The sequence below is a fragment of the Carassius auratus genome, chromosome 50 (genome assembly GCF_003368295.1).
Source record: "Carassius auratus strain Wakin chromosome 50, ASM336829v1, whole genome shotgun sequence".
Taxonomy (NCBI): domain Eukaryota; kingdom Metazoa; phylum Chordata; class Actinopteri; order Cypriniformes; family Cyprinidae; genus Carassius; species Carassius auratus.
This window is the reverse complement of record NC_039292.1, coordinates 8,258,102-8,402,280: the sequence shown is the minus strand read 5'-3', so window position 1 is coordinate 8,402,280 and position 144,179 is coordinate 8,258,102. Positions and strand designations below refer to the sequence as shown.

Genomic DNA, 144,179 nt, shown 5'->3' with positions numbered 1-144,179 from the left:
GGGGAGTGTGAAACTTTAATTGACTGGGATTTTAAGAGAGGTTGCAAAGGTTGGTCTATTATGTGTGCATTTTTAACAAAAATGTTGTTGCTTTAGTCTCACTTGAGAATTTTAATCCTCCCTTGAATGCAGTTAATAAGGAGTTCAAAATTAAGTTCCTAAAGCAGAATCCTTTCCAGGAACATTTTAATTACTACTCTCAAGCATAAAAGTAGCCTAGCTACATTTTTCTTTATTCACATACATAGAGACTTTTTTTCTGCAGGTTTACTCAGGTTTCTTCCAGCAAGTTTCTGGTTTCATGAAAAATTCCTTATTACACACAAAACGAAAACACAATGAAACAAATTTAACACAAAGAAAATGTAGTCTAAAGTGTTTCTTTTTTGTTTCAGTGGTTTCCAATAACAGCATACAATTTTGTTGTTAATCTGCTTCACTTGGTTTTATTTGCTTTGTTTTGCTTTTATCTAAGTTTTGTTTTCTTAATCTTTTTTGTTTCTTTTTAGAGTTTTTTGTGCATTTCTATTAAACGTTTTATATTTTATTTTAGTTTTTGCTTAGTTTTGTACATTTATTTTTTCTTTTTGGTTTCTTTTAAAAGTTTTAATTTGGGGTATTTAGTACATTTTATGTTATTTTTTTCTGCTTTGTTTTGCTTTTATTATTTTATTTAATTTTATGGAGGAAGGGCATTTAAATTATAGTATATTAAATGTACTTTATATTTTTATATCTTTTACAGTTCTTTTTTTTTATATATCATTAGTGGCCATAACAGGATTTCCTAAAAGATGTATTTCATCTGCAAACTATTCCACACAGCTCTAGAATTCATTCACACTAAGAAACAAAAAACAACAAATATATATTTATAAAAAATATATATTTATAAAGTATGTTAGGGTGCTTTGTAAGTATATATATTTTAAAACCTCTGTATTTTCAAAATATTTTGGCATTTGAATGGTTCCTCTGTTCATCAAAAGAAAAATACTACTTTGAACTTTTTTCCTTCTTTGAAGTTAACAGTGCTTCCATTGGGATATTTTTTTTCTTCTTCCCACCACAGCTTGCTATCTTCACAAACCTGGCACAGTCTGCAGGGTGGTTCTTTTCCCAATCATGTGATTATCAGACGTCCCACCTCTGAAAAGAGCCAGAGTGTGGGATGCTCTGGGAAAAACCTCTTTACCTGTATGCCATGGGTGCGTCATGCTCCGTATGAGCAGCAAAGACATGGGATCCCATGGCCAGTGTTTGATCTTCCTCTTCTGTATCTGGTTTCCGGGGGCTCCCAGGGGGAAAGATTACAGCATATCTGGCAACCCTGCCCAAAGTGGTGATGGGATACATATCTTGTAAAACAGCACACAGTTGTCTATGCGTGTAGGTTCGTGCCGGGCTGTTGGATAGGGGTGCGATAGCCCTTGTTGTGCGATGTTACGCAACAAAACTCACAGAAAGTAGGAAAGTTGATCAGGGAACAACTGATCTTATCTGAACACATTGAGATTCAGGTGACCGTGTTGGTGGCTGTGCTATAGACGTTGCATAAACAACACTGAGGAAAAATGTGATGGGATCAGATCCCAAGGGAAATACGTGCAGTACGAAATCCCATGATTAACAACACAGAGTGGCATTTATTTATTAATGACTTAGCTCCTGATTTCCCAGCATCACCCTGCTGTTTAGAAGGCTGCGTCTGCCCCAGGGGATCGGGGATAGGGAATGTTTTTAACCATGTAGAAATCTGAGTCCGTGCAAAGTTTTTAAAGTGCACGGTCACTAGGTTGTTGTGAATGTAACTTGGGCAGAGGAGAGTGAAGCTTTAGCTCTCTTCCAAATTAATTGATTTAATATGCGCTACATTTCAACAACCTGAAATGCACAGGAAATCTGACTCTTTGATTTCAATAGAGTTTGACATGGGCATAATGTTAAGATAACAACAGTACTGTAGTAAACCTAATTAGTGCACAGTTATTAACTCTTAATATGCACAGAAATACAGTACATTTCACAAACAAGTATATTGAGTGTAAACATTTTTTGGATTGAACTTTATCTAAATGTAAGATTTTTTTTATTTATACTTTTGGGATTCGGATGGATGAATTTGAATGAAATCATATATAGTTATAGTTGAAATTTCTGACTTTGTGCATTCTGGGAATCTTTTAGTTTATTCCACTTTTAGTCTTTCAGTGAAATAATTTTTCATTGTTTGAATATGTTTGCTTATCTAGGGCCCTGTGATTTCCACGATGCCATGGATTTGCAGAATCCAGTCATAAATAAACTGAATTTACTGTATAACGTGGAATGTTTTTTTTTTGGATTACAAGAAAAGTTAAATTAATATTTTTCCCTTTATTTGATTACCAGAAAAAAGTCAAATCAAACTTATTTCATAGGACCCTATTAAATAAAAATAAAAAACCAGTTAAAAGAAATCTGTTGTAATTTTCATGATTTCAAAACATGCTTTTTGATTAGTAAACTTTAATTTAACAATTAAAATGGAGTCCAGAAAAATAGAACAAATAAATATAATCCAGAAAAATTTAAATGGGAAAACTGAGTTTGGGACAAAAAAAAATGCACATATTCTAACCTGAGCCCAGGTGCAGTTGCTGGCTTTGTTTAATGCAGTTAATGGCTTCTCGGATGTACAGTACAAGGTCCACCAAAACCACAATTCCAGCCACATGAATCCTAAATGAAGCTGCTTAATTAGCTGATTACATCTAATATGTCAAGTCCAAAATCTGAGACCACTTGTGTAAAGTAGGGCTGTGTATCTGCAAGAATGTGGCGAAATCACGTTACGGGGTTGCGATACGATATATTGCGATACTGTAAGCAAGGCGATATATTGGGATATTTCTTATTTTAGGAACAGTGTTGTGGGTAACGCGTTACAAAGTAACGCGTTAGAGTACTCTAATTACTTTTTTCCTGAAATTTGTAACTTAACGCGTTAGTTCCGTGCGTAGGTAATCAGTAACTTCGTTATTTTTTAAAAAAAAGTAATCCGTTATTTTAAGGAAAGGAAAATCCCGACTGCAGCCTGCTTTTTGTCAGACAGTAGTCCTAGGTCTACTGTGCCACCTGCGGATGTACAGTACCAGCGGAGCCGAAGCTCTGTGATCGTAAAGTCAATGGCTGTGATGCGTCTGTGCCCTACGCCTGACCCTGTGTGTGTGGGGGGAATTTTTTTTTTTTTGAAATCCCGGCAAGATGGCAGAGAGGACAGCGTTTAGTTTATGGAAGTACGCACATTATTTTCAATTTGTCAACGAAAAAGAAAAGAACATAACGGTAAAATGCACACTCTGCTTTGGTGAAAAGCTTCTGTCGACCGCCAAAAATTCTACCTCAAATTTAACGCTACGTTTTAATCACTACTTTGAAGAGTAAATGTAAGAGGACTGTGTTAAAGCGAATTTAGGCCTGTGACTGTGAGTGACACTTTAATAATAATTAGTTCGGCTATTAAGCGATTTGTCATTTGCCTGTGTGGCAGTGAAGGATTTAATTCGGTTTGTTATCATTTTTGTTTGACAGGCAGCTGTTAATTTCTGTTAGATCATTGGCTGGCTGGTTGTTCATCATTTCTAAATGGATTTAAATCTGCAAGCCTGTTTAAGGTTGTGTTTACAAGTAAGCATACTTGTACTTTGATAACTGCATTATTTAAAGTTAAAGAAAAATCAGGAGTTATCTTGTGGTGCTCATAATATTCAGTAGCCTAGGCTACCCGGGCTGGGTAACGTTAGGTGCGAATTTTGATTAATAATATGTTCTGTGATAATAAATAAATAAAACGCCATGTGGAATAGCCGATTGCTGACTGTCTTTCCTGTTATTGTTATCCTGCAGTGTTAATTAAGTCGGATGACTGACGTTATTCATTGTCGGGAGTCACGACTTCTAGGTGCATTTAAAGGGGCCGGGGGCTGTGTCTGTCATGTGTGAGCCGCTGCAAACTGCTTTTTATTTTTGGTAACGCATGAGTACTCTAACGCGTTACTTTTATGAATAGGTAACGCTGTATCATAACTGATTACTTTTAATTGATGGTAACGTTGTAACCTAACTAACTACTTTCCAAAGTAACTATACCCAACACTGTTTAGGAATAGGATATATTTTTAGGAAAGCTGTCATTAAGAACACACCACCATATGCAAACCTTAGCAAAAATAAAAATACCAGAACACACTGGGATCCTGCATTTGAAATAATTGGTTCCTGTAACATTAATCATTATTGAACCACTTTTTGTTCAGTATGAGTCAAGAGGGAAAAATTAAAGTGCTTGCAGATTCTTTAGTTAAATGATTATGTATAAAATGTATTTTATAAAAAGACTATATATATAGTCCCTATAGACCCTGTTTTAAAGGTTCACAATTTAATTTTACAAAAAAAAAAAAGACATCTGCTTACGGTAATATCATTGAAAAAGTTCTAGCAGGATCCCTTAAGAAAACAAAACAATTGTAAAACGATAAAATAAACACAGATTTTAAACATTATCAGAACCTTTCAACTTGGATTTCATCATTTACTCACCTTCATGTCGTGCCAATCCTGTATGCTTTTGTTTCTTCTTTGGAACAGAAAAGAAGATATTTTGAAGATTGTCGGTAACCAAACAGCTTCTGGTCCCATTTACTTCCATAGTATTTTTGTCCCTACATTGTAAGTCAATGGGACCCATAATCATTTTGTTACCACTTACCAACATACTTCAAAATATTTTAATAATTTAACAGTAATTTAATGTCTCTTAGATCTCATTCTGTTTGTCATTCTCAAAATGACGTCGAGATCATTATTCTGGGTTGCCACGCCGGCCACAAATAGAAACAACTGGCACTTTTGATTACCGGTGCTCAGTTTCTAGGTTTCCAGCTGTCTTCCCCTGGGACTGACTGTTCTACACCTCCATTGTCCAACAGGCCGCTCTGTCTCAATGATTCACGCTGGGCCTTCTGCACCTCATAGTGCCGACAAACAGCTAAATCCAGCATGGATAAACTCTGCAGGGAAACCTGCTTAAACACAATTACTGTGGACCTCAGAGGGTGTATAGCGAGAAGCAGCTGGTCCATACCGACACACGTGCTTCATACTGCCATCATATGAAGGACTGCAGAGGTCTCAGCCTGTGGAGCTTGAGAGAGACACATTGTGATCGTGTTTTTAATCTGAAATCATGCTTAGCTTGCTGTTTTGCTACCACTGGGCTTATGTTGTGTGGACGCAGTAATGTGGAAAAGGATCAACCCTATTCATATCCCCAGCTGATGGATGGTGTGTGTTTAGGTTAGTTGATTAAAATCTGCTAATGCAAAGTAATTAAAAAACTCATTCAAAAGTGAATTTTGTAGTAAATGTCGTTTTGTAAAAAATACAAATAAGTTTGTTTTAGAGAAATTTTGTACCAGATTTTCAGAAATTCTCAAGCAGTTTAGTTAGTAATATTTTAAACATATATTTTTTAATGTTATACCAAATTAATTTTATTTTATATATATATATAATTTACTTATAACATTAAAATGTAAATAATACGAATTAATACTAAGAATATTTCAATTAATAATTGTATATTATATTGAAAAAATTTTTTTTTAATTATTTTTAAAATATTCAAATTAACATTTTATTTATTTATTTATTTTTTACATTTTTTTTGCATGATTTATGTATATTTTGTATACATGAACTAAAACAGACACACGCACAGTATGTATATAAATAATATATATTGTGTGGTCAATCATGTTCATTTTCATATTTGTTCATGTAGATTAACTTAATACATTTCAGTTCATTTAAAACGAGAACAAATCCATTCAAATATTTGATTCCATTTGATTTTTGTTGTTGAAAAGGCTTCATTTAATGGACATATTTTAAGTCAAAGAAGGTTTGTTGAACGTTATTATTTTTTGAGATTTTAAGTGCAAGAGGATGTTCTGCAAAGACCAAATGAATGGCACAGCAGGGCAAAGCGATATTTCGAGCGCTCCTGAGAGATGAGAGCGAGACAATAAAGGACAAGAGTGCTCTTGCTGCCTGAGGTGCCTTTAGCTGAGAACATCTCCTGCTTTTAGCACTCAGTTTAGTATAGCACGAGCTGCAGGGCCCTTAAGAACAGTTGCTACAGCGGGTTGTTTTTATGGCTACATCTTAATTGAGTAGTTCATGTAAGGCTACATAACACGATATGTGCATGATTGCTCTTGTTGTTTTGAATCTATACTAGATGTAATATTAGTTATGCTATTAACTAATGCATGCACGTTTGCTTTTTTTAAACATTGTTTTAAAGCCAAGCAGGTCGCAGGTTCAATTTCATAAGTGCACCAAGACCTGGGCAGAAACATATACCATTATCATTGTGATCATGGCACTGTCCCTGCAATTGTTCTGAAAATCATTTTGACGCACACCCTGAATAACTTCCCTTCTGTGTTTGTGAATGAAGGCATGTGCCGCTGAGCGAGAGAAACTTCATCCCCTGCCCAAACACAGCCAGTCAAGTGCGGGAATCACAGCTCATTTGAGCCCACGTGGGACTCGTCATGGAACAAAGTGTGCTCACTTCATAACTGCTCAATGAAGCACTGTCATCTGACAATTTAAGACTCTCTCCTCCTTCACCGTCTCTGACCACATGTTGCTGATATGCACTACCAACTTTACACAAGTCCGTGTTAATGTATGAATGAAGGATTTTCAAAATCATGTTTTTTCTGACTTCCATAATTTATGGAATGTCCATATTTTAATGTAGCTTTTATAGTTATTTAATAAAAGATTCATTCATAATAAACGTATGGCTTCTTGTCTTTTGTTTGTGAAGATCTGTCTGTCTTTCGGTCATTTGTCTCTCTCTCTCAGTCGGTTTCAAGCAAAACGTGTTTTCTGGAGATATTTGTAGTTTAATTGGGAAATTTTGGAAAACAGCTACACAAACGTCAGTTATCTCGTCACATCAAATTACAGAAACTGGAAAATAATTTATTTAAAAAATGTAAAACAATTGAGCAGTAGCTAACTTCCTTAATGCAAATTATACTATGTTAGTCACAAGTTAAGTTGTGTCTGAGTTTAACCAGATTACAATTCCGAAAATAAGAAATTCTTTATATTATCACACACGTATATATATCCCCCCAAGAGTTTAAAGCTATTGCATGGCCCTACTGTACTTCTGCTGTGTTGAGATGTTTGTTTTCATGTGTAAAATGTCTCATTAGATTTTGAGAATCTGTAAGATCCTGTCAAATCAAGGTAGTGGTGACTTTGAATAAAAAACTGACTTTATGACTAAATGAGCAATATGGATCAGTTGTTTCCCACAGGCCTCGCTGCTGTGGCTCCATGACCTTTTCCATTATGAAGTTGGAAGTAGGAGTGCAATGACAACATACAAAAACACAGACAACAAGAGTCATAAAGCGTCTGAGTGTCAAAGCCCTGTAATTATCTGAGGTGTAGGTTTCGGATGAGCAGCGCCACACACGAGCGAGTCCTGCACTGATGTCATGTAACAGTGGAGGAGCCGGTTTCTGTTTTCATTTCCATGTGTTTGCTTTTCACCTCAAAGGCCTTTTTCTGTTTGCAAGTGAGCATATAGATTCAGTCCTCAAACGGCTCCACATCCACACAATGTTTGCCATCAGTTGCAAGGAGAATTTGTAATTGTGTGCTGTTCTCAACGTTTCTGCCTGCTAAGTCAACATAAAGAACAGCGAAGGAAGGGCTCCATTCACACACTGGTCGTGTGAAAAGCTGATTGATTTCCACGAGTTAGTCTTATCATTAGTCTTGTTCGATTTATTCACACAGACCTCACACTTCACCTCGATGCTGTTTGAGGCTTGGAGACGAACCAGTAGCTCTGTCCACCCATCCAAAGCATCTTTATTGGCTCAAATTAACATTAAACTGAATATTAGTCACTGAATACTACTGTAATTAAGTGTTTTTAGTGTTGCATTTTACACATACTGTTAAGCATTAAAAAATTAGGCAGTACACTGTACAAAAAAAAAAAAAGTTCTAAATAAAAACTGGAATGTTTTAAAAGAAAATTTCAATCTTTTATGTTTAATTCAATGTTACTTTCCATTTCTTTGTAATTTAATGACTGCTAGGTGGTTGTGAGGATGTTGTGGGTGGCTGCTTGTATGATTGCTAGGGTGTAACTGCCGGACACTTTTATTTCTTTCTTTATTTTTTATAGCTGTATTGGTTTTGGAAGTATTTTTCCAATTCATTTCATCATAAAGATTTAAAAAATTCCTCAGTAAATACTTATAAGCCTTTAACTAGTTCGACCAGCTCTGGGATGAATCACAACTTTACAAACTTTGATTTGAAAAAGAAAAAATCTGGATAAAAGGCCAAAGGTCCTCTTATAGTTTATTAGGAATGAACTATAATTCCATGAATCACTGCAACTGATCAGTTATTAATGATAATCATGGTACTTTTTTTCAGGAATCTTAAGCATTTATTTAAAATACAAATATTTTGTAAGATTATAATATGTCTTTACTGCCACTTGTAATAATTTTAATGCATCTTTAACTGAATAAAAGTAATAATTAAAGAAAAAAACCTTTGAACGTGTATAAGAAGTTTGGAGCATATGAGCTCTATGGTGAAAATGAATTGAATTTTTATATTTGCACGCTGACTGTTGCACTCTCCAGTATATGTATTAGAGGAAATATGTTTTCAAGAATGTAGAACGCATTTGCTATTATAAAAAATTATTTCATGTACAGTGCATGTGTAAGAGGCCCTCTGAGTGTGTCGCAGTCCCTGTGAGATCCTGCATACCTGTGTCAACCCACTCCCACCCATCTCCACATAGTCTTTAGTGTAGTGACCTATTAAGTCGGGGAATGCTTTGAGTGGACCTCCATGACCTTGTAATGGCTGAAAGCCACTAGTTCAGGATCAAAGCTGGAAGGTTTGCTGCCCATGCACAGAGGTCAGCTTTGTTTGTATTTGAGAAACATCCCCTTCCTCCTCTCTCTAATGCGCTCGTTAATGTGACGCACCATTTATATTTCATCATAAGAAGCTCATTAAATATATTGTTTGTGATGCCAAAGCGTGGGAAAACAAAAATCTTCTTTGGTCCGAAGATCTTGCACTTTACCTTGTTTAAATTACAATTTAAAGTGACTTTAAAGGGACAGTTCACCCAAAAATAGGCAGAAAAGATATTTTGAAGAATGTTGGAAACAAAACAGTTTTAGGTCCCATTGACTTCTGTGGTATTTTTTTGTCTATACTGTGGAATTCAGTGGGACCCCAAAACCGTTCGATATGTGATACTTACCTTGAGTTTTCTCAGTTGTTTTCTCACATACTATTTGTTATCTCATTATTTTTAATTTTTTTGTCCATACTATGGAAGTCATTGGGATCCAAAACCATTTGGTTACCAACATAGTGTGGACAAAAACCAAATATTATGGAAGTGGAATTTGAAACCATTCAGTCAACAACATAGTATCTACTATGGAAGCGTTTGGTTTCCAACATTCTTCAAAATATCTTTTTCCTTTCTGTTTCATATAAGAAAGAAATTCATACAGGTTGGGAATGGTGGAATATCCCTTAATTCTGACTAAATACAATATGATCTTGTTTCCCGAGGTATCCAGGTAATTTGGTTTTTCGTCATCTTTTCACCTCAGAGAATTGGAATCAGAAGAGCTTTATTACCAAGTATGTTTACACGAACAAGGAATTTGACAACAGACATACATAGGAATAACACAGTAGGGATGTAATATAAAACTAGGGGAGTCGTGGTTATAGAGTTTGACTCCTAACCCTAAGGTTGTGGGTTCGAGTCTCGGGCCGGCAATACCATGACTGAGGTGCCCTTGAGCAAGGCATCGAACCCCCAACTGCTCCCCGGGCGCCGCAGCATAAATGACTGCTCCGGGTGTGTGTTCACAGTGTGTGTGTGTGTGTGTGTGTGTGTGTGTGTGTGTGTGTGTGTGTGTGTGTGTGTGTATTCACTGGTCTGTGTGTGTGCACTTTAGATGGGTTAAATGCAGAGCATGAATTCTGAGTATGGGTCACCATACTTGGCTGAATCTCACTTTCCCTTTTAATATAAAAAAGAAATCAAAAGATTAAATAATGTACAATATATACAGAAATGGAAGTATAGAAGTAAAAATAGAAGAATAAAAAAGATATTTGTTTAGATAAATGTACAGGTATGTAATTAGTGTGCAGGTATTTTATTTACAAAGTGTGCAGTTTAATATAAATATCTCAGATAACTAGCTGTGATGGACATTGTAAGATTAATAGTTCAGGTTGAATAAAGCCTGTGGTTTTAATAACTCTTAACAGTTTATTTTCTCCTAAATGATTGTGTGGGTTCCTGGAATAAAAGGAGGGAAAACCAGGTGCAACAAGAGACTGAAATTCTGGTCTTCTCTTTTAAAATAACCTGCACACACACTCCCGCTTCATTTCTGTTCCTCGTTTCATCAGTGCATTAACATTTTACAGGAAAAGGCGAAAAACCATCTGCTTCCTGAGATTCATATTATGGGATTTATGAGCATTAAAATGAGCATCCAGCACATTTCAACACATTAATTTTGACCCAGTCTTGCATCTTCAGCCCGAGAAAAAGAACAATTTTGTTTCTCCAGACAGATTTTATGAGTTTACTCATAATGTGACCTGACTGGATTTATCATGCTTATCTGTAATTATTTTTATTACAGGGTTTCCGTGGCTCCTTAAAAAGTATTAAATGCTACAAGAAAGTCTTAATTAGGATTTCATGATGCCTTAAGTTTGAGGACGTATAGACTAGATTTGTGATATGGCTTAATGTGATGATTAAACTTCGTAAGGCTATGATTTAATTGAATAAATGAGCGCTGCACATTTAAAGTCAGATGCTGCGCTGCTTAATTGACAGCTGTTACCGGGAAAACCTCTTTGGCAGAGAATGAATGTGCATTTTCAATCAGCCAATCTGCTGTTTTTGTACAGACCAATATAAAAAAGAAATAAACACTTTTAAATGTAAACTCGGTTAAAAATCCTGCAGAGACCCTGTCATTAGCTATATCCAAGTTCTTTCTTCATGTGATTAGAAACCCAATTAGTCGTGATGCAAGAGATCATTTGAAAGCAATAATCCCATCATCTGTCAGCATGCATTTATTTGTTTCTCTTCAGGGTCAGGTGAAGAAAGCACAAGCAATTAGCTAATTCTTCAAACCATATTTTGACATTTGACAAGAAATATAAAAAGACGAGTGTTCTTCCTCTAGTTTTTTTATTCAATTAAGAATGCTTGCATTGTGGTTGTTCACCTCCAGGTTGCATACAGGCTAAGATTAGTGACTCTGATTTGAGATTACGATCGTTGACAGGAGAAGTGGAAGCAAGTTCGTTGTTTTTTTTTTTTTGTTTTTTTTTTCAGAGCAAGTGCCCCAACTTGTTCTTCTGAAAACCTGTTCAATGCCCCTTGAGTCTTCCTCCACCCTGTGTGTTTTCAATTTGAGACTGTTACTGTAGTGCAGATGGAGCTCAGCGTCAAACACAGGCGCTCTGGGAAAACAAAGGAAGTGTGAAAGTCTTGTCACAATGTCATCCTGTCACACAGAGAGCATTGTTTGTTTTTTTCTTGTTTTTTTCTGCATTTGTATTTTACTGTTGCATTTTTTCACTGTTTTGAAAGTAGTTCAACTTGCACACACACACACACACACAAAACGTGTTTTCTCATTCCCTGCGTCTTGACTTTTTTTTTTACTAAAAAATGCTGCAACATCCAAAATAGGCTAATAACTAAGGGAGCCCTGGAATTAAATAACAATAAACTTTTTATATCACAATTTGGACTGTTTCTCTTGTTATTCTAAGAGGAAAAAAGTCTGAATCATGAGATATAAACTCAATTCTTCTCACAATTCTGAGTTTATATTTACCAATTGTCAGTTTATATCTTGCAATTCTGACTTTATTCTCAGAATTCACAGTTTACATCTTGCAAATCTGTTTTGCATCGTTTTTCTCACAGTTACTGTATCTCACAATTTTGCTTTTCTGGCAAATCTGAGTTTACATCTCACGATTCTGATGCTTAAAAAAAAATCAAAATTGTCAGATAAGACATCTGTTTTATTTTTTATTGCATGGTGGAAATGTGCTTCCGATAAGTAACACATTTTAACATAGAAACACGATTACAATGCAGTGAAGTAGAACACCATAGAAAACATGTTCTGAGGAACATTGTGTCTCAGCTAAAACTAGTTTCCTCATTGACTGGGTTTGTCTTTGGCTGTCACTGGCATCAAGGCACCAGGCCAGATGAGTTTACCTTTTGTAAATGAGTAATCCTTTTTACAAACTCACATTCCTTTACTGTAAATCACTGCGGTTAAATGTAGAGAAATAAACGCCTTATTTTGGATGTCCTCTTGATACTACAATTCTCTTCCCACATTCAATGAAAACACAGTTTATGAAAATGTTTATGCATTCTGATTCATGAGATTGCAATCAATTTATCTACCTTATTTAGTTGTTCTCATTTTTTTGTATTTCTAATATATTATTGTCTTCTAGTATAATTGTATTGTTTGCAACATTGTTCCAAGCATAATCTGAGTGGAAATGCAGTACTGATACAATGCAAAAAACAACAACAAAAACAAAAATCACATCGGAACAGGTGGAAATATTTGTTAAAATAATTTTTTCCATCTCGTCTGTGTGCATTGTGTTTTGAATTGAGCTAAACTTCACTACCGTTCAAACTTAATCTTCTCTTGAGGTATTGTCCGAGGAGACTATTATTTATAATCTTCTTTTGCAAGTCACATGAGGGTACGTATGATGTCTTTGAGAGATTTCAGTGCTCATTCTGTCTGCGTGTGCATGTGCAGATGTGTCATAGCAGAGCTTTTCACACTGTATTTTGAAACATCCATGGAGAGCCTTCCAAGTGTTCATTCTCATTATGAAATATCCTTTTTTTTCTCCCTTTTTTATATAATATAGTTGGGTGCATATGTGCTCTCTCAAACCTTTTCATATGGTACTTTTATATATTGCTTGGTGTGAATATTGCATAGCTTCTTGCCTCATTTCAAGAATATGCACTGTCAAGTTATGACACAAGTTATGATATATATATATATATATATATATATATATATATATATATATATATACACACACACACAGTAATATTCATGTATGTACACAGTATATGTATGTATGATGGACCAAATAAAGAGGAGTTTTGTTTGTAATGGTTGCTTTGGTAACCTAAAGTTCCTTAACAAGAAAAACAGAATAATCATTCCTTACAATAAAAGCTGCATAGCCTGTTTTACTTTGTTAAATGCTACATACTGCTAACAATGGCAGTTTAATTCTAGCCTGAGAGGTTCACAGCATGTGTTTGTTTTGCTGGGGTAATCTAAATCTAAGACAACAATTATTGACTTTGATGCCAAGTTCAAAACGGACACACTTTTTTGCCTTTGAGGTATTTCTTTCACGTGTCAATCATTCACGCATCACTTCCTGTAATGAATGACAGCGGTTATTGAACGTGCACCTTTGAAATGAACTTTCTTGAATTGCTGTCTCCTTGTGAGACGTAATTTTAAGTACTTAAAGGACTTTTTGAATGACATGCATTTGACAAAACTGTCCTCAGTTACGCTTGTGTAATGAGTCTGTGTTGGCTCTGCACCTATTATAATTAAACACTGGTTTATCGTCACAAAACCCCTGCGTTTATTTTATACAGATACACAGGACAATAAATAATGGCAAACATTAGATCTACATTTGTACAGTACAGCAGTTCCTGCGATTCCAAGAATAATCCTGAAGGTTTTGTTGAATGTCATTCTCAGCGTGTCGCCTGATTCAACACAGCCGCTGTTTGTCCCACATCGGCACACTGTTCATCTCTGCTCGTCCAGCTGTTCTTGAATCTCTTCCAAACCCGTCAGAGCTGTTGTTTATTTGAAATGGTTCAATTCTATCCAGATTAATGGTGCTTTATCATCTGTCCCCCTCCTCCTCCTCTTCTTTGACTTTAATCACTGAACTCACTGCTGCCAGCATGAAAACCAGACCCTTTTATATGACTTCTGATAGATTTGCCTAATTTTAAAGGGCTAATTATTAATCTGCAAATAAATGGCTCTAATTTAGAGCATAAACAGATGACTTTTATTCAGTTTTAATTTGATTGTTTTGACGATTTAAAGTTTGTAGAGATGGAACATAAAACCGGAGATGTATCTGCAGATTCGGAGGAAGCTGACATATTAGGGCTTTTCCAAATGTCATAATTCATCTCTTTAACTCAGTGTATTCGAGAATGAAGCGGGAGGGCGGTTCTTTCCCTTTTCTTCCTCTGTTTTAAAACATCACATTTAAAGCTTAACTCTTAAATCCTCTTCATACACCACAGAATCCCTGAACTCGGTGACTCTGCTGCATTGCGTTGGATGGATGCCCTGCCCAAACTTAAGAAACTCTGTTGGTTATGATGCTGAGCTCATGCTGGAGTAAAATCTACAGTTTCTGGCACATTTTAAGTGAGTATGACTTTGTTTTATAAGGTGTTTGTACTGCATCGGCAAGAAATTTTTAAGTTTGATTTTGACGTTCTAATTGATATAATGATATAATTAATAAATGACCCAACAAATTGAGATTAAATGCTGCAACAGCGTTCAAAAACATATTTGGGTGCTCCACCTGATAATTTTGCTATTAGTTGCAATGGAGAAATCTTATGTACTGAGTGAGTTTAATCAATGACAAAATGATCATTTGATCCTAAAAGGTCCCTTGTGACTAAAAAAAAAATATATGTGTGTATAAAGAAGAACAAAAAATACTTAACCAGAAACATCAACAGCAAAGTATGTTTAGAAGACTGTGCATTTAGTTTAATTGGAGCAGTCTCAGTGAAATCGCTTTAGTCTTCCTCTTTACTGTGAACAAACAGGGCATGCATCAGCTCCTCAGATAATTAACAGTCCGTTGCATGCACTTTTTGATTCCCACAACTTAAATTACTGCTCATGATATTTTCTGGTTATACAAATTGATTCCGTGAGTAAAAGCTGATAGCAAATTGTTCTGATGAAAATAGAAGTGATTAGCTCATAGTTGCTTAATGCAGATATCTGCCTAAATGTTGCACAATAAATAATTCTGTAGAGTTTTGTGGTATTTAGTCCATGCTTGTTAGCTATGAGGAATTCTGTATGCAAAACGTAAAAAAAAAAAAAAATCTGGTAAAACTCATCTTGCACAACACAGATTTTTGTCCAATCAGATGCTAAATAGAGTCAGAATGCCCCACCCCCTAAATACCACCTGCAACTGACTAGCAAATTATGGTTCAAGTTTATGATGTAACTACAGCTACACTCATTTCTTTCCTTCTCTTTACATATTTCCTGTTTATAAGAGGCATATTGAAAGCCTCATACTTTTTTATTTTTAAATAGCCAATAGATTTAAGGTACATCTCAGCCAAGAATTATAATGTTTTAACTACTTGTTTCTAGAGCTCATCTGAGTTTAGTATAGTGCAGGTTGAGTCATCAATATTTAACATTGTATATTTAACATTATATATATATATACCACAAAACTCTAATTCTATTGGTATTACATTAGTCAGCACGCAGTGGACAGTCTATGCATTGGTTAATCCGTTATAATTTGATAAACTGCACCTTAGCTATTCTCCATGTGTATGAGTGAGGCAATTAGAGAGTGAGGTGATCATAACACTAGACTGGTATAATTGACATGCGAATGAAGAGAGAACATTCGCGAAATCTTGTCTGTCACACAAGTGACTCGCAAACAGGCGCGTTATCCGAGTCCTGGCTGTGCATTGAGCTCAATCCGGTGTCCGAATCATCATCATTGATGCATGTTTTGGACAGTCCCCTCGCCTGCTCTACCCAAACATTGTCTATGGACGGCAGTTGTTCAGATTCTCCAATGTCTTTGCTGTCATCCGCCTGTTTCACGTCCAACTCGTCCAAGCTGTGAACCTTTTCGAGTAATTCCCTCAACTCCTTTTCCTTCGCGTCCAAAAGCTCCTGACTCATATCTAAGTCGCTCTTCACCGTCTCCAGATCGGTGTTCAAGCGCAGTCCGATGTATAAACTCGTATCCAGTTGTGTTTTGATCCTCTCCTCCTCTAATTGGAGTCCATTGTCTGTTAGGAGGTCCGGAACGACTGGGTCCGGCTCCTCGGGAACCGAAGTCACCTTGAAAGCCGTTTGTTCTCCAGTGCTCTCCGCGTCTTTGTTGGAAAGCTGCTCCTGTCGTCGTCTCATCCACCTGTGGTTGAGCTCTTCTTGTATTTCACCTGTAAGTATCTCCATCAGAGCCTCCCTCTCGGCTAGTTCCTCCTGAAGTTGAATGACTTGGTCGCAGCGCGCCGCGTATTCCTCAAACTGCGCAAAGGACGCGTCCGGACGCGCGCTGGAATCTGCATCCAAGCCTTGCTCGAGCAAATAAGTGTCTTGCACGTAGTTTACGCCGTGTATTTTCATTCTGTCAAAGTGAACTTTTGATTCACACCTTTCGATTTCATTATCCAGCTCTTTTATTCGCTGTATCTGCTGTCGGATTGTATGATCCTGCGAAACTATGAGATGCACGAGCGTTTCCATTTTCCCCGCCGATGATTTGTCTCTCGAAGCCTCCTCTTTCTTCCTATTCATTTTGTCCAACTTTCTAAAAGCCTTCCGCACAATCCTCCGCTGTTTTTCCTGTGAGATCTGCATGGTGGCTCTGGTAGGACAAGGGCTCTCTTTGCTGAGCACGACCCGCGCCTCGGCGCTCCTCGGCCCGCTGTTGGGCAGCGACGCGTCGCTCCTGACCAGGACGAAGCGCACGTTCTCCTGCTCGTCGCCCCAGGCGCTCCACAGCCGCAGGATTTTGGTTTTATTCGGCAGAATGCGCTCAAAACCTCTCCATTTCTCCACGATACAGTACGACTGCGGAGGACCGGTGAGCATCGCTCCTTTCTGGAAGTTCTGGTCCTCCAGCAGCACTTTCACTACGTCCGCGCAGGTGGTGCGTCTGGACAGCCCGGACACCAGTTTCTCCTCCCGGCATACCCACACCGAGATTTTGCTCTCCTCTTGTTCCATAATCATTTACATCGAAGTCCCCGGAACCAGTTTTACTTTCCACTCTGACATTCAGAAATTGTTACACGCGGTAAAACTAGAGAGACTCGCCCCGCGCGCTCTTCACCCAGTTGTGTTTGTCTCTGAACTACAGCAGCGTGGTTCTGAGCACCCAGGCACCACCCCGTCGAGTCCCAACATCACATGACGTTAAACTCCAACTTCACTCTTAACAGATAATAATGCACTCAGATGAGAATAAACACATGCTGTGAAAATAGGGGATAGTTGTCACTTTTTCATTCCATTTACACCATGAGTTTTTTAAAGCAAAAATGCATCTGAACATTTCTGACACTATTGCGCAGGGGAAAAATAAATTTCACAGAACAAACGTTGACCAGCAACGGGGCTTGTTGTCACAGGACTGAATATGGGAAAGTTGTCGATATAACGTGCTATATGCGTTTCAGCACAATGTAAACACACAAATTACAAAGTAATTTTTGAAACGAACACAAAAATAGTGAATTGGCTGAAATTCATCAACCCCTGGGCATTTCGAGTTCAAAGAGTACAAGTACAATAAAAAGTACAAATAATAATTTAAATTAAATAAAATTCAAATTAAAAATGTAAAAATAAAATATTAATTTAAAAAATAAATGAAAAATACAAAATTCTATAGCTATAAAAGTTTAAATAGTATTAGTTTACCTGCATGTAATTAATAAAATTCAGAGAACAAGTTAATAATTACATTACAAAATTTCTAATTAAAAATGAATAAATATAACCCTTGACATTTTATTAGTTTACCCACATGAATCAAGCAGCATCAGAGAATGAAAAGCTAATACTTATATCAAAATAGCAAATTAAAAGAAATGATAAGAAAACAAAATAAAAAGCTTGCAAACAGTTACATATTTTCTTAGTTTACCTGCATCTAATTAACCAACAGAGAACTGTGAACACTGAATGTGTTGTTAAATGTGTTGTGAAATATTAACTTAAAATTTCATGAGGTTTTTATTTAAGTAAATATTCAGGTCAAAAAGGTTTGGCTGACAAAAACGTTTGGGAACCTTGTAATTAGCCTGCATAAATATGTAACATTTAAAACAAATGACAGCTTGGCCCAATGAGAAAATAACATAATATAAGAAAATACCCTTGTCCTAAAAACACAGTTCAGCAAATATATATAAAACAATATAAAACCTGTTATCTTTGTTAATATTATTGGTTTTACTAGTTGTGTAAATTGCTAGCCTACATCTATTCATGACGTACGTTTGATCAAATATGATATTCACTGTAGCCCTGTATAATGTTAAGCCTGTAAAGTAGTTCACTAGAGGGAGGTTTATTATTGTAAGTCTGAAAAAGGTCAGTGACTATAACATAACCAGCTGTGCATAACTGGATGTTCAGATTTCCCATCGGTCAGTGCAGATTTAAGATGTAATATCTCCGGATGAGTGAGGGCAAAAGACAACTGTCCTGGTGAAATAAACCGTCAGGATTATATTGAGATCTATATTATGTGCTAATATAGAGCTGTCAACATATAGTACTACTGATAATAATAATACTATTATTATTATTTATATTCTTACAATCTGTGTGTGTGTGTGTGCGTGTGTGTGTATGTGTACACACGATACACGTTAATATTTAAAATCACAATAATTAAATATTACTGTTAAATTTAATCTCGAGCAAATTGAAAATGAATGAAAAAATGAAACGTGTGAATTACAGTGTGATGTCTAAATTCACTTGTAGAATTCTACGTAAATCTTTTTTTTTTTTTTTTTTACAGTTTACTTCTAATATATTATTGGCCATTTATAAGTTATCGACCAAATCATTGTCAATATTTCTGTTCTTTAGCGGGTCCAGCGCTCAATGTTCAGTGAAATATGACAGTATATAATAATAATAATAATATATATATAGTAATAATAATAATAATGTGATTATATTCATAATTCTATAATTATTTTCATCATTAAATGTATAATTATTATACATAATAATTATAACATTTTATGTAGTATAATAATATTTATTTAATATGTATTGAACTTTATTTTGTAAAAAGGAATAAAGTATTCGTGGAAAAGGTAGTACGTTGAAGAAAACGCTAGTGCAGCATGTCATTATTTACAATGTACTGCCACCTAGTGATTGTAAGATTGTAAGATTTTTTTATCCCCCAGACTCCATCAAAACAAGCCATGTCATTCATACTGGTGGTGATATATTTGTTTCTCAAAAACAACAAGCATGCTACTGATAATTTAGTGCAGGAGAGAATATAGAAACGCAAAGCAAAACAGTTTGCAGTGCAAACACTAAAAGTTTATTTTTTTCATCCCCTCAAGGAAAATATACACAACGGAAAAAACAATCATTTTGACATGAGTGCACCTATTAAACAAAAAGCTACCAGACTGAACGTTTCAGTGCTCTCCAGACAAAAGATTCTGAAAAATCAAACAAACAAACAAACAAGAACTGTATCATATACAATAGTGTTCTATTTAAATGCTCATTTTACTAACAGATTCTCTGCAAATCATGTAAAACATGGCTGACAAAAAAACAAAAACAATACAAGACTGAATTAAATAAGACTGAGATCAACAGTTTGATTCAGATTGAGGAGTCATTTTACCCAGAGTAATGACAGCTCTTTAATCACGTGAACTGTCACTCATTTGTCTGCTTGTCTTTGTAATTAAAGTCACTTCACTTGATGCCTTTAATGTACATTAAATACTTTCCGCTATATACATGACACCATAACGAACTGCTTCTTATTACAGATAAGAAATTCCTGATCTGTCATTTGATTCCTACTAAAATTTATTAATCCTTCCAACATAAAATTTTTCTATCAGATTTAGTTTTAATGTTTTTTTTTCTCCCCGCTTTTAAAATGTCAAAGGCATTATGGTGATAGAATCCAAATCTGACTCAATTTTTTCATTTATTTTTTGGTGTCCAAAACAATTCTGAGCTGGAATAACACAAAAGGCACTTTCAACACCTTTCACTTGGCATGAATAGAAGTTATAGAATGTGTTTATTTGGTGTAAGAGAGAAAGATGACACATAACTTTGCTTAGACTGGCTTGACAAAAATGTGGGACCAAATACATACTTTTAAGTGAGGTTATACAGCCTGCTTTTACTCACAGTTAGACGAAGTCTGCGATGATAAACACTAAGGCACAATATGCTTTGGTGATTTTGCTATATAAATTCCTTTTCTTGTGTAGCCTGTTCTTATATGATATGTTAATGAGAAGAAAAATGTAATTTTTGCGCCAGTAGCGCCATCTAGTGGAATTTTAAAAACAAATATTTGTTTTCAGAACAGCTTTCGGAATACGTCATTGATGGAACGGGAAACCCCGCCCCCAACTCACGCCATTGGTCGAGGCGGGTCGTTCAAAACAAATGAGGGAATTTTTTATGACGCAAATGAAAATCATTATCGTTTTCGCGAAAATTAAGCGACGAACGGCTTTACTCACAGTCTCTTTATATGGGATTTGACTTTAAACAGAAAATTACATTACATAAGCTTTAAATGCAAAGTAAATTCTGAAATAAACAACTTAAAGGTTGAATTTTGTTGTTGTTTTTAAAGTTTCTATTAAGAAAATGGTCTGTTTCTTAGTGTTTTCGTATATATAACTGTAGGTCACACTGGAACAGCCCATGTGCAGAGTAAGGCAGGTAGTTCCACATAAATAATACAGTACCTTTTTATGCTCTTTCATTACCGTCAAAAAATACCAGGGGCGAAGAAATGTAGTGAGAATAAAAGGTTGAACAACAGAAAAAAGCTTCCATGTACTATGACAATACGATTTTATATAAGCAATGTTCTCTCAAAAACACAATGTTGGTTTAAAACATCAACCAAGTTAAACAGACATCTGAACAAAGTAACAAAACCGTACCATTTCACCCATACAACAGGTTTAAGAAAAATACACAAGTGATAAACGAATTGTAATGTAATTATTCATTGCAGACCTCACCCAAAACATGACAAAAGCCTTCTGGGTGGGACTGAAAGAGGCACATCCACTTAACATGAGGTCGTGGGTCATTCAAAGGCTTTTCTTAGTCCGGTCATCAGCTGTGTAGCCTAGAAGCCTCAGTGAATTGAAAGTCTCCCCCTGTTGAGGTTTTTTCACTCTCTGTGGGCAGCGGGTCGCTGGCTGTCTGCTCTTAGTTGTGCTCGTGTGAGTCGAGGAGATTCAGTCTTTGACCAGTCTGTAGATGTGATGCTGAGCGCCGTGCTCGCTGTTGGACACCTCGAACACACAGGCTATGCACAGTAGGGTCTCTTGAGTTTCTCTGTTCGTCACCACCTGCGGGAACGGTGCAGGAATCGATGCATTTAGTAATCAGCAGCACAAGAGTGCATTTGATGCTGAAGACATTCATATTTATACATGTGCATTTCCAAATGAGATGGGAATTGTGGGACCTACCAGTAGGATGGTAAAGTTTTCTAGTACGCTGTTCATCATGTACTTCTCAGGCAGGTGCTTGAGCTTATGGATAAAGTTGATCATGTATTCACACATGGGAGACCGGTTGATCTTGTACACAAAACGTCCGTTCTCAAACCGCGCATACTCCGTCTACCGGAAGAGACAAAAAGTTAATTATTTAAATAAAAAAATTTATATTAATACTGTTAACATTTGTATAATAGCATGCATATTTTAAACTGAATACAATTACAATATATTACACAAAAATACAAATTATATATTATAATGCATGTGGACAAATATATGTGTACATATACACATTTACATTATAATAATATTAATATTGTGTGGTAAATTCAATTTTTAAAAAATATAAAATTACATATTATATTAAATAAAACATATAATGCTTAATATATTAATGTAACTTTAAAAACACATATAATTGTATATAAAAAAAATACATATTAACCATTGAAACCATGACACTATTAAAGATAAAAAGATACTAGAAAAATGAAGTTTAAAAAATTAAATATTTTAAATTATTTAAAATATTTATTTTACAAATGTTGTTTTTTGTACTGTATATATGATTGAAAATTTTACATTACAATATATTACATATAAAATTAAATAGTATATTGTATTTTAAATGTTACATTGTGATGATTTAAAATATTACTATATCATAAATAAATTATTACATGAAGTTAAGTTAATGGAAAATGAAATGTTAATAAAATTGTACAGAAATTAAACAAATTAATAGTAATATGGTATAAAATAAAATGTAGATATAGTAAATTCAACTTAATTTTGATGTCTATGAACAACTTTTATACAGAAGCTTAATTTGATCTCCTCACCTCAACTTTTTCAACCACTTGTTTCCCAAAGGAGCAGACCTTTGTTGAGCAGGTAATGGTCATGTTCTCTGAGCTCTCGTAGTGACTGGTCACGCCGTAGAATGCGCCAGAATCCTCCAAGATGTTACAGTTGAGGTCGGCCTGTGGACACATCAGATAAAAGCTCAGTGACAATCCATAAACAGATGGAGAGAAAACATTTACAAAAGAAAATGTGTTGAATTCCACAGTTGAGCAAATCTGTCAGATGTGAATAAATAAAAGGTGCTTTATGTCAACAGTAAATTCTTTGGTTACTTTAAGCTGTGAAGAGAGCCTCCTGTGATATCCATCAAGGCCACATGCAACTGGAATCACTGGGGTCGTTTTTTTTTTTTTTTTACAGCTGCATTTAATTATTACAAGTTTATTTCAAAACCGAGTGCATCATTCGATTGGCCAGCACAGACCACCATCCAAAGCTAGTATCTGATGTGAACGTGTAATAAGTGTTGACCTCCAGAGTGCGGTGTTTGAATGTGCTTTCTACGAGTCTGAACAGGATGTGGTGGTCTGGTGCGCTCATGCGCTTGCACCTGTCGCTCAGAGCGGCAGGTGTTCAAATAAAGGCTCCCTATCAAATCCAGCATCAGCAGTATTAAAGGACAGCGTGCGCTGTTTCACATTCAGACCACCCTGGATTAAATGCGCCGCTGCTGGCTTTAACACAGCTCTTTGAGCAAACAGGAACGCGTTGAACCAGTTCAGCTGCCTCAATTCAATCTGATGCAGGTGACTAGTGCTCAACAGACTTTCGGGTTTTCAACAGCTGGTGCTGAAATTTGAGCAGTGCAACCTACATAATTCAATGATGAACTACCTTTTAACTGAAAAACGAGTGTTTACTGTTGTCTTTTTGCATTATTAATTTATTATTGATTGCTGTGCAGTTGCTTTGACACAATCTGTATTGTTAAAAGCGCTATATAAATAAGGGTGACTTGACGACATAATGCTGGTATACGGCTGCTGCTTCGACGTTGGCCGCTTTTACGTGATAGAAGATTATTTTTTAAATGTATTTTATGGACAGATTTTACCCAGATCAGCCGTCATCAGTTCATTTCAAAATAAATATTTAAATAATGATAAATTCTAACAATTTGTATTGTTTGCGTGAGCACCACGGGTCAGCTATGCCATGACTCAGCCGCTCAAATGATGAAGACTAACCCAGAATTTGACCAGGAAGAAGGCGTTCTGAGGTCCTTTTCCAAACAGCTCCTTCAGCCCACCCTTCTTCTCAGGAAATTTGTCGTAGATTTGACGTATGTCCACTGACTCCAGGAGCGCATCGCTGTACGAATGATTCGTCTGGCTGATGTGCACAAACAGATGCTTGTTGTACTGCAGAAAGAGATGGAATTAGATCAAGAAAACATTAATACTGGCTATAGAAAATTAACTAACATGCTATTTTGCGAAAGAATAGCTCCTTAAGATGTTTGTTGCCCAAATGTTGTTTGTGTGAAAAATGTGTGAAGTGTTTCAGATTGCAGGTACGTTCAGAACCTCTTTCCCAAAGCTGAATGTTTGGTGTGTGTGTGCCTGGACGACTGTATTGAGAACGCAACTCGTTCTGCGTATGGCTACAAATGCAAGATTAATAGCCGCTGTCACGCCAGTCCAGAGGGACAAGCATTTCATAGAGATGCTGCCAACATGATCGATTGCACAGGTCTGCTTTAACACGGACGGCAAAGTATGGATAGTAACCTGTAGGTCACGAGAAGTTCTTCCCGGGTCTCACTTTTAATCTACACATGCTGTTTTGTCTTCATTTTCTTGTCTGTCAGATCAGTGCTTAAATAGGGCATTTAGCATCACTCTGATACACTTAAAGAGGCTGTATGTACGTTTTTGACTCTACTAAAGCATACAAATACCATATGTTTGCAGATATTTAAGAAACATGCTAAGTTAAACTACTTGTTTATCTGAAATCAAATCTAAAGTTAGTTACTCTCCTTTGAAAATGTGCGTTTCGTCCCGGAATGTCAGTGTCTGTTTTGGTTTGTGGAACCCGCCCACTGTCAGTTTACCCAAGTGTATTTCAGCACCCCCCCGGCTGCAAGTTGGCAGAAAACACAGCTTATTTAATTTCATTCATTGTCATGTGCACTCGTTCGTGTTTCTGTCGTCAATCTGGCAACCTGCATGTGCTCGAGTCTATCAAATGTTTGTATTATTTACAGTAATATTATTTATATATCAATTTAATAAATGTCATTTGTCAATCAATTTAATAAAAGAGGATTGCATTAGCAGCGCAAAAGGTCATGGGTTCAATTCCCAGGGAACACACATACTGACAAAAAAGCCTGAGTGTTTAAAATTGGATAAATGTGTATGCTAAATGCATAAATTTAAATATAAAATAGTATGTTTATTTTTATAAATATAATATTTGAAAATAAATGTTACATATTATTTTATAATGTTTATGAGGTAATCAAAATGGCAGAGCTGCTGAAATGAGCTTGTTGTGTGTAAAACATGCAGCTGTTCAGCAGTGAATCTGTGAAGCAGCTGTATTTTAGAGTAGCTGCTGAAGCAGGTCAAGGCTGCTCTTCTGTCGCTGTCTCTGCAGTGGTTCTGGGTACGTGCGCTGACTTACAGAATCTGGGTCCCGCTGATGCTCCAGGAAGGAGGAGAACTCCACCAGCCGTAGTTTAGATGTGCCGATGGAGCGCCCGTGCCACGCCGGCCCTGCGGCTGTCAGGGGTGAGGGGGACTCGTAAGCTACACACACAAACACAGCATTTCAAAACATGAGCGATGTATTCAAACAAGAAGATGAGAGCCATTAAGAGTAATTTAAACAGAATAAATATACTGTAATTTCTTATTCAGAATTGTTACACCACATAATGCACTTCTTACACTGAATGATACATGATAATATACATACATTTATTAATATGTTTAATGTTAATATAATGATAATATATTACAATACTAATAAATATAAGAGTATAACAGCATTTATTTGTACAATATATATAAAAAAAATTTCATTAATGCACGTCACACACACACACACACACACACACACATATATATATATATATATATATATATATATATATATGATAGAATTAATATCATTTTATTGATTTATATTATATTATATAAACAAAATTATGAATTAATAATATAGATATTAATTAAATATTTTTTTCCACCAAGTAATACACTTCTTTTATTATATTAATATGATAGCATAACTTTAATATTAATTGATGTATATTATAAATAATTATTTTATAAATTCTTAAAATATTAATAAACTATTGATAAATTAATAAATGCATTAATAAACAAAAAGTAGCTGTTTTGATCCAATGCAAGCAAGCCTAAGAGCCAGAATTATACTTTTAAAAATATGCCAAATCTAAGTAGGTAAATGCAAACTTGCACATGCATTAAGTTGAAAGGCATCTGTTAGACATGAATATACACACCTGCGATGGCTGTGGTCGTCTGGATGGGGTAATTCTGCTGTGCGAACAGCTTCACACTGAGGAACAACAGGTGATTATCACAAGGTGTCATTTTTAATGAAGAATTGGTTTGCACACATTTTATTATGTACAAAATCAACCATGTATATTTGAGTTAATCTAAGTTATATACACTTACTTTTGTGAGGAACCAGGCTGCCCTGTTGACACTTGCCAAATCTAGAAGAGGAGTAAAATGTATCGCAGTGTTATAGTGTAAAACAATACAAATGCATGGGTATATTCTTCTGCTTGTCCTTTAAATGGACACTGATGCTTTTAAAGTGGTCTGGGGCATCTCTTACCCCTGTCGCCCCAGGTAAGGAGGGGCGAGGGAGTCCCGCGAGCCCCAGCCGGCTGTGGATGGCCGTGGCCGAGACGATCTGCGCTGAAGACATGGCCGCCATCCTGTTGATCGCATCATTCTTCACGGTCTGGTCCTTCAACGACACACATCACACAGAAGATTTAGCCCCTGCACTCTTACTGCTATAAAACCTCATTTATTTTGTTATTTGAAATAAAATCAAACCCTGGCTCGAGGGCAAAGGTTCCCGTCATTTCTTTAAATGAATTTGTCTCCTTAAGACATGATGCCGTGAAAAATAAATAATGCCCATTTAAACTGCTCTGCCGTGCTCCACTATACAACATGAATGGGAAAATAGTTTTTTGACCTTTGAATCTGAAAATATTAAAAAAGAATTAATTAAAGAACTTCCCCTTAACATTTGCTTTCTATACAACACTTAGTTTTATGTAAGCACTGAGTACTGAATATAGCAGAGATAAACTGTACGTGATGAACTCGAAACTGTAAGATACTACGACATGTGAGTTACTTCCAGTCTACAAACCGTTTAGGCCACCAATATCCCTCAAATGTTGCCGTAACTAGAGAATGCACAGCACGGAAACCATGTGGTTAAATTAAATTATGCATTTAGCAGACGATTTTATCCAAAGCAACTTACAGTGCATTCAGGCTATCAATGTTTACCTATAATGTGTTCCCTGGGAATCGAACCCCCAACATTGCGCTTGATTGTGCAATGCTCTACCACTTGAGCTACAGGAACACTATCATGTGGTTAGATTTGATTTTATGCTCAATGCTGTTGTTTGCTTTTATCATCAGTTGAATGTTAGTTATTTGTTGTGTGGTGATTAAGATCTCATTTACTTTCATGTTTGTTGATAAACTTATGTATATAAATACGCCTTGTCTGAAGAACGTTAGCTCTGTTTTTGTAAGAAGTGCTGTATAAATGCAAGCAGTCAGCTACAGCACATGACTGTCTGATAAATGTGTTGCATTGTGGCCTAGCAGGCTGGAGCGCATATACTTAAAGAAGAGCCTTTTGTATCATCATAGAAACTGCCAAATAAAATGAGTAACCAATCATATTCCCCCTCTTTCAAAAGCACCACAGTGAAAGAAAGAAAAAGAATCAGGGGTTTTGTCAGTTCACTGTTTAACCACGAGATGCCACAGCTGCTCAAAAGCATGATCCTTTGACATCCTCAGATCAACATCAGCATCAACACATCACTTTGCATTATGTTGTATAGTACAAGGATAATTTAGAATTATATATATATATATATATATATATATATATATGATGTCAGAAAGATAAAAAAAGTAATACTTTTATTAACAAAAGCATTTTAAATAGTTTAAAAGTGACAGTAGAGACATTTAGGTTTTTATAATGTTACAAAAGCTTTGAATTTCAAATAAATGATGTTCTTTTGGACTTTCTAGAATAGAAGAATCCTAAAAAAAATTTTCATGGCTTACACAACATTGATAATACTAAGAAATATTTCATGATCACCAAATCAGGTTATCAGAATGATTTCTGAAGGATCTCATGTGACACTGAGGAGTGGAGTAAAGATGCTGAAAATTCAGCTTTGCATCACAGGAATAACATTCATTTTATAATAATATTTTACAATATAACTGTTCTACTGTATTTTTTACTGTTTTATGTACCCCCTTTGAGCATAAGTGTCTGGAAATGTTGCATCTGGATAGATGCTGTACTCACATACTGAATAATGTCTGCCTTTGACTTTCACACTGCATTTTAAGTTGTGTGACTGTTCTTCAACAACTTTACTCAAGTCAACCCGTGTATCACATTAAATATTTCCATGCCTTTCCAAAACAAACGAAACAGGAAGGAAACGGACAAACATGCTGAAGAAAAGCAGTTAGCCAGTTGCCTGCATACTAAGCAGCCACAAGTAGGAAAGCTAGGTTACAGACAACCAAACAACAGGCCCTCGTGTACACACACACACACACACACAGTTCAGTACAGATATGGCCTGAGAAACTACACACATACACCCACAGACTGTGTCAAACACAAGACTGGCATGTACCTTCAGCTTGGAGTGAAATTCTCTGGATTTCCTCCGGGCAAGAACCTGGATATGACTGGAGACCTGGTCACACACACACACACACACACACACACACAAAAGGAGCATTTTGTAACCATGGAGATGAAAGGCCCCCTGCCAATAGCCACAAAAACATGCACTTTAATTACAAACAGAACATCCAACACAGCCTTTCACTTCACTTGTTCAGGAACAAGAAAGAAAGAAAGTGATTGGCTATTTAAATAGTTAAAAATTCAGTTTTCAAGTCAAACTGACTTTACGCTAAAATTTTAGCGATTTGCACTTAATTAAGAACACAAAGCAACAGGTGTCCAGTCAGTGAAGAACGCTTTGGTAACTAAGGAAGGCAGAAATCCAGCGAGACAACGTTTGGATAGAGCCATAAACAAAGTCTGGCTCGCCACGATGTGAATTTATTGGAAATAGCCTCTATTATTTATTTCATCTTTAGAATTTGAAGCAGCTCCACTGACCTGCTTTCTCGTCCGTGTCTTTCCCGTCCTGAGTTTGATGTATCTGGCTATTAATTCATTACGACCTGTAAGAGAAAATAAAGAAATTCATTAATAACCTCTATTCAAATTTTATAACCAAATCATTTCAGTGACTTCGAACTTAAGTATTGAAGGTTACACCAATCCACCAGTAGTGACGACTATAAATATATCTTAAATACACACAAAACTTGAAGAATTAGCTGAACTAGTGTATATACTGAATTTAAGAAGAGTTGAAAGATGGAGCTATGAAAAGTATTATGTGAATATGAACTACTGAGTTTATAATGAACATTATACAGTACATTTTTTAACATCATGAAGGTAAACAGATTATTTCATTTTTGTGTGAACTAGTCCTTTAAGGACAATATCTGACCGCCAGACAACAAGCAGCATCAGGGTATTTACTCTAGCTAGCCTTTACCCAGTGTGTCTGCAGTGTAATCTCCTCCAACCCAGACCTGGGCCTCCTTATTCTTCCAAACACACACACACACACACACACACACACACGCGCGCTCTCTGCACGCTCACAATGCGGGTATTCATGCACACTCTGCTCTCAGATCAAAGACACTCCAAACGGCCAGCTGTAAGCATGCTTACTGCTGCATAATTCGTTCTTTTCAGTCACTTGAAAACATGCTCAGCTGGACTTGGCAAACCTGCAAAACAACCTCCAGAGAGAAAGGGAACTTACAGGGACAGAGAAAGAGAGAGTGAGAGAGCCTGTCGATGAGAGCTGAGTTTTGAAATTCCCCCCTGTGGAGTTTGGTAGACAAATCAAAGCAGGATCAAAGAGACTAGCTGACTCTCATCAAGAGATACCATAAACAACACTATCATCTCAGAATTACTGAATGACTCAACACTCCTTTACAAACAGTAAAACAGTACAGTGATTGTATGAATTCATAAAACACTGTCTGAAAGTATATATATATATATGAGTGTGTGTTATTTTAACAAACTATTGTTATCATGAATCATTTTATATTAACAAAAATTAAGTGTACTCTATTTGCAAGTTAATTCAAGAAGGTTCTGAGTATTGTGCACAGATCTGAATGCCAAAGATATTTTTACACATTTATGTACTTTAGGTAACATACACTGGGGAAAATGTCAGATTTAGTCATCATGTTCAGTATAAATGAACATTTTATAGTAAAAAAAAAATCATTTACTGCATCTTATGCATAATACACAACAATACACTTTTCATTTAAATATTTATATACATTTTATATAAATGTTTAATCATATATTAAATACACATTATAGTAATATTATCACAGTATTATAAAATGTATTAATAACAATATTATATTAATGTAATAATAGTAATTAATTTTTTTATTTTATTTTTAAATTATATATTACATATATTAATAATACATTAATATTACATGAATTGCATATATTTGAAATATATTTTAAATTTGGTATATTTGAAATTAAATATATATATAGGACTGCACAGTGAATTTAATTTCAAATCGTATTTACAAATGATTGTGATGTCACAATCACGTTATCGTTCAAAGGTGCAGTTACAAAAACTAAGTCCACTAACATTATTCTGCATGCTTAAGGTGTGCATGTTTTTTTTCTTTCTACGTGTTATCTTAAGGTTTTTTCCCATTGTTTTTTAATATTTATAATACCATGCATTTTAATGTTTATAATACCATGCATATTTTTACTTGTTTTGTTTTTATTATTTAAAGAAGAAACCAAACTGATGTATAGTTGACATTTGAGGCTTAATGCTACAGAAAAGCAATACAAGTTTTTCATGAAGAGTGTATTAAGCTTGTTTGTTTTTTATAATAATATAGCATGCGGTTGCCAGTCAAACAATGGTATAAACCTATTCAAAACATACTATGTATTCATATGTAAATCATAATATTATGAATTATTATGGATTATATATAATAAATAACATATTCTAATTTAAATGGTTGACAATCCACCAATTACAGGACATCTGATTCTTCTGATGACTCAGCCATGTTCTCTTGTAAAGAAATGTGTTTTTTGTTGATGACTCACTCAACGACACAGAATCCTTAAAAGTAAGTTATGACAAAAAATGATAAAAGAAAATGCAGAAGCTGAATCTCTGACAAATAACAGTACAAGATGTGGTTCAACGGATGCATTGAAATTAGCAGTAGAAAAAAAACCCTGCATTCAACTGACTGCATTCCTCTATAGTGGCATTAAAAAGGTTCGATGTTATGCTGGTGGAGGGCAGGCCACAAAAGCCACTGAGGATGCAGTGGGTTAAAGGTCATAACATTACAATATCAGCTTGATCAGCACAAAGCAATGCAGCTCTGAAGAACACCCACTGTTTGCAATTAAAAGCGAGCTGATAAATGGACCTCACACTGACGCAGGGTTAACCTCAGCGTGTCTTCAGAGGGGAAAGATGGCGCCAAAAATGGAGCTCGTCAGTCATTGTGTAATGACAGCTTTCTCTGCTGTCAGTCTCTTCCAACTAACTAAATGAAAGCATGTGATTTATGCGGTGATATCCAAAGCTGAGTGCTTTTCTCTGGATTTCTAAAGCAACTGGTACTGTCCCCGACAGGGACAATTCACCCAACAATGAGATTTCTGTCATAATTCACTCATTTTCATGTCAACAATCCTGTATGGCTTACATTTCAGTATGCTTCTTACACAATCATACGGCTTCAGGAAACTTGGAATATAGCGCATTTTTTGTTTAAGTGAGTAAAGTATTTAAACATTAACTCGAAATGTTTTTGTACTTTTTTGACACATTCAAACATTGAAGGCAGACTAAAACATTTTTCTTTTGTCCTGTAGGAAAATAAAAGTTGGTTTGGAATGACATGAGGATGAGTAAGTGATGACGAAGTTTTATTTTGGGGTGAACTGTCCCTTTAAGGTGTGATAATACAGAAAAATAACTAAAGCTGCAGCTTCATAGCTAGTATGAGCTGCTCATGGCTTTCTGGCCAACACTTCTTCGCTTTGATTTCAGATTACACTAACTCAAGTCTCCATTCTGCGTGATGAGTCTGTCTGAAGAGAGTTTAGACTGCATGGGCCATTGAAAAGTAAGGGTGACGTCAGAAGCGGAGACGCGTGGCTCACTCACTCGTGCACTCAAGTTCATCATATGGCAATCCTCCTGTCAACTAAAATACCTCTCAGAAAAGAGATGTCATTTGATAAAACTATTTGGTTCACCTCACAAATCTTAGAAAAGCTTTGACCATTTCAAATGACCCACAAGTATCGGGGTGTTGGCCTCAGGGTGTGATGGTGACGGGCAGGACAGAAACCCCAAATCTTTGGGACAATGGCTGCCTTGCCAGGCCTGATGGATGACTCTGAGCTCTCGGGCTGCTATTAGGATCACAATGGCCCAAGCTAACAATACAAAGACTTTCTGCATCAGGTCCGTGTCTAAACTCAGTGCCCAAACTGAAACTGCAATATTCATATCTGACTGATGTAATATATAATTGATAATTTATGCATTGGTTAACATAATATTTTAAGCAACAGAATACAATAATAGCAAGATATAATTGTCAATAATATCAAAAACACAATTATTATTATTCATGTCCAAGTTCTGGTGGACATTATAACAGTGAAATAACAACAGCAAAGGCAATACTAATAATACAAATTAAAACAGATGTAATTATAATACAAAATATTTAATAGTTATTTGTTAAAATATAAACCTACATTTTATTTAATAAAAATAAATTAAATTAATAATATTACCGTGTGTTTTAAAAATATAAAATGTATTATGATAACTATTTAATAGTAAATTATTATGATAAAATGTATATTTATTAAATTATAGCAGAAAACAGAAATATGTGACTGATCAATTAACAACTATTCATCATAATATTTTTCAGGTAACATAAAATGTCCCAAAAACCTCATTGCAGCCATTTCAATTCAGAGAACTTTACTCAACTGCTAAGTTTAGAAAGAGCTAAAGTTAGATGCTTTACATCCTTACATAAGTGTCCCAAAAAGACTTCACCTTTCTGAACAACTTTGATCCAAATACACAGCTACACATGCAGAAGTTTGAATATGATCACTCAAGGGATTCTGACTTTGTCCAGTCCTGCTAACTGACTTATCATCTACCTGCTCATTTATTGCACAAGCATGAACAGTGAGGAACGACAAAATGCCATATGGTTATGAGTAAAGGTCAGCCTCCAAAAGCAGATGGTGGTCTGAACCAATCCCCTCTCTGGGAGTCAGTCAGCTTAGACAGATACGATCAATGCAGGTGTTTCCCTGAGAGCAGGACCGAGGGGTGCGGCCAACTTTTCCCCTGCCAAATAAAGCCATTCACACACACACACACACACTTATGTGTACACACATGCCTGCTACCATCTGATTAGAGTTAGCCAGCTGTCCTCTGTGACGGGAACAGCCCGTAACACGATGACACCCCTCCGTCCGCAAGCCATTTTCAGAGGGAGGGTCTGAGAGGAAATTCAAGGCCAGATGGCAAAAGACCGTGACGGACAATCTTTTCTCTTCCAGTGGACACCCCCCACATCCCGCACCCCGCCAAAACCGCTACCATTATTTAGAGAAACCAATTCTGAGGGGAAAGTCATGGACATCAGATGGACCAATACTTGACAAACTTGAGGACAATCGGGAAAAATTATATATATATATATATATATATATATATATATATATATATATATATATATATATGTGTGTGTGTGTGTGTGTGTGTGTGTTTGTGTGTGTGTGTGTGTGTGTATAGTAAGCCTGGTCATCACTAGAACTTTCAAGTCAAACTTTATACTGTACATAGAGTACATTTATAAAAATAAAAAAAAACTACAGATGTTGAACCAAGCTCTGTAAAATGTAACAATGCAAGTTTAACTTTAACATTTTTACATAAAAAGAGAGGGAAAATAGACACATATAATAATAATAATAATAATAATAATAATAATAATAATAATAATTATTATTATTATTATTATTATTATTATTATTATTATTATTATTAAAATTATAAATTTTAAGTGAAAATGAAGTTAAAATATATTTGAATAATTAAATAAAAAAGATATTTTCTTATTACATGTTTCTGGTAAAAAATAAAATAAAATAAAATAAAATAAAATAAAATAAAATAAAATAAAATAAAATAAAATAAAATAAAATAAAATAAAATAAAATAAAATAAAATAAAATAAAATAAAATTAAATTAAATTAAATTAAATTAAATTAAATTAAATTAAGGACTTTCCTCTTTGGATGGCACCATCCACTCAAGTTTATACCAAAAGCGACCACAGTTTAAAAAAAAAGTCCTGCCCTAAATTTGTTGTCTTTAAATTCTTCACATTATGAATATAAAATGGGTTCAGAAAGTGTTTCACAGTCAAACAGAAGAAAGCAAGGATCTAAGGAACCACAAGCACTGCAAGTCTTGAGTCAGTAAACAACTCACTGTAGTATGCTTGATGTTAAAAGCCCTGAAAGTGTGTACACATACGAAAGTCTGCTACTGAAAGAGCTCTAGAACACTGAAAGCTTCTCTTCCTCTGATAGAAAAGTATCTGGAAACACAGAGTGAAAGGACTCAGTTTGGAGCTGTTTTCTTTAATGGGAGCAATTAAGCATGCTTCCTGTGTGTGTGCGCAAGGGAGAGTGAGTGTGTGTATGTGTGCTTGTCTGACTGTGTCCTAACATGGTGCGCTGGCTGGAAACATCACACCAGCCTGCAGGAAATCACACATGGAAAATCCAAACAACCTCAAATGACCTCTCGCTCACTGCCTCTCAAACTTGTCTTGCTTTCTCCCTCATTTAGTTTTGCTTGATAAAGTTACTGTGTGCAAACTTCATGAAAGGAGAGCTAAAAATGACATCTGTTTGTCTGGCAGGGTAAACTTGACAACCAAATGATTTTTAGATTGAAGAGAGAAACTTGTATAACAAAGGCACACTGGCTGAGCTAATGTGTGTTTAAATGTGATGATCACCCAAAATAAGATGTATGGTTTCAATTATACTATTTTTAATGAGCTTGAGCTTTTGGAGTTGAAGTCTTGTTCCCATGCAACTTTTCCCACGAACGCTGTATACAGTTGTACAGTAACTTCCACTAAAAAACCTAATAAGGAAGCATGATTAATCAAAGTAAAACTGAAATCGCGATATGGCTAAGTACGACAATATAATTAAATAAATCTCAGCGCAAACAAATGTTTCAGAGTGAAGCATAGCCCTGTGTTCATTTAGACACAACACACTCATGATAATAGTTTTCCAGTAAATCCTGCTAAAATTAAATTATTGTTATTATAAAATAAATATACAAATAGAAATATATATATATATATACTGTATATCCACCATTTCTAAAATAACTTTCCTTTTTAGATTACATCACAGAAGCTGTTCAAGTTTAAAAATAAATAAATAAATAATACACTTTTTTCTACTGCAATTTAAAATTGTAATTAGGGCTGAAACGATTATCAACAACGTCAACAATAAAGAAAGTGTTTACAAATCTTTTGCTGTCGAGTAGTCATTTGATTTCATATGGCCTAATGTAAGAACCTGCAATAATGCAGATTATGTTAAGAGAGATTATGTTATAAAATAAAAAATAAAACGTCTTGTCACTTACCTTTATTTTGTTTCCTGTCCATATGACTTACAAAAGGAGATGTTAGGCAGAATGATATATCATTCAGTTACTTTTTATTATAGCTAATTAAATAGTGATTAAGAGTTTCTCTGTCATCTTATTTTTTGTGCCAAATATATTAATATGTATAGATTAATTGTATAATTTTAATTCCATAATATGACTTTCAAAAGCAGAAGAGATTACTGTAATTTATTTTTTAGAATGTGTATAACTAAATATTTTAACTAATTGCAAAAGCTGAATAATCAATAAATGTCTACCGATTAATCAGTGAAATAATCGGTGATTAGTCGAGTAATCATTCGAATAATCGTTCGATTAATCGTTTATCAAAATAGCCATTTGTTGCAGCCGTAATCGTAATCAAAATTTGATATGCCATTAATGCATAAAATTACATAAAGTTAAGGGTTTTGAAAAGTAAGTGTGGTTACTGTCTTAACTGATAATAAATAAGTAAAAATATTTCAGAAGGCTTTAAAAATCATTCATGCTTCATGTACAGAAATCAGTAAAAAAAAAAAAAAAAAAAAAAAATCAGTGCAGAAAATAATCAAAAACACTAATGAGGAACAATTTTTTTTTTCACCCGCCACCAGACAACAATAAGATTCATTATGGAGCTCAAGGACTCTCTGTAATATGATATCAGTGTCTGTTTCAATCACTCATCCATCTCAAACAGTTAAGAGGTGTGAGGATGAAGCATGCTGTGTCCTGTCTCCTAACTGGCTCTCAGTGAGGTAACATCCAGGCCTCTCACACCTATCAAAGCCAAATGAGAACATTAATGCACTTCAGACAGGACTTATGTCCATACGGTCTTCCGGGAATCTGTACCTCCTTGCAGGAAGTCCCTTTTTCAAATTCACACGCTGTCCCTTGAGAAACATGATTAAACTCTGTACCTCTGGGGCAGAAATTGGGCAAAATGACTCCTTGGCCCCATTTTATGCAACACAAAAGAAGCAAAGTGCAGGTTTAAAGTGGGAATATACATAGTTCTTTCGTAGACCTTGAAAAGTAAAGACTTTTTTTAAAACGCCCCACATCTAGGGACCTCCTCTGGAGCAGCCGTAAACACAAAAGCAATGTCCTGTGTCATTTTGCAAACACTTCTTTCAGATAACCCCTGTTTCCCAGCAGAATCTCCCAACCTTTTCCATCAAACAACATCTCACACTGACAAGTTTCCTGTTCCTTTATCAGTAAGAAAGTCTTTCTGTGTGACTCTAAACAAACCCGTAGGTGGAGGTGTGGCGCTTTGTCATTCAGAACTGGGATTTTATAAGGGTTTAAAACATAAACAGACACTTATGCACAGTGAGTTAACATTTATGGGTGTATTACAGGTATACATTTTCTCATATATCATTTTAAAACTATTTTAACAATGATTTAACTCACTTAGGAGATAAAAATCTAATAAGACTATAACACATAGTTTGGTGACTAAAATGTACTGCTCAGTCCAAAAGAATCATATTTTTTTGATCTGGGGTGCGGATGTGGGTAACATGGGTTTGAATCTAGCTCGCAACATTTATTCTACCTCAACTTTTCTTGCTAACTTTACTGTCACCTAGGGATGTGTAAAAATACACATTTGCAAATATTTGCAGCTAGTTGGTTTATGGAAATATTTAAACCGTAATACCTAGGAAATCCTAAACAATTACCATATGTTTGTTTTTAGGAAGTTTTATTGACGTCCGTTGGACACATAATTATAAGATGTTCACATTAAATATGGTATTTGTTTCATAACTAAACAATAATCATAAAAAAAGAAGAAATAAACAGTACATTACATAAATAATTATGTGTCATTAAATTCAACAACAACAATACAATAATAAATAAATGAATACATTTTATTCTAAAACTACTGGACTTTACTAACCACAATTTATCCATAAGAATTGCTAGCTCATATAAATGAAAAGGGAGGCAAAAAGGCTAAAAATATAATCATTGCATTCAATGTACCAGATTCTTAACTGATTTAAATGAATGCTTGATTCGCTTATCTTTCATATTTGAAAATAAAATAAAATAGCTTAAGAAAAGAGCGGGGTATTGTTTTGTGATTTTGGATCACCTATCATGTACTTCTGCTGATGGCAGAGACTCAGTAGCATATTAGCCAGAACAGAACGACGATAACTCCCATAACCACTAGTTTCCCCTGCGGAACGTAATACAACCCAAACTGGCACAAGAGTCTCAGAGTGGGTCTGTTATCCTATTGTCAAAGACACAGCTTAAAATCACAGTATTTCCAATCCTCCGAGGCACACATTATGTTCACAAAGCCCATCACTGCCTGAGCACACCAGTCTATTCATTGCACTCACAATTTGCCATTATGAAATGCAGAAAAACATAGCGCTGTAATGTAAAATTAGGAACGATTCGGGCTCTTTTCGCATAAAAAGGGCTGCACACAAAATCTCCTTTAAATTAAACTAAATAAAAAAATACTCTGGACTTTAAGCAAGCCAGCAAGAACAAAGATGGCACTGAAATGCCCCTCAAAGAGTGCAGCAACTGAATAGCATTAGTTTTAGGCTTGATATTTTTTTTTACAAACATTCTACCGTATAAACATTAATTCAATATAAGCAGATTCACATATATTTCAAATTACAGAAGTTGTAAAAGCATGCTAAATCTGACAAGTAAAATACAGTCAGAATGAAAATAGGTGCACACATGCAAATCAGTGGTAACAGACAGTGTGGCAAAGTATTAAAAAAATATAAAATAAAATGAAAACTATATGACACAAAATGATCAATGACTATTGACATTAAAACCTGATATAAGACAATATTAAATTTTAATGTTTAGCGGTCACTATACTAAAATATATACAACCACAGAATGGCCAGGTCTGGTTATTTGTGCTTAAAAATGACACAATACATTTGTTAAGTGCAGGTGGATATGGATGTTGGAATATAAAACACTTAATAAAACAGTAGAAATATGAATTGGCTGAGATTAAGCTAAGTATATCCCCTCAGAAGTGAAACCACTGTGATTAGATCTTTCTTTCAAACCCAGCGGGGGACTGTCAGATCTACTTATGGCATGCTTTCTCTGCCTAAAATCAGTACTAGTGACTAGATATCAGAGTCCACACGGAGGGCACTAGTCTCACAAAGGGGGAAAAAGAGAGAAATATCATGCAAACAAATTTACATTAAAAAGACCTCTGTTAGTGTAAAGAAAAGATTTACTGTATGGGAAAAACAAGTGTTTTGTTCACCTGTGATACCACATGGCAGCTGCCACAGCTTTTTGTACCATCTATAGCAAAAACCTGAACTCTTTGACACAAGTCCAGTTTTCATGCCTCTAAAGAGCCCCCTCAGGTAGACACTGAGATGAGCTCAGCCACGACACAAGGAAAAAACAGCATATTGTTTTGAAATGAAAGGCAGTTGCTATAGGGACGGCCGCTAATTAAGACCTGGAGAGCAGCAGAACTGGGGACCAGGAGCTTGACTTGGATGGATCTGTGATGGGCACGCTAAGATAAATTCAATCTCCAACAGTTGCTATGGAAGATGAAATAATGAAGGTGACGGCAAGTGCAAGGCTAAGGAATGCTACACGTACACCAGCGTAGGAGGTGACAGGTTTGCCTCAGTGACTCAAGAAACCCCCCACGAACATCAGCCAATTTATTTAGAAGGAAATGCCTGAAGGAGAAAAACACTGTGGTCATGGGAACAAACAGGTGTCTGTTGGGAAAGAAATATCCGTCTTGCAATTCGTTTAATTTTGTGAACCTTTTTTAAATAAGGTTCAATTTGTTAACATTAGTTGAAACACTAACAGTGAGCAACTGTTTATTAATCTAGCCTAAGCTTCATGTTAATTTATATTGCGACAGGTTGAAAATGCATTAATATGTAAAAATTAACATTTACTCAGATCACCTTATTTTACAGAAATTAAGTTGCACCTGTCTATTAGGTCAACAGTTGCATTGTTGAGAGAAAAAAAACCTACAGATAAGTCGCATCACATTCTATTGTTACATTTAGAAATAATTTTAAATACCTATAAATAAAATAATGTTTACAAATATTGTAAACACTGTTTAACATCCTTTAAATTTTTATAGTATTCAGAATAGAACAGAATATAAAATATAAGATATAAAACAAACATAAATTCTAGATAAATCTTTAAGAATTCTTATAAACGCAAACCTAAACTAATTAATTAAAAGAAAAACTGAAACTACCAATGTCTGAGAACTGCACTATACAAATACACTCATGGGCTTATGAAACTCTCTCGCATTATCCAAATCAAAAATAATAAATATTTTCAATTTATAAATGCATTTTATAAGTCATAGCACATTTTAGATGATAAAGTGACTTATACACGCTTAAAAAATGGAAATAAATGCTGTTTAGATATCTACAATTTTTACTTAATGCATCAGGTGATCATGATGTTAACACATTGATCCTTATTTTAAACCTCATTATCAAATTTTACCAACATTTCTAAGGAAATATTTCAAACAGTAAAACATGGTGCTTGCAACACCAAGACCATGGGTTCGATTTTAAGGTAATGCATTAATTAAACACCTTAAAATGTTGCTTTGGATAGAAATGTGTGGCAACTGCATAAACCTATATGTTTTAAAAGGACAGGAAATTTGTAAAAGGCAAGAAAACAGCAAAAGAAACAGCAAGTTGGATTCAAACGTGTCCCCAGGTGGGCTGCAATCATGACAAAAACTTTGTAAAAAGCAGCGCTTTTATGATTTTTAAGCTTGTACACTTTTCCATCAAGCATCCGGGTTTAACAACTGTTCGGTTTTCAAGTTGTTCGTAATAAAGACAGCTGGATACATGTCCAAGCAGTGTGAGGAGGCTTCATTGTGGACAAGGCCAAGAGCATGTTCGAGAAAAGAAAAGCAGAATCCCCTCTTTCCATGACATCACCCCAGCAGGGAGTTTGATGCAGGGAGGGGGGAAGCTTTGGGGAATGAGGTTGGGGGGGTTTGGGAGCGCAGCTGGTGTCAGCCGCACGACCATCTGCTCCTAACTAATGGTTCACGCTGACTTTACATCAGAACCCAGGACAGCCAGCCTGCTCCACCGCCTGGCCCGCTGGAGTCCCGTTTTTCCAGTTTCAGAGGCCCGATGGACCTCATCATTTTACCCTGAGGACAGACAACTGAGAACTTTCTGACGAGTGTGTTTCCCACCAACTTCAACAAACAACTCACGATTACGAGCAGTCAAAACAAGCTGCAACGGCAGTCATAACGTTACACAGCTAGTCAAAATATGCAGATTGAGATAAAGGTCTGTTAGTAAAACCTCTATATTTAAAGTGAAGTTAGGTTCAACGCATACTTGAAAAGGTGGTCTAGTTCATGTGAACCCCGGATGGAAGTTCTGACCCGAGCAATCAAACCAGTTGTTGCAGGTTTTCAACTCACCATACATTTTTCCTTCATCGGACAGGATGATTTTCCGTCGTCCGCAGGGTGGGTAGATGGCCAGGGCCTCCTGGAAGCTCTGCTCGATGTCAGGGCTCCACACGCCCTCTGCATCGTTGTCCATTGGCTTATCAGCCGAGTCGCTCATCCTCTCGATATCCTCGCCGGCACTTTCACTGCCGCTCCAGCTGCTGGGATCCATAGCAACAGCTGGGATTTCGGAGCCCGAGTCTGGAAAACTCTAGGCACACTGACCTAAGAAGAGCAACCAATAAAAACAAGCAAATTAATAGTCTTGTTTAACTTGCTGCAAAGAGTTAACTTAGGTCTCTGAAAACACTTCGATTCAAGGAGGGGTGAACAAGAAGAAAATTTTAAATATAGGATTACCTTAATTTATTGTTGTGGTATTTCTAATGGTACCCCAAGATACTTTAAAAAATACCATAGTATTACCATAATGCTAAAATTATGCAATACAAAATCATACTATTTATGACAATTCAGGTTACTTTGAATAAAAGCATTTGCTAAATCTGTATAGATGTATATACAGTAATGACAATGAAGCAATATATATTGTAGCCAGGTGTTAGAGTTCACTAAAACTAAATTTTGTCAAATAAATGTAAACTGAAATAATAATAAATTCTCAAATAAAACTGATTTCAGCCATTTGCCAAGGAAACAGTTCTCAGAAATAAATGTCAAAAGTGCAACAATTTGAATTTTAAACTAAAATTAAAATGAAAACAGAAACATATAAAACCCCATTCAAAATAAAAAACTATAATAATATCTCACTGATACAAAAAAAAAAAAAAAATATATATATATATATATATATATATATATATATATATACATCCTAGGGGTGTAACGGTTCACAAAATTCACGGTTCGGTTCGATACGATACACTGATGTCACGGTTCGGTTCGGTTCGATACGTTTTAGATACAGCAAAATGTAAAAACATCTCAACTTTTCAGAATGCCGCAAGCGCACCGCGGGTCATGTGACAAGAACTAACCAATCAGCTTCATCCTTTCCCGTAACAACGTTGAGAGCTCAGCCAAGATGAAGGATCAGCTGATCATAGTTGTATATGGATTGCAATTTTGAAATAAATTTAGTAGCAGAGCTACTGCAAGCGATTTTTAGAGCTGCAAATCCATTTATCCTTCGCTGAAATTTCCGCGTCTCATGGAGAGAGCACGTCATTGTTGCTTAGCAAAGACAGACGCCTCATGAGCGCTTCTGCCCGAGCGCTTTGGAAAGGTGGATAAAAAAACAACGGTATGTCGCATCTGCAACATGACAGGGTACACCAGCGGGAATAAAAAAAAAAAAAAAAAAAAAACACCAGCGGGAAAAGACGAAAAAAAGGAGAAACATGCACGCAGCAAACTATCCCTGCAGCATTTAGAAACTATAGCTTACAGGGAATCCAACCCAAACACCAGACCTGTTGGTTATTGGAGGATCTTCTCATTTCTAGTCTGTTAAACGCATTGGCTATTTTGCAACGAGCCTTCAGCGCGTACTGAGTGAGCGAGCGCCTGCTGAGTAGCCTAACATAAACATATAAGATGGTGTTTTTTTCTTCTTCGGGAGTGTCAGGGGCGTTGCCTGTTACGTTGTTTGGGTTATTGGGCTACCTTGTTGAACGCATATCATTATATTTCTCTCTCTCTCTCTCTCTTTTTTTTTTTCAAATATAATTAATTACTCCAACGAACCGTTCGGTATACATAATGCGTACCGCGTACCGAACCGAAAGCGTCGTACCGAACGGTTCAATACGAATACGCGTATCGTTACACCCCTAATACATCCTCATTTAAAATTTAGTGCAGGAAAACAGACCATATATAATGATGAAATCCTGCCCCCTAATATCAACTTACTAGCATATCATGGCTTCCTGTTTAAAGAGGAAATAAATGGGGAAGAAAATGGGGCCTGTTAAACAATGCCATTGCATCATCCTGTTTGCATCAATGGCCTGTTTACAACTTGACACAGTGAATCTATTTGGGGTTTGGAAATGAAAAATAATAATCAACACCGAACACATTAAATACAATTAAAACATTTACACATCCCCCATGAAAAACATCAAACCAAAAGCTAACATGTGCTTGAAAACCCAGGAAGGAAATGAGAAAACACATAAGCCACGATAATTTAGGAGTGGCACTTAGGCTAAACCAAAACAGCTGCTGTCTTAGAAAGGAACACTTACAAGCTGGCAATGATGTCAGACCAGCTTTTACATTTGTGGTAGAAGATTGCTGAATGACAAATGTTGATCCTGTAGCTTAAGAGAAAGAGTGATTAACCCAAATCACAAGCAATACTCCTACGAGTCACTGTATTTAGCATTAGCACCACACAGTACGTTTCAAGTTGAAGGAAAACTGCTTGCGGCTAATCGCAATCTCATTATAACCATTGCACTACAAATCAAGAAAACACTGCAACAATCTGGCAGAAAATCACATCCAATCATAGCCAACTGCTCAAATAAACAGCCAAGAGTGGCACAACATCAAACGCATGTGGGTGTATGACTTTGGTGTAAACCGTGAAGTGTTAAAACCATGCATATCTCATCTAAATGGTCACACAGAGTGATTGCTAACTACAAAAAATTCGTTTTCAAGTCACCTTTGGCCTAGAGGCTGCACTAATTGGGGAAATACCCAGTCAAAACAGTCCTGCCTGTATTGTAGAACTACTAGCGTGGGTTTCCTGTCAAATTTGAGCCGAGTACACTACAAAATGTTAATGTGTGTCTACAGAATGCTGGTCCCTTGTGAAAAAGACATACAGTACACTTCTTTTTTGTTGTTGACATAATTAAGTAGATATTATGGGAACTTTATATGTCATTTCATAATTACTTCTATTGTCTTCTATTCACTACAGAATACACTGACAAGCATTTTTGGTAAACTAAAACTGTACATAAAATCATTTCTATTAAAACTTGCATGGCATGAGTTTAAATATATTTGTAATGATGAAGTTGCAATTTAATACATTTCAAATATATTAACTTTATAACGCACTACAGTTAAAATTACAATCAAAAAGTTTTCTATACAGCTGGACAAAAGTTTAATAAATAAGGATTTATAATGTACTTTATTATGTAGGCTAGTACAGTTTATATATATATATATATATATATATACTTTTAAAATGTGAACCACTACAGGTGCACATTTAATACATAGTGCACTTTCGTTTTATCTCCAGCTATTCTAACTGTGAAAGCTTACAATACTGTATAACCAGCTGTATATTAAGTCCCCATTTGGGCAGTTAAATGTGTGTGAAAAAGTGTGTGACAGGGTGTCTCACTAACACTTTACAGTTGTGAATGTTTCTTTTTTAGTACATGTGTGTACTAAGTGCTGATGTTGCAAAACAAATTTCACTTGTACTGCTGAGAGAGAGTGATAAAATTTGTGCATGCTGCAAACTGCTAAATGCTCGGGCTCTTAAACATCATCTTCCTGACTTGGAAATGAACTCAGCTGTAATCACTTCCAGCACAGTCATGTGTGCACCTTTGGCTTTGCCCACAATTACACTGCAATCTGTAGTTTTCCACTTCTGGCACATCATGGAAACACTTACCGAATACTGTATTTGTGCATTCAGTGCAGTATATCGGAGATTGCACTTCAGATCAGAGCGTTTATGTTGAGCTCTTAGCGTCTATCTCATGTGAAGGTTTTCTTTCATGCAAATGCTCCCTGATCTTGTGCATTACCAGCAGACCAAAACGGACTAAAAAGTGCATGCTATAATTACTTGCATGGTAATATCACGGATATCTGAGAGATTTTACATAAGCTTTGAATTAGCATCAACAAAAGCAGGCTGGTGGTTTGGACTGCGGAAGATTAAAGAGAGCCTGAGTGTGGTGGTTTCATCTGAGAGGGAAAGAGGCGGCTCTCGACACACCACACATCCTCCCTGTAATTTACAAGACTTCACACTTCAAAAAGAGAATGAAACTCAGTAAGAAAAAAACCTGTATGGAAGGCAAAAGAAAGAAACTAAAGAAAGAAATAAAATACTTGTTTATTTTGGCTGAGTACTCGATTAACTGTCTAACAACCAACTAATCGATTAGTCGAGTTGACTAGTTTCTCTTTCCTTAATTTTTAGTATTGATATTTTTAGCAGTTAAGGCCTGTTCATACAAAGGACGATAACTATAATTGCAACTATAAATAATCAAAACTGTATCTACATTTTCTAATAATCTAATTCTATGAGAACATTTAAATCCATAACAAAACTATAATGATAATGACACAGAGGCAAAAATCATTAGAATGACCTTCAGAATTTTTTTTATTTTTTATTTAAGTTGGGAATGATACAAACATTGACAGCCAATCAAAATCCATCCTGCTTTAAAGAGCTTAAGCATTTAAAGAGCCAGATGACAAAACTGCAGCAAACGTTTACAACAAGCAGAATATTATTGTCTATTACTGTGAATGCGAATCAAGTTAACGTTATAGTTAACATTTTTGGCATGAACAAGCCTTTAGGCATCGCTTTGATTAGCATAGCTATTAACTTGCTATGATTTAGCTGTAGGACGTTTGCATGGTTAAATTTTTGTTGTGCTTGTAAACTTATCCACTTTAAAGTGGTCTTACATATTCAGAAAGAAGAGAAAAACTGTTTTATGAACATCCGACAACACGTGTTGCATTTTAAAATGGCGTGTCAAGTTAAAAAAAATCTTAAAGGGACAGACAGTTCTTTTTTACCCTCACATCAATTTAAACCTGGTCAGTGAGTACCAAAACTGAAACATATTTCAAAATATATTTTGTGTTTTGTTAAAGATAGCGAGAGGGTGAGTAAATGATGACAGTAAACTATCCCTTTAAACTGAACACGTCATGCATCACAATCAAGTTTTCTCAAACCAAAGACATTTGCACAAGCCGTCAGCTGTGGACATCAGGACAAATCTCTGTGTCTCGTTATGTGTGCACATGTAAGGTCCCATAATTCCCGGCTGTGAGGCAGGCAGTGGGTTCACCCGGGCGCTTCTGCTGTTGTAGAGTGCCAGTCAAAGCCAAGATGTTGTGACTGCTCCAATATGGCAGTGCTTGATGCTGGAGAGCGCAGTGCTTGTGCCGGGGCCTCAGTGGCAGATGGAAGGCCGAGATTAGTCATGCAACAATGTACTGTGGTCACACTTACAATACACTTCACCCTCCAGGCAGCCTCAGCCAGCCAAAGGAAAGGCATGGGTGCAATCCCACACAAACTGAGCGGCACACATCCACCCCGGGCAGCTGTCTCGCTCCCTCTGGTCTACTCTCGCTGCCAACGGATGAGGGTATCTCACAGTATCCGTGTGTACGCTTGTGGCTGTCCAAGTCCATGAGCGAGAACACCACTAAAGCGCCAGCTTGTTGTAATTAAATGTAATGATATGTATATGAGTACAGACAGTGTTTGCGTGGGGTCTCATTTGTGGCATAACGCTATAGCAAACTCTCCTACATGTGTCTAAAACACAAATTCGATTCCAAACCATCACGCTGAGGTCTTTAAAGTGTTCACGGGAGCCTGACTCTCACTTCATTACCAAATGAAGCTGTAATCGAACTACTCCGCTCTTGTCTGCACATTAGCGGCTCCCTATTGATGAAGCTGGCAGCCCCTACATTTCCACTCGCCTCCACTTTGTGGCTTTGGTTAGATAATTGTATAACAGTTTACTGGAAAATATAGTCATACCTTGTGATAGAGGTTTGTAATTGCCCTGTGATTAGTTAAATGTAAGTAACAACTGGACTGCATCTGTTATTTGTTTAACTGTTTTTGATTATTTCAATGAATATTCATCTCAGGAGCTTGAAGAGACAATAGCTAAAAAAAAACAACGAAAACCAACAAATAAAACTACATAGTTGTACCACTACATGCTCCATTCAATTAGTCAAAACGAATGGTTGCATTAACCCTCGTAAGCCTATTCCACTTTCAGAAAATGAGCTACATAGGACATAACAGAGAAGGCTTATTAAATTATTAAGTGAAGACATAATGAATGAAGGGTTTTCATATATCTAGTGTCTGAAAGTGATCACAAAGAGCCTCCTCCAATGCTTTTCTAGCAGTGACATGAGATGCGCACACAATGCTATTAGTCTCTATATTACTCTGTCATCAGCCAGCAAATTCAATTAAGGATGACCTAAAAATCCATTCTTTCAGTCTTTCTCTGAGAGAGAGGCTTTTGCATTTCAATGGCATGTGTTGTATAGTGGCCAGCACATCTTGTACTGTGATTGTCAGTGTAGTATTAGCTTAGATGAAACCATGTCAGTTTATTTCTGTGGAGGAGCCATGCCAGAGAATCCTTCCTCAAAGACCCTTCCCTTAAACTGCAAAAAATAAGCATCTGAGAAGACGTCTTGAAGATGCAAGAAATGTGAAGGGGTTCTTAAAAAAAGGGCTGTGGATCCTATTCAGAAAGATAAGAAAATAAGCATCTTAAATCAGAAAAAGTTCAACCTTGTGATACATTTTCAGCGCCTTCTTCTCTTTAACCTGGCATGTGCTTCATATTAATTATTTGTCATGCTGATGACTAAAGGAGAGGTCTTACAAAACAAGTCTTTGAGAAACCATCCTTGAGGCGACATGGTACCAATCTAAAGATGTACTATCCATAGCTTCATTTAAATGAACATAAACCACACAGCTTGGCTTGCTCGCTCCCCAGGTTATGACTTTATTTAAGGCAATTTTGGAGGTCTTACAAACCCGCTAATATCCAAACGAAAATATGTCTGTGAATTGCACTGCATGGACTCAGGGATGGTGGGCTTGTGAGCACTGCTGTTATTGCTTTCCCCATGGCTATGTAATCCTCTCAACCAAGTGCTAATGACCCAAAAGTGACGGCTGGACTTCTGGAAAGTTATTGTTGAGTGGGCAGAGAAAGCTGGCTTGACAAAACAATAAGGCTAGAAAGGGTTTGCATTCACATTCATTTAAATTAACAACATGGAATCTGATGCAGTGAGTAAAGAATCAACTCTGATTTACACAAGTAAGATTTGTTGATTCTGAAACAATATTCATATCTTAATCTGCCTTTTAAAATCAATGAGTGGTTGAGAACATTGACTTGTAGGCCATATTACATTTCTAGCTGATACATAAGCGGATTATTATTTTAACTGTAAGGCCAAAATTAAAATTCTATAATATTTTTGCCAAATAAAATAAAATAAAAAAGTGAATTTAGGCATCACAAAATTAGAATGTATGTTATGAAAAATTGATAAATATTTTGAGATTTTCTAAAGATTAAATTTAACAGTAATTTAAATATTACAATTACTGAACAAAGATGGAATGAGCTTGAAAAAAAATAAATCCAATATCTACATTTTTTTAAATCCATTTTAATATCTGCCAATAACCGATAAATGGTCAATATCTAACCTATATATTATTTTGTGGAAATAAATGTCAAATAAAACACAAACATCAATCCATTTAAATGCTACAAATAAATGTATAGGCATTACAACATTATAATGTGTAAAAATTTTATTTCACAATGTTAGATTATAAAAATTCTTAGTGTTTTTAAAGAATAGCATACGAAATTAGAATACGGCAAAGGCAAAATAAAGGAAGTAAAGGAAATTATCATGCATAATAAAATATAAAATATCAATATAAAAAATGTAAATAAATCTCTAATAAAGCCCTGAAAATGTATATATAATATTTAAAATATTTAATAAAGCAAAACGATAATAAAGGGTTAGTTTATCCAAAAACGAGTCAAAAATTAAGCCGTGAAATTAAGTCATCCTAGGTGTATATGACTTTCTTCTTTCAGACAAATTCAGTTGGAGTTATTTAAAAAATTACCTTTGATCTTTGAAGCTGTATGATGTCATTCAACGGGTGTTGCACTGCATCGGTCCTTGAGAAGTTTAATAAAAAGCTCATCCATTAAAAAAAGTGTCTCGCTCGGCTCTGGGGGGTGAACAAAAGCCTCCTGTAGCGAATCGATGCGTTTTTGTAATAAAAATATCCAAAAGGTAATAATCACTTTAATCTAGCTTGCGCTCACTGTTCTAAACTAAGCAGTTCCGAGGGAATGATGTCTGAGATCAGCTTTGCGCATGCGCCGCTCATAATTGACGTACGCAGAAACACAGAGGAAAGATCAAAACAAAACAAGGTCACTAAACAGAAGTACAAAACGAGGATTTGTAAAGAAGAATGTCAGAGGATTTCGATATAAGCTAAGAGGAGACTTTTTCCTTTGCTAAAGTAAGGAAACTTTGCTTCCTTTGCTCCTGTTAACAAACGTTGGTTTTCATGAGACTCATCGGCGCATGTGCAACGCTGACCTCTGACGTCATTCCCCCGGAGCTGCTTCCAGTGAGTGCAAGCTAGATTAAGATATTATTATGGTTTGAATATGGATATTTTTCTTACGAAAATGCATTGATTCGCTTCACAGGAGGTCTTTGTTTACCCCTTCTGAAGCCGTGTAAGACACTTTTTTTTATGGATGCGCTTTTTATTAAACTTCTCATGGACTGATGCAGTGCAACACTCGCTGCACTTTTTAAGCCGATATATTGTACAATTTATTGTACATCCCTAATTAAAAATTTTTTTTTACATCGCGTAATTAACATTTCTGAGAAAGATTGCCACAGATGTGTCACCTCCACATTCCTCAAATCGAATTGGTTGCTATAGGAAAGATGATTCAAGTCCATGTGCTCCTTAAATTACCAAATTCAGTCGCTACAGTGCCAGAGGCCACGTACAAAGTCTACTTCCTTGAAGACAATCCAGGAGCAGACAGGTTTCCTCCCCGGTACTGTGGGGCAGACATGTTCTGTGATCACTCCACAGTCTCCATTCTTCTCTATTTTTCGCTGAGTCAGACCCCGCTATTATCCGATGTCTTCCTGGGGTGCCACTCTCCCCACACCAACACACAATGCCTCCTCCAAGAAATGGAAGAGAGGAAGTGTTCAAATAAGTGTGAGATCCCGAGAAGCATGGCCAGTGTTTGCTCATACCCTTTCCTGACCGTACAGCAGGGGACAAAGGGTGTCATGATCTGCACTCGCTTCCTGATTTACCACAGATACGGTTTCGTGCAGATAACACAGACGGTTCTTATAAACGCAGAAGAAAGTCTTTTCAAAACTCTCAGTACATCTGATCAAATTGTATCGAAACAGAATTGTTCGACCTTTCTTGGCATCTCCTCAAATCCATTTAGGACACAGCACTGCTTTTTTTTTATCAACTGCCCAAACAGGAAAAAGAAAGCTTTTGTGCATAGTTTTTTTGTTGATGTCTTTTTTCACTATTCTTAAAAAGGATGTATTTTATGATCAAAGAACTGACTCCCCCCTGAAATGCTTTTTAAACTGTTTCATAAACTAAATGAAATTAAGGAAAGAAAAACTGTAAGACCACCTCTGATTAATACTGTATGGGAGGTGAATAATGCTCTGTTTAACTGGAACTCTGAGGTTTGAGTTTGTGTCAGGAACTGACTCATTTAGTGACTGATTTCACTCTGACTCTCCCTAAGCTGTTGTTCTGGCATTTCCACTGAGCTCAGGGAACATTAAAGGAAAAACAGATTTTATGATAAAATAACCTGCACAAAACAAAACTCTTCTGTTCTCACCAAACCTTACAAAATCATGATCTATATACACAATAATAATCGATGTATCTTTAGCTACAATATCTATTTGTTTCTTTTGTAATTAATTCAAAATCCTTCCCTTTTTTCTCTCAAAAATGACTCCATAATTGGTGTCTTTCACTCTAGTTCACTCAAGTCTTTCTATCTGTCTTGTTTTGTTTCGGAATTCACAAGAAAACTTTTCTGTGAGCTAAATCCAGCAACATTTGCAAGCTAGCTAACAGTCTAGTGATCAGCCTGGAGCAGACGTGCTGACATCAGAGGCAGAGCCCCAGTAAGGGTCTCGTCTCTTCTCTTCTATCCTTGGTCTTGTGGAGCGGTGGGCTGTGTGGAGAGAGCGGTCCTTTTGTGACAACAGAGTTTACCTCAGGGCACGTGGGCCTTCTGCTGCCCCGGGCCACAGAGGACACCCTATTGTTCCTGTGTTCCCTGAACAAAGCCAGCCACCCGTGCCCCTGCTCCACACAGTCCCACTGAGCCATTGTTCCGCTGACAAACTCTCAACCCAAATTTCATTACATATGAATTTTCCTTTGTCACCCCTTAAGACCCCCCCTCGCGTTTTGCTCTGACAAATCTTTTCGGGTTTTGTATTCCACCCCCTCCCCAAACCAGTTTTCATACAAGACTTGTGATTTTGCATGCCAAAAGAAAAGGATGAAACTGCAGTGAACACGTGTAACTTTCAGGACCAACATAATCTCTATAGTCAAATTTAGTCCCAATCTAAACCGAAAGCTCTTTTTAACTATGTTTTAAGTCCAAATTTATCTTCGTTTGATCATCAAAACTATTAAACAGATCATAAGCACCTGTTGAATAAATACTTGGCATCTCCGCCTCACATATCGTAACTTTTTTCTTAAAAATACAACACCCAACAAAACTTGGAATTATTAAGAAATTCTAAATATCTTACGTTAATGACAAATGTCTGACAAAAAGATACGTTTTTTTTTTTTTTTAAATGAAAACCAACAAGATGAGAGGGAATATTTATCAGATGTATGGAATGTAAAGCATTTTTTTAACTTTCTTTTGTCCCAATTTGTTAGCATTTCCCACACATTATTTTCTAGGAATCCCATTCAATCAAGTTAAAACGTGCTATTTATTTCCTACTAAACCTGTATGGAAAGCAAACATACATTAATTACAAGTGCCTAACTATTGTACTTTGGCTATGTAAACAGTCTCTCCCTCCCTAAACTTACTCAATCCCCTCTTTGGATAAAAAAGACATGTAAAAGAAAGGACAAAATACTACATAATGGTGCTGATAAGCTAAATTACCAGATAACATCGAGGCACACACAAGCCATATGGTGCCTCCACCACTATCGGCTGTTGCTGGCATAACAATGGAGTTGGCTAGACGGTGAGTGGCAGCAACAGTCAAACAAATGGCCGTTCCTCTGAATTAGCTCTCGGCCAGAATGAATACACACAGTTTAGCATCTTTCAGCCTACAGGTGCGCTTAAGTGGCAAACCAGATGTCAGCATGGGAGCGGGACTGTTTGTGGAGTAATTCAGCTGCTCCACGAGCCCCTGCTTCAATAACAGCAGGAACAATGAAGGGCCCCTCCCCCCGTTTTCCCACAATCCCGTGCTCCCAGAGGAAGCCCTGTCTACTGAATCTGGCACATTTTTTTCTCTCTTCTGACAAAGTTTCAATTCTTGAAAACAGAAGTGTTAACTGTGTTAACTGGTTCTCACCCTCTGAAAGGTTATATTACAATGTAATACATAAAGTTACATTTTAAAGGCCATGATTTAGTTACAATCAGATCACATATAAGCTTAAAAATGTCACTTTCAGTTTCAAAATGGACACTTTTTAGGTCATTTGGTATTACACTTCAAGATAATTATTAGGTTTTGATTCAATTATATATATATATATATATATATATATATATATATATATATATATATATATATATAAGAAAACGGTCACAGATACTGATTTTTATTAGTGATATGTTTTGTATTGTAAGTATTGGTGTTTCAATTTTAAAAGGGTCTATCTACTCTGTTTACAGAAGTTAAATATAGACTGGCAAGTCATAACAGCAATACAATAGTGAAGGGGGTCAACCTCATCGGAGACAACAAACCACTGTCAGCAGTGGGAGATGAGGAACATCATTTACATTTATGCATTTATCAGACGCTTTTACCCAAAGTGCATTTAGGCCATACATTTCTTTAACAGTATGTGTGTTCGCTGGGAATCGAACCCACAACCTTTTGCGCTCAAAAAAAACAAACAAAATAGACATAATTCTTCTTCTACTACTATAGTGTAAGGCATGTTATTGGCTTTTAAATGCAAACTAAACTATAAGCACATACAGTGTACATGCATTCTTTAAACTTTTTGCAATGCCGAAAAAAAAAACACTAAATGAAACCCTCCAAGTCCATTCAGTTTAACATATAAAACTGTTCTCTATCTTGCTGATATCTATTACATTGTTTTTTAAATGGCAGATGCATACTTTAAAACTGAAGAAAACAAACAGACTTACTATACTGGACAATAGCAGTAAATATGGATATTTCAAGTCTCTACACTCTTTTAGTAGTTAAACATGACAAATGGCACAGAATGGATCCAGATATATGACAAATGATGCCCCAAAATGCTGTCTAGGTAGACAGCGCACTAGGTTTAAGAGGCACTAATTTTAGTCTGAGGTTAAACGTCAAGATTAATTATTAACATGGGCTGGACCATGGACTTTCTCCCTAGTCCTTTATTTATGTACACAAAACTGGCGTTTTTCAGGAAAGCGAACGGGTGTTAGCCCGACCAAACAAGCGATTAAACCTCCACAAGTCACTGAGGTCACGCTAATAAACAGAAATCACTGACACTGATTGAGTCATCCCAGAAACAAGATTCGCAACGTGAAGTTTACTATTAACGTAAAAGTAAATATGAACTTACTGTTACAACGAAACCGTGGTGAGTTAGGTGACACGGAGCGGAGGAAGAGGTGTTTTCTGAACCTCCACAAGTAATGAAAATCTCTGCGGATGTTTGCACAAGCTAAAAAAAAAGGAAACCATGAATCATTTTATTTAACTGCCTCTTTTGGCACAGTGCATTTAGGATTTTTTTTCTTTTCGCTTTTTCATCGTGAAAGCCTGTATATTTCTGTGGTGTCATTTAAAAAAAACTGAGAATAAAATTACAGCCACTATTCTCTCAACATGTATCTTTTAATCCATAATAGTTTACAGTAAACCCAAAGTGTTTGCAGAACTAGCAGTAAAAATACAACGCACAATTTGTACACTCAAAAGCAATTTTACACATAACCTAAATAGAGTTAATAACTTCGCATCGCTTCTGACAACTTAGTGGTATAAAGCGCAAACGTACCTCAGTCTTTTAAATGTGTCTGATGTTGAGCAATCGGACCGAGCACACGCTCTGATTTATTTCCAGCTGATCACTTTTTTTTCTTGTAGGAGCGCAAGAGCGCGACTATTCGGAGTATCTAACAACGATGTGAAGTATGCGCGGAATGAGGGCAAGAATGAAATGAACGCGAAGAACCGAGTTTGCATTGGGGGCGGGACCGGAGTGACGTCGCCCACAGAACTCCTCGGAGTGGGAGGGGCCGTCTCTGAGTGCTTGACTGAAGTGATGAGGATTTTTGATTCATCAGTGACTCGACTCTTTTGAATCCCTTCTCTAAAATAATTCGTTCTTTATTAGAGTACAGTGGCCTTTCTGAATTACATTGGCGACACGCCATTGAACCGTTTATTCAATCAATTGATTAAACACGAAGATAAAAGAGCATTTTTTTCATCTTAGGTTTTCCCTATACTGCTGGCATGACTGTTATCGAGTCGTTCAAAAGACAATAATACCTAATACCATAGAGTTTCGTTTTTTAATTTTAGTCAATATTATACAGTCTTTGATTTTCAAAATGTTGCTTTCAGACTTGAAACAGTAGGTTCAAACAAAGAAACACTATTTTCACAGCCCACACTCAAATGTTATTTTTTCTTAGTAGACTTTGAATGCAGTAAACACTTAAATGTATCAGTGCATGGAAATGAAGATTACTTGTTCTCTTTAAAGTTAAGTTCATGAACACTGATTATTTAACAAAACACCAGTAATGTATCTGAATTGGGGAGTTCACATAGGCTATTTATAATATCGACAATGTCAAGTGAAGAAGCAAAGCTATTTTCCCTTTTGGAAAGTTTCTCCCATTACTTAAACGCTTATGGGGAAAGATAATAAGATAATCTGAAGAAGCAGCAAGAAGACAGAAGCAAGAAGCCTGCTGCTCGCTGTAGAAGACCCCCGGCAGTGGAAGATCACCAGCAAGCCTTTCCCTGTGGCCATCCAGCGAAGAAGAGCAAATTTCTGAGCAAATGTCATGCCATGAGTGTGGCTCATGCAGGGATTTCCAGATGGGCACAGTGAGTGGGCCGCTTGTCTGGGCAGCGCCCAGAATGCTCTGATTGCGAGAGCATGAGTCCCGCCCCTCTCCTCTCGCGGATCACCTTCTTTGACAAAGGTGTTCCTCCTTGGCCTGCTGTCCTATTTCTTCCCTCCCCGGAGCCTAGGAGGAAGACACAGTTGGACAGCGGGGTTCAAACACTGGGCTCGAGTGAACTAATGCCCACACAGGTCCCCCATGCTCCACTCTCCCCACAACACCTCGACTCGCCTGTGTGCTTCACACGTGAGGATCAGTGCCCCTCGTTGGCTGTTAGTGAATCGGTTTCCTTCGTCGGGTCTAAGGAGGAAGGTCTTTCAACATGACTCCATGTTACTGACAGCTTCAGATGCAGAGGACTGGCCGTGTTCCGGCGAAGAGCCCAAAACCCCAGCTCTGATGCAGACAACATGGCGCAGTATGGACAGCGAGCAGTGCAGCTTCCTAGATGAGTGGTACCTGAAGGAACATCATCAATGATTGTAATGCCAATTTTACAAAGAGCATGGACAATCCACATTATGAATCACCTACACAATTGACTGTTCTTATCCATATCGGAACAGGAACTCATCGCTCACAGGTCACTGTAGCCCAACCACCTGGAGTGGCTTGGGCTAAATCTCAACTTAGCCAAGAGATCTTTGTCACCCTGGCTCACGCTCCGGCGCTGACCTTGCACTTGCTTATAGCATAGCACTATTGGATGCGTTCCCTATAATCGTTTAACACAATGGGAGAGACCATTCAAAAGTAAACACTCCGGTTACTAATGTAACCTCAGTTCCCTGAGATAAGGGAACGAGAGTTGCGTAAGCTGCATGCCAGTCAATGACTGTCGCATTAGTCGAAAGATTCTGACAAGTTGGTGCTCAGTGCAGACTTGTATTGTTACTCGTTTCAAATCCTTTTGGTAGGTTAAAGCGTCATTTGTTTATGCAGCTACAAGAATGTGAACAAATCAGGCCTCAGTGTTCAGAGTAAACAGGAGTTTCCTCATAAGCATTAAATGCCACACTTGTTCACTTATCTCAGAGAACCGTTAGTTAATGGACTGGAGCGTTTCTTGAAACCTTTTGTTAAAGCTAATAAATTGCTACATTACCGCCTTAAGATAAGGGCGATGACCGTTTATATTCTAACACATCTTTAGGCAATGTCCAAAAGAAAGTCATTTAGACTTCTTGTTACATTTTGGAATAGTTTCAATAATGTTTGTATTTACATTACATTAGTCTACACTAAGATAATTTAAACATTAAAGGAAAGATTCCACACAAGGGCTGTTAAGACTGATATTACTCAATCATTATATGTTCCATTGCCATCTTGTGGTAAAAACAGACTAAAGCTGTTGTCAAGGAAATGCTTTGACTCTTTCTACATAACACGGAAAACAAAAGCCCACTATGAACAGAAACACATTTAAAGTGATTAATTGAGAGAATATAACCTCTAGTTTATATCCCTTACAAAGAAAATTAACCAATCATGGTTTCACAAAAAAAAAAAAAAACATGGTTAAAAAAAAGGTAAATGTTGAAAATCCTTAAAAATGTATGTGCTTTTTTACAGAAGGAAAGAGAGCAGGAGCGAGATGAAGGGGTGTAATTAAATGGTCATATAATTGGATCTGGAGAACAAGCAATGAAACAGCTTGTTAACTTGTTACTTGTTAGCGTGCCTGAGCCTGCCATTAGCAGAATGTTGTTCTCACATTCTATAGGGACACAATCAAAAAACGGCATGAAAAGGAAACTGTGAGGAACACCTTGAGCGTTTCTCTTCCCGAGAATGATATTCACTGAGAAAGGAGCACATGTGTCAAATAGAACATTAATTTCTCTTAGTTACAATGTTCAGATTAAAATGCCTGTGTGAATCAACTCTAGTCAAAACGAGTATGAATGCTCTTTAGCAGATTGGAGGTCATGTCTTTCCTGTGAATGTTTTATAAATGGGGCCCTCAGAGGCATGTTTGATGTTCAGGATGAATGCGGTTCTATACTTTTGATGTTCAGTTGAATTTCAAGCCACCGTAACTTTGAAAATCCACACACTGATGGTCCGACCCATCAGGTGATACTGAAAAACATAGACAGGGCTCCGAAATCCAAATTCACTATACCCTTAATTTACTTTTGAGGTCTCAGTGTCTCCTCTGTCTTTCTAACATTTAAAAATAGAAGCACTCTTAAATCATGTTAACAACAGTGATCATATGTGAGAAAGTGTGAGCAAAAAAAAAACAAAACAATTTCAATCTAATGGTGGCAACACTGCAATTCTGGACATTATGCACAGGTCAGTTAATTACCCAGGCTTCCTTTCTGTAATGTCTCCTTAGATTACAGAAATCACCTGCTTTTGTGATAACAGGAAGTCAAAATATGTGAAAATTGCATAATGTGTTATATAATATGTTACGTTTGTAATGTTCTTTTTCATTATTTTAAACAGAGCTTCGCATAGTGCAACATTATTTTATGTAACAACGTTTGAATTTGCTGCATTTAACAAACAATAATGTGTTTGCTTTGAAAGCTACTGTGTGAGCAATGGTTCAAAAACATTACGCTATTGACAGTGGAAAATGGATCACATTTTGCTAATGTGACCGCAAAAGTACTTTTCCAGATATTCAGACTTACCATTTTTGACTGACTGACCTTAAAAATGGTGAAAAGACCCTATAAATTTAAAGAGGGACCAGGATATCAGACTTGGCTGGGAGCTCTTTTGATTTTGTCCACACCTCAGAACTGTTGTGGTGAGTCGTACTGGACAAGCACCACTCACATCTTCTTTTAGCAATGCAAAATCTTACCTTTATACATAAAGATCCAAAATTTTCTATAGCAAACCAGGCACAAGAATCTCAAAGTAAAGTAATGCTCTGGGAAATTCATCTATTCTGACTAGAAGAATTAAACTAGTTTTCTACAAGAGCTTTAAAAAAAAAACCTATCCAAGTTTAGAGTATTTATATTCAGTTTAAACCAACAGTGTTCATAGAGTGTCAATTTAAGATGTTCCATATCAGAATGTTTTTTGTATTTATTGGTGGTTATAAAGGACAAAACAAACTACGATGTTCAAGTACTGTAGTGTATGGAGTCTGCCAAACTGTTTAAGAGATCAAATCAGACCATCCTTTGGTTTGCTGCCTTTTTGAAAAAAATCCAATAAGAATGTTAAAGTGATTTTTCAAGCACTGGTTCCCCATGTGGATGTGGACGGGTTTGAATGGAACTAAATTACCCCCAAAAAGCCTTCCACTTAAATAAGGACAAAGAGAGCCCACATCTGCTGGTCATCCCTGCAGTTTTTTGAACGCTGTAAGCATCTGTTCCAGTGAGCGAAGTGAACCAAATCTATCAGTGACAAGACGACTTAAAGTACAGCACTCAAGAACACAGCCTTTGGCTCGGTAGAGAGGGAGGAAATGGAATGGAAAGATCCAATCTGACAATCACAATGGGCTAGATGATTCATCCATATTTAATGTAGATTTTGTAACATTTTTCAGGTGGACATAAAACATGAACACTGAATCTTACAAACGACTCTACTGTAAATGAAATCCATCAAACGAGGTATAAAAAAGTATTTTTGTGTAGTTTCCACAAACATAATAGTTGCTCCATTGCTAATTAAATCCATTTAAATACAAATTTCTACCAATAATGATTCAAGACAATAAGAAAATAAATGACTACTAACTGGGCCAAATGTGTGCAACAACAGCATGAGAGTAAAAATATTTTCGGTTGATGCAGATACACCATGCAAGTGTGGCCAGTTATAAAACATTAGCGCCAAAATCAGGAATAAGCCCTGACAAATGAAGATACGCAGTGAATTGGCAACTAAAAATTTGGTCAAAGATCCACTTGGAAATACAGCTGCCTTAAAACAAAAATCCTGCTCCTGGTGGGCGGGAGTTTGCAAAAGAGCTGATCCTGCAAAAATAATAGTGTTTTATTTGACATAATGTGTAGTGCAAGCTGGGTAATTTCTCAAATACGTCTGTTTAGGCACTTCAGTATTAATACATTTCAAAAGGATTGTACAGCTAATTGCATTTCCACAGGTAAAAGGCGAATGCTGTGAGCAAAAACATTTATATTCATAGTGTTATTTTTTTAATTGTTTTTACATCCATCTAGATGACGAGAAAAAATACTTACATCACAATTATTAGTTGTTTAAGCATAAATTACAATACTTCACAATAATTAAAAGCATGGTTTGTCTGTCAGCCTCATTAATACTCAAAACAGCGGTCCACGTAGACATATTTCAAGTTTTAGCTCAATCCTCATACCTGTGCTTGGTGAAAAGGCTGTAAAGAACTCGGAATGTCGATTTTAGGTCACAATTCACAATATCTGGAATAAAAAAAAAAAAAAAAAAAAAACTCATTTTACAATTTGAGAACAAAAGCTTTCATAGTTACAATTGTCTTGGCGTGAAGAACTCTTGAGCAGTTAAAAAACACACAGAGTGCACAGTTTCTTCAGTTCCAGTGCATGTTTGAATTGAATTTAAAAGTGTGAAGAGGATTTATGCAATGCCAAATAATGTACCCGACGCTTCAAGGACTCGACATAATTCAACATAATATAATTCGACATAATGCAAACAACACACACAAATAAAAACCTAGACACACTTTAAACATGAAAATCATTCAAATACACACAGTATAAAGAAAACTCTGAAACCCTATAAATAATAGAGCTGTGTGTGTGTAGTATTTATTCACATTTATGTATTTGACAGAGTCTTTTATCCAAAGCAACTTACGTTGCATTCAAGGTACATATTTTATCAGTTCTTGCTTTGCCTAGAAATTAAACCAATGTCCTTGGCGTTTCTAGCATCATCCCCTTCTGTTTCAGCTACAGGAAGGCTGTTTTAGTATGTGTATATTATGGATACTGTATACGGTCGGTATATAACATCTAATGTATACTGTGAACTGCTGATTTGTTAAACCAGCTCTAAAGAGAAGGTTGCTATTAATTCCATCTTACTTAGATTAATTTAAGTCAATATTATATTAATTGTAACCATAATATTAATACTTTATTATATATGATTATTAACTATTTAAATATTAATTATTCGAAATGAGGGAAAACTGCTAAATAACTATTGTTAGGTAAGGAAAATAGATTATGTATTTTTTTTATTAAAATTTATAATTTTCTTAAAAAAAAGTTTTAACTAACTATTCTCAAGGAAAGAAAAAAAACAAATGTTTTAGCTGAAGGAAAAAGTAATAATAATAATAATTAATAATAATAATACAATTATGTAAAATATGTTTTTAATATGTAACAAGCCAACCCATGAACCCATGGCCTTTTTAATTTTATTTAAAAATGTTTTCAATTATCTCTGAATCTTTTGCATGTAATGTTTAAGAAATGTACTTTTAGGTTAAAAGAGCAACACTTGTGAATTGTGAAAGTATAAGTACAGTTCTGACAAGACAAATCTTTTTAAAATGGCCTGTCAAGCACACAATTGCATTGATAGGACTTGAAGAAAAAACAAAGCCGTAATTACCCTCAGGCCTGGGTTTGGGCCTCGCTAGGTCACCGTCCTGCATCAGCTCAAAGGAGAAAGACACATTATGGACCTGCAGGTCAAAAAAAAAAGATACTGTCTTATTGTAACACCTTGAAGTCCAAAAATAGGGCATGCGTACAATAAAAAAAACCAAACTGGACTGTAGATTGACCTAAAGCAGTTATCTCTGAAGTCCACACACAGAAAGAAGCTACACATAACCCCACTCATCCGTTTCCTGTGCAGAGGCAGATTACAGATGCATCCTGCTGGGACATGCCCATTTGGCACAGGACGGGCCTGCTGGATGTGACCAAGAGGGGGACAAAGTATCCTTCCAGAAGTCCCATCAGCAAGACCAGATACACACCATCTGCAAACTACAAACACACCTCAGTCAGAACAACACGATCCTGTCATAGATGTCAAATCAAGACCACCAAATCAGCATATTAGAATGATTTCTGAAGGATCATATATGACTCAAGACTGGAGTCATGATGCTGAAATTCAGCTGGGACTCACAAGAATAAATGACATTTTAAAAAAGATTTGAAAATAATTGAAAAGAGTTATTTGAAATTGTAACAATATTTAATGAAATCACAATTAATTCTTATAGTATTTATGATCAAATACATTTTTATATTACAATTTGTATTATATATACAGTATATAGTTTATATTCACATTATAACAGAATTTTTAATTAACCGCCATTTTAATTTTGCTTCTTATTAGTTACATTTAATATATTAATAAATAAAATATATTAATATGAAATATTGGCCAATTGTAAACAGCCAACAAATAAGATGAAGAATAACATCAAAGCTATATTGGATTAAGACTATAGGGTAAAAATATAGAGCTCTACTTTAAATGATATTTTTATGGAGCTTTAGTGAACGTTTTGAAACTTGAATGCTTCAGTTCTCATTGTTATTCCTTGTTAAAGAGTGACCAGGAAAGTCAAATAGGTTTGGAAAGACATGAAAGGGAATAAATGATAAACAAATCAGAATTGTAATTAATTTATTGAACAAATGGTCTTTTATAATGTCACTGCTGCTATAATTTTATTAAATCATGGTAATACATGATTCTTTGTCCTTTAGCACTTTCTTTTACCTTAGTCACAATATATTTATTGTGCTGATCCATACGTTACCTGTGTATTCAGTTCAGCTACTTCTAAGTTCAGTTTATTCAGGTGTTTGTTGACGAAGGTGATTAGAGTCTGCAGAAAACAGATGCAAATGTGGTCAGGTTTGTCCAAGAATGTCAATTCGGCTAATATTTTGGTGCTTTCGTATGTTCTTCACCACATTCAGCTTGTCAGACGCATGATCTAACAAGATATCAAACGCATCACGCTCTGAATACAAGAATACATCCATTAATTAAAAACACTACTTTAAAGGAATAGTAAACACTGGTGTTCACAAGTCTGGGGGAGGAACGAATTATAAATGTTTTGAAACTACATTTACTTTACCAAAAACGCATACAAACAGTAATTATTTAAAATAACTTTTTTATTTTATTTTAATATAAAGTGTTATTTTGTTTTATTTTATTCGTAATTTTTTTAATTTTTTAATTTTTCGGTATCTTATGATCATTCAGAAATCATTCTAGTATGCCGATTTGTTGCACAAGAAACATTTCTTATTATTGACATAAGAAACAGTTTAATACTGGCTGCTTAAGACTTTTGTAGAAAACTTGATATGTTTTCTTTGTTAAACAGAAAGAAAGAAACAATATAAAAGTCTCCACCATCACTCTTAAACATTTTAATGCATCCTTGCTGAATACAGGTATTAATTTCTTTCATAAACTTACTAACCCCAAACTTTTGAACAGTAGTGTGTTTAACATCTAAAATGTAATGGATGGAAAACATGTCTGCAAGATAATATATATAAATAAATAATAATAATAAAAATACATATTTGACTGAAAAATTAAATCAAGCTCGTTACTAACATACACACATATAAGAATGCAGTTTGAAAATCATCACATAACATCATAACATCAATTAAAGTTATAAAAGTTGCTCAATTAAAGTTAATCTATACAAACACTAATAATTTAACATTAATAGATTAAATTTTTAGAAAATCTTGTATCCAGCATAGAATAGGAATATACTGTACATTACAATGTTGTGGTGCTTATACAGTAGCATTTAAAATTAGCGATTTTATTTGTTTAGTATTGTGTAGAATTTTAATAATCAGTCATAAAGAATTATTTTATTGCATGCAATGGAAGTTAGGCATTTCATTTATCTCCTGTACAGCATGGGAAGCAATTTATCCCTCTTTATTCCACGGTCACTGAAAGCCAAGCGGCTGCCATTTGGGTGTGTGGAAGGGTGATCAAATTGATCGGGCAAGTCTGGGACAGCTCTGGACAGGGCTTCCTCCCCATGAGGCCCCCTCCTCCTCACGCTCTAATCACTCCTGCCAGCCATCAGCCTGGGCAGCAGCAGCTACTGTGTGTGTGATAACAGAACAGCCTCAAGAAGTATTCCACAAACACACACATACAAGTGCAAAATCACACACTTATCTTCCCAGTTACCAGGTGCCTGCTGGACCGCTATACAGTCAGTGTGTGTGTGTGTGTGTGTGTGTGTGTGTGTGTGTGTCCACACAAAGGGTAACGAAACAGCACCAAAGCTAATCCAAATGCCATCTTGTAATCAACGATCTACCACATAATGATTGAAACATATGAAAGAAATCATTACGTAAGGTGCAAAGGATTATTATGAGGGTGACATCTGTAAATTAAGGTACTCTGTGTTGCCAGTGATCTTCTCCATTACCTGACGGGATTGAAGAATGCCCTCTCGTTTCTAAGGGAAAGAAAAGAATGAACAGATTAAATATGAACCGTAGCCAGAAATCTCTAGAAGACATAAACAGCTTTATCAAAATCACTTATGAGCTCCTCTAGTCAGGCACAACAGGAGAAATACAAGATGATTTTTCACATCCCTTCTCCTACATGAACTGTTAATTATAGATATATAAATGTATAAGTTTATAACTAATTAAAATGTTATACCAGTTGTTACTAAGTTTGACTATTTTTCCAGGTATGAAAATGTCCTAATATTTCCAAAGCTAGACAAGTCAGAAAAAAATAAAATAAACTAAACTAAACATCTATATGAGCAAGCTAGCATCAGTTACTGGAGCTTATTAGCTTTAGAAATTGAGGCTAACTAACTATAACTATCCATATTTGATTCAATATTGACAGAAAGCAAGGAAGTATTGAATGGAAGCAAGAAAAAAACAACAAGAAAATACAAATTAAAAATTTGACATTGAGTTAGCTTCAGTTATTGAACCTAATAATTGCTCTGGGGAAGTTGTGGCCTAATGGTTAGAGAGTTTGACTCCTAACCCTAAGGTTGTGGGTTTGAGTCTCGGGGCAAGTGGCTGCCCACTGCTACGGGTGTGTGTGTGTTCACTGCTCCGTGTGTGTGCACTTTGAATGGGTTAAATGCAGAGCACTAATTCTCAGTATGGGTCATCATACTTGGCTGAACGTCACTTCACTAATAAGCTTCAGAAATTGAGGATTGTAACCTTCCACATTAGGTTCAAAATCAAAGTAAGAATACATGAACTATTAACATATGTATAGATTCAGTACCAAAAATACTATGAAAGAAATGAAGACAAAAGGCAAAATCAGTCAGCTAGCGTCAGTTACTAAAGCTTATTAGCTTTCATCTGCATTTTCTAATCTGACTTGCTTTCCTTCCTCAAAGACATCTTGACAAAACCTAGTAATTCAAAAACAACAAATTCATCTTTTGTGTGACTTTGTGGAAAGCTACGAGACAAGTTTATCAGAGAGCATTTTAAACGCAAACATAACTGTCGCTTGATGTTATCGACTTCTAGCATCATAACGACAAAGATGTATCAGCAGTCAGAGAATGTTACAGTCTAAAACAGAGGTTACATACCTGAATCACAACCACCTGAATGGACACATGGTCAGGGAGGTGAATGGGGGCTCTGAAGTGCTCTGAGAGCTCCACCAACAGGTAAAGGATGGCCACAATGCTCTTAGCATGAACCGCTAGTCAATAGTGTAAAACAAAATTTTTTCACAATTACATTAAGGTCTTACATTCCTGCTACTGGCATGAAACCAGCTGAGACGTAGCTTCAGCTCTGCAAATTGTTACTTAAGGCCACAGGATTGAAGTTCACTTCCATTTAATACCAAAATCAATAGCGCATAAATCTCTCTGCCTCATAAAACACAATAAAACAACCTGCAATTTCTTTAGCGTCTCTTCCACATAAGTGGAGGGATTGAAATCCACTTAAAGACACTGTTACATCACTTTAAGTGTTTTCCAAGCCTTTGAAGCTCGGAGCTATGAGAAACACCCATCAATAGCGTTTTAAACAGACGTTACTTTGTTGTAAAGCCATTTTGTGCACCACAGCATGTCTAAGTGGACACTTTAAGACTCACTGCTTAATACAGGTCCAACAGCGCATAACACTTGTCTTATTAAGGAGCATTTGAATGACTCATGCTGGATCTCTAGGGACCTACAGTCAACGTTCCACTTGATGCTCCCGGTGGAGACCTTCAGAGCATCATTGATCCTCTCCAGAACCGTCTAACCAGCTTTTTGTTTCTGGGCAATCTCAGATTGGGTCACCTCTGCAACATTCAGCTTTTCACCTTTCGAGCTTTTCTATGGAATGGAAAAGCAAGGCCAAATAAGAATACAGAAGACGGAGATCTGAGAAGTTCTCTAGGAGTTCAGGTAGATCTTTCTTGGATATCTAGTCGAATATAACAAGTCCAAACTAGCCGTACTGTAAAATAGGCAGAGATTGTTTACCGAAGAGCTTCTGGAGAACCTGTCCATCATAGAGATCTTCGGCCAGGTCCTTCACGATGATCCTGTCCCCAACCAGAACATTGTTGATCCAGTCAATGAGCACCTAATTTGGGAATAATCACGGCCGTATAGGTTTGGAATGACATGAGGGTGAATATGTAATGTCAGAATTTAAATTTTTGGTTTTTAACGCAAACCTTCATGAGTTCCTGGAGTTTTGGGTCATTTTTTTAATTGGGGTCCACCATGGAGCGGACTTAATTTTCCTCTGTGAGGAAGAGAAAGAGACAGGCAGGTGGAAGGTGTAAGGGTATATTATTAACCCGAGCGAGCATCAATTGAATAATGAGGATACAGGTTTACCTACATAGCATGATGTCCTCAGGATGAAGCTCAAAAGGTGTGGGACTCAGAAGGAGATTAATGGCGTTCATCCCCTCCTCCTGCAGCTCAGATACTATAGAATACAGGACACATTGGGTGAGAGATGACAAATTATTTCTGTATTAAAAAAGAAAAGAAAAGAAAAACCAAGAAAAGCCTTCATATTATTGCTGTTATACAAGTGGTCGACAATATATTCATTTACCTTGTTAGATTATAATGAGTGCCACGGAGAAGTATCTTTTTTTACTATAGATAGCTAGGGTTTAGGATCCTTTTAACTTCCCAAATTTAAGTTAATCTGAAAAACCATTAACAAGCCAATTTACAGTACAGTATGTGACCTGACATACTTTACAGTGAATTCTTTCAATACTTTACTAGTATTACTGCTTTTATTGCATGTTTGATCAAATAAATGGTGCCTTGCTGAGAATGTCTTATTTTAAAATGTTATTATTATTATAATTTGTTTTAATCTTACTGAAACCAAACTTTTAAACAGTTATGCATAACAAAGTAGTAAAAAATATTTAAATATATTTAAAAAATTATTTAAAAATGTAAAAAACACATTAAAATATGTTAAACTTGTATTTAAAAATGTTTAATTAAACATTAAGTAATTAAATATTATTGTTTGCGCTATGAACAATATTTAGCCATCAGAGATATCAGGATGGTTTTCACTTTTTGGCTTGGCCCAGTATAAGCAAACACCACAAAAACTAAAAACAACCTTAGCAACTGCATTGCAACTCTTTCGCATCACAGTTAACATTTTCAGAATAAATTGGAAAATGCATATATTTATTAGATTTGATTAGAACTTCAGGGCATCAACGTTCTCAGCATCCTGAGAGAAACAACCCAGCATGCATCACCGTCAACAGTGCTGATTATGGGGTTATATGGATACCAGAGGTATTAATCAACACCCTCTCGACCTCACGCACAGGTGCTTTCCCGTTGCTTCCAACAGCCCGACAAAGACATCATGTATCTTGTGCTATGGTGAGCATTAAGGTTAATGTCAGAGATTGTCCAGTTAGCTAGAACTCCAACAGAAGATGCTTTTATGATACATTTTGAAGCTTTGTATATGGAAAGAGCTGCATATATATTCACAGAATAAAATAAAAAAAAAAACACATATTTGGGTATGGAATGACATGAAGGTGATGATGACTATATAATAATTTCACCAACGCTTTAAGTAGTGGTAGTCATCCTGCAGCCTTTTAATTTATGTTTCCAAATGTGGAACAAAAGCAATACAGATAAAATGCACTGCCTCATCAGTCACCCATCCAGATCACACTTCTCATCCTGTTTGTGGGTGAATAAGAGACAGAGAAATAGACAGAGTATCAGAAGGCTCAGCTGCTTTTTCCTCTAACTCGGCCTTGCTAGTGCTGATGTATGCTGTGCAATCATTGCAGAAGTGCACTCTGGGAATCATACAAACCCTGATGAGTCCAATTTTATCATAATTGCCTTGAGCTATGAAGCGCCGAATGTAAAACAATGCATACAAATAAATAAATAAATAAATAATAAAATGACTTTACCCGATTTTCATAAATGAGCTTATTAATACTGGTTAATATTTTACATCAAAAAGTTTTGAAATGCAATATTCTAATAATTTTCAAATGTTACAATTTTATATCTAAATACATAAAAACTAAGCATTTACAATAAAATTCATATGTAAATAAAAAAGAAATACAATATTCTTATTATATTTAAAAAAACAAATTTTTATAAAATATTAAAGAACTTATAACATTATTCCGAAATTATTTTCAGTCTTAGTACAAGTACATTTACAGAAATATTGAATCTTATTTTTATTTTATTTTTTTAGATATTTAGAAGAGTCGACTCATTGTTTTTACATTTATTAAATAAATTACATAAGGCAACAGACAGACAAAAATTAAAAATAAAATAAAAGCAGTTCTTGATTCTTGAAACAATTATATTTGGTTTTACTTTAGAAATCGCTGCAACTTTAGGTCACATAAGATATCCTGTTCATTGCAAGCCTAAAAGACAAACACTCAACAGACATGCTTTATCACTGCCATTAAACTTTGGCCTCTATTGGAACATCTACTAAAGAACGGAGCAAACATTTATTAAGAACATTTTAACAAAACAGGAAAATAAATCAAACAAGTCCACAAAAAATAGCTTTAACTATATAAATACCATTGAACCAGTGTGAATAACATTTGCAGTCCATCCTCTCAACTCTGTGGCTGTGCAACCCGTGTTTTGAAATCTAACATTCATCATTTTCTGTTATTAAAGAGGCACGTGTTTGGTTTATTTCTTTTCAAGAACACACCAGGCAGCATTCAGTCGGGTTTGATTAAACAAGCGTGTTACAGTTTGTTCAAGATCCAGAAGCTGATCTTCAAATAAGGGTTTCTCAGTCTAAAGTATCTCTTCTTGTAGGTCAGTCCAGCAGATCTTCATCCAGCGTGAGAAGTTCAGGTCCAGTGGAACTGATAGCCTCTGGAGAGGATCATGCTCTCCAGATCTCTGTCCTCCGCTTTCTCCTTCAGCCGCTGCTCTTCCAGCAGACTCACCAGTTTGTCTCTTTTCTCCACCACCTTCATGATCTCCACCAGCAGGCTCTGCTCCTCCGTCAGCTCACTCGCACTCTTCTCACAGTCTAGAAATGGAGGGAATACAAAGAGAGGCCTATCGTCAATAACAAGGTAAAGTATCGCCCACATAACATATTCAGCACGTCATAAAATGTAATCACTTTGAATAACATCACATATGTTGTATGATAAGTATAACACCAGAATCAAGTATTACAATGACACCTTCAGTGGCCATTCGCCGTCTAAGGTCTTGCTGTAGCCTGCTTTGAGTGTCCTCCAACTCCAGTTCTTGAGCACTAGAGACAAAAGCATGTGTAAGAAATGTATAAAAACCTTGATTAAAAAAAAAAAAAAAAACCATAGGGGCCACAGTACTTACAAGATCATGAGTTCAGACTCGTATCGCGACAGTTTGTTCTTCTCCAGGACCAGACTGAACCAGGTTTGCAGTAGCGTGGTCTCATCTGTAGAATCATCGCCTGTGAGCACAACATAAGACTAAATTCACTGAACACTGAAATCTATAACACGACTAACATGACTCAGTTTAGTTTAGTTCCTAAACTTATGACTGACCGTGTGAGATTTGAGTCCCAAGCTTCGGATTCTATGGATAGACAAACTATTAAATGACTTTTGCAGTCATTTGTGATTAATAAAAAATAAAATCTAAATTGAATACTTTAAAACAGAAGCCAAATAATATTATTTAGCTAATAGGCTCCACAGTTTTCGAGTCTCCACATTGATAGTTTCAGAGCATTGTCTCCTACATACTCCAACTCTCTATCCATTTGGAGGCAGCAAATGTCAGTTAACAAAGAACATATTCAACACAAAAAAGTGCACCCCGTAGTCCCTCATCTTAATACAATTATCCACACAAAGACACGTAAACATGCCAAACAATGGATTCTAGCAGGTCAAAGAGCACCGTCACAAAAGATTCACCCCCATGCATTTATTAAAAGCATTCTGCTGCCCTCAGTGAAGTCTGTTGATAGAAGGCAGACTGTATCCTTGCTGTCCACGTCACAAAAGGGACGTCTTCTATACCGCCTGCATCCTTATGGTATTGTGAAAGAGAGAGAGGTACTATGACGAAACAAGCCAGGAATAAGATGGCACATGACACTTAAAGCAATGCATTTCCTTGCTTTATGCATTAATATTATGGTAGCGTCCGTCTATAAATCTAGGAGCAAAGTTCCATGTCTTCATTTCCTAGTATTTCCATTTAGTTTCTTAATACATAACAATGCCTGTCTAATTCTAAGAGCTTTCAAAATGTGATTATAAACTCATTATGCAGTATGTTAAAAGGCTGCTGTGATTTGGCTTTTTTAATAAGAACGACTTGTTGCCTTTAATAATCCCCATGTAGATCAACATTCACCAAAATAATGAAACATCACATTTTCAGCTCATTTCTGAGGCACTTTTCCCTTTCTCTCTGTATTTACAGAACCCATTACCTCTGCAGTCTCTCAGCATCATTTTGACTCTAAATGACCATTTATTTTGAATGCAAATCCCTGTTATTTGAATCTCAAATTTCCCCCCTCTAAAAAGGTCTAAAAAAAAGTCAAGGCAGCAGCTTATTTGCAGGTTGTCTTTGTGTATGTGCCATATGGATTCAGGGGTTAGTCCTGATGTAGTGTTCATGTCATGAAGTGGTTCAAAATCTTTCTACGGACGATCACAATACATTGTACTGTATACAATAAAACATACAATAAATAACAAAAAATAATAAATAACTATAATAATTTTAAATAAAAAAATGAATTTACTAAAATAAATACAATACATACACAATTATTTTTATAAATATTACAATTAAAAGCACACACATAAATGTACTGTATGTGTATTTTTATATTTATTTTAATTTGTTTTTTATATTTTTTAAATTATGTAGATATCATAATACATTGACAATACATAATAAAAAAATAGCAATATTAAAATACAAAATAAAAAATACATGCTACATAAACAAATAAGACATACCAACCTAGTATTAGTAATATAAGTAATTAAATACTTAAATATTTAAAAAATAACAAAATGAAAAAAAAAACAACATTAAACATTTTTTTAATATATATTTTTTTAATTATAAATTTTTTAAGTATTAAAAGTATTAAAATATATTATTATAAGTCTTAGTTTGTCATTATCAAATAATCTGAGAAGAATAACAGGAAGTACATAGAGACACCCTAACAAGTCACTCCCTGTGACATCCTGTGTGACATGAAATAAACAGGGTAAAACAAAACCAATAATGTATATAATAATATAATTATTATTTTAAGAACAAGTAGGTGGAAATAAGGTTGCAAAATCTCGCTCCCGATGGCAAAATAATTCTCAGGTTTGCACACTTGATACGGCAACGACATTGTGCACTTCATTCATATAGTGAAAGTGAAAGTGAAGTGACATTCAGCCAAGTATGGTGACCCATACTCAGAATTTGTGCTCTGCATTTAACCCATCCGAAATGCACACACACAGAGCAGTGAACACAAACACACACACACTGTGAGCACACACCCGGAGCAGTGGGCAGCCATTTATGCTGCGGCGCCCGGGGAGCAGTTGGGGGTTCGATGCCTTGCTCAAGGGCACCTAAGTCGTGGTATTGAAGGTGTAGAGAGAACTGTACATGCACTACCCCCACCCACAATTCCGTCCGGCCCGAGACTAGAACCCACAACCCTTCGATTGGGAGTCCAACCCTCTAACCATTAGTCTTAAGTGTTTTAATACCCCTTTAAATATTTATATCAGCATCACAGAGTGAGTGGATGGGGCATGTTATGACAATGGGACTGATAATGAGGCACTTAAATAATATTTTTCAGATGTAATAACGTGTGTGAGTGTTAGAATGTACCATACCAGTTTCTCCTCTGAGCATCTTCTCCAGAGCTACACCTTTCTCCTCCAGAGCTCTCTGCTTCTCTTCAACTTCCTCCAGCTGTCTCTGGATTACCTGCCAGTCACATCAGATATACAACAGATTACAGTAACTGGAATATATATGATTCAGATGTATGTTTCTCAAACAGATCGACTTGACCGTAGTTCATAAATAAATGGTTTTTTTTCTCTGAATATGGAATATTACTCTAGCTCAATATTTATTAATTACATTTATTTAAAACCCATATCATTCTATGACTCGTGTGTGTCAGTGTGTGGCATACCTGAGCCCTGTGAAGTATTTTCAGCTGATCTCTCTTGGTTTGTTGGATGGCTCTTTTCTCTTTTTTCTTCAGTGAGATGTCACCGAAGGTCTATACAGAAAACAATTATATATAAAAAAAGCGCTGATTCAAACTGGGACTGCGTGTTTGAAATATGCTGAAGATTTCCCGCAGATTGTTGGAATAGCATTAGTAGTGTTTCTTTAAGAGAAGTAGAGGAGAATTTACCCTTTGTGAGTCTGAATTCTGTTCCTCTTCACTAGATGAGTTGGACTCTTGTTGTTGTTGCTGAGCAGAAGCTGTGGACACAAACCCACAACATTAATGTATCGTTGAAATAGCAAATTGTTTATTATTAAAGGATTTATCAGCAAATACTGAAATAAAGGCGATGGCACATTTAAAAACAAATGGGATTTAGTAAAAGTGAAGTGTGGCCAAATATGGTGGCCCATACTCGAAATTAGTGCTCTGCATTTAACCCATCCAAGTGTGCGCACACACTGTAACACTACAGTTAATAAACAAACAAACCCCATATTGCTTGAGAAAGATTTAAAAACAATTAAAATTAATTAAAATTTTAAAAATGGCCCAATTACTGATACTAAAACCAGTTAAATGTTAAAGTTCACTTTAATCTGCAATTACCTTTGCTTCTGAACCTGGAAAGAATGGTCAAGATGTCCTTCTGGTTGTCTCCTTTGGTCTGATCTGCTCCTTCGTTCCTCTTAATGCGCAGAGAGGAGAAGAAATTGAGTTTTCTGGGTGGTAGGGAGGCCATATCATCTTTTGTGCCCTTGTGGGTTTTGGAGCCGAGAGCCACCTGCTCCAGTAACGTGGTGAGCTCACTTCCTGTCTTCACTCTGGATTGACTGCCATCGGGAAACGTGTTGCTATGTTCCCCATCCTGGTTCCTCCGAATGCTGCTGCTAAACAAGCCGCTGAGGTTGAAGGACCCCTCAGACAACGGCCTGGCTTTCAAAGGTCGGTTTCCCCTGAGGACCACAGGGTTGTTCCCTTTTCTGGAGGATAAGGACTTCCGGAGACTGCTGGCCCACTGTTGGAAGCCAAAGAGTGGAGGAGTGGGTTCAGGTTGGGGACGGCTTGGTTTTGGTGGAGCTTCTGGTTCTGGTTGATCATTTGAAGGATTCGTTGAGGTTCTGTCAATTTGTTCTCCCTCAGAATTTGAGGGATTTTCCGGAGCGACCAAGTCCCAGTCGAGCAGCCTCTCCTTTTCAGATAAAGACAGCACAAGCTTCTTCTTGGGGCTGAGGGAATTCGCTTCTGAGGGAACGGCCATGACGACTGGATCTGGAGAGGAAGTGCTGGGTTTTGGGGATTCAGGAAGGAAACGTGTGCGATAAAGAGGGATTTTGGGGATCTCTTGCATGGGTGTCGACCTCTTGTCCTCCATTAGGGGGCAGTCAGACTCTGTGGTGGATGTTGCAGCCTTTGTTGAGAAGATCTGTGTGAGAAAAGACACATGCTGTGTCCCAATTTGACTGCTTATACTATGCATGTTCTCTTTTGGAGAAGAAAAAGTACACACTTTTCAGTGTGTAATAAAAGAATAGTCAAGCTTTGGGATATACTATTAACATAATACAACTGCATGTTTAACCGACTGCTCAGTTGCAGTTACACCCACCTGGCCACTGAATACTAGCCTTTCAATTATCTTGTCACAGTTAACATCTCCACATTTAGTTCATTTAACTTGCCGAGAAAAGTAGCAGCACGTTGATCTGCCGGCCGTTAGTGTTTATGCAGAGAACTCTGCTCATATTTTTGGATGATGATGCATTTAAAAGTTAATGGATGAGCAGATGTTTATAAAAGTTGGATAGTATGAACAGTGGGATGCAGAGACAATCATTAACAGCTCATGGATAAAACAAATGAAGAACTGTGAACAGACTATAAAAAATGAACTAATTATACTCTATTTTGATCATTTAGACCAAGAAATCTTCTAAGTAGCAGTTGTAGAACAGCTGGATGAAATAAATGATCATTTGGGGTTAGACAATGATGAGACAGAATAATAAACAAAAAAGTGAATGTAAGTCAGTTTACAGATTCATGGATCTCCTCAAAGTCCGAGTCTCCGTCTTCCTCTGCGAGGACTTCAGTTCTATCGTCTGGTTTTCCACGGTGAAATTTCTTCATCAGGATGAGGGGCAGAGCTGAGTGAGGAAATCATGCCACAAAGGGCTTTGATAAGTGATCACAGATCTAATGAATTAAAAAACTGTAGTCAAAACAATTCAAATTTGCTGTAAAGACAGAAATGTTTGCCTGTACTAACTGCTTTTATACGCTCTCAAACAATAGCTGTGAAACTGAATAGCAGCGCCCTCTGGTGAAGTAGGTGGAAATGACCAGCACCCAAAAAAAAAACCTAGTCACCAGTCTGCCTCCGAGTTTTAACATATATAAAGTCATATCAACCATTTCGATAGTGCAGCCTTCAGAAAAGTCGCTTTAGAGTTTTGCTTCCAGTACTAAATACCAAGAAACTGATCTCTAAAAATGAAGCACATGTGCTCCGGCGACCAAAAGCTGCATTAGCCTTTATAAATAGATCATGTATGACGCTTGATATTAATCCAGACAGGATTAACAAATGAATTTAGATTAGTTATGTGTGGCAACTGACATCACAGGCACTGCAATAAGCAAGGCTGAATCACACAGCATGTTCAGTCGAGACACGTAGAGACTCATTATTTATTTTGAGCTCTTTATCAATCTTGAGTAGAAAAAATAACTTGTGCATGAAACTCGATTTAGAATTTAAGATTTTGGCCGACAACACAAGCTTGAGGGGAAGGAAAAACACTATGGCAGTGTCTTTGAAGATTTTCATTTTGTGTTTTTTTTTTTTTTTCATGGGATACTTGAACGATACTTACTGTATCGGATTTTCTTCTTCCAGAGGTTGTTTTTGTTGGTAATCTCCCCTTTGGATGTAGAGCGTTTCACTGATGAAAATAGGAAATCAAACTGAGCACTTAAAGTGACTGATCATTTAAGAGCATTCATTTCAACACACATAATGCAAAGTTATATATTTTCACCTTAAAAAAAAAAAAAAAAAAAAAAGACCAGCTAGGCAAACAAATCCAACAGCTGCTGTCTAACAAGCTTCATGTTGTGACTGAACAAAATGTTCAGCCCGCTGAAAGACACGTCCACGGGCCAAAAATAATATACAGTCAATGTGAAAGTCTGGCTTTGAATGCCACTCCTTAACTTCATTAAAAAAAACTGACTAGAATCCAAGCTGGAGACCCAAAGATGAACATAACTTCCACATATCAGTCTGTTCAACTATTTAATAGTGAAAAAGTGTCATTTTTGGACACTTCAACCATCCTTAATGTATGAATGAAATGAACGGCACTTTTATGTGTGACTTGAAATCTTTTAGGGGTGACTGTAAGAGACAATAATAATGGATACTGTGACATAGTAAAACTGAAAAAAAGCTAAAAAGTTTCGACTGACCTTTCTGCAGTGGAGAATCGGGACACGCAGGTGCAGAATCTGCAGGATCGGGCTTTTTAGATGAATCTTTGACTTCACTACACCAAAATATGCAGATAAAAGACTTCAGATAAAAGCTTTCACATATATTATTAGTGGTTTAATAATAAGAAGAATATTTATAATAAAACGTTAATAATAAAATAAAATAATACAATTATTATTCGTTTATTAATAATGAAAAATAAATTCCCTCTAGACAACATATAATTAATGAACACAGTATCTCTCATTCTCAAAACACTTTGAGTCTAAAATGTGGACACAAGTAAGTTTCATAGTTAAGTGTATATTGTGGACAAACCTCACGTTTATGACCTCCGTGGCGTCTGAGAGGTCCTGCACCTCTGCACCCTCAGCCAGAGCGCTGGGGTTCGACAAACCCTTCAAGTCATCCTGAGTTCTGAGAACGGAGTCTGATTCGGCTCCTGCGGGGTCCACGCACACACATATGACAAACTCAATTTAGAAACCAGACCCTGCTCCCATGTTCAGAAATGGTTACATACTGTACCTTAATGTCTGTATAACCCCAGCACAACAACTACTGCTATTACTATTAATAATAAATTGTTTTGTTTATTAATTTACTTTATTAGTATTATTCCACATATCCCGAAGCGAAACTAATTAATAACTTGTAAAATGTCACAAGGCAGTCTTTAGTTCATCAGTTTAATAAAATGGTTTGTAAAAGCTGAATTCCTGTTTAAATGACAGTATAAGGTCACTGACTTTCATAAGATGATTTATCTGAACACATGGCTAAATATGAACTAATTTCTCAGCTTTTAATTCATGTTAAGCAGATATTAGAACCTTGAGACACTCCCCATATGAATGTCTGTTTTGATTCGTGCTTTTCAATAGTCTCCATCCCTCACTATTTAGCTCTTTCCCTCTAGCACACTCTATGACAGTCATTCACGTGTAAAATGAATACAGCACTCAATACTGCAATACTTTTTAGGTGTCAAATGAGGTGAAGACATAGCAAGAGATCTTCAAATGCGTTGATGAGAGCTTTTTCATTCATTTTTGACCCTGTAAATCTTGCACAAAACACAAAAAAAGTATTTGCAAAATGTTTCATCTTTATATTTAGTTTTTTCAAAATTAGCCAGTTGAATTAATTAAATTACCCATGAATATAAAAAAACTCAAATTAACCCTCGTGTTCTGTTAGTGTTGTTTAAGACCGCAAGGCCTTGATAAAGAAATATATTTAACATTGTTTACAGAAGGGCTCGCAAAATCGCTGTTAGCTTGACCGCGCTGTTGTGTCTTCCAGTCGGGCTACCGAAATGTATCAGCGCCCTGCCCGACAGTCATCTTAAATACATGGTACAAAACGTGGTGCAGGGTTTTTAATATGAATGCATCTCTGGTGGGAACAGACTGTCTTCCGAAAAGTTTTGAAGGGATTTTCCTATAATCTTACCTGTAATACCTGATAAAGTAGCACTTGCTGCTTTGTTTACAGCCGTTACTGGGGAAACCGCTGTATTTCTGCCGAAAGCGCCTCCTGCTGGCAGAGAATGAACTTGCATTCTCAATAAGCCCATCTGCTGTCTTTGTTTGGATCAATGGGAAAAGAGACTCGTATCTTTACCAAGCAAACACGCAGTTGTAAATGTAGAAGTTAATGTGTCTTCTAAAAGTCTAAACAATTTAGACAGTAAGATATATATTTATGTTTTAAATTGATATTAGAATTGACTAATATGAGTTGACTCATGTCTGTTCTTAAAAATGGTGTAAAGACTGACATGTGATGTCTATCATTTAATAAGACATCTTGTTTTGTGAAAACTTGTATCTGAACTGAAAATCATGTCATTTTATGGTTTAATGTGTTACCATAAATATTGCTTTACCCCGCTCATACACTATTTTATTTTTTCATAAACAACCTTAAATTGTTTTTAAAAAGTCTGCAGATACCCTGTGTAATTAAATTCCTTCCTTGATATTTGTGTTTTAAAAATTAAATTTGATTAACATTGTATTAAAAAAAAATTATTTTTATGTGGACTAGTTAAATTTATTTTGGTTTACCAAAATCTGAAGAGTGCCTGCCCGAAGCACTACTAGGGATTTGGAAATTTTGCGAGCCCTCTTATAGTAAGGAAAATTCTAAAATAATTTATAGATTTTTTTTATCTATATATGTAATTTTAACAGAACATGGTGGTTAAAAATTGGCACAGACTTTTTGTTTAATGATTATTCTGTATTATTTGAGTTCAAATTAGGAGGCAGTACAGTCACCTTCAAAAAAGCAGATAAAAGGACAGGATAGAAAAGACCCAAAAGAACCAAGTTCAGTCAGACTATACAAGAATTCAGACATAATTTAAAATGGGTCTGATGTATGCACTAAAAATTGTAATAAAAAAATGGTTTGTTGTAGTTCCAATGCTTTTCAAACGTGGGATGTGAAGTTAAATAGTGTGAAAAGTGAAAACACAAAAAAGGGAGAGGGTTACATTTGTATATTTTGGGTGTGATGTATTGGCACAGAATTATTTTTTTAAGCCTATAATGAAAATTGTTAGTTGTGTTGCATTTCATATTATCAGCTTGGTAGTAAACATTTGTATAGAATGTTTCATCATTGCATTGATGAATACAAATGCTTCTTTGCTGGGGGTTACACAGGAAGCTCAGTGAATCGACTGACAAAAAAAAGCAGAAACAAATTTTTAGATTTAAAAATGAATTTATTTTATGCGTACAGGCTTTAAATATAATATAATTTAAGAGAGACAGTCTTTCATTGTGAAATATACAAAGAAATATAGTAAGCGAAAAACAATCCTTTAAAAATTGGGCAAAAACTAAGTCTTCTTATTAGATGACTTCAGTTTGTTTTAGGAAAAGGAACAAGAGAGTGCTCTTACATGGGATTGGGATAGTAAAGCAGCCTCTGCAACAGAGAGGACCAACATGGAGAGAAACAAGAAGGGAGGTTACTTTACGGGACACCGTGTACTAGAAAAACGGGTGCATTCAAATAGCATGCTGTGATAGTCAAGCGTTCAAGTGCACTTCTGTTAGTGTGTTAGCTCTGGGAACAAACAAACGCAATGCTGTCTGTCGGTAAAGGACTATGATGATGTTTGTGATGTCTCATAAGAAATATTCATACATTAGACCCATGCTGCATGCATTCACAATAATGGGGTTAATATTATAGTTGAGGGATATGCAGTGCAAAGCGAAACAACCAGATCACCTGACCCATGCAGGCCAATCGAGTTCCTGCTCTCACGGTTCAGCCAATCAAGGGTTGGAGCATTGGAAACTTGAAACAGACTATGTATGAATGTAGAGAAGGATGGGAAGAATGAAAATGAAAAGAAAAAAGGAAATTGAGAGAGAAATTGCACTAAAGTCAAGGGTGGATTTTCCAGAACTATAATTATGCATGTTCAGTACACTTAAACACTGATAAAACAGTGCAAGAAAAAACCCCAAACAGACCATTTTTAAAGCTTTACACCACACATTTAGTAGAATGTTTGGACACTGACTGATTAAACAATTGGAGGTACACTATTCATGGTGATCCCAAAGGACGTTTCCATCACTTTTACATTAGAAATCAATGCAGAATATGATGCATTTCACCAATAAAGACTAATTGCATTACATAAAAAAAAACAAAAAAAAACAAAACAAAAAAAAAACACAATTTTGGTTATAAGCTACATCTAGATACCCCAAAAGGCAGTGAACTACAAAATTGCTGAACATTTCAATAATAAAAAAAGAAGCCTATCATATTTTCTAAATAAAGTTGTCAAAATGCATTTCAATAACTTTTGGCCATTCCTTAACGCTGCATTCACGCCAGCCGGCAGCTTCAGGCAGTTAGGATAAAGCAGCACAACCCTTCTCAGTAAAGTGCTCTTAGTTTATCAGCTTTGGGTCTTACATTTTCAATCAGAAGAATATTTACGAACACTGAATATTTCTTAAACCCCGAAGGGCCATAGCTGCGTCTTAAAGGGACGGTTCACCCAAAATAATGATAATTTCATCATTTACTCTCATAAACCTCTATGACTTACTTCCATCTGCAAAATATAACCGAAAAAAGTCAGTGATACAGGTTTGGAATGAAGCGAGGCTGAGTAAATGATTTGTTATTTTGGCAGAACTGTTTCTTTAAGTCGTCTAAAATTCAGCTTCTCATACAAATCACATAACACTGTTAGAAGTACCAAGAAATAACCTTTAAGCAATAAACTAAGCATTTCAGTGTAAGGGACAGAGTTTAAAAGACCCCATCCCTCGTCAATCTAGCAGTACCGAGGACCCTTTAATACAGCTGGAGCCCCCGGTACGGCTCGACTGACTCCATCATGCTCACTGGGGAGGGAGCGATGGCCTCTCGGCTCATCTGGCCCGTCATCTCATGCAGCACGTACATGAAGGGCACACCCAGACTTAGGAGCTCATAAAGGAATACATAGTCCTCCTGGCGCTCTCTGATGTGTAGTGCTACGGCCCGGGCCGCCTTATACATCCAGCATGCAAGCTGGCGGGGCGTACCGAACAGTGCGCGGCCCACGGGCAGTGGCCAGTGAAGACTTTTCCTAAATAGGGAAGTCAGGGTACCTGAGGACAGGCCGCGGAGGCCGTCTGTGGCCGTGTAATCAGAACTAGCGCTGGACGAGGGTCTGCCAACTCCATTGATCTGTGGGACATAATAATGATCACATAAAGAAAACGGACATTTACAACACACTAAAAGTTGCTTCTAATGTATATATCAAATGTGCATAGGGTATTGCAAGTAGATTGACCATACACAGATATACTGTATATATTATTGATATAATAATAATAATAAATAATTATATTACTAAAAATAATTATATATAATAATATAATAAATGACTAATAATTATTAAACGATCTAGATTATCTAAATTATTAATTAATATTAATGAATATTACTATTATTAATGTTATCACTTGTATTATTTATCTTGATTATTATTATTATGAATAATAATATAATAAAACAACATCTATAACTAATAATTGTATTACTAATAACTAATTATATACTATTATAAATCTAAAAATAGCTTTAATTAAGTTAATGATCACTATTATTAGTTATATTAATACATTCTAATATTAATACATGACTAAATAATACAATTTATTCTGAAAAGTTAAAATCTAGATTATACTGATTATTAATAACCATAATAATTAAAAACACAACAACAACACCTATAACTAATTCTTATATTACTGTTAACTAATAATTATACTATTATAAATAATAAAAAATAGCTTTTACAATGAAGATTATAATAATATTAATAATGTGCTCACATTGTCAACAGTTCTGTATGCATTGTAATTAAATTACGATTAAATTCAAAATAAATTGTGCATCAGATGTAAATGAGAATAATTTACAAATGAGATTTTATTAAATCAATTATTACTGGTCCGTTGCAGCATTCTGAAGTCAAATGTTTTTGTGTAACGAATTCTAAACTGTATAATTGTCTGGTTTATAGGTTGGTATAATAAAATGTATTACCTCTCCTCTTCGATGCCTACTGCTGATTTTGTGCTGAGAAAAGTGCAGCTTGCAGTAAAAAGCGCCTGCAAGAAAAGGATGCAAGTAAATAATTTTTTCCATTCAATACTACATACTACATTTAATGGTCTAATAAGTACATTTGGCATTCTAAACACAATGTCACTCTGGCAAACCTTGGTTGGAGTCGAAAGCATGACCACCCAGACGCAACGTGCAACCACAGATGTTACAGCGGAAACACTCTCTGTGGAAGAAGCATCCCTCCGCACTGAGCCGCTCCATGATGTACACGCGCTTCTCACAGAAGTGACAGATGTCACTGCCGCCCAGACCCTGAGGAAACTCCTTCCGCATGCTGGTCTGAAACAGAGGGAAATTAAAATTGATCAGCTGTTTAAGTAAGAAAATTAGGGCAAAACCTGCTAGGAACCACAGTAAAATATCACAAGTTTAAGTTAGCAGGTCAGTGTTACACTGTGCAATCACACAAGATGAACAGGGCACAATATTAAAGTTAAACGGTCAATAAATCAATAAACCAATGAATCAATGCTTAAGCCAAAGAAACGAGCATTGTCCTGAAAAAAAAAAGGCTAAAAGCTTGTGCTTTGATTAGCAAGATAGAAATATATCACCACCCAAGATCATAACACGGACTACATCTTTGTTGGGAAAAATGAAAAACTTCTGTAGCCTGAAGAAATAGCCATCTCTTTTAAACATCATCTTGTTCCAGGACTCAAGGTGCTTACCAGCGAGAGGGTAAAAGGGTTGTTAGGTCTGTGATCGGTCTCATATAAGAAGGCCAGTGTAGCTGCTTTAACACCAATAGCAGAGGAAACCTTTCCCACAGTTCTCTGACAATCAGCAGTAAAGAAAGGAGAATAGAAAAAAGAAGAAATGTGGAAGAGATTGAAACCATAGTGGAGAATAATAAAGATGTGAAAGAGTAAGACAGTGGACCCTTTTTAAATACATTTTTACAGGATTTATTTGTATTCTTTTTCTTTAAGGTTCTCTCACATTAAAAGTTTTTTTTCAATAAGAAACTATTTCTATAGCCCTATTTAATAGATTTCCGCTAACTACAGAATATTTACAAGGAATATAATAATCAATGTTTTTTTTTATTGTACCAAATATGAAAGAAGTCTTAACTGCTTTATGAATGGCAAAACACCCAACACAGTTTATGACATGCAAGGTTAAGGCCAGTTTATTGTTATTGCTTCATTTTTATTCAGGCAGTATATAAATGCATGGTCACAGCATACAGTAGCTGCTTGAATACCTGTCTGGAGGCGTCAAGGCACTCTACACGTCTGATTTCAGAGTGATCTGTGTGCTTAACATGGTTCAGCTGTGTTTCTGAATCTTCACTGCACTAAAACCAATGGAAAATGCCTTTCAACATTACTTACAGATTGAGACATACATTTTTTTTTAATTCTGAAATGTGACTCAAACCACAGTCTGTATTTATGTAGTCTGAAACAGTACAGCTCCTCTAATTACTATTATTAGTATAATCACAATGTTTTACCTGCTTGTACTGGACTGAAGGAATAGGAGACAGATGACAGGAGAGAGTAGAGCATTCTGGGATAGCGTGAACTGAGAAAGCTTTAGAAGAAACAGCAGAAGAGCCTTTATCTGCCTGCGTCAGGAGAGCAAAGATAATGTGGAACAAAAGAAACAAAAAAAGAAAAGAAAATCACAGTCTGAAGATTATTCAGAAACTAAACACTGTAAGATGACAGAAGGGAAGGACAGACATGAATCAGTAATAATAATAATACAATACTATTAATAATAAATAGATTATTATTATTATTATTATTATTATTATTATAGCTAATACTGAAATAGCATTATTTTAAATATTTATCGTTATAATAAATAAAATACTTCTGCTAACAATAATAAATATTAAAACAATATTAGTGTAGTTGATATTAAAATATTAATGTTTTATATTCAATAATAATGTAATTAATAAATAAAATAAGGAATATTTTATTATAAAGAAATAAAATACTACTACTACAAATATAATAGTTATTTTTGTTATTATTTGTTATTGCTATTAGTGTAGCTAATATTGAAATATTAATACAGTTTTAAATTAAATAGTGATAAATATAAATTAAATCAGTACTACGAAATATAATACAATTATAATAATATTTGTGTTTTAATAATATTTTATAATATTCTAATAGAATAATAAATTAAAAAATCAGTTATGAATAATTACAATAATCATATTGGTCAAACACCATGAGGGATCTCAGTCTCACTATAAGAGAGAATGAAAAAGAGAGAGAATGAATAACAGAAAGAGAGAACAGAGGACTACATTCAGCAAAGTGGCAAACCACAATTTGACTTATTTTATGCGTTCCTGGTTAGTTCTGCTGAAATCAACAAACAAACAAACTGTTCTGCATTTCTTCTGCCTCGGTTGATGCATTAAATTATACAAGTCAGGATGAAAAAGAAAAGGTCCCTCTGAATAAAGACAGAGGTCACCAATGTTAGCATATTTAAGTCCTTGTTCCTCTGAAGTCCTTTCAAGGGAAAATCCCCTGTGAGGTCAAGTAAGGACAAACAAACTTTGCAAAAACCGTCTAAGATAAAAAGTCATTGATATTGAGGTTATTTTCTGACCAAAAACCAAAACACACCACACAGAGCTTGTGAAAACACAGTAAACCAGCTGCTGAAGTTTTGTGAGCACACAGCAAGCAGGGCAGTACCATGATGCTCTAGTATTATGAATGCAATCCAAAAACAAGTCTTTGCTTTTCACCTGAGGATGAAGTGGTTTGCCAGTGAACAAGCAGCTCAGTTGCTGAGCTCGGTCTTTAATGCTCTTTTTGTTGAACGGTCTAGTAATTTCAGCCTGCACTTTTCTCTGCAAAGTATTCAATATTCAAAAGGCAAAAGAGACAGAAAGCATCACAAGAGCTAAAGGAAATAAAACCATGACTGTCTGTAGCAGTAAAGGCCCCAATATACTCAGAAGAAAGTTCTTTTTCATTCTTCGTTTTCGGGTAAAACGAAGTTTGAAATACGTGAGCAGTGGTATACGGTCATCAAACATCACTCTGATGAATGCAACGTTTATATGAATATGTAAAAACCAGCTGCCCGTTTTCCTCTCAGTAACAAAATACACAAAAATGTATTAAAAGCATGTGCTCACAGCAACATGGGTATGTTTGCATGAGCTCTGCAAATAAGTACTCACGTGAAGTCACCTGAAAGTAAGTGTGTGCTGAGGCTCCGCCTTCTATGATGGAGTTGTCACGGACCAATGGTAGTATAAAGGTGTTTTGCAGCCAGAGCTAATTATTTCTGGAATGTTTGCTTTGGCAAGATGTTTCGAACTTCCAAAACGAACACACACACACACAAAAACTTAGTTTTGGCAGGCTTTTGTTTGAAATGACATCCCATTAGTTCATTCTTCGATTTTGCTTTAAGAATATCGGGGCCTTTACAATAAGTTTACGGGAAGTTTACAATAATCAATGTCAAATATTCATGCTTGGCATGCATGCTCAAAAGATACAGAGTCTGTTCTGTCCAGAGTAGTTAAAAAAAAGAGAAATGACAGCATTAATATTAATATAATTTGAATTTTAACCTAAAAATTATGCAAAAAAGTAATTATTGTTGGAGTAATAATCAAATATTTTATTTTAAAGGGCCATGAAATAAGAAATCTAAATTCCCTTGATCTTTTGACATATGAGGTCATTGTACTATAAAAAAAAATCCTGCAATTTTCAGGAAAAAAAACATCTTATATTGAAGCCAATCTGCTGAAGCAATCGTTTACTTTCGAGTTTACAATCCTCCGCGCCTATTCAAACAGAGCTTTCTGATGAGGGGGCTCGAAACAGGACAGAAAATAGCACATTACTTTTGAATCATGAGGTTTTTTTTTTTTTTATCTTGATAAGTCTGCCATAGCGAACAGTGCAAATGAATAAAAATGGCAGTTCATGACTTCTTTAAAATTAATTTTATGTATTGTCCAGAAAACATTAGAAGCAATTATTTAGAGTGCATGCAAAACTCATGCTGAGAATGTTATTCTTGGTTAATATGCTGTTGCTGAGGTGTTTAAGATTGCCCTATTTTAGAAATGCAATGAGTTTGATTGATGCATCACACCATTCACCTGGCTGACTTCCTCTTCCAGCTTCTGTTGGCACTGAAACATGGCGCTCAGGGCTGGTGTGAAGGATGGGACTGAATCTGAGGGGTCTGCCGTCAGTGAATCCAACTGAAGCACTTTGAAGGGAATATGAGGAGATCTGGGACGGGACTCACTGCTTTGATAACTTGAGGGAATTTCAGTTAGCTGGGGACTATGGTGAATGCCAGTGTTTTTGTGGTTGGACTGGATTTCTTTGTGGCCATGACTGGACAGGATTTGTAAACGGTGGTCAGAATGATGGGTCTCATTCCTCGTGTGAGATTCCAGCAGTCTAAGATATGTAGAAGGCTGAAAGAAAATTTTACTTCATTTTTTTAATAAATAATCTTAAGTCTATAAAATAGCCTTAAATAGTCTTAAAAAGAAAGTGTCTAAATTCAAACTTGACTGTCACGTTAGTAGTGGACACATATGCTAAAATCAATACACTGCATGAGATTGTGGGTGATGTGTAATGACAGATCTAGAACATACTACGGAGCGTACCTGCCGTTTTGGTTTGGGAGGTGGGGGAGGAAGGGGTGCGGGCTGGCTCTTAGGTTTGGCAAAACGTGGGTTTTCTGTCATGTCCAGAGTTACGGGTTTGTCAGTCTCCGATTCAGACTAGTTTCGGTAACATTGCACCCGGGGAGATAGAAAGAAAAAGAAAATGCAGAAAGAATCAGGACGGAAAGAAAGAGAAAATCAGAGGAAAGCTAGAAAAGCCACAGAAAAAAGGAAAGTAAATGTAAGAGCAGAACAACTGTATGAAAAAGCATTAAATGCTTAAAAGCACACACTGGCTTATAAATCAACAACTCGACAGTACTTCATTAACCATTCATATTCAGTTATAGAGTATTAACACTCCACGAGTGACCTACATCCTTTAAGCCTATAACGGAGCAGCCAGACCATTTAATGACCACTGATAATCTGAAAAAGGAAAGCTTGCAGAAAAAAAACGCAGCAGGAGGACTGTGAAAATAAATAAATAAAAATTCACAATTACACTGCATTGAGGGATTACAAACAAAGACTCATTCTTCGGATTTCAACTTTTTTCTGTAAATAATACTAGACATACTTCCTGAAGATCTGTTTCAAACCTACATAAAATTTGTGCCCAGAACAATAGAAATGTTATTTGTTTTTATTGACTGGTTCATGTGGTTAGTTTAGGCTTAGTTAGCTATCTTAGTTTTCTAAAAATGGCTAGCAAAACATTTGTCATTTTAAATGTTACCAATTAGTCACTGGTAATACTTTACAATAAAGTTTAACTCGATAACATTTAATAAACTACATTTTAATATACTTTATAATTAAACTATTGTTCATATGTTTCATTTATTAATTGATTATTATGAAAGTTTTTGTAATCTATAAATATACAACCGTTATTCATGTAAACTCATAATAAATTCATATATGGTAATTTATACCTGAATTATATAATAATAAAAATTGTATACTGAAAAATAACATTAATCTAGATTAATGCGGTAAAAGAAAATTGTAGTTAATTTGTTATACTTAATGCAATAACCATTGTTAACAAAGTCAACCTATTTCTACCAACAAACCACCAAAAATAAATTTCACACTCACAGTCACAGCATTAATCTTACACTTTCTTCTTTGACAAACAAAAATCATGTTTTGAAATGCACTGTCATGCATCCAAATGGAAATATTCTGCATCTGATGAAGCAGCGGATTTACTTTCGCTGCACAAAGACTGGTATTGATTCAGGATTACAGACACGGTTCACGATCTGGATTAGATCAGAGATCCCTGCTGCTCGTTCTACTGACTCCAGAGTATCAGTACCACATGAGCAGTTTACAGACTATGTTTCTGAAATACTAAAAACACCAACTACAAGACACAAAGAGGCTCAATGTACATCCTTTTATCTTTTCAGCAGCTAAGGCTTTAGGGGATTGTAAGGATTCATCGATGTAGTAAAGTCTCCTGATGGACACTAGCTGCTTTAAATAAAAAGAAAAAAAAAAGAGGAGTGGAGCCGTACCTGTTTGCGCACTCCACAGCTTGGTGCATTCTCCTCAAACCTGGCCAGCAGTTGAGTTGCCATGGAGCGTACCTTATTTTCCTTCTGTTCCTCTTTCTCACCTACAGGGGGAGCACTCTGATTGGGCATTAGCTGAGGAAAGAAATGGATCGATTAGAGAAAGCAATGCACTAAACAGTGGATGTGTAGAAAAAAAAAAGGTTAACATACCTCCTCCAGATGACTCCTGGCCTTCTTCCTCTTTTTGTTGTCATAGTCTTCCAGCATTTTATCAACCTTGGGATACAGAAGTGGTAGTGTTTTACATTAATAGGTTTAGCTGTTGGCTCAGTTTATATTAGTTGAATAAATAGGACAAAAATGTTACCTTTGGGATTCTCTTCCGAGGCAGTGCTTGATTTATCGAGTTGTAAAGAGAGTTTGTGGTCTTTGATGAATAGTCTTCATTATTTGCACCAGTATCTTTGGGCACACCTGCAAACATAACACAAAACTATTGTTTTGAATCATACTCCGGTGTGCAAATGAACAGGAAATTCAATAATTCTTTATATTATAAATTAAACATTAAATATATATTTAAAAAAAAAAATAATAATGATATAATATATTAATATAATATAATAAAATAATAATAATAGTAGTATTAATTTGAATGTAATATATGAAGAATATAATATAAAATGTGAATTATAAAATTCAAAATTTAACATCCATAATTAACTATTATATAAACTGTTTTTAGTTCTAATAATCTTAGCAGCATTAAAACTGCAATATAAATATAACACAAAATATTTTTTTTCAATTTACATTACCAGTGTTTCCCATACATTGATTTATTTGTGGCGGCCCACCACAATATCAACACTGACCGCCACAAATAGATTTTCCCAAAGGCTTTCACTATTTGACTTTGTTGAATAAAGCACTGCACATTTCCAAATCAAAACTTGTTTACAGCCGTTACCGGGGAAACCGCTGTTTCTGCCTCTCCAAAAGCACCTCCTGCTGGCAGAGAATGAATTTGCAGCAACATGTGTTTTTCCTGAGGCTTTTTGAAATATTGTTAATGTCGATATCGGAATTATATTGTATCGACCAAAATTTAAGAAATATATTGTGATATAAATTTTGGCCATATCGTCCAGCCCTAATACTAACCTAAATTAAAAAAAATTTATAGTAAAATAAATAAAACTCAAGCTCACTGAAGATGAGTAAACAGTCAGTTTTAAAAAATATATATATATATTAAGACACTTATAACAAGCAATAGGACAAAAAAAAAAACTACAGTAGAACAAATAAATAAATGCTACATGAATTGTATAAAGTGATCAAACAAAAAAAAACACTGCATATTCTTCATTAATTAGAAGAAATCTATATTTAATTTACACAAAGTTACACAAGTGATTTAGTTAAGAGCAGTGAGAAATCTCTCTTTTTTATTGTTTGACGTGCATGAATTACAGACAGCAGGAATATTCCAGACTGCTGTCACTTTAAAAGCTGCCCGGATCCAAAATACTTCTACACGTTTTCTTTCTCAGCTGTTTGTTTTCGTCTAAGACCTAAATTACTTTGTTCATGAGGATACTTCCAAAGATGGGCATTTTGACGCATATAAGTGTCTGTATTTAACAGTTCAAGGCCTATAAATCGGCAAAAATAACCCACGCTCTATGATCACAAATCTTCACTGCTTACAGTCAAATACTGTAAGTTCTCATTCGCTGCTGATTGGGTTTCAATGGCTTAAAAATCACTTGTTTAAATGACAATGCGTGAAAAATATAAGCTTTCATGACTACGTGGCACAGCAATGTCATATAAGTGTTTAACAGCGATAGAGACAACAATCTAAAATCTGTACTGGTTGACAAATTTCTACAGTTATATCCTAAGTACATTTATGACATAAAGTAGTTTAGACTTCTGAATTATACTTCATGACTGATGCAACCAAATTAAGACTTTCAAACTTCATTTGTTATTTTTTTTATTGAAGGTACAACAGTATGGAAAGCTCTACCTGTGATGGATTGAGGAGAGTTGCGGAACATCTCGTGAAATTTGGAGAGGTAGAGCACCATAATGAGCTTGTCTGGCCCCTGTTCCGCATTCATTTCCTTTCCTGTGGTGACTGGCTGGATTCCAAACTCCCTCTCTGCCACGTCAAATGCCAACTGGTTGTTTTTAGCGCAATCAGCCTCGTTCAGGGAGTCAAAATCACTGAAGGAAGAAATAAAGATAGGCAGATCAAATGGCAGATCAAATGAGGGAAAACAGGGGCAAGGAAGTCCTTATCAGGTCTGGATGCCATTCCACTGCACTGACAATCTGTGTTCATGCAATCTATATCCTTGGTGATACATAATATTTGTCAAAAACCCTCTCACAGAATGGTGTGATGACTGGACGAGCTGATTTATAATGAGTCACATCTCACCGACACATTTTCTTTCACATCCAGAAGGGAAAGCTACATTTATGACCAAGATTGATGAAAAAATGAGTGGAAATGATGATGTGATTGCCGATGTAAATCATGATGCAACCTCTAAAGAGTCAGGGCAGGACATGTGCATGTTTTTCTTCCTCTTTCTTTCGGTCAAATTAATGTTTCACCTCCCTCTTGGTCCCTTTTGATACATTCATCTTATTGAAGTGAACTGAACTACTTTCAATAAGCTGCAGGAAAGAAAAGTTGAAATATCAACGCTATTGTCCTTTAGTAAAAGCAAACAAATTATACAAATGACTTAGGGAAGGAGGTACCATCACACGTGTTAGATCAAAGAGCCACCAAATAATGGAGCATTTGTCAAACCGTATGAGGATGCGATCATGGGACTGAATGGAAATGATAGCCAGTTTGTGTGTGAGATCTCGCTCACATGAGGTCCGGCCGCTGACGGTGAATGAGGGCGCACAGAGCCAGGCCGCTCCTCCAGGAGGTTGTAAGGTCAGACACATCCACTCCCCTGTAGCCCTGAGTCTGCTTCTGACACCACTGCAGCAGCCGGCCGGGACGCACCTCTGACTCTGAAATCAATACGTACCTTTAAGTAATAAGTATCATTAGGAGAATTACAGTGAAACGTTTGTTTAATTATGAAACTTGTAATCCAATATACATGTATTCTCATAGAGAGAGAGAGAGAGAGAGAGAGAGAGAGAGACACAGTCTTCAAACAACACGAGCGCTGTTTTGCTCTCTCTCCCTCGCGCATATTACACCCCATTTTTGTTTGTAAGAAAAAATTTGATTAGATTTCATATCGCAATATAGATCGCAGAAAAATAAAATATTGCAATGTCATTTTTTCCCAATATCGTGCAGCCCTAATGAATATTTATACATATATATTCATTCATTTCATTACAGTGCGAGTTATAAGATTCAGTAAAAGTCTACGTACACTTTTTTAGACCCTTTCGACAAGTAACATGATCCTGTTTTTTTAGTAGAGGGTGTGGAAATCTTTGTTCTCGTGAGGCCACATCCAGTTGAGCCAGTATAAAACAAATATGGATCTTGTGGCATCGCTACATCATAGTTTCTAATTGTAGTGTAATGCAACTGAATGAGATTTTGAGAGTTCGGTTGAGTGGAAATATGTGATTAGAAATTGTGATTATGAAACAAGTTACATTTTTCAATATGGAGATTTATAAAGAGTCAAGAGTTACATGGTCAAGAGGAACTTGCCAGGGGAATCATTAACTGATATTCCTTTCTTTTCTCATAAATTGTAAGTGTAAATGCAGAAATAAGACAAAATAGCAGGGATTGATTGTGATTGTAGTCCCTGAAAGGACTGTTGCAACAGAACAGAATCAGGCAGTCACATCTACTGCCATATTCGTAAGACACAAATTTTTGAATCTACCTCTTGTGGAGATGTTTACGGATGTGCGTGTGGGTCCACTGCGCTCCTGAAAACTCAAGCTCTGCTCGCCGTTAATGTACAGATGCCGCACCTGAGACAGGAAGTTTAGCATTTACAGAAGGAAGACAGATGCATATAGATCTATGTATAGTGAAAATGTGTGTCAGTATCACCTGATGTGGACGTACGCAGGTGGAGTTGAGGTTGGGGTAGCGTGTGGCTGGGTCTATGGTGTACTGCTCAAAGTTTTTGGAGATGTTTTCTGCGGTCGTCTGAGGCAGCAGCCTGTAGATGCTCTCCCTATAATAAACAAACAGTGAGGACATTAGGTCATGACAAACTAATTATTAAAAAAACATGACAAAATATGTTTCATTGGTTGATGGAGTGTGTTCACACCTCTCTGACAGAAGATCAAGGGGTTCTTTGCCCTGAGCCCACCCCTTTATCATCCATGCTGTGTCAAAGGCAGCCAGAAACCCTCGAGCACATCCTGTCCCCATGGGCCAGAAAGGCTAGTTGAAACCAATGAGTCAAACAGAAAAACACTGCATGTTTACAGGGCATTCTAAACAAAATGCTGTACAGTCAAGAGGCATGTTGAAATAATCAGGAATTTTTTAACCTAAAGTAAACTATCTTTTCCTGTGTGTAATTTTAGACATACTGTGGGGTCAAAGCGTTCAAGATGCTGATTAAAAATCAAGGATTAAATTTTTTTCACACCACAAAATATGGAAATTTTTGAATGTAAAAAAAAAAAAAAAAAAAAAAAAAAGAGGTTTCAAAATGAATAAATATTTTCGTTTTATGCAGCTTAAAAGCTGCTGTTATTAAAGCAAAAGATAAAGATATCCTAAAATGTATATGTTAGTCTTACTAACTGTCATGATAACATACAATACATAATTATTTCAGACATATATAAAAATACAATTGTTTTTTCTTTTTTCTAAATAAATTATAAAAAGTGATCAAATTTAAAATGTAACTAGATATGGCATATGATGACACCCACCTCTAGAAGACTATCTCCAACCAGCGCCACCAGCATCTGACGGCCGTTCTTCTCCCTCACAAGCGCAGCGTTCTCTGAGGCGTACATGCAGGTGAAGTCAAACATAGCTACATCTGGCTGGCTGTAGTGGTTGATGGCATAATCCAAAGAGGGAAGCTGGTAGTTTGTGGCAAAATCTGCAGCCTCCCGGGCGTATGAGAGCAAAGCTTCTTGGTTTACGTTGTCGCTCGCCAACAGCCGCTCGGTCTCAATATAGTCCTGGCAAAGAAAAAAAAAACTGTTTTAAATGGAAAACCTACTCATGTCTGTCCTACATAGTTTTAAATGGAAAATTAAGCCAAATAAAATAACCGTATTTTCCGGACTATAAGTCACACTTTTTTTCATAGTTTGGCTGGTCATGCGACTTATAGTCAGGTGCAACTTATTTATCAAAATTAATTTGACATGAACCGAAAGAAATTAACCAAGGAAAATGAACCAATAGAAATCATTACCGTCTCTAGCCGCGATAGGGCGCTGAAAACATAGAGCGCCCTCTCGCGGCTGTAGACGGTAATGTTTTCTCTTGGATCTTGGTTCTAAATAAATGCGACTTATAGTCCAGTGCGACTTATATATATGTTTCTTTCCTCATCATGACGTATTTTTGGACTGATGCGACTTATACTCAGGTGCGACTTATAGTCAGAAAAATACGGTAGATTTGAAAATGTAAATTTCATATTTTTTTTATTTATTTAAAAAACAATTATGTTTTGAAATGTGCACATGCGCTACAATTGTTTAAAATAAAACCACTATTATTTTGTGAAATGTAATTAAGTATCTAAATACTTTTTAGGGCGACTGAGATAAGTTTAGATACACGTGCAGGATGTGAAGTAATCACAAACAATCCTGTCAAGGCATGTCCAAACAATAGGGCAAATTTGAACGCAACAAGTAGCTTAAAGTTAAGTGGATTTCACAGCAGCATCATCATCATTGTGTTGGAGCGATGAGCTGGGATTTTACAGTCTCCACTGTTAATACTGGGGCTGTTGTCCAAGGCTGTGAGAGTTTATTACTCCAGACAAACTCCAAAAGAGTTTCAATCACTGTAATATCCTGTATCATACTCTGAGAAAATATGTCTGACACAGACGCCAACATAAGGCTTCCTAATAGTTTCTTTTCACAATAAACACAAAATAGTTCTCTCTAATGCTTTCAGAGAGCAAAATACTTTGAAATGTCTATCATAGGATGACTAATATTTGCCATAGGACACACAAAAGATTTTTTACACAATGGCGAGGACCATTTTTGTTATTGTTTGCCTATTAAGCTCATTATAATTATGAAAGACTAACTCTAATCTTAACCTTACCACTAAAAGAAAACAGTCAAAAATGTAAAAAAGATTATTACATTACAAATGAAATGCAACTTAAACAGCACTACAACAAATACCATCATGATGTATACAAATGGATATACAAAAATCTATAAAATTACTAAATATTACTGAAATATTTACTCACATTGATGATCACACCCTTGTCCAGCAAGCTTTGTTTCTTTGCAGTCATGACAAAGTAGTGCGTGTTGTCCTTGTAATAGACAATGTTTTCCAGATCAATGCCTGTACAAAAGATAAATGAGGTCCATTAGCTTGGTTGTGCAACTATTTTAGTTGCTATTGTTTTATTAATCACTGTGTACAGTACAATGAATTAAGCTCTATTATTAAATTTGATGAGCATATTAAAGTTGGCATCTGTCTCAGAAGATGATCACAATCCAGTTTTGCTTACTTTAAAGGAGTGGAACCATTACACACTGATGCCAATAATGTGTTAAGATTTGTATTATGTGATTTGTATTTTAAAAACGTTAAGGAACATGTCATTGTATTTAAAGAATGCAGCCAGATTTTGTTTCTGTCATGCAGGAGCTTCTCCACACCCGTCTCCTCCCTGAGCTCCAAGAAGAACTTCTGATTGAAGATGAAGGCCACTCCGCTGATCTCCTCCACTTTGGCCTCCGCTGTCGTGTTGCGATTGACAAAGTTTGCAGTGATAGCGATAGCTAGTTTCCCTCTGAACTCCTTTCTCTTGAAGCCTAGAGCAGAGAGCAACATAATACTTTGCATTCATGGCTTTTAATTTAGTGTTGATTGCTAACAGAAGCATCACTTTTCTTATAGGATAAGATGCAAGGTGCTTTAAAACAGTAAATATAAAATAATAAAAAAAAATAATAAAAAATCTATAGTAATTGCTAAGGCCGCTATATTTGCAAATTTAAAAGACTTTTCAGGTTACGCTGACCCGTGCAAAACAAAAGTGTTTGCAAAAAAAAAAAAAAAAGGTAACAATACAGTCTTTGCACCTTTCTGTGTGATAAAAGAAACATCATACATTTACTTTTGATTGTAGCACATACACCAAGTGTTTGTTTACCACCAGTATCTCGAATGTAAAAAATGATAAACTATTCAAGTGTCAAGACTGGGTGTAATTTAGCACAGTATGGTTCAAAGGTTTCTTGATCTAACTTGGAGAGCCGATTAAAGTCTGATCTAGGATCTGTTCTTCTGCTCAATGTCTAGAAGTCTAACTGTGTCAGCATTAAGCCATGAAAGGAGTCCCGCTCCGTCCCTCCTGTAGTGAGTTAACAAACTTCCTGTCAAACACAAAGAGCTGACCCGTGTTCTCAAGGAATGAATGTAGGACAGACAGTTTTTGAAAATCGGAGGCACTGGGACAATTTTCTTGACTGAGTGAGCATGTTAAAGCCTTTTAGCAGGTTTATTATGCTTGAGAGACCAAATCTCATAAGATGAAAAGATTCCAGTCTGAAAGCACTAAATATGTGCATAGTGCATTTTTCTTCTCCTTCTAATAAATACCCAACGAATACTCAAAATTGTAATTATCTATATTATAATGAATATATAATAAAAATTGTTGCTATTATTGTCATCATCACAATATAAATACTAGATTAATAGTAAAAATAATGAGTAAATACTTATGATAAAATCGGAGATATATAACGTTAATATATAATTGCTATATTAATACCTATTTTACTGATAACATCTAAAAACAAAATGATAGTAATATAGCTATATAATTAAATATATAGCAATAAGTAATTATATACACACACACATATACATACATATACATATATATATAAACATACACACACACACACACACATGCACACACATATGAAATCTAGCACATTCTCTGGGAATAAAACCCTTGACATTAGCCCGGTTTCCATCTAAAGCTGCAAATTTAACTTATGTGCAAAATTGGGATATACCACAAAACATTTGCGAACAAGCACCATTTCCATCCAACGTGTCAAATAGAACAAAATCATCACTTCCTGATAAACTGGCACTATGCATCCTTAAAAGAATAGGAGAAGCTGAATATAATAAATATATAATAAATGACTTGCACCTCAGAACAAGTAGATGTAACACAGTGAATGTGTTTATTGCTTTCGAAAGGTGCTGATTGGGTACGCAGTCCTTTAACGGTCCTTGGAGGCAATTATACAAAAATACTTTGATGACAGACTTTGCTCGGGCATTTGAGACTGACCATATAACAACATTTCAGACGCTGTGGAACAAGATCGTTCCACTGGTTAGTCAGGATTTACTGTCCCATAGCCCAAAGTCACATAACTTTATTAATGGGCATTTAAAGAAATTGTATTCGGCAAATGCATTTCCATTTCCCATTATTCGCATTAACCCTTTTTTTGCACACGTCAAAAACCATTTTGCGAATTGAGGCATTTTTATTGTAAATTCAGCATCTCCATCACTCGATTCTGATGCAATACTTTAAAATGCGCATAAAAGCAGGGTGATGGAAACCCAGCTATTGGCCATTGTTTGCAAATATATGCTGCCTTAGCAAACACTACATCTAGTGATTTTAAAAGAAAAAAAACATTGACTGTTCTAGGAATATTTCAGGCAAGATTAATATGGATTCCTTCGAGAAAGTACATTTTTTTACAAGGAGGATATGTTTGTTTAGAAGACATGATCATTTCATTACCAACAGAATTCCTTCCTTTACAAGAGGATATACCACACTTTTTTTCATAGTTTGGCTGGTCCTGCGACTTAGTCAGGTGCGACTTATTTATAAAAATTAATTTGACATGAACCGAGAGAAATGAACCGAGAGACATGAACCAAGAGAATACATTACCGTCTACAGCCGCAAAAGGGCGCTCTATGCTGCCAGCGATGCTGCTCAATGCTCCTGTAGCCTACACTGAGCAGCATAGAGCTCCCTCTCGCCGATGTAGATGGTAATGTTTTATAGTCCGGTGCGACTTATATATGTTTTTTTCCTCATCATGACTTATTTTTGGACTGATGCGACTTATACTCAGGTGTGACTTATAGTCCGAAAAATACGGTAATTAAGACACACAAACACAGAAAAAAAACATGTCTATTTCAAACCTAATCCATTTAGAAAGCATGCATGGTGAAATGGGAAATGGTATTTTTAGTTTTATGTCAACTAAATACTTGCTTACCATCAAGAGTGCTTCTCCTTCCATCTGCTCCAATTATCACATCAAAGTCATAGCCTGAGATGGGGTGATCGGCTGGCCGGACCTCTGCCCTCCATCCAGGCCCTAGAAGGCAGACACCTGGTCAGAGAGACTCAGAGGAAAACAAAATAACTTGGCCTTTCTTTTGTTTACAGCAGCTTTAAAAGTACAGTCAGCCGAGTGTGTGAAACCACTCATGAGGCCAACAATGCTTTTTTGACCAGCAATGCATAGCGGGAGAGGCGCTATAGACCCCAATGACCCCTGACTTTATATATAGTACAGAACCGAGGGTTTATCATTTGCACAATGCAGACTGGTGAGTGCCACTGACGTGGAGGAACGACACAAATCTTCTCGGTATCAGTCATGTATGTGCGTCAAGGGTACATAGCGGTAAGGTGTCAATTTTCATGATCTTGTTTAACTCTGCTCTTGCTTCCGTAAATCCATTAGGATCTTGAAGTAGGAAGTTACAACAGTCCCTGGGCAAATTGACATTCAAGCATTGTTAGGCCCATTGTGGGTGTTATAACTACATAAAGACACTTTTAAAGAGAAAATTATGAGCATTCCCCAACTAGCTCTGTTAACTAGTCAAATAGGCTACAAGAAACATAGCCCAGAGTGTAAACCGTACATAAATATGAAAACCGGTTTACAGCTTCTTTCTGTCTGTGACCTCATTCCTAAACACACTGTCCTGGGTGTGTGGGGATATGCGTGTAGGGAGACTGGCAAAAGGGTGTGTAAATCCACCAAGAAATGACATAAGGTGAAAGGTAATGATTACCCAACGCTTTCCAGACCACATAAGTTGTAAAGAAAACAGTTGACAGGCAGTCTTTGACATATTTATAGTTATTTTATGGCTGTGCGGGATTATATGATATTGCCCTGGGTGTTTCATCTCAGGTCTATCAGGGTTCTTCATGGACAATAAATGGGAGCTAAGAGACACTGTGTTCAATGTAGTCCTCCTCAAAGCTTAATTTCATGATGATTGGCCAATTACCATCAGTGCCTTGGCCCTCAGGTGGCTCGAGAAGCTTGATAAACTCCACGCTGACGTGCACCTCAACCCCAACAATGAGAGCAATCTTTAACAGCATGAGTTGCAGCTGACGAATACCTGAAAATAGAAGGAAGTCTCCATCAGTTCCACTAGCAGGGAAACATTTATACGGTTCATTTTGTCATGTTCTGTTATTAAGGGTTTTGCTGGTGTTGGACACAAGGCTGTTACAATATTGTTGATATAGTATTTGTGAGGTTGAATCAAATGTGATGAGATTACAAAAAAACCCGGGTTCTGTTAAATTATAAATAAAATAAAACACAAAAATAGAACAAAAGCACAGATATTACAATAAAAACAAAATAGAAACAACAACAAAGTCTTAATGGCTGCTTGTACGAACATACAGCATGACCAATGCAGTCTGATTTATAAACGAATGGCACAAAGTCACAAGTTATCAGTTCAAATATTTAGATATGCATATACACGTTGTGTAGCATGAACTTAAACTTTCAGATGGCAGCCAGCCAGCCAGCCAGAATCTTTAAAGAGATAAACATGGAAAACGGCATTTGCATAATCCCAGCTGCTCTAAATGTTTTACATCTCTTTTGGTTGGGCTGGACTGGTCTCATCTCAGGGACCATAGAGAGGAACATATCAGATTTACAATAGGTTCAGTTGGCAGAACTTGAAAGAAAATGTACATTAGAGTGTCTGAAAATGATTTTCCGGCAAGCTCATATGCAAATGCATGTGATTGCGACATCTGCCAGGTTCCTATGGTGAAAGCATATCTTGTGTTCCTTTTATGTCATCTCTTAATTACTAGAAGGGATATCAGTGAAGAGGATCGTCAAAACTGTAACTAAATGTTTGTGGTTAGAAAAAAACTCATTTGACCTACTGATGTGGTCTATAGACCCAGCACAGAACTTTCCATAGAACTTTTTGGCTCCCAGGTTCCTGAGGTCATGGATGGTGTAAGGCCAAAGGTGAAGGACATTGTTCCTGGAAAAGGTGTCCCTCTTTTCAATCACCACGACCTTGGCGCCAAGCAAAGCCAGCTCTATGGCGGTCCGAAAGCCACAGGGACCGCCACCAATGATGAGACACTAGAAACAAACAAGTTTGGTATTATTTGAAGGACTTATTTTTTGGAGAGTGTCTTCAAATGGGAGCAAAGACTCACTTCAAACACGTTACCTTCCTGACCAATCAAAGCCAATCTGTGCATGCCCATTCTTCTGGCATAATCAAATGGTTTTCACCTCCATACTTGTCACTTTTAAACCTAATCCATTCCAAACAAGTTATAATACAAGCCAGGACTACTCGGGGGATGTCTCTACTTGTCTCTCACAACAAAAGCAGAGATTATGACTGTGGTTTCTGGGAAAAATATGACAAGCGTTATGGTTTAATTGACCTGATATGGTGTACTGTACAAACTGGCATACATAAAAGGCTGGTACAGAAGAGGTCATAAAACAGCAAAAACACTAATCAGACTTTTATTACCTGGCTTTAGACAGCAAGGTGGTGTAACAGTGAGGAGAGAAGACAATATTGAACAAAATGAAGTGCGTCACTAACCTGTTGGTGTTTTATATGGAAAAACAATTTATGTCTTGTGATGTGTTTCGGTTAGCGCGAGAAAGATGCGAAAATGGATGCTGAGTAGGTGAAACGGAGGCTTGCTTCTGGCGATTACAACTAAAGCAAAGTCTGAGATGTGGAAAAGTTTTGGCCATGTTTATAATGAGAATAATGAGCCAGTGGGTTATATTGGTGGAAGCACCATCAGCGAGTGCGCAGGAATGCGCTGAAGCCATCTACAGTGGATTCAATAATTCTCCTCCACAAAAGCATGTAGGCCTAGCCTAATCTTGGTGAGTAAAGGTTTTTCAAATGATAACTAAATATTAATTGAGAATTAAATGCATAATGTAGTCAGAGTATATAGGCTAATGTTGGAATCATACTTTTATTAAAATTGTAGCTGCTAGTGGCGAAGCAAATCTGGCGGAGCAAAGCAATTATTAATTCTGATATTGCAAAATAGTCATTTTAATTCAGAATATATCTTAATTTAATTTGTTTAGAAAGTCTCGTTTTTATTGGTGCGTTGGCCTATTTATGGGCTAAATGATTGCTGAGATGTTACAGAGGACATATTTTATTTTTTTAATTCTAACTTCCAAGTGGCTTATAACATACGTTATATTGTTAAAACGTACAAATTACTTATTCTTGATAAAAGGAAAAAGAACTGTGTGCGTGTGCACATTTGAATAATGTCGGGTTGTAAACAGGTTCGGGCTTTTTAAAAGCGGTCAATCAAAATGTACTTGTCGGGGTCGGGCTGAAATCTGTCGGGCTCGGGTCCTGTCAGGCCTAACTTTTAAGGCCCGATTACAGCTCTAACTAATACATTTAAGAGAATTAGATTTTTCAGTTCAGCAATTTAGTAATCTTCTCCTTTGCACATTAACAACTTTAGTTTTGTCCAACCAAACAAACTGCTTTTACAGAAACCATAATCATTCTTTCTCTTGGTTTGACTGATGGTCCCAACTTCCTGTAAGATGAGTCAATGTCTCCACGCTTCCTGTTCCTGATCCCTGAGGAAGCCCTACCCTCACTGTGGGCTTCTATCTCTTTACATTTCTACTTTTATAGACACTCAGAAAGGCGTTTCTGTGCCAAAGCAGTGCTAACAGCAGCTGACCTGCATTCAAAAGCCAAGCTTGAGGAATAATTTCACAGCCTTTCAAGCATGGAAGACCACCAGGATAGAACGGTCTGAAAATGGGGCACGTCAGAGCACCAAGAGTCAAACAAAAGCACTGTAACAGCTAAGATTATCAACAACAAACTAGATTCAAGTCACTATTTATTTAAACCTTGCCCTCTGCATCCATTTAAAACACAAAAACAGTTCAGTGTCACTGATGTCATGACATAGTGACATCAAAACATGAACAAGAATCATTGACGACCCTGCTCAAGAGATCAGCATTTAATTCCTCTTAATCTGACACTTAACTGCAAAACAAATATTCCTTGAGTGTTCCAATTATTTCAACACCTTATTGTCCATAGTCAAAACCACGATGCAAAATCTGCTAAGAACAATCTCAACATGTAAGTGACCTGCGATTGACTTCCCTTGACTGTTCCCAAACTCCTACACAATAACACAGTGGTCTAGTTAATGCATAGCAGATTGTGACAGTAACCCCGAGTTTATAGTTAAACAAAAGATGACTTATTTCCCCATGCTAATACAATAAAACCAGCCCAAACACTTGGTTGCATGTAGCCACAACAAAAAGTAAGCCCAGATTAGCTTGCTATGTCACTCCAACATTGAGATTTTGCCATTCTCAAGAGTTAAATATAAATTCAAATATAAATATTGTAGAAACCTAATTTTCTGTAAAGTTTCTTTGCAACGATTTGTATCGTAAAAATCACTATACAATAAACTTGAATTGAATAAATAGAATGAACACAAGATGCAGTGCAAAACAGCCATTCGCAACTACAATCTCAGCCATTTTTATTACAAAAGTGATTTGACTAACAAATATGGATATGAAAATTAGTTGTTGTATGTGCGATTTAAATTCTCTTTAGTTATGCAAAAAATAGTGACATTTAGGTCAAGGAATCAATTGACGAAGCACCTTTATTTAAAGATTTTTTTGCTTCCCCCATGAAGCGTGAGATTTTAAGAACATGTCTAGAGCTCTACAGACTTACTTTGGTGTCCACGCAGGCTTTGCCCTTATTGTACTCCTTGTGGCTGGCTCTCTTGTCCAGTTTCCCCCAGAGGCCTTTGGCCTTCCAGTAGGTGACGGCAGCTTTCAGGCTGCTGTAGAAGTCCCTGTGGTCCGAGAGGTTCAGCTCCAGCTGCCTGCAGAGGATACTGAAGGCCTGCAGGGTGCCTTTACAGGTAGTGGCCTGCACAAAGTTCTCAAACAGCTGGCCAGCCTGAGATGTACGCTCGTCCTCAGTCTCCCCCATCTTCCTCTTTTATCTCACTCGTTCCCTCGGTTGACAATATTCAGTCAGGGGTTGGTTGGTGCAGGCATTCCTTTTCAAGACTACAGAAAGAAAAGGAAGAGAGCGTTTTATTTGTTTCTACACACGGACCAAAGTGCCATAAATTTCATTATCTGCAATTGACCATCCATATGGGGAAAGGAAAAAAAAGGGTATACAGAGCATTGAAATGAAATAAAAATGGTAGGCAGTTGACATCGCCTACATTCATTTACTGCTTTAGGGCTCTGATTGCAGCCTTTCAATGCTGTTTGTATAGAAAGGTCAATTACATCAATAAAACTGCACTGTTCTTATAAGAATTCGGGATATACACAACTACATAATTTCATAAAAGCAGGGGTTTTAAAACTGGGATTAAATGGTTTTCCTGTGGCTCAAGTGGTAGAGCATTGCGTTACTAGCGCAAGGTTGTGGGTTCGGTTCCCAGGGAACATGTAAGGTAAAAAATGTTGCCTGGATGCACTGTAAGTCGCTTTGGATAAAAGTGTCTGCTAAATGCATAAATTTAAACTGAAAATGTAAATGATAAAAAAATAAAAAATAAAAAATAAAAATAAAAAATAATAATAATAATAATAATAATAATTTGGCATAATGCATAATACTCAATAGTAAATAATAATAAAAAAAAAAAGAATACACAATACATTAAAAGTAAAAAGATCAATAAATATGTACAATTATGTATTTATTTGTATTAAGTATAAAAGTAAACCAAAAAACGAATGACAAAAAAGCCAATTGTAAACAATTATTTAATTTGGATGTTTTTCAAAAATGACTTGAGAAATGTGGCGTCACATGCAAGGGGAATATTATATTTGGAATTTTGTTTGTTTGGTTGTAAGGATTAAAGAAGGGAAGAAATATTCAACAGCTGGAAAATTTGTCAACCATCCAAACTAATACCTAATAACAATGTGTAGGTACACAGCAATTTTTAGCTATCTGGACCAGCAGACAATGCCTTGGGAAAAATTTAATACTGCTAGAAATTCAGATGTTCAGCTTAATGACACAAAAAAGTTGGCATGTGCTTTAAAATAGGCCAGAAGAGTCACATGCTTGATAGGATTAATGCATGCAGCGCAAACGGGGACAGAACAAAGAAATGCTTAACTAGAATCAGGACACCAAGATTGGCCCAGTTGTAGACAACCTGCAAGCCAGAAAATATTTGCATGCACTAAGAGCTGCCAAAACATTCGGCAAAATGTATCCACAGAAGAGCGTAAACAATAGTATCATGCATTTCTCAATGTGTCCTTCAGGTAAATGGACTGAGGAAATCAATCCTCTTCCGTCTCGAATGAAGAGTTGATTTGGGATTGAAACTGATATGGGAATAATTTGAATGCGTGTTGCCAGAAATAATCTGAATAAGTGAGCAGACTTGTTGAAAGCTTGAGCCCAATAGCAGTCCTGTAGCTTTCTCTGTTAACACTCCTGAGGGTCACTTGAGTCTCACCGACCTAATCAAATCTGGCAGCTGGCAAGACCTTCTCATTTATCTGCAGAGTGGCATTAGCTGCTCTCACCTGATTTATTAGTGTGGCCGCACGTCCACAGTCTGTTACCATTATCACTGGTCCTCTACCACTCCACTCTCAAAACACACACACACACACACAAATATAGCACGAATTCTCCAAGGACTAATTAAAGCTATTCGTTTTTTACATGTCACCAATGGTCAGGCAGCCAATGCAGTGTGGGAATGTTCCCATTGCTAAATTTAACCATGCTGAAAATGCAGTAGGGGATATTTCTTGAAGCAAGATGCGCCAGGAAAGTTGTCCTGGCAGAAAATCTAAATTGTGTGCAAGTAAAAAAAGCAAGACACGGCCCATTTAGAAGCTGCAAATCATATCGTGTCTCTAGGAACACCCTCTTGACAGATGACACAACTGCAAGCAAGGGAATTCAAGTTAACACCCTTTGCCATTGCCTTCAAAGATATTTTTCAACAGGATCATGCACATTTGCCCATCCTGTCTATCATCAATAGTCATTGAAAACTAGTATATGCTAATGTCACAGTGATGGTCAAGCATGTTGACTCCAACAGATCAGACCTGCAGTCTTTCAGCATAAGGTCTTGACAGATCTTTTTGCAGGAACTTCAGTTTAGAGAAACAATCAAAGGGTTCAAACATGTACAAGTGGATTCAGCAGAAAGAGGCACCACTTCAAAGTGGAATTCCTAATAGCCAACATTCCTACAACACAAATATTAATCTTGTGACCTACAGGAGCACACAAACAGGAAGTTGATCTTCTCTACTATGCTCACGTCACCAAGGCTGCATTTATAATAATAATACATTTTCAGGGCACTCAAGGACGCCATACAGTTGAGTGGTGGTGATAAAATCAACACAATACAGCAAACAACAATTATTGACATTAAATTGTTTAAAATTGATCAGAGAAAACCAATTTAGACAAGTGAGTTTTAAGACATGATTTAAAAGTAGTCAGTCACTTTCTCGTATAGATTGTGGAAGAGAATTCCAGAGATTAGGAGCAGCACAACTAAATGCCCTAGACCCCATATAGTGGCTAAACGAGCAGAAGGTACAACAAGGGAAACAGATGAAGAAGATCTGAGAGTACATTTCTGGACGTAAATATGAAGCTAATCAGAGATATTGTGGTGCACAATTATGAAGAGCTTTGAAAGTGAGAAGTAAAATCTTATGATCTACTCGATATTTAACAGGAGGCCAGTGAAGATGGTAGAGAACTGGAGTGATATGCTCAGTGGAGGAGGTTCTAGTAATTATATGGGCAGCTGAATTCTGGACCAACTGAAGAGTGTGAAGGAGTTTGTTAGGTAGCCCAAAGAGAAGAGAGTTAGAGTAATCAATGCGTGAAGTAACTCGATCATGTACAAGAACAGCTGTGGAATTTAGGGGTCATTTGATAAAACCCACAATAAAAACAGTAATCCTGTAACATATTACTACAATTCAAAATAACTTTTCCATTTGTATACACACACACACACACTGGTGCATCTCAAATTAGAATGTTGTGGAAAAGTTAATTTATTTCAGTAATTCAACTCAAATTGTGAAACTTGTGTAGTTAAAGTCTTTGGTTCTTTTAACTGTGATGATTTTGGCTCACATTTAACAAAAACCAACCAATTCAATCTCAACAAATAAGAATATGGTGCCAATCAGCTAATCAACTCAAAACACCTGCAAAGGTTTCCTGAGCCTCCAAAATGGTCTCTCAGTTTGGTTCACTAGGTTTCACGATAATGGGGAAGACTGCTGATCTGACAGTTGTCCAGAAGACAATCATTGACACCCTTCACAAGGAGGGCAAGCCACAAACATTCATTGGCAAATAAGCTGGCTGTTCACAGAGTGCTCAAGCATGTTAACAGAAAGTTGAGTGGAAGGAGAAAGCCAACCGAGAGAACCGCAGCTTATGAGGATTGTCAAGCAAAATTGATTCAAGAATATGAGTGAACTTCACAAGAAATGGACAGAGGCTGGGGTCAAGGCATTAAGAGCCACCACACACAGACGTGTCAAGGAATTTGCTGAACCACAGACAACATCAGATGTGTCTTACATGGGCAAAGGAGAAGAAAGACTGGACTGTTGCCCAGTGGTCCAAAGTCCTCTTTTCTGATGAGAGTAAGTTTTGTATTTCATTTTTGAAACCAAGGTCCTACAGTCTGGAGGAAGGGTGAAGAAGTTCATAGCCCAAGTTGCTTGAAGTTTCCACAGTCTGTGATGATTTGGGGTGCAATGTCATCTGCTGGTGTTGATGCATTGTGTTTTTTGAAAACCAAAGTCACTGCACCCGTTTACCAAGACATTTTGGAGCACTTCAAGCTTCCTCCTGCTGACCAGATTTTGAAGATGCTGATTTCATTTTCCAGCAGGATTTGGCACCTGCCCACACTGCCAAAAGCACCAAAAGTTGGTTAAATGACCACAGTGTTGGTGTGCTTGTGAGAGAATCTACATGGTATTGTCAAGAGGAAAATGAGAAACAAGAGACCAAAAAATGCAGATGAGCTGAAGACCACTGTTAAAGAAACCTGGGTTTCCATACCACCTCAGCAGTGCCACAAACTGATCACCTCCATGCCACGCTTAATTGAGGCAGTAATTAAAGCAAAATGAGCCCCTACCAAGTACTGAGTGCATGTGCAGTAAATGAACATACTTTCTAGAGGGCCAACAATTCACTAAACATTTTTTTTAATTGGTCTTATGATTTAATTGGTAGTATTCTAATTAGTTGAGATGAAGTGAATTGGTGAGTTTTTGTTAAATTTGAGCCAAAATCATCCCAATTAAAAAGAACCAAAGGCTTAAACAGACTTAAAGTCTGTTTGCATTAAAATTTAATTACTTAGTTGAATTACTGAAATAAATTAACTCTTCCATGACATTATAATTTATTGAGATGCACCTGTATACACACACACACACATACATAGGAACATACATACATGCACACATTATACACACACACAAGCAGTCATTCATGTTTGTAGGGAAAGTAAACCCTACTGAGTCAATATGGATTAGTAGTTTACAGCCTGAAGTAAAAGACTATTACAGAACAGGCAAACAAAAGTAACCAGAGAGCAATGCTGCTGCCTTGGAGAGTTTGGTTACACCTGTTCAGGTGACGTTGGTAAATGTTAGCCAGCTGACCTATAAGACACAAGCATATTGCGTAGCTGATACAAATACAGGACAGAGAAAGCTTTTTTTTTTTGGACACATACAGTATATTTGGTAATGTTATAACACATAATGGTATAACACAATTGAAATTAGGGATTCAAAATATATGATATTATATTATTATATTATTTTAAATATAGCTCTTAACTGACAAGTTATTATCATAACGAAACATCTAGAAAGAAAGAAAAAAAATGCAGTAGCAAAATCAGCTATTTTCCTGAGAATGATATACAATCACTCTTGTTCCAACAAATTCTGCAAAGCCGCAAAACGGCACAACTTATCATTCATTAGGGCATAATGAAGGGGAAGATATAGGTCAAACCCATAATGAGTTCTCTAGAGTAATGTCTTTGGTAGAGATTTGGTCAAGTGAACTGGGCAACACCCATGAGTAACCAGGAATCCCTATCAAAGTCATCAAAATCAACGGCAGGCCTACAACTCCCATTAGATATAACCGCTATATACTGCGTCAAAACAAACATTTGCAAAGAATGCACTCTGAAGCATTTACTTGAAAATTTCAGAGGAAACATCATGGATGAACAAGATCTGAATAATTGGGTAAGATGATGCATCATCCAAAAGCAGCTTGTTGCACATTATTAAATCTAGCCATACTGCTGTATTAATGTTATGAATTTCTGTCTTAAAAAAATAAATAACAAAAGGTAATTGACTTTTTCATTATTACTACTCCATACCGAACAAATTTCTCATGACTGCTGATTGCGCAACTTTACATCTCACAATTCCAGCTTCGTTTCTTGTAACTGCAAATTTGTTTCTCGGAATTGCGAATCATGACTTCTGTGATAAATCCTTCAACGTTACTTTTTATATGACTATATATTTATTAGAAAATATTCTACAACAATGAATGCCTGTTCACACCAATGATGATAACCATAACAATAATTATAAAGTTTTCAAAATCATTCTAGTTCTGATGGAATAAGTCCACACCTCAATTACTTTGATAACAACACAGAGGAATCACTTTCAAAATGTTTTTTTTTTTTTTTAGCTGATGATTAAAACACTGACAGCCAATCAGAATCTATCCTGCTTTAAAAGACAACAAAACTGAAGCATGGGTTTAGAAAAAACAGAACGTTTATCGTTCTTGATGTTAACAGGCTTTTACTTTTATTTTTCCCTCTGAGGCAGACATAGACGTCCATATAACATAGAGAATCATTTGGGTGGTTCCTGCTCAGAATAGACGCATCTCAAGTTTCAAGTTCTACCATGTTGAGATCTATAGCCGTGCAGTAATGTACAACAGGTTCAAAGCCTCGACAGTAGGCTAATGAAGTCCTGGGGTACATAATCCTTCTTTTAAAACGGAGTCTTCTTTCCATAGATATGACTTTTTAAAAACTCTTTTGAGCATCCTCTGAGATTCCATCAGATACTGTACACTGCAGACATCAAGATTTCTGGCAGCATCTTTAACTGTCTGATCCAACTGTGTGGATGATATCATCCCTATGATAACAAACCAACAACTTTCCACTTCCTCTAACATTCTCTAACCTACTGGGAACAGAAGGAAGGATTATAAAGGAAACATGGAGGAGGAATTTAAAGACTTTGAACGTGACGCCGCTCCAGACAAGCATTTCAAATGTCAACACACCCAATCGGTTTCAACTCAAAAAAGTTTGTTTACTCTGGAAAAGTCTTTCCGTTAAACTACAACAGGATGACCAACTGTAAACCATGTATTCACTGGAATGAACACATTTAGGCAAACTCTAGTCTCATACACTGCCATTTCACAAATGGAAAACTGTTAGTAACATTTACAATGACATGCCAAACTACATATCCTGAGGTAAATAAAGTCAACTGGGTATTAATATAAACGGTTCAACACTTTAAGTATCAATCCTCTCAAGATATCAAATGTCACCTTGAAGCAACTCAATAAATACAGGTGTCCAGATGCTCTTCTCAGCTGGGTTATGAAAAACCACAAACCACTTTGAGAAGCATTATTGCTTCCACTTGAGCCAGCTGGAGTCTGATCATCCAGCCAGTAGGGTTGTTTTATTGTGAACGGCCCTGCCTTCACCTTAAGCAAATCAGTGTTGCAAATTGGAGGGAATGTGAAACCGAATCCAACAGAAGAATATATGCAATTCCATAAAAAAAAAACTGTATTTTACTGAAACTGCCATATTGTGATATACTACCCATATGAAACACAGGAGGGCATCATGGCCATTTTTAATTGAATTTCCACGAGTTTTATATTATCTTCAAAAATTCCAAAATCCTGGGAATGAACTAAAGCTCAGAGGAGCAGCCCACAGCATGTGTGTTGGCCCTTTGGCTGGTCATTTTTTTGGTCCACCACCTCATGAACTTCTCTGCAACTTCATCATTTACAAATGTGACTTCATTTCTCACAATATTGACTTCACTGATGAGAACTGTAACTTTCTAACAATTGCAATTTTATTTTGGACAACTGCAACTTTATTACTCACAGCTGCAATTCTATATTTCACAATTCTGTCTGTTCCTCACATTGTTTATTTCTCAGATTTAAAAAAAATAACAAAAAACTTTATTCCTCATTATCGTAACTTTATCTCACAACTGCTACCTAATTTCTCACAAATGCGACTTGATCATATTCATATCTTTAATATTATCTCTCAATTGTGACTCTCACAACTGCAACTTTATTTCTGACAATTGTGACTCATTTTGCAACTTTTTTCACAATTTCAACTTTATTTCTCAAAATCGTGTCTATTTCTCCCATTTGCTTTTTTATTTCTCACATTCACTGGTTTGCACTATCTGCCATGTGCCTTGCAAGGCTTTATTTAACTTTATTTTTATTATACGTCTTTTTTTACATGCCCTTATTGTATAGTTGTATCTTATATTTTATATTTGATCTAGATTTTTAGGCTCTACTATAAGAGTTATCTGTATGCACAAGGGTCTGAGAGTAACACAATTTCAATTCTCTGTATGTGTGTACTGTACATGTGGAAGAATTGACAATAAAGCAGACTTGACTTGATTCTCTACTTTATTTCTCACATTTGCTTCATTTCCCACATTTACATGTTTTGTCCCATTTTCTAAATTTCTTACATTTGCAACTTATCTGTGCATTTCTCTGTCTTTCTCTTTGCTCACAATGGCCCTTATAAGTCAAAGGCATATTCCAGTAAGAGCAGACTGTGTAACATGACTGTTTTAACCTATAGGCAGCAGAGGGACAACAACACATCCAAAAGCTATCATAAACAACCACATGATTAATCTGTAAGCAAGACAATACAGATCAAGAAAAAAGCTAACATCTAATGGTGCATTTCACAAAATGCATTATTAAAGCCCATATACAAACTTCAGTAGCACTGCTGGAAATTTAGGATATAGACCCGGCTTACAAAATAAGACCAAATATTTACCTGTGTAAGTCATTACACGTGTTCATTACAAAATACAGAAGAAACATCTGCTGAGTAAATAAAGCAAGTGATTCATCAACCGAGACACAATTGATGCCAGTCTGAGCCTGTTGATCTCTATAGTCTGAGCAATTCACACTAACAATGAGTAATCCTGGACAACATGGAGAAAATAACAGTCCAGTCTGACCAAAACTATACACATCACAGAAGTAAGGAAACTTCCAAAAGAAACACCATCACCACCATTGGAAAATGCTTAATGGTCAAAACATCTTTATCAACATATTCACACCAGTCAACTGTTTACCTAAAAAACAGCCCTAACAAGGGACCAAATCTGGTCTCTTGAGAGACTTTCCGGGAAAATCTTTTTTGTTAACCAAGTTTTTGAGCATTCTGGCAGGTTTCTAGAAAGTGGACCATCTTGGACCAGCAACACATAGCTTAAAGTGGTCCTTCAGATGGATTTCCCAATAGTGAATGTTGTCAGTTTAGCCAATGACTTTATCAGACAACAGATAATATTACAAACATCATGCTTTCGTGCTGTATTGGCATTATCTAAGAGATAAACTACAAACCAAACCCAGAGAGCTGACAAGCACTCCAAATACTGCAGTAAATTATTTACACCATCCTTGAAACTAACCCGGCTAAGATGTAATCTAACACCTGAGTGGACATCCAATACAAACTTGCCATTATTTGTTTGTTAATTCATTACTGTAATACATACCGAACGCATTTATTTGTTTTAACATTACACAGTTATTTTCATACATGTAATCTGTGTGTCAACAGTGTAGCCTATTCTGTCAACGCAGCGCGTGCCCAATATACCGCGTCACTTTAAATTTCCCTGACACGCGCTCAAATGAGAACAGCAAACTTACTTTTTCCGCTGTAATGTGACTTTCAGCAAAATCTCTTTGACCAGTAGTCGATATTATCCATATAGCGTATCTGAGTTCTAATGTTTGTCACGCACAACATCTCATGATTCCTTTCACTCGTTTGTCAATATCAGTCTCGCTCGCGACTCACTGGCTCTTTATGCGCCCTTATTTTAGAGGCGGCGCTTCTCATGACGACAAATGGGAAGTTCAGATAAACTTATGAGGCATATCCGATTGTTATTTTTTTTTTTAGCAGTCGTCTGCACTTCATTCTCAAGTGTCTTGAATGGTTCGGTTTAGGAAAGCTGTCATGTAAAAATGCTTTACACATTAAAACATAAGAAACTACAGACGTTCCAGGTTTTTACAATTTTGTGTTGCGAAATATTCATTAATAGCTTAGGACAAATCTAAATATTCATCTGGGAATCATATTCAAAATAGTTTTTCTGTCCATTACACAACACAAAACTATGCATGCATTTGGAATATTACCCATTTTTTTATATTCCCCCAAAACGCATGAATTATCGAGCCCTACAGCCATTTGTCCCCCCATCAACAATATGCTACTCTAGTAGACAACATAGCGTTTGAGTCTAGATAAATATGATAATCGTGCATTTTGTCTTACCTACAACTGAAGAATAGCTGTGTGTGCACAAGCAGCACTGTTTAATCACACACACATGCTGGCAGGTGTTTGATTAGGACAGGCAGCGAATGAGTGGAGAACGAGATGTACTCTGTCGCCATCTTCTGGATTATTAAAGCATGTGCACATACTCCATGCTCATTGAAAGGCTGAAGTGCAATGAGATGTGTTCGCGAGTCTATCCTTATAAAGTCTATGGGTCTATAGCCTACCCAACAAACACAGAACGTTCCCCTAACCTTCCCATTAGGTTAGTTTTGGGAATCAAATAAGAACGTTCTAGGGACCAAAAGTTGTTAGCTGGGTATGGAACAAAACAGACTATTTCATGTTAAAACAAGGAGCTGTAAAAATCGATTTGGACTGATAGCCCAGCTGTGACTACGCAGCAACTTATAAAATTGGGCACCCTGATCTAAAATAACTGCTTTTTAGTTTAATATATTTTAAAATGTAATTTATTCCTGTTATGGGAAAGCTGAATTTTCAGCAGCCGTTACTTTACCAGTGTCACATGATCCTTCAGAAATCATGAATAGTTTTTATCAAACAGTTTTTGCTGCTTATTATTTTTGTGGATTATTTTTTCAGGATTCTTTTATGGATTGAAATAAAGTTTATTGAACAGCATTTCTCTGAAATAGCAAAGGGATTTATAATTTTACAAATTATTTTGTAACTTTTGATCATTAATGCATTAATATTATTAATCTTATTATTATTATTATTATTATTATTATTATATTATTATTATTTTTTTCTTAAGTAAATCACGGGTTCTATAAAAAATATTAACCAGTAATAAATAAAGCCCCAGGATTTTGTGACACTGAAGACTGGGGCAATGGCTGCTGAATCGTGTAATGAAAGCCATCACATCAATTATATTCTAAAATATTAAAATAAAAAACACAGTTGCTTTTGTCGAGCTAGCATAGCTCTACTTTTTATTTGTTTCCATGATTTTTAAAAGCCAGTGCGCTGTCGCTTTAATAATTTGAACCATCAGAAGCCAAAACCTTTCCGGTCTTTTCTTCCCCCTCACAAATTTCCAAATAATCCACATCCCAGGCACGGACAGGGTCTGTGATTCCCGCCAGGGGTGACTAGGCTAAGCACAGAACGATGCTGAAATTTGTGATATTATCCCTTTGCGCGTGGTTTGTGGTGGGCAGCTCAGTTCACACTCACAGAGGGGCACACCTGGACATCACCGATGCCCTGGAGGAGCATCTGGCGCAGGGACAAACCACTTTAAACGAGATGTTCAGGGAAGTGGAAAAACTGATGGAGGACACGCAGCAAAAACTAGAGGAGGCTGTTCACCAGGTATGACTAGATCAAAAAACAATCCTAGTAGATTAACATGTGAATTTCGTTTTGCGCCATGCTGCTTCGAGTGTACTGGATGATTATCGCTGACGGATTCGTAAACGAATTGTTCTTTTGAGTCGAATCTTTTCATTGGATCTTTTTAAACCGGTTCATCTGAGCGAACCGAGTCAACAGGTATGGTTTTTAATAAATAACAAATGTTTTAAAATGTGCAAAATGTTTACCGATGTAGATTAATTTTAGTAGTGTTCAGCGGAATTTTAAGTATATTTTGCTTGAGTTCGAGTTTATTGCTAAAACAAACTACATTTACATTTAGTCATTTAGCAGACGCCTTTATCCAAAGCGACGCACAAATGAGGACAATGGAAGCAGTCAAAATCAACAAAAGAGCAAAAACTTTACCGTGGAACATACAATTTCAACAAATAGCATTATTAACACAATTTATTCGAACACACACACACGTTATATGTAATGCCACCGAGTCGTTTTTGAACTGATTCTTTGAAATGAGCCGATTCGCTAAAATCAATCGTAATTTTTATATCCGATTTTGCAACATGTAGTTTAGAATCACAATCAAAACATTCACATAAGTTACTATGAATCTTATTTGAATCAGATGGAGAATGAGTCTTCAAAATCGTTGCTACATGGACGCAACTTTCCAGACAGTTTTCACAATGAAACTACGACAGTGATCAAGGTTGGAAATCGGACTGTTCAGCTGATAGAGAGAATCGACAAGGTATTTCTTACTTATTCTACTCCGTTTATTGGCTTGTACTGGATCTGATTTAGCTTTTTATATACACTATATTGCATTAACAGAATTGCCCTGTCTTTATATGTCTTCGTGCCTTTGTATATTGCTATGTCTTGTATAACTAACGCCTGGTTTTCCTCTAGGAAACAGATGATAAAACTGGAAAGACTAATTTTTCCAGAACTCTCATTCAGAACACTGAACGTTGGAATGAAGTAGATCACGTGAGTCTATCTCTCATTTATAACTTTAATATCTATCACTTTAAGTTGTCGTATGTAGGCTAATCTAATTTCTGAAAAGTGGTCTGGATTGTTAAACGGATATCAAACGTTCAGTGGACATCCTGGTAAGTAAACATCGGTCTGGGTGCATTGGTCACTCTGGGCAGCGCTATGAACCCTGCAGTGAGTTTGTCGTCAACTAGGCAACATGGTTAAATTTAAATAATATATATATATATATATATATGTATTTAGCACATGCTTTAATCCAAAGCGACTTACAGTGCATTCAGGCACATGCGTTCCCTGGGAATCGAACCCACAACCTTGCTCTGCTAATGCGAGTTTATTTATTAAAACCAACATGGATTTTCCACTTCACCAGTCATCAAACTAAAATCCTCTGTTTTCTTGGGAAACACGTGGCACATCATTACGGAGACTTTTCTAAACAGAGGGTCCTAAGTGTGATGTTTTTACTTCCAGTTCTTTTGAATTACAGTCTAACTCTGTCGAACAGCTTTTCATTGAAATAAATAATATCTACTGCATTATATCTTATTCCAGAGTAAAAACATTACATGTATGGTCATTATGCATTTCCACAACAGTTTAACAGGCGGCAGTGTCATTAGAGGCTCTTTGGCCAGACAGTCTCCTGGCTCCATGACAATAAATGGTGAAATTAGAACAGCTGGAAAAAATGCATGGTAATTGGTGCAATGGGAATGTGTGGTGGAGAGTTAGTGCCAGAGGCAGCACTTAGTGGTTTCTCTCTCGGCTTGCACAGCGGCAAATGTGAGCTCACAGTTAAAAGATAAGCATTATATGTTAGGGATAAAAATATAAAACCATTCATTATTGCAAAATGTATCCCATAAATTAACAGTAAATAGATTATTACATGTAATACAAGACATGTAACCAAGTGGAATCAATTTATATATATATCTACATCCTAAAATTCAATTGATCAGTACTGACTCTTTTTATTTCTGTTTATTTTCGTTAATTTAAATGTGTGCAGCCTTTGTCGGCTGTAGCCTTCCGTTTGAGAGACTCCCATAGATAAGCTTTGTTGAACTGAAAATGGAATTCCCTTGATGGAATTCCCAATGCCTCGGAATCGATTCCAGCCCTAGCCGTAACTCTGAGGTGAAGGGTGTAGCTTGGCTCTGATGTTGACTGCTGATTGGTTGTTCGCTGTTACAGCTCTCACAGGAGTCAAGTACTGAGATGGATTTCTGCACCTCCACTTCTGTAAATGTGGAATTAATTATGACGCCGATGTCGACGTTTGTCTCCTGTTTGCACCACAGGCCACTTCTCTATTCTTCATCCAGTTTGTTTGTAAATATTTTCAGCACAGTGGAAATGTTCAACATATTACGTCTTATTTCCCACCTTTTCCTTAAGTCACAAAATGTTTCTGATAAACATTATAATGAGGAGGATGTTCCAGGCAACCAAAATTTGGTTTCCAGTTACTTTAGTCCCCAACTGAATTTCTATCTGGGAGGCGAAACACTTCATTGGAATTTCCTGACCTAAAGTCCAAAACAAAACTTGCTATTATAGTATTTTCTTTTCTTTAAGCAACCTACAGCATTGTCTCCAAACTATAGTTAAGACACACTGCTGTAGGTTGCTTAAAGAAAAAGTTCCCCCAAAATAGAAAAAAAGGAAAACATTATCATGTACTCACCCTCATGTCGTTCCAGACCTCCATGACTGACATTCTTTCGTGTAACCCAGTTGAAGACATTTAGCTGAATGTCCACGCTGCTCTTTTCTATATAGTGAAAGTGAATGGTGACTGAACGATGTGCTCTATGTTATGAGTTATGATGTCATATCCTCAACCAGCAGGGTTTATTGAATTAATAGGGATCCTTGGGATGTTTGCTCAACTGTAAGTGTAATAACAGTGTTTCTGTAATATATGTCAGGTTCATTCTTGTTCATTCAGGAGTGCATGATTGATGAGGACTGTGGGGACGGCAGCTTCTGCCTGTATGAAATCATCACCTCCAAATGTGTCCTGTGCCAGACAACTAATATGGTCTGTGCTCATTTTGTTCACTACATCCATCCATCCAGATATGTTATATGTATTAATTCCATGTATATTCCATGTAAATTACATCTGAAAATTTTGTATATATATATAAAATTTTAAAAAGTAAAGTTTTTATATTTTATGGATTTATAATTGTATTTATATTGTAATTTGTAAAATATTGTGTATATATTGATTGTTTAAAATCGTTTAGATTAGAATCTATTAATGTGTAAATTATATACATTATATATGTAAATATATACTTATATTTTGAATATATATATATATATAAAAATATTTTCATTTAATTTTTATATAATTATATTTTTAGTCTATATATGAGTATATATGAGTGTATATATAATTATTGCTATTTTATATGCTATTTAAATGTGTGTTGTTTAAAAGTTATTATATATATATTATTATATAATTATTGAATTATATTTAAATTTTATATAGTTTTTCTTTTGTGCATAGTGTATATTGAATTGTTAAATTGCTAATGTTTAATGGTAAATTCCTTTTCTGCTTCTTGAATTGTCAGGAGTGCACGAAGGACGTGGAGTGTTGTGGAGATCAGCTGTGTGTGTGGGGTGTTTGTTCTCAGAACAGAACTCAAGGACAGTCTGGAACAATCTGTCAGTACCAGAGCGACTGCAGTCCTCAACACTGCTGCGCCTTTCACAAAGGTTCGTAAATCTTTGTTTAGATTACCATAGTTTTACAACTCAAATAATTCATGATTTTTATGATAGATGTCCGTGTTAAAAAGTCTGAGACGATGATATAACTAATCCTATAAATATAATGCATCTTAAAAGTAGCAAAAAAAGGCATAAGTGAATGTTTTAAGTTTCAAATAACCAAAATACGTTTTTGTTTTGTTTTAATAAAAAAATCAGCCCTTGAGACATAGAAGTGCCTGTATAAACAGCCATGTTAGATATCAGTATGCAGTTAGTTATGCAGTAAAACATCTGAAAAATATCCAGTTTCACTGGGCCTCCCAGTCCAGATTTCCCTTCAAAGTACTAAATAATTGTTTCCTTGGATTTAGAATTGCACTCCTCGCCCACTCGGTTCACAACGTTCCTCAGTTTTCTTAGCATTCCCAGATACACTTTAATCATTTGCAAGATAAAAACCAACATTTGCTGTGGTTTTGATATATCACTACATTTCCTGTTCATCTAATCCTAATCTCCTTCCTTTCTGCTGTACCTCTCCGTAGTCTCTGTCTCTCCCACCCTCCTCTTTTTAATGTTTCTTTGTTTTTTTTTCCTCTCCAGCCCTGCTCTTCCCCGTGTGCCGCCCCAAGCCACAGGAAGGCCAGGGTTGCCACAGTCACCCCAATCAGCTGATGGATCTGTTACTGTGGGACGAGGAGGGGCCGCGGGAGCACTGCCCCTGTGCTGCAGGCCTGCACTGCCAGCCTCTCAAGTGAGACAGCTTCTTCACAAATATTCCTTGCAAAGGTCTAGCTTATGTGTTACAGCTAAAGTAGTTTGGCATGAAAACAATGATGTTTGCATAGACGACTGTGCTTTTTATAACTGTAATCTAGCCACCCAGTCAGATTGCAGCTTGCTGGTAAGACAAAGATCTAGGTATTTTAGTCTGCAGCATGAATCAGATATGAACTATGGTCACCAAGAAATTCTCTCTCTATCTCTATATATAATACAGCTCTCTCTCTCTCTCTATATATATATATAGTACTGCATATCTATTTAATATTTTTCAGAGAACAAAAAGACTCAAATTCATCTGTTTTATGTTACAGGTAATAAATCATTGTGTGTGGATGAGAGGAACACTTCTGGTGAAGGAAATGCGGACTGATCGCTCCCAAACAAACTGAACATTAAACAGTGTTGTAATTTGACTCTATTTGTAACATCAAAGTGCCTTTGTCCTCCTAATTCAATAGGAGTAGATTTAATTTATACCTTTTTTTTGTGTGTAATTTGTGTGCTACTATGTAATATGGAATTACAAATGTTTTAAATAGTATTTTGATAAGACAATGACAATGTCCTGAATATGTGGACCTAGCTGGGCATTATATTCCTTCCAAATAAATATGATTTATGAGACTTTTTTTTTCCTGACTTCTGAACTTATTTTGAAAATCAAATGTTTAAAAGCAAACATTACAGCTGCAGTCCATAACTTTGACGCTCTAGTCTAGCGGTTAATAAACAGAACAGCATTCGTCTTGCGGAGAACATTGTAGCCGGAGCTACTTCTCTCGGTTTAAGTCAATGAATCACGCAGGTACTGTGCTACTCCGCAGCGGCACCTCCCGAGCCAGTCTGAAATAGTCCGGATATAAAGAGTTATTATAGGTGTACTGGATTGATTCAGGAAAATGAATTCATGGTCTATTCTCTAGATATATATTTTCTTAATTTTGAACACAAAAAAGTTGACTGCAGCTTTAAATTGCTTGTTGAAATGTGAACAGCAGATGGCAGTATTGAATTGTGGTAGATATGGATGAGGCAAGCAATTTACTGGCTAATTTTCACACTAATGTGACTGTAAACGTTTTACAGATTTATCATTAAAACCTGACAGATTCTGTATGGCTTAAAATGATATTTTACTTCCTAGTGCAGCAAGTCTTAAGATATTCGTTTAAATTATATAAATTGTTAATAGCCAATTATGACCCATTCAACTGAAAAAATAAGTTCACATAGTTTATTCTTAATTTATTTTGGTTTACAAACAAAAGGCACCCATTTATTTTTTACCCTCCATTGACATTTTAATGTGGCAATTACAATTTTCCCGGAAACCAGACCGCTTGACATAGTAGAGAATAGTTTACATTTCTTGATTGTTACAGGAGATTTAACAAAAAGTACATAAGGCAGACAAAATAAAGGAAAACAATCTACATTTGGCCCATCAAGGCCTGACTTAAGCTTGATCTTAAGGAAGAAAAAAAATTATATCATCGTTATAAAATGCTGTGGAAATGAAACATGAGGTGAACTAACACACAAGAAACCCAATGAAACCTATTTTACCTATCACAGAGAAAACTACAGTATTATGGGGAAAAACATACTATATATTGGTTTTATTTGACCCTATTTTGTGGTAAAAAAAAAAATACTCTTAATGAGACCTTGAATACACAGAACTGGTTTTCAAAAATCACTATTCCACTCAAACTCCCACATAAAAATATGGATCCTCATAGAAGTGCTTTTTTTATTTTAATCAGTTCACCATTAATAGAAAAGTCAGAATACTTAATCTATATTCCACACAGTTAGTAACAATATCCATCATCTAGCGTTTCCTGGCATGATATTTAGCTGTGCAAAGAGATTGGCTTGTATGACAAACATAACTTGACATTGTGATCCGAAGCATGTGTGACCATAAAAGCAGCCTATATGGTGCATTTTCATTTCTTCATTTCACTTGTCATTTTGCGTCATAAACAATCACTTCCTATTTATTTCAAACATGGAAAATACTTGGTAGCAGATCAAGTTAAATTTCAACGCTTTATCTAAATAGAATGATTTAGAAAACATATATCCATTAGCTATTTACATTACTTCAACATTGACAACTCGCAGAACAATTTGGGTGAAAAAAAGGAAAGAAAAACACACAGTCCAGTTAAATTTATCCATCCCCTCCTCTGATATGATGGACTCAAAGCGCTAAAGAACGTAAATACACTAAATTAGCCTACATATAAGCCGACATATTTGGTTTTCTCACACAGCTTTACACAAAAGATGACATGTTTTATGTACAAACGCCCATTACCTGAACACTAATAAGTTATGGCAAGAAACAATTATCACGCTTTAATCATAAGCGGAACGAATCTATAAATCGTTTGTATAACGTCAATGGCTTTACGAACCGTCGACGCAAATGCTGTCCGCTCATGTTTATTGATAAGCCTCATAATTCTTAAAAGGTTTAATCAGGTGAACAAACTGATGCTTGCTTTTGCTAGCATTTCTTAAAGGAAAACTAACAAGTTTATTAATCTCAAAGAAATAATTTACTAAAAGCAGTTGATTGCTTTGACAAAAATCATTAAGTTAGTACGCAAAGTATTTCAAAATGACATTTTGGTATTGACTGAAGGCGACATTGTGAGGAGAAACATAAGGCCTGGAATCAGACACTCGAGATGCTTAGTTTTTTGGTGACACGTTAATAACTTTCATCTCAAAGATGGTGAGAGTATCGGAAAAAATGTAAGGCAAAAGCCATGAATCTAACAAAGACATTGGGCATGAAGGTTATTATTGAATTGTAGGCACAGAGCTGAGACAAAACCATCTCTCTCTTTTTTTTTCTTCTTCTTGTGCTTCGTTGATTACAGTTGGAAAGGGGCCAATACCGCCAACAAGTATGAACTGGTATGTAACCCATAATAATCAAGAGTTGTCCAAAACCTGTTTGCGTTCAGGAGGCGGAACAGGTACAAATAAGTGCTCAAACGTGCTCGGCGTGGACACACTCGCTCTCATTGTGCTGAGAGAGCTTCTTTAAACCTCGAGCCCTGAAAATTCATGCTTTCTACATAGCAGATGAGTGCACTTGCACCCGGTGATGTTGAGGGCGTACTTGCGCAGGAGGGGGAGGATTGCGGATATTACGCCCATACGCTTGACCCTCAGATTCTAGAGTGTCGCAAAGCAGAAGTATGTGCATAGCCCGTGGGAAAGAGGGGTGGAAAGGACAGTTGGGGTGGATTCAGTATCTCATGGTGCTGGAGGCTCTGAAATAGGAGAGGAACTTGAAGCACAAGCTGACGACGAAGTACCAGATGTTTCTGGCCATCTGAGAACGGGCAATGAAAATGCGCCAGATTAACACTACCAAGATGGTGTTGAAAGTGTAGCGAATGTTCCGTAGCCTACAGGAAAACAAAACAAAGAAAAAGTGACAAAAAGATAAAATCTTCAGTGTCACATGACCATTCAGAAATAAGTTTTGTTGCTTGATGTTTTTGTGGAAACTATGACACACTAGAATTTGAAGGAAAGAAAAAAGGAAAGAAAGCAAGCAATGAATACTTTTATTAAGCAAGGACACATTAAAGCGGTTTACCACTAGTGTGTTTTTGTTTTAAATCGGCATTTTGAAATGAAAATGATCATTTACACTGGCGTTTTCACTTCGTTTTCAGAAACGTTCTGTCCACACTACACACCAAAAATGCAGGTCACATGACCATTCTTGCATGTACTTCCTTTTTCAAAATTCTCAGTTTAGGTCTGTTTACACTTAAACACAACCCCAGAGTTTTCAATCTAAAATGGCCTGCAGCGTTTTTGAAAGTCTCCGTTTAAGGGTCGAAAACCCCCAGGTAATGTAAATGACAGGCGTAACCGTAGCAAAAGTTATGTTCTAAAACGAAAAAACACACTATTGTAACGTAGCCTAAATTATCAAAAGTTATTACAGAAGATTTCTATTCCAAATATTCCTGTTCTTTTGAACTTTCTAATTATCAAAGAATCCTGAAAAAAAGGTATTACTGTTTCCAGAAAAATATGAAGCAGCAAAAACAATGTTTTTAACATGGTTACTAATAAGAACTTATAATAATAATAAATTAGCAGCAAATCCGCATATTGGAATATTTTCATGTGAAAATGAAGCCTGACAAATGGCTTCTGAAAACTTCAGCTTAGCATCACAGGAATAAATTACATTTTCAAATATGTGACCCTGGACCACAAAACCTTAAATGAGTCAAAATTGTACATTTTTCTTTTATGCCAAAAATCATTAGGATATTAAGTAAAGATCAGGCTCCTTGAAGATATATTTTAAATTTCCTACTGTAATTTTTGATCAGTAATTTTCATTGCAAAGAATTTATTTGGGACCAATTTAAAAGGCGATTTCTCAGTATTGAGATTTTTTTGCACCCTCAGATTCCAGATTTTCAAATAGTATCTCAGCCAAATACTGTCTGACCCTAATAAAACACACATCAATGGAAAGCTTATTTATTCAGCTTTTCAGATTATGTATAAATCTCAATTTCGAAAAATTTACACTTAAGACTGTTTTGTGGTCCATGGTCACATATGTTTAAATAGAAGACAGTTCTTTTATAATATTCATAATATTACTATTTTTTCTGTACTTCTACTCAAATAAATGGCAGTTTTAAAAACGTCTTACACCCAATACTGTATATGACGCATTGTTAGTAACGCACACACTAAAAACCGAGTGTTAAATTACCAAAAAGTGAGGAAGTGTCACATGAATTTGCACATCTAGGAATACTTATAAAATGTGTTTTCATCAAACACATATTTATGTCTCTGTCCCACATGGGAATGGGACAGAGTTGAGAAGTTGCATACGACAGTGCAGAAGCTATCATGAGAGTGATAGTCGCTCTAGAATAACAGTTATCCTGAAGGTAACCTAGAGAACTTCAATACTTACTTGTTCAAGTGTTTGCGTGCCGCTGGGAGTCCTGATAACTCTTCATTGAGAACATACTTCTTAGTGCCCATGCAGTAATTCTCCATGTATTCTGCCCAGTGTAACTGCCTGACGTCAATATTAAATACCTGAACAAAAAAAAAAGATGCTTAAGACATTCATTGAGTTCAAGCATTAATAAACGACAGAGCTATGAGACGCTTAAATTAATGTTTCATTGACAACACATAAAACCTCCAATTTTGAAACAGCATATAGAGATGTTTTAAGCGACAAGATTCAGAATCAGAGAAGCGATTCATGTTACTGTGCCCATGTCAGAATGAGTGTATTGATACATAAACACACACACCTTCTTGTCCTCAGGTCCCATCTGGTTCATGAGCATGGTAACATTGTCCCGTGTTCCACACCCACGAGTGACTCGTGAAGTACTCCAGAACCATCATGGCTTTGTGCAACCGAGTGATTGTCTTCATCATCCTGCGTCAACACAGATACAACGCAAGGAGCGAGCGGGAGAAAAAGAGAGACGTGAGCATTAGCTTCAGATGAGCTTTGATGGGGACTGGAAATGTAGTTTGAGCTTTTTTTTTTTTCTCTCATTTAAAGGGGCAAGCAGTTTAGTAATAGCAGATGGTGACTGAGACTATGACAGAAACCACAGCTTATAAATTACAAAAGTAACAAACATTTAACTCTATGGTCTACTATATAAAACATCAGGTTAATATTGAAGCCCATTTCTGCCTCGTAGTAAAAAAAAAGTATCAATTCTAAGAAATAAGTCGCTGTGAGATATAAATGTAAGAAATCAAATCGGAAGTGGCTTTCTTTTTTTTTTTCTTTGAGGCAAAAAACTGGCTTCCACAGGTTAGTTTTCCCAAATTAAGCAAAATATTTTGTTTGATTCAGTAAAAAAAAAAAGTAAAACAAAACAAAACAATTAAATAAAATTGAAATAAATAAAATAAAACAAAATAAATAAGCAAATAAAAGTAAAATGTACAATGAAACAAACAAAAATGAAAAATATTTTTTTAAACAAACTAAAAAAATACAAATAAAGATCAAGGAAATAGAATACAATATAAAAAAAAAAATAAATAAAAAAAATAAGATTACAGAAGTAAAACCAAAAATAAATAAAATGTTAAAATAGAAACAAAAAAAGCAAAACAAAATACTCCTCGGTTAGTAATAATTGCAGAATGTCTCCAACCCTTTCACCCCGTATGGTATTTGATTCAGGTTAGATCCCATCACAGCCCTTCTGAACCACAAACGGTTGGCAAACAACTGTGGATTCCCATGATTCGGTTGAACAATTATCACACTTTTCAAACTTTGGCAGGATCTTAAAAGGCACCTGGGCGCATTTGTGTACTTAAGGTTCTTTCTGCGTGATGCTTTTGTACCTCTATAAACTATACCAGATGTACAAGTATGCCAAATTTCAGGCTTATTCCTGACAAAGCACTGTTGAAGTTGAATGCAAATGTCCAGAAACGCCCAGTTTCCCATCCAAGATCTCTTATTGGTTGGATAGGGAATGACTACATGCATTGTATTATCTTGTTTAAAAAGAAAAAAAAAAATCAAATTCAGAACATTCTCATGGTGTTAAAACCCTTCAAAACCTCAATTATATACAAACTTGCACCTTAAACCAGACGCATATCAGCAATACACACCAAATTTGTAGAATCTGCATAAGCAGAAAGCCACACTGAACTGAAACACATCAGATTTAGGGTGCATAACCAGTTATTTCATCTCTAGGTACCAAACACACCTACTCCCTGCTAATAAAAGCATTTTTGCATGAATGGATAATTGTCAAATATGCATCCAACATTTCCCCTTTTCCAGTGTTTTGGTTTAGTTTTTTTTTAATTAGAAGGATTGTAACCTTATAATTTCTATATTGGTTCATTAAACCAGAGGCTTTCAAATCTTTTAACGCCAAGGACCCACAAATGATTATAATATTCTTAGGAAAATTTGTATTATGTATTATTATTTGTAATTCAGATTGAGATATGAATAATTGAGATAAAGACATTGAAGATTAAAAAAAGAAAAAAAAACAGGAATTCTGAATAAAAAATAAAAATAGTAATGTGAAATTAAAACGCATATATAGCAATTGAAGCATATATATATATATATATATATATATATATATATTTGGACTGATTGCGACTTATACTCAAGTGCAACTTATAGTCAGAAAAATATGGTATATATATATATATATATATATATATATATATATATATTATATACACATACATACACACACACCGTATTTTTCTGACTATAAGTCGCACCTGAGTATAAGTCGCATCAGTCCAAAAATACACCATGACGAGGGAAAAAAAAAACATATATAAGTTGCACTGGGACTATAAGTCGCATTTATGTAGAACTAAAAAACCAAGATAAAACATTACCGTCTCCAGCTGCGAGAGGGCACTCTGTCTTCAGTGTAGGCTACAGGAGCACTGAGCAGCATCTCTGGCAGCAAAGAGTGCCCTCTCAAAGCTGGAGACGGTAATGTATATATATATTATATATATATATATATATATATATATATATATATAATATATATACGGCATAAAACATTGTCATAAATAAAACCCTAGTTTCTTCTTGCAGTCTTTCGGAGTTCTGGATGCCAGTTTGAAAACACCTGAGTTAAACAATTTGTCAGAGCAGAGAGTTTGGTACCTAGCCCTATTATTTATGAGTGCTGTTCTCTGAACAGTTTGGCTTTTATCAATGAAAATGTTAGTGCAAAAAGCCCGTATCTGATCTCAACTGAGCACTGACTTGCTTAGTGAGTGCAGGCTGTGTTGACCAAACTGTCAGTCCCAACTTCCACTGTTTTTACGGCTACAAGAACAGATCAAACAACCTCTCTTGAAGACTTAATGGCATGGCTCGGGGGGCAGGGAGGGGACATAAGATAAAAGATGGATTTATGGGGTGGATCCATCTCTTTTTCCACAAAAAAAGCATGCAGGACTCCATGCACTTTATGGTAGCCCAGCAGCAGCTTTTGTCCGATGCCATAAAGTCAAGAAGATGGCCAGGCAGAGCGTTTCCTTCCCAGCCAGACTGCCGGCCATGCCACACCCCAACACCCAGTACTGGAGGTGAGGGAACGGAGGAGGGAGGACAAAGGGGCGGAGAAGCAGGTACTGAAGACCTTACCGGGGCTTCTGACGGGTCAACATGAGAAACCCGTCATACAGCAGGGCAGGAAGGGTGTGACTCACTGTGGTCCAGTACTGATTGGTAAAAGGGTTGGATCGCAGGTTAACATTGGGGCGTCTGAAAGCCTGTTCTAAGGGATTGGTCTTGAACGTCATGTTTATGCAGTACTCTGCAGAAGGGAATACAGGCATATAACATACAACAGCATTTTAAACACAGAGCTACACAACACATACACACACATGGATATGCACACACACACAAACACAAGTGGACGGGAAGCGTGCAGAACCCAGTCTCCGAGTGGGTTATGCATCCTTGCCCAAGACACAGGGTGCGACACGTGATGGCTAGACCGAGCGTGGAGGAGGAAGCGGGGCAGGAGGAAAAGGCGCGAAGTGGTCGGATTTACCTGGGCTCTCTTCCTGACATCCTGAGGAAGAGATCATATAGGAATGCTGGCGCCTTGTGGCTTACAGCAATCCAGTACTGATTGATAAGGTGATTGGTTGTGAGATTTACATTTGGCCTCCTGAAGGCCTGCTCGAGGGGGTTCCTCTTGAAAGTGGATATAACATGGTACTCTAAGAGACAAAAAGGGGTTCAACAGTAAACGGCACAGCTGTGCATGACTTGGTTCAGGTTTAAAAAGCAACATTTTGATGGTTTCTTCCATTCGCAAGCATTGGGGTCACTTAATTGGAAAAGTATTAAGATAATTTTTAAAGCATCATGCCAATCATTTTCAAAAATTCATCATATTATATATATATATATATATATATATATATATATATATATACACACATAGAAATATACTATATATATACACTAAAAATATAACAATAAAAATACACTACTTCAGGATATAAAAAAGTATTATATACATTATATAATTATTTGTTGTAGCTTTTATATATACAAAACTATATATTTCTTAATTTAGGAAATAAGCGCAAACACTTGTGTCTGATACATTAAAAATGAAAGCTTTCTGAGGTTTGGGGACAGAAAAAAATGGGAGGGGCATCCACAAATCTGAATTACTATTCTGATTGGGCCAGCAGAAAAAAATCCTTTTTGTGGAGTGTTCGTGATAGAAGAATGACCCCAACTGCAACACAATGCTGATTATAACCAAATATTGTTTGTATTTTAACTATTTAACTATGGGTGAAATGGGGCCACTAGAAAATGTGTACAGCATGCTTCAGTACACACTTGTGGGTCATCTAATGTCTCTGATGTAAGCAGTTATAAATATCTCCAGTCTGACTGAATTTCAGTGAAACCCGTTTTAAGAGCTCACTAGACATGTTTGTTGTCATAACAGTAACAACAGCAGCAGCAAAGGCATTGGGGCATATTCTCATACAGGCTTAATTATAAGGGAGATGCGTCACAACTTAAACAGGGTTAACAAATCAAAGACACTGAGGATTCCTCACTGAAACAGGCTTTACAGCTAGTTTTGAATATAAATCTCATTTTGAGACATACTGTATTTAGTGTGTGTCAATGCAAAATGTTAAAAATAAGGCACATTGCTGCAGTATACAGCTAAATGTTTCTGTGAAAAAAGATCTTTTTTAAATAAAGATCAGATAAGATCCATATATTAGCAGGTAAAATAAAATGTAACTGTATGAAATGATGCATCAAGACTGTTGCACCCCTATAATTAAGTCATTAACATATATCAATAATATCTTAATATAAATTGAATCTAAGAAATAAACATTATATAATCATTATACAAAATTTCTCACCTAATTACATTGTAAATCCATAAAATTCAATAATATACTTCTGTCCACTACATAAAAATATTTAAAACTTTTTTTGAGAAATGAAAATGTAGAACTTACAGTGTTTAGTATTATAATATAATATAAAAAACATTAGAATTTAATATCAAGGACACAGAATTACTTTGTTACCATGTTGAATTTTCCATATACTGTGGATAAATTCAGATCTATAACCAGATTTTAAGTTCACAACATGATAAAAGGTTGTAAAAAATATGGTATCACAAAACCGTTCATAACTCATCCAACTAATGGTTATTAGGGCTGCACGATATTGGGGAAAAAAAAGACATTGCGATATTCTGCTTTTCTGCGATATATATTGCGACATGAAATCTAATAAAAAAAGTTCTTTCAGAGACAGCGCTTGTGTTGTTTGAAGATGGTCTCGCGCTCTCTCTCGCTCTTTTTTTCTCTCTCGCTCACTCCCTCTGTCTCTCTCTCGTGGTCTCTCTCTCTTTCCTTCTGTCTCGCGCTCTCTCTCTCTCTCTCTCTCTCCCTCCATTTCCCTCTCTCTCTCTCTCTCTCTCTCACTCTGTCTCTTTCATGCAGCGCCCTCTTTCTCGCGCGCGCTCACTCTCTCTCTCTCACTCTGCATGCAAATGATAAACTTTCACTCTATGATGGTTAAGCTGTGCAATTAATCCGCGAATCACATTCGTCAAGGGCCGGGGAGCAGCTGGCCCGTACAGTTAATGAATAACGGATCAACTACGACAACCTACATAGCACATCATGCGATGTGACTATCGTGGATTCATACATCGCGATATCGATGCTTAAACGACACATCGCGCAGCCCTAATGGTTATCATAACTCATTCCTACTTCTACCCTACTTCAGTGGAGTCCAGACAGCTATGAAGAGAATTGTCCGAAATGTAAGCCTGAATAATCAAATCAAAGTTAAATCCATTCCCATATAAGAGTAAAAGAAACTAAATCCAAACGCTTGTTCAAACATGTCACTGTTCTCACGCTCTTTCATTTAATGTGACCAGTTCTTTGATTAGCAGTCGATATGGAAAATGGAACTGGAATAATGAAGCACTGAAGGCCACTGTGGATATTTGAGTCAAGCAGCGATTTGTTTGTAAAAGTGATCCATACCAACTTCACCCCAGTGAAAGGGATTGATTCCGCCCGTCGTGCAGTTGTACACCAACATACTTCTCGGCCTGCGATGGAGATAAACGTTACTGTCAGAAAACCAGCAGCATTTATTCCATGACTTTATTTCCCAGTGATCCGTGTGTGAGTGCCTGTTGGTGTTCGTGTGGAAGTCTGACCTGGCATGTCTCTGGGAACCGGAATACCAGGCAGCGGCCAAAGTGTTGTTTATGACCACATCGACTGGCACGAGATCAGCGACAGCGTTATTTGAAGCCCTCATTGTTCGTAGAATCCCCTTTCCTGCCTGCACAACCAAAAAAAAAAAAAAGCTTTTAACATGAGGTACCAATAAGCAATCATACAAATTGAAATGCCACTGCATTTACATCTACTAAAAATCAAAGTGGCCACTCACAGCAATGAATATCCCGCTTGGCCCATTGAAATTATCAATCCAGCCCTTTAACAGAGTGGAAAAGAAAGAGTGGTGTTTAAAATTCAACAGGTATTTTTTTTTTTTTTTATTAAGTGGGAGGATGGAAATGAGCATGCTTACGGGAAACGGCTCCTTCCAGCTGGCTCCTACGATAGAGGGCCTGACGATGGCGATGTTGAGGTTTCCACACTCCTGCTGGATGAGGTGTTCTGCCAAGGCTTTAGTGTAAGTGTATGTGTTAGGCCGCTCACCGATAAGCTTCGGTGTCATTAAAGAGACGAGTTTGTCGTCCATCCACCTGTCAGCATCAAAAAAATCCAGGAGTTTGAGGGAGAGCAAAAAAATTAAATAAATGAGAGGGTCTCATCTAGTTAATGCTGCTTGAAATAGCTTCAATAGTCATTGTGTTATTTTCTTATTTCTGAGCTGTTTTGTAGTTAAAGTTTTTTTGTTGCATATATGTTTAATGTTTTTTTTTCTTTTTTTACATAAAATCTATTTTAAAAGATTATATTTTTTAAAAGATTATAAGATTACAATAAATATAAAAAAAAGAAAAATTTTAAAAATTAAAAATATAAACATACATACATATGTGTGTGTGTGTGTCTGTGTGTGTGTGTGTGTGTATGTATATATAAACACACACACACTCATTTTACTTTAAGCAATTAAACGTGGGTTAAACAAAATTAATTTGAAATGTTAAAACTAACTGAAATAAGTAAAAGAACTAAAATGAATACAACTAAAACAAATTATATGTTTACATATAAATATATACACATATACATATAAATATATACACACACGCACATATAATTATACTAAATATATATTACATTATATTATATATTAAATACTAAGTATATACTATACTATATCCAAAATACTAACTTAATTCAGCACATAAAATCAAAATGAACTGAAAATATAAAAATAAAAGCTAATTTAAAAAAAAAAGAAAAAAAAAAGATTATACTATATAAATAATACTTAAATAACAGAGTGTGGAAAATGATAATGAAAAACAAAATAAAGTAACCCTCAGAAAAAAAAAAGAAGAAAAATCTAATAATTATTAGAGATATCTTGCAAGCATTCTGAAAATGGGTTTATGCATGATCTCTAACTGGGAAAGCATTGTTAAATGTATGGCGTTATGTGTGAAAACAGCCACTATGTATATGTATACACTGTACTGTGTATATGTTCTTGACATATTTATTTATTAGACTAAGTATGATGAGGAAGGTGCTTGCGAGAACAAAGACAAGAAGAATGTTTTGGAGAGCAAAGACTTACTCAAGTGTGTCTATGAGCTTCCTGTAATCGACAGGTGGAGGATAGACCACCTCTTCAATGAGCTCTCGGTCACAGTGGGCATAGGCTGTGGACACGTGGATAAACACCTCCAAATGCTTCATTCTGTGAGCCAAGTTAAGCATCTTCTGCGTGGCCAGTACATTCAACTGCATGGCATCTCTGCAGCAGAGGGACAGAAAAAATACCTGAACTGCAGTGACTCTGAGCAGATCTGATTAACTTTAAGATTGACCTGCTGCGATTTGTACAAAACCACCTAACCCCAAAAAAAAATATCAATCACGGTAACTTGCAGTTAGTGTAGTTTCAACTCTTCAACTTACTATGAAAACTGAATAAGAGAAATTTAAGGAAATAAGTAATAAGTATAATATATACATAATATATAAGTCAGGTGAAGAATGCATAAACATTTTTTACAAGCGTTTGTGCGTGTACAGCCAAGTGGTTCATTCCACACTCACGTTAAAGCATAAACAAGGCTTTAGCAAGTAATGAATGCACAGCGTTGCAGTTTGACCTCATTTTAATTTGACATTACAAGTGTGAGCTGATAAAAAGTAGCAATGACCTAAGAATTTGAGCAGAAATATATTACTAATGCAAAATATTTGAATAATATTTTACATTTAAAAAAACACAATTACAGTATTATTATATTATTACTGTGACTATTATTAATAATAAGATCATAAATACAAATAATATTTATAATTAATGATACAATACATGTATTATTAGCATTAATAATAATAATACATTGATGACAATATTTAAAGGTTAAATAATAATGACAGGACTTTAATTGCAATTACTAACGCTACTATGAATCAAATTATGATTTATTGTAAATTAATAATGTAATTGTTAAAACTGTTATTAATGCAAATAGTAATACATTTTTTTGTATCCTTAATAAATGTATTATTAGCATTAACAAAATGATTATAATAGCAATAATAGAAATAATAAAGTAGTGAAGACAAATATAATGAGTTTTAATATTACTTACTATAAATTGTATTATTATTAAGAAATCATTGTATTAATAATAATAATGATAATAATAGTATATAATAGTAATACATTGTATTATTAGCATTACCAATAATAGTTCTTAATAAAAACAATAGCAGTAGCAAAACAGTAATGTCAACATTGTTATACCTATTCGTACCACTAACATTTTGTGAGTGGAAAAAAACTAATTAAAAGCAGAATTTGAATTATTAATTATGATTATTTCATTAATAAAATATAGGTTTAATGTGAATACATGATTAAAGCTACATGACACTGTAAGTGACAAACAAAGCTTAATCGCTAATTGGAATTATCAGTTAATCATCAGACAGTATGTCATTATCTCAACAGCCCCAATGCAATGGTCTACTTAATATTATGAAATGAAGAGATGACTCCAGCGATGCGTTATAAAAACTCAGTTGCTTCCTGTGATATAACCACCTAAATATCAGAAGCATCTAGACTCGTATCTGTTGATGATGCTTTGTGCCGTCCTGTGGGTGGAGATTATGGCTTACTTCAGAGGCTCGTTGAAGCGGATGGTGGCAGCGCAGTGAAACACTATGTTAATGCAGCCCACGAGGGTCTCCTGGTCTTCTATGCTGAGGTCCAGATCTGGCTGCGTCAGGTCGCTGTTGACCGCCACGATCTTCTCTGCGAAATCGGGCTGCTCCTCTCGCAGTCTGTCAAAAAGCTGAAACATTTAAAGGCTCAAGATCACTTTCACCATAATCAAGTGTCAGTTTGTTAAAGATTGTTCATCTGATTGGGGAAAAAAATTGTAAACTATACAGTACTTTTTTTTTGTATAGCCTAGCCTTACCCTTAATTTAAGCCATGAAGCACATAACTCAATTGAGAACTGAAAGCCCAAACCATGATTTTTCTCCAGCAATCTTCCAGACCTGCACCTACCTTGCAGTTGATCATGTCAGCAATTCGGACATTGGGCACCTGTCCTGCTTTGGGCCGGACAAGCACATAGGCAGCTTTGACACCAGGACAAGAGCGTAGCAGCTTCTCCAGAAGTACTTTCCCCATAAAGCCTGTGGCCCCTGTGATGAGAACATTTTTTCCCTCGTAGTACTCTGGAATGGTAACCATCCTGAGTGCACCTTCCCTCCTCTGTTACACCCCTGAAAAACACCAACAGAAAGATTATCACATAGTATCAGACTGCAAATACGCACACATTTCACAAGGGCTCTAACCCAAATAGAGAACTTCATAAACATAAATGTTTCGTCAGTCTGCGGTAAATTTCATGCAGGTCACTTCCTTCCCTTCCTGTTAAGATCTCAGTCCACAGTTACTGCATGTTATTAATTAAAATATGTAATGGCCACTTAAGAAGTGGTGTTGTATTACTATCCTGGACCGCAGCTGGATTCTGACTTGCTGGGGTCGATAGAAGTGCTCCTGAATGGCATTACGGTGCATTAACCGCAAAGAGCTTTACATATCACTAATTGATTCAACAAATTAAGTGGCATAGTAAAATCACAACAAAATACACAGGTTTATTATTCTTATCTCTTGGCCACTGATAACAAGTCAATACAGCTCATCCACAGCAGATACTGGGTTAATGTTTAATAAAATAAAAGATAAAGAAAAGGGACATTACACGTCACGCGCTGATGTCACGTGTCCTTACGGTATCTTCAAGGGTTGTGTGTGAAAGCACGCACATATACCGGGTCATCACTGGCAGTGTGAAAGTGCCAAATCTAGCGACCAGGAAACAATTACAGGAACGCTTTACCCCTGTATTTGCCGCAATGGCAGTGTGAAAGGGGCTAAAGGGACAGTCTCAAGCCTCTAGGTTTTCATCGAAAATATCTTAAATTGTGTTCCTAAGACGAACTGAGCTTTTTACGGGTTTGGAACAACATGGGGGTAAGTGATTAATGACAAAATTTCCAATTTTGGGTGGAGTAACCCTTTAAATTCACAAAGGAAAACACACAGGTAATCAATGACAGATTATTAGATTGTACTGCATTCTTGCAATTTTGACAAAATCTCATATAACCTTTCACCTAACTGACAAATTTAAAACGTAGAACTGGCAACTAAATGTTTACATTTGCAAGGCCTAAAAATGCATGTAAGTGATCAAAAAGATATAGGAAGTCATTGTAATCTGATCTATTCTGCATTTGACAATTTTAAGGCTCACTTTCACATATCTTACACACATTCAACCCAATACAAGGTATTTCAATCTCAGCCTGCCACTTTCTTCCTGATGCATCCAGCCGCATCATACGATCCTTTCCGTAAACTTATCAGGACACTCAGTAGTGGTAATGATAGCGATGAGCTGTTTTTGCAGCCTCGCATTGTTTGCTATATAACACTGGTGCCAAGTTCCACATGCACCCCAAACGGGCAGAGTTTGCACAAACAGAAGAACACACACTGCATGGCAGCAAATGCTTGTTTTCCCGCCCCTAAACTATCAGGATACAATCTGCATAAAAAAAAAAATTCTTCAAAACATTTAGTGAAGTGCATGGGTTATTTTGACACTTACTGAATGCCGGTTCAAGTGTAGGGGTCAGGTGGATTATTTCAGAAGGTTAGACAAGATGTTGTGCGGTACAATTTCTTTTCAAGAGCCACTCAGCACTTCTGTGACTAAGGACCCAGAGCTGCCTCTGCAGTGGCACTGGCATTAAACAGCGTCCAACTACAGGGAGCAAAGCTAAAAAGGGACTTCTGGGACTGTGGGCGAAAGAATTCAGTCCCTATAGAGAAGCTGGCCTTTTTTAACACTTGAAAGCTGGTCTGAGAAAGAACCGATTGGAGATATAGCCATCCTATTGGGCCATCTGACATGATCAAGTCACTTATATGTACACCAGATGCAAATTGATCCTACATCCCACATCCTCAGTATGAATAATTCATGTGTCACATGGCCAGCTGCTGTGCACAGGGGCACCTGGGGAATTGTACTACTGTAACCAATAAGATGTCAACAGATACTTCAGTAATAACAACAGAATGACCCATAGGCAGTCAGGAGCGCTTTAATATAAAGGCTTTACATTAAGAATCTAAATAAAAGTACTCAAGGCTAATGGGATTGAATATTCTGTGTATATATATATATATATATAGTAAAAAAAAAAAAAAATACAATGACAAACTACTACTGAAGTCCAGATTCAAAGACACAGTGACAGTAAACAAAATGGTGTTGTCATTAGACTGCACTGCCTTTGTGTCTTGTGACCTTCATAAAAATTACAACCGTGGGAATGAACCAGCAGAAATATGCAATTAGCTGTTTAGAAGTAGAAAAACCAGGGATACAGACAAAAATCAAATAAGCCTTCAGACTAGTTCCTGACTAGCTGTTTTTGAATATACTCGAAAATTGGATAATAAACACTACTTCAACCAAGGATTATAACAAAATGGCCATCATATTTTCATTTATTAAAGAGAACATGTGTGAGGGTCATTTTTGGTATGGAGTCGGAATCAGAATGGAGAAAAATCCTGAAATGTTTTCCTCAAAAACCTTAATTTCTTTATGATTGATGAAAGAAAGACATGAAGATCTTGGATGACATGGGGGTGAGTAAATCATCAGGAAACGCATCCTTTAAAATAGTCTTAACGACGTGACATGCAGAAAAAGAGTGAACGAACGAATCAGCTGAACAAATCTTTTAACTCACAAGATTCGAATCACCGGGATGAATCATAATCGTTGAGCGCGAGCCAAAATGACATATGCTTCGCATTTCATAAAAAGGTCACTCGCCCTGTTCTCTTAACTAAAACGAAACATTTTGGACCTCGCTGGTCGCACAGATAGTAAGATTTATTGTTTTTCTTCTAAGAGCTTTGAAAGCATATGAGGGAAATGTTCATTAATATTACATATTTGCACACAATAGATAAGTAAAAGGTAATAAATATAAGTTTATGTTTAATAACTGCGAATTATTAATAAAGCATACAGACTGTAATACAATGAAAATAAGTTTTAACTGACGCCTACGTATTTGTAAAATCCAGTGGTAATTTCAGCGCCAATTGGACAAGGGAACAAAAAATATTTTCTCGATAACCCTGGGCATTCAATTGTTGTAAACACTCGGAACAGCAGATGAAACATTACTTTCCAGCGGTGCGTCTTTCAGGGAGGATTTCCTACACACCGGCGCTGAAAACCCAGCATGCGAAAGTGTGCTAACAGCTAGCATTCACTCTCTAAAAATGTACAAACTCAATTCTGAGCTCAGGAAAAACGAGGCAACAAAGAAAACAGCTAAAGCACTCGAACGCTTACCTGAGATGTTTAATATATTTCCCGCGCTATTTTTTTGCCTGGCGAGCCTAAGGTTGTAGTGCTCTATCCAGCAGTGATGGCAAACGCAGTAGGGTTGTAGCTTAGCTTCACCGGAGAGGAACTGTGATGGGTTGCCAAATGATGCGTCTCAGAACAGGATCGACGTCACAACTCACCACGCGCGAGGAATAACGTCACTTCGTGATCCTATGTGTAAAATGAATTCACATGAGAAATATCCAGTGTACATTCGCTTGTGAGAGTTTGACAGATTCACAGATTCTTCTTCAGAGTAGGATTGTAGGATTTTTTCCATAATCCCTCAAGGGAACATAGTGGCTTTCAAATGTTACTGTAAAACCCAATAGCATAAAGCACCAGTGTGGAAGTAGCCTGTAGTTCAGTCCTTAAAAATGTGTTGCAAGAAGGAATAGATAACAATAATGGCTAAAAATGTGTGACCTATGCTGGACAACATGAATGAAAAATTATTTAAAGTAAATGAATGACAGTATGGTCCCCAGTATTTGCTAACAAGCAGTATGGCACTTCCTTAAATGTGAGCAAAATACTTCTGATGTATCCATTACATTGCCAGTAATTTTCTTGTCTGTCTGAACGATTTTCAAGTCACTTAACATGACATGAATCAGCTTCCAGTGTAACTCTATTACACTGGCTTTCACTGAAACGTATCTGATTAGCCTATATTTCTTTCTTTCGTTTAAAAACATAGTGAGCCAATTATTTTACCGGCAACTACTGGAGCAGAGGTTGTTAACAAAAAAAATCTATGCTGGAAATCTGCATAAAAAAAAAAAAAGCCAGAAAAATTTCAGGTTTTTCTGGCTTATCTTAACTGCTGTTCTGTGGTTAACTGTGGTTGCCAGGTAACATGGCTCAAAGGACTCCTGTTGGATATCACGGAACAAAAGAGCATTATTTTTTACTTCCAGAACTGTTGTGCTAGACTAAATTAGCATGGAGCAATTGACAATTGGGATCAAACAGCATATGCATTTTTATCTTTCTCTCCCCATAAGGTTCTGTTTGTGGTCATTTGTGGCATTGGTTGAGTCAATTTGTCTAAAATGATTTTTCCAAGAATTACTTAAGCCTTCGGCTTTTGTTCTCTGCAGACAGAGGCACAAATGTGTTGACAGTTCTATGACAGGACCCCATGCTTGTTTGCTTTGGTGTAGCCAGTGGTGAGCGTCACACCATCATAGCTACAACTGTCTTTTGTATCAAGAAGAGCTTCCCTACTGTTATTAGACCTCTGGTTTCTGTAAATACTCTGACACAGGCAAGGCAGAGTGAACTCGCATTGTTGTTTTTTCTAGTTCATGAATTCACAAATCTTTATTTGAATGTCTAAAATGTGTGAAATCAAACTAGATGATAGCGTTTCTGTAGTTTAACTGGTAGAGCATGGCAAGCTCAATAAGAAATCTGCAAAATACAAACATTAAACTTAACAAATAATGTCCATTTCCCTTCAGAAATGTTTGTAATTGGTGAGCTTATTTTCTTAATTAATGCAAAGATTTGAATTATGAGAGAAAGGTCATTCTGGTCCTTGAGGGAAACATCTTTGTCAGTGGAGTAGCTTTTCTCCTCCAGCTGAATCACAAGTGGCTGTAAAATCTTTTTCTGTTGATGCTCCATACAGAAAAATAAGACAAAAACATGCACAAAATAGTTAAGTTTCCTATGGTCAAATTTGATCCTTAATGTCAAACTGAAAACTATCAGGTATAAAATACAAAATATAAAGTTAATTTGAGTGAGATGCTTGATACCCACCATGCAGTCTTCTGATCAACACGCTCATTTCCTGTGTAAAGTTAATGAGTTACCAGTACCCCATTTGTCAAAAAGACACCCTTTCATCCCTTCTATAAATACGCCACTCTTAGTGTTTAACAGCAGAGGACACAGAATGCATGAATTATCCTACAGGACCTTTGTCTGTTTTCTCAGCTTGTTGGGTTTTCTCGGAATGAACTTTTTGCTGTTCATCCCAGTGGTAAGAAAATGTTTAATTCAATTGAATGGGAACAATTCACGGATTAATTACAAAACTTTGTCCTGCCATTTGATACCCAGATGCAAAGTGTGGATCTACTAATACAAGAGGCATCCTTGACCATTCCTTGAGGGTAATCGGAGGATCAGAGGCCAGACGAGGTTCCCATCTGTAGTTGGCTGTAACTGTTTAACTTTACAAATTGCATGATAAATTAATAGTTTTACATTCCAAAAGGCACTGAACTGTTGGATATATCAGTGTGCAAAAAGTCATTCTACTATCATCTACAGGTGTCTCTTAGAATCAGAAGATCACATTTCTATGCTGCAGCTATCGTAACAGGCCACTGGCTTTTGACTGCTGCTTATTTGCAAGTGTATACAATAACTTGTAAGACAGCGGCTGTAAATAGCGATACAGGCTATTGTGCAAATAGCTATAGATAGCGATACACTATGTGCAAATAGTTATAGATTCTATAACTATTTGCACATAGTGTAAATATCGATACACTACAGGTATGTGCAAATAGCTATAGATTCTATTCACACTATGTTAAAATAACATGAATTTATGCTATTTATACTACTTATTGCAAACAATGGCTATTATCTGCACCTCAATATTGTAATACATTATAAAACATTATGCATTACATTATAATGTTTATAAAGTATTACATTATAAAACAATAACTTAATGAGCGTACATTTGAATTTGAATTTAAATTATTAAATGGATACCACCTTACTGGCACAATAAAACCCTCCCTACACCTACCCTAACCATACCCAATAATTCATTTTCAACTTTTTGATTATTTCCTCCTATTTCATTGAAAATAAAAGCTTTCTGATGTGATTTAAAATTTGGAAAGGGAGAAAAAGTTTGCCAAAAGGCTAATTCAAAACCACGTTGATCATGTCAAAATGAGTACGACAGACGTTTTACCATCTGCGACACTGGAGCTGACGATTGCCGACTCTTTTGTAATATTGACTAGCCAATTCACAAATGTTAGATGGAGTTAGTGTAAATAACCTCAGCCAACATGGCTGGCTATCTGCACTTAGTGTAAATAGACACTCCTAATGTTTAAACCTATCAACACTTCAGTGACTTTCTCTCAAATATATATATATAGCTGCCTGCCCTATGGACTTCCTGCACAAGATTGAGGCTGTAACAGGTGATTTCAACCAAAGAAAATTGACAGAAGGGGAGCAGAGCTTCCATGTAAAGACTGTAAAATTCCATGAAAAATATCAACACTACTCTCCCATGAGCTATGACATTGCTTTGCTTGAGATCAAAGGACACATTCACTTTGGCTAGTCATTCTGTGAGATTAACTAGATTCTTGTATTTATCCGTTCAGTTCATTTATTTCTAAAGCACTATACAAACAACAAGGAGTTGTACCAAAGTGGGAGTCATATCATGGGGTAAGGGTTGTGGTCAAAGCTGGAATAACAAGAAGATCAAACCCTTGTCCAGAAGAGGCTCACTATGAGTTTTTACTGACGTCTTAATTTCCTGTCATGGATCAAGTCTTATCTTAGGAAAAGTGGGTATTGTTGTCTACTATAACTGGTAGTGGTTATTAATCAGGTTTAGTTCTGAACTGAAAGATTGGCTCTTCAGGAAGACACTTAACCTCATCTCTTTGAAGTCACTTTAAATAATGACTACTTGCCTATAGAACTTAACACAGGTGTGGACAGGTCCCTGTGCAGTGTACCTGATGGATTTGTTCCTGGAAGTGAAGGCATCATCAGAAATCACGCTCACCCAGGTCAAAGCAACAACAACAAGTGAGTCATATCTGTATCTTAGACATTTGCAAACAAAAAAAAGAAAAAAAAAATCTGAAACTTTAATTCAATTTTTTGCCACAGAATGTGTCTGTGGTCTATCCAAGTTGCAGCTGGAGTTTGACCTGGAGAATGACACACAGTGCCATAGTGATCGTTTGACTGTGTGAATAGAGGCAAATAGACGAGGGGGGAAAGAAAAGCAGAAACTATGACTTTGTTGTTGTTCTGCTTTCTGCAAGTGGTTGTGAGGTTATCTGTTTCCTTGTGACCTTGCTCAACAGACCGATTGTGGTGGTCTCCCTTCATCTCTTCTTATTGGTCTTATTGGTGGCTCTTATAGTATTACAGTGCAGTTTGTGTCTGATGTAGCAGCACAGGTGCAGGATTTGCCTTCCAATTCAGTGGTGTTGGCAAGGACTACAGTTTTGGTGAGTGGAATCTGCCCGACTGATTTCTTTTGTTGTGCACCTAACTCTGAAAAACCCTGAGTTCCTTGAAAGTGACAGTATAATGCTTGCGGTAATCTAAACGCTCAAGTCTGTTTGGTGACATAAATGTTGTGATTTGCAAAGTTTTCTGCTTAAGCTGTTGTGGTGTTCATTTACATTGTTTCTAGATTTTGTGTAGAGTGATAAGATGCATTTAAAAAAAAATAGCTAAAAGTTTCATTGGCCAAAAAAAAAAAAAAAAAAAAGACCAGCTAACATTAATTGACTAATATCAGCAGTACATGTGAAAGTGTGAAGGAGTGTGTCTATCATACTAAATAGACTGTAAGTGCAGACTAATGGAGGTAAGAAGCACTTCCAGTCATTGTGTTCTTGTTAGCAAAGGTTACCTCCAAAGAAACATGTGCAGCCATCATTGCTTTGCATTAAAATGGCCTAGCATGCAAGGAAATTGCTACAAAGAATATTGCATCTAAAAGAACTATTTACTGGATCATCAAGAACTTCAAGGAGAGAGGTTCGACTGCAGTGATGAAGTCTGCAGGACGTCCCATTGTGTCCAGCAAGTGCGTACAGATCACGTGGATACATCCAGGAATTAAGAAAAACTGAAAAGTTACAATATTCTTTCTGTTTCTGAAGTAACTACCCTCAGCTTTGCCATAGAAGAGAGACGTTGCACAGACAAGTAAGCTAAGCGAGTTAAGCAGTCATTTAATATGGACTTTGGCTAACTGTAGTGCTCCAATAAACCATGTTAAAACTATTCTTCTAGTATTATGCATTTATTTTTCATCTAATATAATTTCTGAACAGAACTTAGATTTTTTCAAGCATAGTGAAATATTTTAGCCATGGTGCGAAGGTGGAGGATTGGACAGCAGAAAATTGGTGCAGTTCTTTCTTTGATGAAGCTCCCTTTCCGACTGTTTGGGACATGTGGATAATGGTTTGTTCAGAGAAGAAAAGGTGAACACTACCATGAGTCCTGTGTGGTGCTAACAGTGAAGCATCCTGAGACCATACTTGTATGGGGTTGCTTTTCAACCAAGAGAGTGGGCTCTCTCATAATTCTGCCCAAAAACAGTGACATGAATAAAGAATGGTATCAAAACGTCCTGCAAGAGCGACTTCTTCCAACGATCCATGAACAATTTGGTGACGATCTGTGCATTTTCCAGCATGATGGAGCACCATGTCAAAAAGCAAGAGTGATAAAGAAGTGGCTCGAAGATCATTACACTGAAATTTTGGATCTGTGGCTAGGCAAATCCCCGGATCTCAATCCCATAGAGAACCTGTGGTCAGTCCTCAAAAGCCGAGTGGACAATCAGAAGCCCACAAATTGTGATCAACTCCGAGAACTAATAAGGCAATTATTAGTGAATTATGGACCGCCATCAGTCAGGATTTGACCCAGAAGCTAATATCCAGCATACCAGAGTGAATTGCAGAGGTTATGAAGAACGAGGGTCAACACTGTAAATATTGACCCCTTATATATATTTTTGCCAATAAAAGCCTTTAAAATGTATGATATGCTTATCATTGTTTTTCAGTATACCATAAAAACATTAAAAAATCATCTACAAATAATGAAGCATCAAACTTTGCAAAACACAAAATTTAAGTCACTGACAAAACTTTTGGTCTTGACTGTCATGATCGCAATACATTGCATGAGTGCTTGAGAACTGCTTGCCTACTGTGTACTTTAATAGCATGCTTGCACAGGCCTGATGATGTTGTTTTCGAGCATTGGCTCATGTATTGGTCTGTGTATCCATGCAGTCCCGTTATTTAAAAAAAAAAATGTCCACATTAATTGTGTTCTCCCTAGCAGCATAGGTTATGCCCAACTGGTCTGTTGGTTTCATCACTTGGTCTGCAAGGTGTGTTCATTTCCCGAATCAGGTTGAGAAGCAAACTAACTTTTTCTCAGTAGAATTATGTTTTCACACAGAGAGAGGAAAGCTTATCTCAATGAGACTGTCTCCATATTTGCTTGTCTGCCAGGGGGCCTTCTACCAGTGGTAAGTTAGGAGAAAGTAAGAGCTATGTTCAAATCACAGCACTTCTTCCCTTAGTATGACCCTTGCTAGACAGAAATGTGACACTGCTGCAGTGTCATCGGCCAGGCTCTACTTCACCAGTTTGTCCTTTTGTGTTTGTGCAGGTGCTGAATGTGGAACAGTGGGGCTGTGCAAAGCCCTGTCTACCCACAAGCCTACAGCAACAACATTCTTTGTCGCTGGCTCATCTACTGTATGCCCAGAAGGCCACATAGTCAAGGCAAAAACAACTCTTTAGCCCTTGTGCTGGCCAAGTTATTGCCTGGTGTCTCCTCTGTCCAGTCGTGACCTGTCTGTCCTGTCATGAATGCATGCATGTAGTGAGATTGGAATCTCTGATAGGTTTCACTGCAAGAGAGAATGTGATACTCAATTAGAATCCAAAGACTGACACCATGACGTCACTGCAGTCATGTAACGCTGGTTGTTTCCTGCTGTTTACAAAGTGAACCTTCAGAAACGTAACTTTTTTTTCCCCCTAAATGTTATAGTTAAGACATCTACTTTGCTATGCTATGTTCATAATCATATCACTTTGTTTGCTATATGCTCACATGCTAATTGAAATAGAATAACTTCACTATGTAACTTAAAGTTTGACTTTGAAGACTTTGACCTTGAGGAGTCAGAGAACTGCAAATATAATTAACTCACAGTGTTAGGAGACATTGATGACAAGGATGAAATAGGTAAAGTACAAAAATATGATTAAAATTTAAGCATTTCATACAATTAATATATAGTTTTATTTGAACTACTTTATTCTGTTCATATATATGAGGTTGGTAAGACTTTTTTAAAGTGGACATCTGATGCAAAATTCACTTCAAAATGTGTTTTTAGCAGTGTGTGGACACAACCACCCTACAATGATAAAAATTAATTCACTCCTTTCTTTTTACATTTTGAGCAGTATGACATCATCAGCGATTTTCTCAGCACGCGAGCAGCTGTAGTGAAAACAAATGTTTCGTAAGCAATGCAGGTGTTTTGCAGTTGGATGTAAAAGTGAACATACAAGTCTTCATTTCTCCCGACATAAGAACCACTGAGGCACAGTGGATTAGTTTTGTTTTTGATGGTAACACACCACGGAATACACAAAAAACAGAAGAGGGGGTGGAGTGAACATTAGCTCATTATCATTTAAAGAGACATGCACCGAATTGGATCGCTGTGATCAAGGGTGTTGTGTTAGACGACTGTTGAGGAATTTTAACCAAAGCATGTTGCACACATTTCATGAAGACTCTAAAGTATCATACCAACTTGTCGAAAATGGATATTTAATGTCCCCTTTAATGTAATTCAATTAATAATAACTTTTTCTATTTGAATAAAAACTCTCTCTCTCTCTCTCTCTCTCTCTCTCTCTCTCTCTCTCTCTCTATATATATATATATATATATATAGTATTCTTTGATGAATAGAAAATCATTTAAAGACCTTGCATTGCCCCATATAAGAAAGAGAAATGTAGTTTTTAAGTGCTCTGCTAATTATAATTTTGTGGTTGAATGTAATGGGAACGTCTCTCCAGCTGTTCTCAGCTAATTCGCGAAATGCTTCTGCACAGACAACACCATCTCCGCCCATAGTTTCAGAGACTCCTTTTCTTTTATCAGCAAAATAGGTGAGAGTCAACATGAGCAAAGAAAAAAGCTCACAGCAGGTATTCAAATTTCACCCAACCAAACCTGACCCACATGTTTCCGACATGTCCAAATAGTACGCCCCAGAATAAACATGCAAGCCAACCTAGAAATATTT

General features: G+C 36.2%; 6 protein-coding genes and 1 pseudogene across 10 annotated transcripts in view; 2 read left to right on the top strand and 5 right to left on the bottom strand.

The window, feature by feature from the left end:
- LOC113066855 (USP6 N-terminal-like protein) overlaps positions 1 to 6,856 on the top strand; it is a 30,788-nt gene extending 23,932 nt beyond the window's left edge. Inside the window, exon 15 of the mRNA XM_026238926.1 lies at positions 6,509 to 6,856. Within this exon, the coding sequence (XP_026094711.1) occupies positions 6,509 to 6,587 (79 nt within the window). The 3' untranslated portion in view covers positions 6,588 to 6,856. The remainder of the gene's footprint in view (positions 1 to 6,508) is intronic.
- A 6,966-nt stretch (positions 6,857 to 13,822) lies between these two features.
- Positions 13,823 to 17,647, bottom strand: LOC113066853 (ras association domain-containing protein 10-like). The gene has a single exon (XM_026238923.1). The coding sequence runs from the start codon at positions 17,253 to 17,255 to the stop codon at positions 15,927 to 15,929; it is 1,329 nt and encodes a 442-aa protein (XP_026094708.1). The 5' UTR covers positions 17,256 to 17,647; the 3' UTR covers positions 13,823 to 15,926.
- Positions 17,648 to 19,576: 1,929 nt separating this feature from the next.
- LOC113066854 (transcriptional enhancer factor TEF-1-like) lies at positions 19,577 to 54,623 on the bottom strand. 2 transcript variants are annotated; one of them, XM_026238924.1, is made up of 13 exons: positions 54,453 to 54,623; positions 54,015 to 54,116; positions 41,297 to 41,551; positions 29,063 to 29,127; positions 28,566 to 28,628; positions 26,474 to 26,608; positions 26,308 to 26,348; positions 26,130 to 26,185; positions 25,283 to 25,407; positions 23,839 to 24,012; positions 22,627 to 22,767; positions 21,752 to 21,904; positions 19,577 to 21,628 (listed from the first exon to the last, which is right to left on the bottom strand). In XM_026238924.1, the coding sequence occupies exons 3-13, from the start codon at positions 41,496 to 41,498 to the stop codon at positions 21,515 to 21,517; spliced, it is 1,269 nt and encodes a 422-aa protein (XP_026094709.1). In that variant the 5' UTR covers positions 41,499 to 41,551; positions 54,015 to 54,116; positions 54,453 to 54,623; the 3' UTR covers positions 19,577 to 21,514. The 2 variants fall into 2 exon arrangements, with proteins under 2 accessions (XP_026094709.1, XP_026094710.1); XM_026238925.1 differs by lacking the exon at positions 54,015 to 54,116.
- A 5,227-nt stretch (positions 54,624 to 59,850) lies between these two features.
- Positions 59,851 to 67,396, bottom strand: LOC113066399 (alpha-parvin-like; annotated as a pseudogene).
- An 844-nt stretch (positions 67,397 to 68,240) lies between these two features.
- Positions 68,241 to 112,044, bottom strand: LOC113066852 (protein-methionine sulfoxide oxidase mical2b-like). Of its 4 annotated transcripts, none has more exons than XM_026238919.1 (30): positions 111,918 to 112,044; positions 101,909 to 102,252; positions 99,048 to 99,255; positions 98,135 to 98,251; positions 97,102 to 97,203; positions 94,483 to 94,638; positions 94,059 to 94,159; positions 92,533 to 92,790; positions 91,914 to 92,029; positions 91,688 to 91,814; positions 91,515 to 91,605; positions 90,519 to 90,666; positions 89,654 to 89,853; positions 87,983 to 88,089; positions 87,826 to 87,891; positions 87,616 to 87,747; positions 81,543 to 81,729; positions 81,367 to 81,431; positions 80,421 to 80,499; positions 76,099 to 76,222; positions 75,756 to 75,832; positions 75,161 to 75,229; positions 74,322 to 74,431; positions 72,894 to 73,710; positions 72,471 to 72,541; positions 72,243 to 72,332; positions 71,935 to 72,028; positions 69,404 to 69,503; positions 69,247 to 69,320; positions 68,241 to 69,086 (listed from the first exon to the last, which is right to left on the bottom strand). In XM_026238919.1, the coding sequence occupies exons 2-30, from the start codon at positions 102,170 to 102,172 to the stop codon at positions 68,902 to 68,904; spliced, it is 4,335 nt and encodes a 1,444-aa protein (XP_026094704.1). In that variant the 5' UTR covers positions 102,173 to 102,252; positions 111,918 to 112,044; the 3' UTR covers positions 68,241 to 68,901. The 4 variants fall into 4 exon arrangements, with proteins under 4 accessions (XP_026094704.1, XP_026094703.1, XP_026094707.1 ...); XM_026238918.1 differs by lacking the exon at positions 111,918 to 112,044 and adding an exon at positions 111,281 to 111,444; XM_026238922.1 differs by lacking the exons at positions 68,241 to 69,086; positions 69,247 to 69,320; positions 69,404 to 69,503; ... (7 more) ...; positions 76,099 to 76,222; positions 111,918 to 112,044 and adding exons at positions 78,121 to 78,723; positions 111,281 to 111,444.
- A 914-nt stretch (positions 112,045 to 112,958) lies between these two features.
- LOC113066851 (dickkopf-related protein 3-like) lies at positions 112,959 to 118,427 on the top strand. Its single transcript, XM_026238917.1, has 7 exons — positions 112,959 to 113,267; positions 113,899 to 114,024; positions 114,186 to 114,266; positions 116,236 to 116,328; positions 116,876 to 117,020; positions 117,621 to 117,771; positions 118,116 to 118,427. Exons 1-7 carry the CDS (start codon positions 113,064 to 113,066, stop codon positions 118,171 to 118,173), a joined length of 858 nt encoding a protein of 285 aa, XP_026094702.1. The 5' UTR covers positions 112,959 to 113,063; the 3' UTR covers positions 118,174 to 118,427.
- Positions 118,428 to 119,023: 596 nt separating this feature from the next.
- Positions 119,024 to 136,191, bottom strand: LOC113066850 (fatty acyl-CoA reductase 1-like). The gene is given in 13 exon segments (XM_026238916.1): positions 119,024 to 121,237; positions 122,791 to 122,918; positions 123,143 to 123,190; positions 123,192 to 123,273; positions 126,428 to 126,599; positions 128,937 to 129,004; positions 129,116 to 129,243; positions 129,355 to 129,399; positions 129,496 to 129,673; positions 130,681 to 130,860; positions 132,246 to 132,421; positions 132,643 to 132,863; positions 136,040 to 136,191. Coding segments are annotated over 12 exon segments (1,557 nt in total). The 5' UTR covers positions 132,832 to 132,863; positions 136,040 to 136,191; the 3' UTR covers positions 119,024 to 121,074.
- Positions 136,192 to 144,179: the final 7,988 nt, after the last annotated feature.

Bases quoted from the DNA above. Each gene is read 5' to 3' on its own strand.
- LOC113066853 (XM_026238923.1), bottom strand. From the start codon at position 17,255: ATGATTATGGAACAAGAGGAGAGCAAAATCTCGGTGTGGGTATGCCGG.
- LOC113066854 (XM_026238924.1), bottom strand. From the start codon at position 41,498: ATGGATCCCAGCAGCTGGAGCGGCAGTGAAAGTGCCGGCGAGGATATC. The intron at 26,186-26,307 runs GTAAGTGTATAT...GTTGTTCCTCAG, and splicing joins CAGCCTGGTTCCTCACAAAA to TGTGAAGCTGTTCGCACAGC. The intron at 22,768-23,838 runs GTTAGTCTTCAT...ATGTGTCCACAG, and splicing joins TCTTCCTGGTCAAATTCTGG to GCCGACCTCAACTGTAACAT.
- LOC113066852 (XM_026238919.1), bottom strand. From the start codon at position 102,172: ATGGGGGAGACTGAGGACGAGCGTACATCTCAGGCTGGCCAGCTGTTT. The intron at 81,730-87,615 runs GTACGGCTCCAC...CCTCTGTTTCAG, and splicing joins GCTGTGGAGTGCGCAAACAG to ACCAGCATGCGGAAGGAGTT. The intron at 69,087-69,246 runs GTGTCATTGTAA...CTCCATTTCTAG, and splicing joins ACGGCGAATGGCCACTGAAG to ACTGTGAGAAGAGTGCGAGT.
- LOC113066851 (XM_026238917.1), top strand. From the start codon at position 113,064: ATGCTGAAATTTGTGATATTATCCCTTTGCGCGTGGTTTGTGGTGGGC. The intron at 114,267-116,235 runs GTGAGTCTATCT...TTGTTCATTCAG, and splicing joins GTTGGAATGAAGTAGATCAC to GAGTGCATGATTGATGAGGA. The intron at 117,772-118,115 runs GTGAGACAGCTT...TTATGTTACAGG, and splicing joins CTGCACTGCCAGCCTCTCAA to TAATAAATCATTGTGTGTGG.